The 144,179-nt window shown below is 42.0% G+C and overlaps 2 protein-coding genes across 2 annotated transcripts; both read left to right on the forward strand.

Moving 5' to 3' along the window:
* The first annotated feature begins 4,557 nt into the window (after nucleotides 1-4,557).
* On the forward strand, nucleotides 4,558-84,612 carry CPNE2 (copine 2). Its single transcript, XM_075281909.1, has 16 exons — nucleotides 4,558-4,859; nucleotides 44,542-44,732; nucleotides 56,546-56,725; nucleotides 59,212-59,286; nucleotides 61,310-61,381; nucleotides 61,550-61,633; nucleotides 62,842-62,931; nucleotides 63,018-63,116; nucleotides 65,140-65,226; nucleotides 66,436-66,495; nucleotides 70,488-70,621; nucleotides 73,812-73,866; nucleotides 77,203-77,254; nucleotides 77,595-77,728; nucleotides 80,020-80,256; nucleotides 81,217-84,612. Exons 2-16 carry the CDS (start codon nucleotides 44,565-44,567, stop codon nucleotides 81,322-81,324), a joined length of 1,635 nt encoding a protein of 544 aa, XP_075138010.1. The 5' UTR covers nucleotides 4,558-4,859; nucleotides 44,542-44,564; the 3' UTR covers nucleotides 81,325-84,612.
* Nucleotides 84,613-96,518: 11,906 nt separating this feature from the next.
* Nucleotides 96,519-132,461, forward strand: GAN (gigaxonin). Its single transcript, XM_075281914.1, has 11 exons — nucleotides 96,519-97,423; nucleotides 104,369-104,483; nucleotides 105,407-105,757; nucleotides 113,205-113,422; nucleotides 113,546-113,667; nucleotides 115,106-115,218; nucleotides 115,797-115,946; nucleotides 117,586-117,722; nucleotides 117,806-117,934; nucleotides 123,702-123,811; nucleotides 131,602-132,461. Exons 1-11 carry the CDS (start codon nucleotides 97,248-97,250, stop codon nucleotides 131,781-131,783), a joined length of 1,803 nt encoding a protein of 600 aa, XP_075138015.1. The 5' UTR covers nucleotides 96,519-97,247; the 3' UTR covers nucleotides 131,784-132,461.
* The last annotated feature ends 11,718 nt before the right edge of the window (nucleotides 132,462-144,179 follow it).

Genomic DNA, 144,179 nt, shown 5'->3' on the forward strand with positions numbered 1-144,179 from the left:
TTCTTGTTGATGGTCTCCAGGTAGTAGGATTTTTTCTAAGCTGCAAAAGCAAATTGAAAAATAAGAAGGACAAACTAGCAACATGCTTACGACTGAACAAAAGAAGACTACGGAGTTATATGAATTTCTTAATTAAAATGGAAATTCTCCTTAAGAAAAGAACTGAAATATAACAGAGAATATTTTCCATGTCCTCCATGGTTGATTCATGGAGCACAAGAATCAGTCACCGACTTGAGCTGAAGAGGGTTTTTATTTAGAACACTTTATAGAAGAGTGGTTTGTCGTTTCTAATATTAGATGCTTAATAATATCCATAACCACAACTTGCTGATCTCCTAAAACCATCCATTTTAAGGAAACAGCAGGCGAACAGCTGAATGTTCAGTTTCACTAAGTTATAATCCAGAGCTCAGGAAGTAACACCATAAGACATGACTATACTTTTTGGGTAAATGTGTATGAAGTCAGAAGGCTTAAATTGGCTCTCCCTTTAGAACAACCCTCTTTCTAAATACAGACATGCTGGTGATCTTCTGTTATATTTGGGGGAAGCTCTGGGCAGCCGCACATTTCCTTTGACGCCCTGAATGGTCACATTAAGTCTTATAAAACTGAAACCAAGACATTTAGCAGCTTTGTGTTCTGAGTGGTGAAGAGAGCTAAGGAGCTGGATGACCCTTGTCAGTGAATGCATATGACCCAATGTGAAAGGGGGGGGGGGGGTCCCAGAGAGATAAACAAGCTCTTATAATATACTTGTTGCCATGACAAATTTTTGAGACAGTCATGTCATGGATTTTCAACTTCGCACACTTAAAGGGGTTTCCCTATAATAGAAAATGATGGTATATTGCCAGTATATGCCATGATTTACTGATTGACTGAAGTTTGGATGCCAAGACCCCCACTAAAAGAGCTACAGCAGTAGTTAAGGCTGCCCCTCCTTCACAGTGTTTGCCACCATACATAGCTATGCTACCAGCCACCCACTGTGCAGGGGGCAAAAAAACAGCCCCATCCACTTAAATGAAACTGTGGTCTTTTATATGCAGGGGTGCCAAAAAACCTTACTGATCATAATGTTATGGTGTAGTCTAGTAACATACCATAACATTATCAGATGGGAGTATCCTTAGGGCTCGTTCACACGGTGCAAGAGGGGGTGGATTTTGGCGCTGAATCCTCCTCAAAATCCGCCCCCTCACAATAGAGGTCTATGCAGACCGCTAGCATTCTATTTTCCGCTAGCGGTTTATTCCCACTAGCTAAAAAATAAGCGAGCTGCACTTTCTTCAGGTGGATTCCGCGACTGATTCAGCTGCGGCATCTGCCTTGCGGCAGCACCCTCTGGACTAGGCCCATTCATTTGGGCCTACTCCAGAGCGGGAAGCTGCGACTGTCGGAAGCCATGACAGTCACATTTTGGTCCTATTCTGACGCGACTTTTCGTGTCAAAATCAGGACCAAAATACGCTTTCTCGTGCCCCATGTGAACGGGGCCTTATTATTACAAGCACTGTAGACACTAGTCACTTAGCCCACATCCCCCCCCCCCCCCAGTTTCTCTTCCACTTCTGAGTGCCTGAAGCTGGTAAGTGAGTAGTGACCATCAGTAGTACCCACCACCTCCATTCACTATAGTAGTGACTTCTAGTTTATTTACAGGTGTCAGTGAAGTGTGAGGCAGACTTTCAGACTAGAGCTTTCCCTAGTTTACCAAGTAAGGAGAATAATGCTCTGAGACTAAGGCCCCGCAGAACGATCCGTAGCACTAAAGCACTGCAGTAAAAAACATGGCGGGAACGCATCATGGTTCTTCCCACAGCACTTTAAACAGAAAGTTCGCGGCCTTAGGCTGGGGCACCACAATTTGCCCACGGCAGAAAAGCCACGTGAAAAATTGCGGCGTTTTACAGTTACTGCAAAGTGGATGGGATTCATGTGAATCCCATGCCCACTTCGCGTTTAAAACTGCAGCGCGGACACACTGCAATTTCTGAAACCGGCGCAGTTTTGGAAATCGCAGCGTGTCAAATATATCTACGGAAATGCCGGCAGCTTTCTAGTAGATATAATTGTAACAGAAAGTCTGCAGAGGAAAACTCCGCAAACTTTCTGTTCAAAGCACTGCAGAAGGAACCACAATGCATTCCCGACGCGGGTTTTTCCCGTCCCGTGGGGCCTTAGCCTAAAAGTCAATGCATCACTCATCAGGGTCACAACAGTAACAAAAAGTGACTTCAAAGCCCACAACCACCAAGGATATTGGACATTAACTCATGATATTCAGGGGTGAACTTCTGATGAAATTAGCCTAAAGACAAGCACAGTTCTCTTTATGAGCAGACATAGTGCTCTGTCTTAGCAACAAGAGAAACTCCCCCCACCCAATAAAGGACTTGAACCCTAGGCATTGATAACCCATTTGCCCCAGAGATGGCTCAGGTGGGATCCAGTGATGGACTGATCCATGTGGGCTCTTTGGGCATAAATGGTTAAAGCACACATGAGCGTGGTTAAGCACTTTTGTCAGCCTAGACAGATTACAAAATAAGATATACATGAGTAGCTTTGTAAAATGTATCTGAGTAGCATTTACCTCTTAAGGGTAAATTCAAATCGGTGTCAAAATCTGGGTCAAAAAAACGCCTCCCATTGAAATCAATGGGAGTCAGTCATTTCCTTTTTCCGCGAGCGGTATATTAACGCTTGCAGAAAAAAGAAGCGACCTGCCCTATTTTGATGTGGATTCTGTGGTGAAAACCGCCGTGACACCTGCGTCAAGACAATCCCTTCGGACTAGGCCCATTCATTTGGGCCTAATCCGGAGCGGAAAGCCGCGACTGACACAAGTCACAAAAGTCTCGGCTAGCCGCAGCAGGTGAATTTTGGTCCGGATTCTGACGCAGCTTCAAAATTCGGACCAAAAAACTATGTGTGAACTTACCCTTAGGCTACTTCAACATGCTGTGGTATTAGACTGGCAGAAAACCATTTGAGATGCAGTTTTTTTTTCTTGGTTTTAGTAAAGAAAATAGGAATAAAATGGCTTCTATTTAAAAGCATGCCTGCAACAGTGATGAAACTACAAGAAAAAATACTTGTAAATATGCTTCCTGCCATGTCATAACTGTGCTCCGTCATTCTGCATTAAAATGTCTTCTACTTTTAGTAATATATGTTGAATAATACACTTGTGTGGTGAGCATTCATTCTGTCTGCGGTCATGACATTTAAAGGGCATCTCCACTCCTAAAAAAAAAAGTGTCAAAATTTAAAGAGGACCTTTCACCACTTTTGGGCACATGCAGTGTTATATACTGCTGGAAAGCTGACAGTGCGCTGAATTCAGCGCACTGTCGGCTTTCCCGATCTGTGCCCGGTGTAAAGAGCTTACGGTGCCGGTACCGTAGTGCTCTATGGTCAGAAGGGCGTTTCTGACCATTAGCCAGAGACGTCCTTCTGCCTCGCGGCGCCAATCGCGCTGTACTGTGGAGCGGGGAGGAACGCCCCCTCCCTCTGCTCACACAGCTCGTCCATAGACGAGCATTATCAGGAGCGGGAGGGGGGAGTTCCTCCCCGCTCCACAGCACAGCGCGATAGGCGCGGCGAGGCAGAAGGACGTCTCTGGCTAATGGTCAGAAACGCCCTTCTGACCATAGAGCACTACGGTACCGGCACCGTAAGCTCTTTACACCGGGCACAGATCGGGAAAGCCGACAGTGCGCTGAATTCAGCGCACTATCAGCTTTCCAGCAGTATATAACACTGCATGTGCCCAAAAGTGGTGAAAGGTCCTCTTTAAAGTTGAGGACAGGAAAACAGAAAAGACAACAGAACTTCCTTATCAGACTGCATTCACATTCTCCTTGTATGGAGGATATGACTGGTACCTACTTCAACGAGTGTTGTTTTTATGGGAATAATAGCAATGTATGAAGCTATATATGTGATGGACTCTGCAATGGAAGCCATGATGCTGGCTGTGGGTCCCTTCTAGCCATAACCACTACTCGTATGCCTAACTTGTGACTTTGCCTTGTTGGGACCAATTTTCAGACATTGCCAGTCATTGTTCAATCCATGTTCCCTATCAGTATGTCTTTGGAGGAAACCCACAAAAACGGGGAGAACCCTTTACAGATGTTGTCCTTGGCAGGATTTGAACCTAGGACTCCAGAAACACAAGACTGCACTGATCACCACTGAGCCATTCCATATATACCCCTGTAGGGATGTAGAGAGAGCAGAAGTGTCCACCACATGAGGGCACATACATGAACATATGTTATGAGCATACCATAAAGACAACATAAAGACAACTCATGAGGGCACATATATGAACACACTACATGAGGACACATACATGAACACACTACATGAGGGCACATACATGAACACACTACAGGAGTACACCACAAGAAGGCACATACATGAAGACATCTCAGCACATGAGGACACGTACACGACAGAAAGTGGAAAACCCAGAATGTGCTCAGTGTGTGGTTGTGTCAGTACATTCTTACTACATTCCCGCCCAGAGGGAGGAGACGCCTGAGAAACAGAAGACAGAGTCACACGGAGACTGGAGATCATCGGAGCTGAGGGAAGGAGACGCTGTAAAGTGGCAGCAACATGACCTGGAGCTCGGGAATCTGCTAGGAGCTGTGCAGGGATTGTCCCAGAGAGCCACAACTGTGCCCGGCTACTGAAGACCTGCAGGAGCCGCTGTACAGAGCCTGGAAGTGACAGCAATAGCGGGCGCTGCACCCACACAACACCCGGCTGTGCCCCATCTCCTCCCATGGAAGAAGTGCTGAGTGGGTCACAAGTCTCCGGGTAGTGGAGCCTGAACTGTGAGTAAGAAGTTCTGTGCCAGTCACTCCGGTGCCCCAGTGTAATGACCATGTGCTGCCAGTATACACCATGTATTCTAGCCTAGGGTACTCCAGTCTTATGTACTGGCAGCACTGTGTGTAATGGCTGCAGGGCAGTGTACAGGCATGTAGTATGTTCCAGGCTGTATCTGCTGGGCTCTGTTACACCACCTCTAATATACCAACACCAATTTAATATACTTGTACCCACCTTATGCTTCCTAGTATATTACCACCTAATATATTATACCACTGCCATCATTCTTCCACCTATAGTATACCAGTACAGTCATTATTATATCACCTATAATATACCAGCCCCACCATTATACCATCTGTAATATACCTGCAACACCATTCTACTACCTGTAATATACCAGCACCACCATTATACTGCCTATAATATACCAGCTCCACCATTCTACTACCTGTAATATACCAGCTCCACCATTATACCATCTGTAATATACCTGCAACACCATTCTACTACCTGTAATATACCAGCACCACCATTATACCATCTGTAATATACCTGCAACACCATTCTACTACCTGTAATATACCAGCATCACCATTATACCATCTGTAATATACCTGCAACACCATTCTACTACCTGTAATATACCAGCATCACCATTATACCATCTGTAATATACCTGCAACACCATTCTACTACCTGTAATATATCAGCACCACCATTATACCATCTGTAATATACCTGCAACACCATTCTACTACCTGTAATATATCAGCACCACCATTATACCATCTGTAATATACCTGCAACACCATTCTACTACCTGTAATATACCAGCATCACCATTATACCGCCTATAATATACCTGCAACACCATTCTACTACCTGTAATATATCAGCACCACCATTATACCATCTGTAATATACCTGCAACACCATTCTACTAGCTGTAATATATCAGCACCACCATTATACCGCCTATAATATACCAGCTCCACCATTATACCATCTGTAATATACCTGCAACACCAGTCTACTACCTGTAATATACCAGCACCACCATTATACTGCCTATAATATACCAGCTCCACCATTCTACTACCTGTAATATACCAGCACCACCATTATAACACCTTTAACGTACCAGTACTGACATTATATCACCTATAATATTACAACGCCATCTTTATACCACCTGTAGTATACCATTTATCACCATTATAACATCTATTATATACCATCACCACTATTATAACACCTATAATATATCAGTACCATCTTTATACCTCATATAATATACCATTTATCCTCATTATAACACCTATAATATACCAGCAGGACTGTTATACTACTTATAATATACCATTTACCACCGTTATACTACCTATAGTAGACCAGCACCATCGTTGTACCACCTATGGTATATCAGCACCATCATTATAACACCTGTAATATACATACACTTCCATTATACTACCTGTAATATACAATATCATCACTATATTACTTACATTATACCATTTATCATCATTACACCACCTATAGTATACCAGCACCACCATTATACCAGCTGTAATGTTCCAGCACCACCACTTTACTTTGTGTACTATTATATACCTCTACCATCATATCATCTATGATAAACCTGTACAAGCATTATACCACCTGTAATATATCTCTATTACTATTATACTACTAAAATATACCACCACCGTTAGACCACTCATAATATACCAGCACAACTACTATACCACCTGGGATAGGCTACCACCACCATTATGTCACCTGTGATCTGTGATACATAGCACCAAATTCTGCCACTATATGGTATATACTCTGATGTGAAGACATGCCATGTATAGTATAAATCTGTCTCTTCCTGGTATTGATAGTATATATATATATAATATATATATATATATATATATATATATATATATATATATATATATATAGTGTAGAATAGCCAGACAGCCCCAAGCCTCCTTGAAGATCCCGTCACATTTGCGTCACGCTGTATTGTGGCCCCTGCTGTGAGATTCTTGTTGTCACTGGCTCAGCACCTGCAGTGAACCTTGTGTTACACACGTGTCATGTGCACGGCTGTGTGGTTTCCCTGAGTGAGTAACTACAAAGAGTCGCTTGTTTCATTCTCTATACCCTGTGATCTTCCTGTTCTGCATGTGCTGTATGCATTTCATTCTGCCCCCCATATGGACCATTGCCCCCCTCTCCCAATACATCCCTCGCTCATGGACTCCTGTAAAACAGGACAGAATAATTATGCAGGAATACAGAAAAGTTGGTCGTCACTCCTAATGAAAGTTGTGATAGCAGCCATGTTGGTTACCCAGATTTCCCAAAACAAGTTTAAATAAGGTCTTATGCACACAAATATACTTGTGATCTGCAGTTGCGGATCCACAATTGCGAATCAAAGAATGAACACATGCATTTCTATGGACGCAGTGTGTGTCCTGACTGTACGTAATCGCAGCTCTGTCAATACATTTCATTGTATGGGTCAGTGAATACCCATATGGGGTTCTGATTGATACTGAGCAGATACTGCATGATACATGTACCCACATGGACGTGTTAGGGTGCAGGTCAGGTGCTTTCCCAGTATATACACTAAGCTTACACCACAAGTGTCATGTGAACATGAGAAGGATTTCAGCAGCATCGATTTGTGTATTATTTCATTTCTACTTAGATATTTCCTAGCTGTATATCTGTTTCTGGGAAAGCTGGGTGACAATCACGAGCTCACACAGTTGTCCCAGATTCCTTGTTACAAATACTATTTCTGATATTTCTATCCAGTGATTTTTGCTGCATGACACACGGGATATATAGAGCTAGCAGTGTCGCTCTGTCTGTATTGCAACTAATGAAAGTGAATGTAGTTGTGTTATTCCCGCCGTGCGTCACAGTCAAAGTTGTCGTGTGTAGCCTTAGTATTATCAATTCCCTTATCAATATAAGTGTGCAGATTTGTTGTTCAGGACTACATGAAAGCTGGATGACGTTCCATGCAGGAATTTTAATAATGTTATAAGGTTTTGTTGTCTAAAATAAGTGATTCTTTATAGGTGGCGCTGTATACGCTGTCCCCATCTGGAGCTTTGTGTTGGCAGGACCGTGCCATATGTGAATGTGACGCCAGCTGTTAACCTTGTTGTGTCAGTTCCCATTCAGATGTATGGTACATGCCGTCAGTAAGAAGTGGCTCTGCTTTTACTGTACATCCGCTTCAGCTTGAACTTCACACCTAGCGCATAAACGTGAGAGCAGGAAATAATGTGAGTGAATGACAGTCCTGGAAGCCTCTCCATACAGCCTATGACGCACAGTGCGGCTCTGAAGTCAGGCCTGCAGCATTGTCATGGTGCTGCTGGACCAAAAACAGACTAATAGGGAATAGATGTGACATAAATCATCAGGCGAGCGAGGGGTAGGAGGGAATGGCATGTAACGGAATGTGCGGATACAAATACAACATGTAGCAGAGCTGAGTGTGTTATTTACAGTAACAAAATCCTTGTAAACCAATCCAAGTGCTGCGGTACATCTGTCACGTTGTGCCCTTATACACAACCAGTGTAAACGCCAGATCTTGGCTCGAGCAGTGTAACGTGCCACATAACGGGATTCATTTTGACCAATGAGAAAATCAACTTTCTGGATGAGACAAACTTCGCCTCTATTCAGATCACTTTTTTTTTTTTTTTACATCCATTCAATCGATCTGTTTAACATATGCAAAGAAAATGGATGGCCGGTCATATACATGGAGATCAGTTTAAATAAAGGGATCCATTTCTGTCCGTCCAATTTTTTAAGGACCTAAAAGTATGGGATACTGCGGTATTGTGTAAAAAGAAGAATGGACAGAAACTGATTTAATTTTTTAGACATTTACCTCTTTGTAAAGGGATTGCCATCCATTTGTGTATGTTTTCTTCATAACGTGAAACAGATGTAAAAAACATGATGTGGAGCCTCAGCTATTCTAAATCTGAACAGTTTGGGTATTTACCACATATAAGGCTTCTAGATTTTGTATTGGTCCTCGATTATTCTGATCTGGTTACTATGGCTGGTGGTAACTTATATCTAGATATAATGGGCCTGTACAGGCTACTCTATAGATGAGATATGTCCATAGAAAACTATGAACAAGGAGCCATCTACATGGAAAAGACCCATATAAATAAACAAATCACCCCCTCCTCAATGAGTCTATAATCTCAAAGATAAGCACCAGATATGAAGACGCTACATCAGATTACGGTTCTCATTTTTCTCCCCTTGGAGACTGAAAGGAGTAATCTCATTGGTCTCTGTAGGAAGCTGCTCTTCAGTGGTGACTTAAAGGGGATCTCCATAACGTATTGTTCTAAGGATGTGGGATGTACAGATAGAATATGACCACACAGAACCCTTTATAGGTTATATGCTTATAGAACAGACTTCCCTACCGGGGTAGGTGTAATAAACGCTCTCTGAAGCCACAGACCCTTAGATCAACCCTCAGATATTGGAAACTCCATGTATCACTATGCGACTGCCATAAGATTGATAAATCCATGAGTCTGATAAAGCTGGACATTGCTTGTGGGGTGACGTGAGATGGCATAATATCCTATATACTGGTATGTAGCCAGTATACTGGACGGTATGCGTTGGGGCACAGACCTGCTCAGGGTGTTCACCTATTATTTGTTTGTGCCCTTCGAGGCTCTTTCCAGTTTCTCAGCAGTGAAAGGGAATTGCTGACACGATATGAACTTGCTGGGGCTTCTTGGCAAGCACTTCTTACATTTTTGGACTTAGCCCATTTCATGGAAACGTTCAGTGCCAGAAATCTGTCCCTTTGTAACGCAGATGTTACAATGGAAATGAGACTGTGGCAGTAAAATACCCAAGGAATTGCACATTTCCTTGCATGGCCGTCCACTTCCTAGTCTAGCTCTGTAGTTGAAGTGACTGTGTATATTGTGGCACATTATGTCACATAAAGTGCAATGCTTAAGGTGGTGGTGGTGGGGGGGGGGTCTGTGGGTTCATGTGAAGCAGGATTTACTGAATACATGCAGTGTTTGTCATATAGACGTGTACTTACTAACAGTGGCTTAGAAAGAGTGGAGGCCTCAGCACACTTGTCCTAAGGATAGGCCTTCAGTAACGTACCCCTTTAAAGTGACCCTTCCTTATTGGTCTATTTATCCTTACTACATTACTACTCTGCTGCCATGTGGAAGTTGGTGTTGACAGACCAGATATGCTTTTGTTGTATTATAGAACCATGGAGCTGATTTATCATGACTGGCGTTTTTCACACTAGTCTTAATACTCCCTGCCCCTCTGGAGCTTGTACCTAATTCATAAATTAGGGGCATCCTTTGGGGTCTGCGTATTTAAACAGGAATGATAACTCCGAGTCATTGACCTTTCCCCCTCCAACCCCCTTTGAGGAAAGTCACATTACGGACTATATACTCTCATGGAAGCAATAGGGCAGATTGCTTCCTTAAGGCCTAAGCCCCAAGTTATAGAAGCGCAGTTTTTTTGTTGCAGATTTTGCTGCGGTGTTTTGAGTCAAAGCCAAGAATGGCTACAAAAGGAATGGGAACAGCACCCTGGAATTAATGGTGCTCTATAAATAAATAATAAATGTATAGGAAGCTCTTATACGTCTACCTTCTGCTCAATCCACTCCTGGCTTTGGTTCAAAAAAACCACAGCAAAATCTGCAACAAAAAAAGCTGCGTTTCTGCAACGTGGGGCCTCAGCATAAAAGGGTTTTCTGTCCTTAAAAATTAGTGTTGAGTTATTCAAATAGCGTTCAAAATTTATGTTGAAATAGTAGTGATAGTAGAATAATAGCTGTGAGATTAGTCACTGACTAATATATGGTACTGCCCGTAGCTGGCATACATCTGTAAGCCAATCTCTCATAGTCATTTCACCATAGTGTTTATCTTCTGGCTGTGTGATGTCGCACACATTGAACATGTGGCTATCTCCCTTCTCCCCAACATCTCATGTCTCTTATCATCACTGCACCCTGGTGCTCTTCCTGTCTTTTAAGATAAGATCCCTTTAATATAGTATACTAGCAGAAGGATTAGGCTTCACACTGGTATATTTAATTTTTTGTTTGTGTGGTGTCCCCATAAGAATTGGCCGGTTTTGCACTGGTCTATATTATATGTAATTTGTGTGTGTGTTGAAAAAAACATGCCTTGTCAAATTGGAGACGGGCTGCTGGGGAGTTTCAGCAGCTCGCTGCTGTCTATGACATACCTTGTTAGATGGGAGATGGGCTTGGGTCTGATGAGAGTTTTCATTAGCTTGAGCATCAGCCATGCGTTTTGCTTCAGAAATGTTGCTATGGAAAAAAACTTGGTGTAAAGCTGTGTGTATGTCAAGACTAGAGAACCTGCGAGATTAAATTGGTCCATAAGCGTGATGTGATCATGTGTATCTCAGTTTGGATATTGTTAAAAAACCTGCAATCAGTTGTTATGGAAACCTGGAGTAAAGCTGTGTGTATGTGACCTTGTGTAACAGTGTCATCCACAGCGCCCTGTGCCTTTAAAGCAGACCTACAGCAGTGGAGAAAAAAATGGCTGGGTTGTTATGGGAACCTGGAGTAAAGCTGTGTGCATGTGGATACTAAGCGCCAACAAGCTTCTATTGGCTGATAAGTGACATGTGACCGTGTGTATTTAATAAAGATTTAATTTTTTAAGACGTCCTGTGATAGTATACTCACCTATCCTTTCTTTTTCTGTTTGATTTTGGGCACATTATATCTTTCATCCAACTAATTATATTTCTAGAGAAGCGTCCGGCAAGCAGGATGTTTCTCTCTGCATTTTTCGGGCAAAAGTCAGGCAGAAAGCCAGTGGACCCCACTTCCACAGGTAACTGCTTTTTTTAAAGGGGATTAGCTTTCCATTCATAGGGCCCTCAAGTGGTCCCCACGAACGGAAACTGGAACGCAAGTGTGAACCTAGTGTTAATTGTATACAGTAAAAAGGAACTGAAATTAGTGAAAAAAACCCCCAGTAAGTTCACATTAGTTTGTGCTCTCCGTCATTTGGGTCCGTCAGGGGGACTGCTATACTGTGTTCCCTCAGTCCCATTGTGTGAAATGAAGTTCTTTGTTATGTATCTGTCTGTATCTGAACCCTACAAATTGTACAGCGCTGCGGAATATGTTGGCGCTATATAAATAAAATGTATTATTATTATTATTATTATATATATGAGGTACTGCAGCAGGAGACTGTACAGTGTATATCTGCTATACTGTGACAGGAGGCTACATTGTACATAGCTGATATACTGCAGCAGAAGGCTGAACTGTGTGTACCTGATGTACTGGGTATATCTGATATATTTTGACAAGAGGTTGTACTGTGTATACTTGATATGCTGCAGCAGGAGGCTGTACTGTGTATACCTGATGTACTGTGGCAGGAGGCTGTACTGTGGGTACCTCATGTACTGTGTATATCTGATATACTGCAGCAGGAGGCTGTACTGTGTGTACCTTATGTACTGTGTATATCTGATATACTGCAGCAGGAGGCTGTACTGTGTGTACCTTATGTACTGTGTATATCTGATATACTGCGGCAGGAGGTTGTACTGTGTATATCTGATATACTGCGGCAGGAGGTTGTACTGTGTATATCTGATATACTGCGGCAGGAGGTTGTACTGTGTATATCTGATATACTGCGGCAGGAGGTTGTACTGTGTATATCTGATATACTGCGGCAGGAGGTTGTACTGTGTATATCTGATATACTGCAGCAGGAGGCTGTACTGTGTGTACCTTATGTACTGTGTATATCTGATATACTGCGGCAGGAGGTTGTACTGTGTATATCTGATATACTGCAGCAGGAGGCTGTACTGTGTGTACCTTATGTACTGTGTTTATCTGATATACTGTGGCAGGAGGCTGTACTGTGTATATCTGATATACTGCGGCAGGAGGCTGTACTGTGTATATCTGATATACTGCAGCAGGAGGCTGTACTGTGTGTACCTTATGTACTGTGTATATCTGATATACTGCGGCAGGAGGTTGTACTGTGTATATCTGATATACTGCGGCAGGAGGTTGTACTGTGTATATCTGATATACTGCGGCAGGAGGTTGTACTGTGTATATCTGATATACTGCGGCAGGAGGCTGTACTGTATATATCTGATATACTGCGGCAGGAGGCTGTACTGTGTATATCTGATATACTGCGGCAGGAGGCTGTACTGTGTATATCTGATATACTGCGGCAGGAGGCTGTACTGTGTATATCTGATATACTGCGGCAGGAGGCTGTACTGTGTATATCTGATATACTGCGGCAGGAGGCTGTACTGTGTATATCTGATATACTGCAGCAGGAGGCTGTACTGTGTGTACCTTATGTACTGTGTATATCTGATATACTGCGGCAGGAGGTTGTACTGTGTATATCTGATATACTGCGGCAGGAGGTTGTACTGTGTATATCTGATATACTGCGGCAGGAGGCTGTACTGTATATATCTGATATACTGCGGCAGGAGGCTGTACTGTGTATATCTGATATACTGCGGCAGGAGGCTGTACTGTGTATATCTGATATACTGCGGCAGGAGGCTGTACTGTGTATATCTGATATACTGCGGCAGGAGGCTGTACTGTGTATATCTGATATACTGCAGCAGGAGGCTGTACTGTGTGTACCTTATGTACTGTGTATATCTGATATACTGCGGCAGGAGGTTGTACTGTGTATATCTGATATACTGCGGCAGGAGGTTGTACTGTGTATATCTGATATACTGCGGCAGGAGGCTGTACTGTATATATCTGATATACTGCAGCAGGAGGCTGTACTGTGTGTACCTTATGTACTGTGTATATCTGATATACTGCGGCAGGAGGTTGTACTGTGTATATCTGATATACTGCGGCAGGAGGTTGTACTGTGTATATCTGATATACTGCGGCAGGAGGCTGTACTGTATATATCTGATATACTGCGGCAGGAGGCTGTACTGTGTATATCTGATATACTGCGGCAGGAGGCTGTACTGTATATATCTGATATACTGCGGCAGGAGGTTGTACTGTGTATATCTGATATACTGCAGCAGGAGGCTGTACTGTGTGTACCTTATGTACTGTGTATATCTGATATACTGCGGCAGGAGGTTGTACTGTGTATATCTGATATACTGCGGCAGGAGGCTGTACTGTGTATACCTGATATCCTGTGGCAGGAGGTTGTACTGTGTATATCTGATATACTGCAGCAGGAGGCTGTACTGTGTGTACCTTATGTACTGTGTATATCTGATATACTGCGGCAGGAGGTTGTACTGTGTATATCTGATATACTGCGGCAGGAGGTTGTACTGTGTATATCTGATATACTGCGGCAGGAGGCTGTACTGTGTATATCTGATATACTGCGGCAGGAGGCTGTACTGTGTATATCTGATATACTGCAGCAGGAGGCTGTACTGTGTATATCTGATATACTGCGGCAGGAGGCTGTACTGTGTATATCTGATATACTGCGGCAGGAGGCTGTACTGTGTATATCTGATATACTGCAGCAGGAGGCTGTACTGTGTGTACCTTATGTACATCTGATATACTGCGGCAGGAGGTTGTACTGTGTATATCTGATATACTGCGGCAGGAGGTTGTACTGTGTATATCTGATATACTGCAGCAGGAGGCTGTACTGTGTGTACCTTATGTACTGTGTATATCTGATATACTGCGGCAGGAGGTTGTACTGTGTATATCTGATATACTGCGGCAGGAGGCTGTACTGTGTATACCTGATATCCTGTGGCAGGAGGTTGTACTGTGTATATCTGATATACTGCAGCAGGAGGCTGTACTGTGTGTACCTTATGTACTGTGTATATCTGATATACTGCGGCAGGAGGTTGTACTGTGTATATCTGATATACTGCGGCAGGAGGTTGTACTGTGTATATCTGATATACTGCAGCAGGAGGCTGTACTGTGTGTACCTTATGTACTGTGTTTATCTGATATACTGTGGCAGGAGGCTGTACTGTGTATATCTGATATACTGCAGCAGGAGGCTGTACTGTGTGTACCTTATGTACTGTGTATATCTGATATACTGCGGCAGGAGGTTGTACTGTGTATATCTGATATACTGCGGCAGGAGGCTGTACTGTGTATATCTGATATACTGCGGCAGGAGGCTGTACTGTGTATATCTGATATACTGCGGCAGGAGGCTGTACTGTGTATATCTGATATACTGCGGCAGGAGGCTGTACTGTGTATATCTGATATACTGCGGCAGGAGGCTGTACTGTGTATATCTGATATACTGCGGCAGGAGGCTGTACTGTGTGTACCTTATGTACATCTGATATACTGCGGCAGGAGGTTGTACTGTGTATATCTGATATACTGCAGCAGGAGGCTGTACTGTGTGTACCTTATGTACTGTGTATATCTGATATACTGCGGCAGGAGGTTGTACTGTGTATATCTGATATACTGCAGCAGGAGGCTGTACTGTGTGTACCTTATGTACTGTGTATATCTGATATACTGCGGCAGGAGGTTGTACTGTGTATATCTGATATACTGCGGCAGGAGGCTGTACTGTGTATACCTGATATCCTGTGGCAGGAGGTTGTACTGTGTATATCTGATATACTGCAGCAGGAGGCTGTACTGTGTGTACCTTATGTACTGTGTATATCTGATATACTGCGGCAGGAGGTTGTACTGTGTATATCTGATATACTGCGGCAGGAGGCTGTACTGTGTATACCTGATATCCTGTGGCAGGAGGTTGTACTGTGTATATCTGATATACTGCAGCAGGAGGCTGTACTGTGTGTACCTTATGTACTGTGTATATCTGATATACTGCGGCAGGAGGTTGTACTGTGTATATCTGATATACTGCGGCAGGAGGTTGTACTGTGTATATCTGATATACTGCGGCAGGAGGCTGTACTGTGTATACCTGATATACTGCGGCAGGAGGCTGTACTGTGTATATCTGATATACTGCGGCAGGAGGCTGTACTGTATATAGCTGATTTATTGCGGCAGGAGGTTGTACTGTATTTATTGTGTGCTGCAAAAAGTATTTTTCTCTCTGCATGATTTGTGTGGAAAACACTCGGACCCTATTATAGTCTATGGGGTCCATGTGCTTTCATTGATCACCACTTTTTAATTTTTTTTGGTATTCCGTTTTAGGGGTCCCCAAGCGGACTCCCTGAACTGAATACCGAACGCAGATGTGAATCAGGCCTAAGTGTGAACCCCAGACTTAAAGAGGACCTTTCATCTCCTCCACCAGGGCTTGCTCTTTGTATTCTTCAGTCGGGGCTGTGTCCTGTTCTGGTGCAGTTGTTGTTTTTTCTCTAGCCCATACCATTCCAGTTGGAGTTGGTGGAGGTCTTGAAAGGTCCTGTTTAAGGAAGTACTCTAGTAAAAAAAGATTGTTTCCCCATATCAAAATAAACCTGTGTGTAGTGTAACGTTATTGAATAAGCCTACATTCACATCTGTGATGGATATCTATTAGAGATGAGTGAGTAGTATTCAATCGAATATCTCCCCACCATAGGTATGCGCAGGGATTAAGGGATTAAGCGCATCGAAAATTCGATGTGTTTGGCCGCTTACACGAATACCTATGGCAGGGAGGTATTTGATCGAATACTACTCGCTCATCTCTAGTATCTATCCTTTACAGATCTGTCAGAAATTGCCAGATGAAAAAAAAGTGCTGCAATCTTGATTTTTCTTTCATCCAACGATATATATATATATATATATATATATATATATATATATATATATATACATACAGTGGGGCAAAAAAGTATTTAGTCAGTCACCAATAGTGCAAGTTCCACCACTTAAAAAGATGAGAGGCGTCTGTAATTTACATCATAGGTAGACCTCAACTATGAGAGACAAAATGAGAAAACAAATCCAGAAAATCACATTGTCTGATTTTGTAAGAATTTATTTGCAAATTATGGTGGAAAATAAGTATTTGGTCACCTACAAACAATCAAGATTTCTGGCTCTCATAGACCTGTAACTTATTCTTTAAGAGTCTCCTCTTTCCTCCACTCATTACCTGTAGTAACGGCACCTGTTTAAACTTGTTATCAGTATAAAAAGACACCTGTGCACACCCTCAAACAGTCAGACTCCAAACTCCACTATGGTGAAGACCAAAGAACTGTCAAAGGACACCAGAAACAAAATTGTAGCCCTGCACCAGGCTGGGAAGACTGAATCTGCAATAGGCAACCAGCTTGGATTGAAGAAATCAACTGTGGGAGCAATAATTAGAAAATGGAAGACATACAAGGCCACTGATAATCTCCCTCGATCTGGGGCTCCACGCAAAATCACCCCGTGGGGTCAAAATGATCACAAGATCCGTGAGCAAAAATCCCAGAACCACGCGGGGGGACCTAGTGAATGAACTGCAGAGAGCTGGGACCAATGTAACAAAGCCTACCATCAGTAACACACTACGCCGCCAGGGACTCAGATCCTGCAGTGCCAGACGTGTCCCACTGCTTAAGCCAGTACATGTCCGGGCCCGTCTGAAGTTTGCTAGAGAGCATTTGGATGATCCAGAAGAGTATTGGGAGAATGTCCTATGGTCTGATGAAACCAAACTGGAACTGTTTGGTAGAAACACAACTTTTCGTGTTTGGAGGAAAAAGAATACTGAGTTGCATCCATCAAACACCATACCTACTGTAAAGCATGGGGGTGGAAACATCATGCTTTGGGGCTGTTTCTCTGCAAAGGGGCCAGGACGACTGATCCGGGTACATGAAAGAATGAATGGGGCCATGTATCGTGAGATTTTGAGTGCAAACCTCCTTCCGTCAGCAAGGGCATTGAAGATGAAACGTGGCTGGGTCTTTCAACATGACATTGATCCAAAGCACACCACCAGGGCAACGAAGGAGTGACTTTGTAAGAAGCATTTCAAGGTCCTGGAGTGGCCTAGCCAGTCTCCAGATCTCAACCCTATAGAAAACCTTTGGAGGGAGTTGAAAGTCCGTGTTGCCAAGCGACAGCCCCAAAACATCACTGCTCTAGAGGAGATCTGCATGGAGGAATGGGCCAACATACCAACAACAGTGTGTGCCAACCTTGTGAAGACTTACAGAAAACGTTTGACCTCTGTCATTGCCAACAAAGGATATATAACAAAGTATTGAGATGAAATTTTGTTACTGACCAAATACTTATTTTCCACCATAATTTGCAAATAAATTCTTACAAAATCAGACAATGTGATTTTCTGGATTTGTTTTCTCATTTTGTCTCTCATAGTTGAGGTCTACCTATGATGTAAATTACAGACGCCTCTCATCTTTTTAAGTGGTGGAACTTGCACTATTGGTGACTGACTAAATACTTTTTTGCCCCACTGTATATATATATAAACAGACAGACCCCACTGTAGTCAATGGGGTTTTTTGGGCCCCATTCCGGTCCATATTTTCACCAATCATGTTCTGTCTGAAAATAAAGCCCAGGTGTGAATGTAGTGTAACCTGACAAGCTTTATTGTGAAGTTATGTGCTCCTTTTACATACTAAGTACTCTGGAGCGCTGTTCTCCTCTCTGCTCTCCTAATGCAGGTCTATGGGATTTGGAAACAGGCTGTCATAGACCTCCATTCATGTTTGACCTCCTGGTCATATATAATACATATATAACTATAATAACATTTGTTGTGAGGGGGCAGATTTTGAGGCGGATTCCGTGTAAAAATCCACCCCCTCTTGCCCTGCGTGAACTAGCCCTTACACTACACAGAGCAGGGGGCCAATATGTATTTATTAACTAGTGACTACATGTGAGACTGGCTTTAACCCCATTATGATCAGGATGTTTTGGTCCTTAGTGAAACAACCACTTTGCAGACCTAAGAAGGGGTACTCTACCTCCTTAGGGAGACTGCCTTATACCATATATTTATACCATATATTTGCCATGCAGTTTTATCACAGATCTGTGCAGTTTTTCAATGCTCAATAACTACAAGAAGACTTTGAGAACCCTGCTGAGTTGTGGCTGTAGGTTTTGCCCCATGGAGGCCGCTGTGTGTGATCTTACCCTAAGGACGCTCTTCTAATTACAGCAATGAAATATACATTAATAGCTAATTTAGCGCAGTCGGGGCAATAATTAAGGCCATACAATAGCAGCAAATGTAAGACGTCTGACTGTAATTGTCATGTTTACTTTCTGCGGAGAATAACATTGTGGTCTATATTGGGGTGAAGCCCACCTACTGCTCATTTTAATTACTCTATAATCCAATGTACAGCACTTTTTTTCAGTTTTCTTGTAATAAAATGATGAATAATTGCAGAAAAAAATCCTTTTCATGTCGCATTTTGCAACTTAAATCCTGTTGGTTCTGTGTATTACCTATTGTATGTCCTTGTGTGACTGGATAGCGAAGCTTCCACTTACCACAGACATTTCCAGCATGTGTTAGTCTGAAGTTATGTCTTCTGTTATGGACGGTTCTGTATCAACATATTTTATGGGGGCAGTGAGAAGGAATTCTGGGAAAACTGCTGATGACTCTGCTATGGGGTTTTCACAGCCATCTTGCACCTTGGTGGTCTGAATGTAGTCTAAATCAATTCTATAAAATGACCCTAATAAATCATTTGATGTATCTCATTACATAAAAATGCTTCTTTCTCCATCTTCGAGCTACTTCTTAACGTCCCCCTAACTATCTAAAATACGTCTTGTGATAGGACTTTCAGCAGAGTGAAGGATCAAGGTACATACAGAAGAGGGGGAGGGGAGTGAACTGCGGGGGAGACAGGCACAGAGACTGCTGCTGGCTCTAGTAAGTTTTCTGCCTCACCTCGGTGCATGAGTCACAGCTACACTGCTCATTACTGCTCTATAATGGCCTTCATGTTGTCCCGGCTTCTGAAGGCATCAGGGAGCAGGATCTCCATGTCAGTATGGGAGACAATACAGCAACTGGTCAAATAATGGCCAGAAATAGTGTCATACCTTAAAGGGGCTCTATCACTGGGAAAAGTCATTTTTAACTAATCACATGCTTGCATAGCCTTTAGAAAGGCTATTCCACACTTACCTTTAGTATGTAGATTTCCTCAGTGGTCTCTGAATAAGTCCGTTTTTATTCATATGCTAATGAGCTTCCAGCCAGCTCAGGAAGTTCCCAGCAGCCTCCTCTTTTCTATTATCTCCTATGTGTGTGAAGCAAACAGGAAGCTGAGTCATCATCATCAGCAGCAGCAGTTTCCCATAGGAAACAATAGGAGAGGTGTGCACAATGTATCGTGCACCAGTCTAATTAGCATATGAATAAAAACGGACTTATTCAGAAACCAGTGAGGCAATCTACATACTAAAGGTAGGTGTGGAATAGACTTTCTAAAGGCTATGCAAAGGTGTGATTAGTTAAAAATGACTTTTCCTAGCGATAGAGCCCCTTTAAGTACACGTGATATCTTATTCTGATCAGTTTGCTTCAAGGCTCTCACTTTCAGAGGACAATGACCGCCTGAACGATTATTGCCCCCTGTAAATGTGCCCAGAGATCAGCTGGCACAAGTGAACAAAGGCTTGTTTTTCCGTAGTTTACCAGTCCATTCAGTTGACTGTTTCTTATCAGTGCCTCTCCCTGTGTAAATACAAACTATATGGGAATAAAGGAGCATATTAACAATGGCTCATCCCCATGAAAGGTAGTTCATTCCCTGCTGGACGCCTCACTGTATTGTTGATTGTTGCCGTTTGTCCCAGGCAGTGTAAAAGGACACTACATGTACATATATGCAACTGGTCTCTGCCCAATGACACCAGTATTAATCTTTATTGATGTAAATAGCCAGTTGACCTGACTGGAATCTTTCTGATCTGACAGAAAACTGATCTGTTGTGTGTAAATATCTATCACAATGGTTGTAGTGTGTAAACCTGACAGACAACTCTATTATAAGCAATGGAAAGGATTCCTTTCAGGATGATCATGAGAGATAAGGAAGATGAGAGCCGGGTGCCTGTATACCATGCTCTCGGGAAATTACAGCAATGACATACTGCCTGGTCTCGTGCTATATGGGCATTCCTAGAAATGTCCATTCCCTATACCAACCCTATCTAAAGCCCCTTGTAGACAACCGTATGAATGGTTTTGCCCGGATAGCATGCTAACATTCATTTCTATGGGCCCGTACACTTGACTTTGAATGACATGGTCCCCTGTGTGGGCCAACAGTCTGGGCTGCAAGATATGGAACAGGTCCTATTTCTGTCCGATTTTGCGGCACTGCTTCTGCAGATCTTATTTTTTGAGTGAAAGGGGCTGCAGAAGCATCCATGTGTCATCCATACGCTGCCCGTATGGTTCATTCATGGCCGCTGGTTAGCACATCTCGTGCAACTGACTTGAGACCTCACGTAGTGAAGTGCACTTATAATACACTGCTGGAAATAATATAGCAAAGTTGCACTTGATTAACATGCAAATGCCTAATAGCACCTTATAGGGCCCTAACTGGGTACAGTCGGCTTTATCTAGATTCTACGACTTTCTCAGGGTATTTGCAGATTCTGCAGGATTTCAGGATTATTATTTATACTGTGGCACTGCACATATGAAAAGGGTTTACATACATGATATAACTATTGTAGAGACGATTGGAATGGTACAGAGCGAGAGCGGACTCTGCCTGCTATATGGCTGACAAGATGCCAGAGAAGGGGGATGGAGACAGTAGGTGAGGGAAGAAGCTGTTCAGGCGAATGAACAAAGGCAAATGAACAGCTTCTTCCCTCACCTACTGTCTCCTTCCCCCTTCTCTAGCATCTTGTACTACAGTGGTAGAAGTGGTAGAAGGGTTATTGCAGCCTGTAGGCTTTCCTCTAAAGGTGGAATGATATTGTGGGGACAGTACTGGGGTAGAGAGCTCCACAGTATGGGGGATGCAGGGCAGAAATCTTGGCAAACTCTATGAATGAAAGCTTAGGGACGGGGTGGGGGTTGTACTTCCGTGTTCCGCATACTTCCCCCAGCGCAGGTTTGTTTGTTGTGTAACTTGTGCAGCTGTAAAAGCAGATCCCTGGAATTTGTACCTAGCGCAGTCCTATCATAGCAGTGACAGTTACTTGTGTCATAGCCAAGTAGACAAGTGTGACCGTCCCCATAGAATTGTATAGATGATAGTATTTCCTAATGATATCTTATTATTCAGAATCTTCTCAGAGGCATTGTGGCAATGAATATGGAATATGTAGTGGTTACGATTCATACATATTTTTGGCCTACTGTTTGTTTTTTTTTCTGGTTTTTTTGTTTTGCAAAGTTGCTTCAGTTCATTGAGATTTGCAGCCATTTGCTTTTGTACAGTTCGTCTAAGACCCTGCCACATCATTTCAGTCGGATTGAGGTCTGGACTTTGGGCCATTGTCACACCTAGATTATTTTCTTTTTATAGATTTTCTGTCGTACTCTGGATTATTGTCCTGTTTCATGACCCAGTTTTAGCAGTGGGATAGATGGCCTCACATTTGTCTCTAGATTACTTTGGTGTATAGAGGAGCTTGTGGTTAACTGCAAGAAGTTCAGGTTGTGTGGCTGTAAAATAAGCCCAAATAATCCCTTCTCCACCACCATGCTTGACAGCTTGTATGATGTGTTTGTCCGCATATGCTGTGTTTGTATATCCTATCCTGCTAGTATTATAAATATGAAAGTTTGTATGTTTGTGTGTTTGGATGTTTGTTACTCAATTGCGCAAAAACGGCTGAACAGATTTGGATGAAATTTGGCACATAGATAGTTTGTAACCTGGATTAACACATAGGATACTTTTTATCCCGGTAAATAACATGGCTTCACGACTGTTATGAATTTATGTTAATATACTATATGAAACTGCTCTTGCCGGCAGGACAGTTCAGTTAACTGCAGTTTTCTGATAAAGCCTGGTCTCTTTATGTAAACACACCGATAACTCTGAGTCCATTCTGTACAAGCATCTGCATATTATCTGATCTGCGTAAGTGTTCTTTGTTTTGTTCAGCCAGAGGGAGGAGGGGTTGAGAAATACAGGAAGTGAGAAGCAGACACTGCAGGCAGAGTGCTGAGACACTGAGATGGGAAAATCCCTTTAATCCAAATTGGCAGTTTCCCAATTTTAAACATGCCGGGAAAACGAAAATCTAATTTGTGGCAAAATTATCAAAAAACGAGCGCTATGAGGGTAGACAGAAGTCAACAGACTTCTCCTCAAGCGGCGCTGAGGAGGATTGAGCAAGCTTGGCGTCAAGTGGCTCTTAGAGTAGCCAAAACGCCGGAGCAGGCGGATCATCGACACCAACAACACACTCATTATATGGCCTCCCAGTGAGCTGCTGAGATTCCGGAATAATCACAGGCACGGCGTGAGGAACAAATTTCAGCGGCAGACCAGCTTGAAAGCTGCCGGAGCAGGCGGATCATCGACGCCAACAACACGTAGACGAAGTCGCGGGCAGTCCTATTAATATTATAAATGTGAAAGTTTGTGGGTTTGTGAGTTTGGATGTTCGGATGTTTGTTCCTCAATCACGGAAAATCCGCTCCACCGATTTGGCTGAAATTTTCCACAAACATAGTTAATACACCCGATTGCGCAATAGGCTACTTTTTGTCACAATAGCGCACATACGTTTGTGCCAGGACCCCCACAAAACCCAAACTCACACCACCATCTCTGCAATCTCACACACTTTGGACCATAGCAAGCCACAAAATTCATATTACCCCCTACAGCCTCGCCCCTAACCCCACACAATCACATATACATATTCTTTACCACTTTGCCCCTCACCTTAACGATACTCCAGGAGGCTCTCTTTAACGCTCCGGAGCAGCCATGTTTGCCGACCCCCACCGCTCTGACAATCCGCGACACCGCCCACCCATGTCAATAACCCTAGGCGGTCTAATAAATGCAAAAAAAAAAGTTTACAAAAAGTAAAAAAAATATAAAAAAAATAATAAAAAGGATTAAAAATTCAAATCACCCCCCTTTCCCTAGAACACATATAAAAGTAGTCAAACACTGTGAAACACATACACGTTAGGTATCCCCACGTCCAAAATCGCCCGTTCTACAAAGATATACAAATATTTTTCCTGTTCGGTAAACGCCGTAGCGGGAAAAATGGTCAAAAGTGCCAAACCGCCATTTTTTCACTGTTTTGATTCTGATAAAAAATTGAATAAGAAGTGATCAAAGCTATAATATTTCCCGAAAATGGTAGAACTACAAAGTACACCCGGTCCCGCAAAAAAAGACGCCCTATACATCCCCGTACATGCACGTATAAAAAAGTTACGGCTGTCAGAATATGGCGACTTTTCAAAAAATAATTTTTTAACACAGTTTGGGATTTTTTTAAGGGGTCAAAATGTAAATAAAACCATATAAATTTGGTATCCCTGGAGTCGTAACGAAACACAGAATACAGGGGACATGTCATTTTGGTTGCACAGTAAACGCCGTAAAACCAAAGCCCGTAAGAAAGTCGCAGAAATGCATTTTTTTCTTCAAATCCACCCCATTCTGATTTTTTTCCCTGCTTCCCAGTACATTATATAGAATAAATAATGGTGGCATCATGAAGAAAAATTTGTCCCTCAAAAATTAAGACCTCATATAGCTCTGGGAGTGGAGAAATAAAAAAGTTATGGGGTTTAGAAGGAGGGGAGTCAAAAACGAAAATCAAAAAATGCCATCGGCGGGAAAGGGTTAACTTCAAATACTTCTGTCCCAAAGTCACTATGTAAAGTTTCTCACAACACCGTATAGCAGCTCAAATACAAATTAACTTCAACACAAAAGTCTCACGTATTCTCTGAATTACAGCAACAACAAGATACAAAGTTACATTTCATATCCCATACCTTATACACAGTACGAAAACCTTACCCGCGCCTGTATATACCCACTCCTACAATCACCGCAGACGAAGTCGCGGGTAACAGCTAGTATATTATATAGCAACACTTTGGTTTTGTCTGTCCAAAGGACATAGTTACAGAAGTTTTGTGGTTTGTTCAGATGCAGCTTTATAATATAAGATAGACTTTCTCTTGACAACCCTCCCAAAGAAACCATACTTGTTCAGTCTTTTTCTAGTTGTACTGTCATGGACTTGAGCATTTAACATGGTAAGGCCTGTAGAATCTTAGGTGTAGCTCTTGGGTTTTTACAATTTGTCTGGGCATTGCACAGTCTGTCCCTAAGGTGAATTTACTCGGACGTCCTGACCTGGTAAGATTGTCAATTGTCTTTAATGTTTTCTACTTTAGAATGGGCTTCAAATTGTTTGGAAATGGCCTCATAACCCTTCCCAGATTGATGGGCAGCAACAATTGCTTCTCTAAGATCATTGCTGATGACTTTCCTCCTTGCATACGTCTGAATGCTCTGGATCAGGAAACTGCACAAACTTCTGCTTTTATGGAGGTGTTCACACTCGCTGATGATCAATTTCTAAGACATTGGATTATCAGTTTCCTATTCTTCACAAACTGCTTCTGATTTTGGCCTGGTAACAACACAGAGTAATTTATCATGTGTTCTTTCATCTCAGGTTGTTTTTAGTAATTTGAAGACCCTCTAAGGACCAGGTTTTCTTATTATGGCCTGACACATAAAACTATAAAAATTTCAAAGAGGGTTTACTTTGTTTTACTCATGATTGTATCTGATATGGAGCCTGTGCAAAACTTCTCTATTGCCTAAAAGTTCTAAAATGATGTCATGGCAAGAAAAAGGATAAGGGCGCGTTCACACCTGCGTCCCGGGTCTCCGCTTTCAGTTTCCGTCTTCTGCTGACAGGAGACGGAAACCCGGCAGACCATGTCCGCCCGTGAGAGCCTGTGAGTGTTTTGTGGTCTCCGTGGCGAAACCGTTTTTTTTTTTTTTTTTTTTTTTTAACCGGACACAAAAAAACCAAAAACAAAAAACGTTTTTTCCACGGATCCATAAAACGCTCACAGGCCGACACTTTGCAGACCTATTGAAATGAATGGATTTGAAAAATGACTGCAGGTTTCCGTCTACTGTCCAGATTCTTGGGCAGAAGACAGAAACTGAAAGCGGAGACCGGGCGCTGGTGTGAACTCGCCCTAAGTGTGTAATAAACAGCGGCCTTACTATGTTTGATGGCAGGACCCAGCGTCATACTAGTATAGTATATTCTCGAGTATGAGCTCACTTTTTCAGCACAGTTTTTATTCTGAAAAAGCCGCCCCTCAGCTTATACTCAAGTCAGGGTCCAACAAAATGAGGCATGCACCACAGGACTGCAAGCACCTGCAATGGTGTATAAAATTCTGGACTATTATATTTCAATGGGCCTGTACACATAGATGCCGTCGCTTTTGCAGCTGTGTGTCCGGGCCAAATTGAAGAGCTGCAACTTATGGAGCAGGTCCTATATGTGTCCTATACCTGTCCTAAAGGTGTCTGCATTCGCAGCCCTATCAAGTCATTTTTAATGTAAAGATGATCAGTTAATGTAATTTTATTGTTACCTATTTTAATTTTTGAAATTTTCCAGTAGCTGCTGCATTTCCCCCCCTCAGCTTATACTCGAGTCAATAAGTTTTCCCAGTTTTTTTGTGGTAAAATTAGGGGGGGTTGGCTTATACTCGAGTATATACGGTAGGTCATAATATATTGATCTATGCCATGGTTAGGAACTATTTTTTAAAGGCTCTGTTCATGCTGGTGGTTACCTTTTAGTTGTTCATTGCATGTTTGTGGTGGTCTTTTTTTTTTTTTTCTTTGTCTTTTTTTTTTTTTATTTAACCCTTTCAGGGCTCGTTGACATCTGCATCCCGGCCTCCGTTCTTCAGGTTTCCGTTTCCTGCAGAAAACTAAGCAGGAGACGGAAACCTTCTGGCATCTTTCAAACCCATTCATTTGGAATTCTGAATTTTGAAAAGTGTCCGACCGTGAGCGCAGTCAGCGTTTTATGCTTTCCACGGCAAAACCGTTTTTCTTAAACCGGACACCGAGTCGGACATGCCGTACTCTGTGTCCAGTTTAAAAAGAACGGTTTCGCCGCGGGAAGCATAAAACGCTCACCGGTGCTCACGGCTGGACTCGGCATGACAGGTTTCCGTCTTCTGCATGCAGAAGATGGAAACCTGATAACGGAGACCAGACGCTCGTGTGAACCTAGCGTAAGGAACAAAAGGGTCATTGATGCTGCGATGCTCAGGCCAAATTTAGCACTTTGTTATGCATTGCTTTGTATAGCAATATCTTTTTTTAATGGCTTGGCATATTAAATAATTAGTCTTATTTGTCAAATAAATTGAATTTTTTTTTTTGCTAGAAGTAGAAAAATAGTATAATATATAGCATTATACTATTGCACAGAAACATATTAAAATTGGACTTTGTAGTTCTTCTGATTACATGGGCTATATAGTTTTTTCTTAACAAAAAAGAAATAGTTATCATATGGTTGTATATTCAATGTGACTTATTTTACAAACCCCAAGTCCATGTATAAATTAACCAGTAGTTTATAAGAATAGAGGGCTGTAACCTTGTTTTATTATCTCTACCCAGGCTGCCTGCAAACATCCAGGAAGAGGTAGGATCTACAAGACTGTCAGGAACCCCCTTCTGACAGTGGCTAGAGATCAGTGCCGAAACTAACGGCACCAATATCTCCAGCCCCGGGCACATAACGGGAAAAGTGACAGTGCAATGAATTCAGCACACTGTCTACTTTCTAGCGGTATATAAAACCACATGTGCAGGAGGACGTGAAAGATCCTCTGTAATTACAGTGTAATATTTTACATAAAGGCTTAAAAAAGGAAAAGTCATATGTAAGGTTCACAAAAAGCATAAAGAAAAAATATGATGTTGTACTCAGGAGAAGAATAGACCCCCACAGGCCCCCCTGTCTTTTGTGAGTGAGCGCTGACTCGCAGGCTTGCCGACAATGACTTCATAATTGCTGTGATGTCACCGTCTCCAGAGCTGGCAGCGGCATACACTACAGTTGCTTAGAAACCATGGCTCATATTGTATGGACATCTTGTTCTTATACATTTACTCTGGATCATGTGACTGCAGCGTGGAATCAGTCCCAGTGTCCAAATCTGCGTGAAGATTTCCATGCAAATGAATCCGTTCCAAACATATGCTTGTTATCTCGTAGTAGCAAATGACAATGACGCTCGCTGCCGCTACACTTGTATACTCTTTATAGGAGAATGAATGTAAACATGTGCCATGACAATACTGGCCTTGTGTTATTCCTTTATCAGTGCCGCTTAATAGACAGTGCAGTAAGGACATTTCTACGTTTTCCTAGGATAGTAAAAAAATAAATAAATAAATAAATGTAAAAAATAATGACATCTCGTATAATGCTGTTTTTGCAAATTTCTGTTTTGAAATATTTTCTCTAAATGTTATTTTAGTTAGTAATTTGTACTTACATACACCCAGGTCGGTCTTAGGTTGGATGCTAGTACCAAGTCCCCTGACAAGGATCAGCAACGTTTGGCACTAAAGCAACTGTGAAACTACAACACCCAGCATTCTCCGGTCACATCTGCAGGAGCTCGGAGAACAGCCGAGTACGTTTGCATGCTAGGAGATGTAGTTTCACAGCAGCTAAAGTACCAATGGTTGCTGAAAATGATATGTGGTTGACATTAACCTTGCCACGTGTAATGAAGCATCTGCTATATTAAAGCATGGGTAAACAGTTATTTACTTTGTAAACCTTTTTTTTTTGTTACACAACCCCTTAAATATACATTTTAGATAAAAAGCTTGTGTCTTCATGGAGATTCCTCTTGAGAACTCCCATTGAAATGAATGGGAGGCGGAAAATACACCTTTTCCGTCAGCCTGGAATTTGCCGTAGAATTGGATGAGGCAAAAGGCAAAGTCCAGTGACACTCTTCTCCAAATTCTGCATTTAATTCAGTATCAAACTCTGCGTTGGTTTTTGTCAAGCAGAACAAGTCTGCTTCACATTCCTATGGGTGAACACCCATAAAGGGGCCAGACTTGTACTTTTATTATCCGATGTAGGCTGAGGCTCCATGTTGCGGAAACACAGCTTTTTTTTTGTTGCAGATTTTGTTGCTGTTTTTTTGAGCCAAAGCCAGGAGTGGATCGAGCAGAAGGTAGAAGTATAAGAACTTCCTATATATTTCGTATTCCTTTTGTAGAATTTCTTGGTTTTAGCTCAAAAAAACACAAAAAAAAAAACCTGCAAGAAAAACTGCTATATTTCCACAGCATGGGGCCTTAGCCATAAAAATATTTGTTTGTTCCATTGTAATTATGGAATAATTATATCCTAGGAACATTATACAGAAGAAAATATCCCCCTGAATGCCTGTGGCTAATAGTAGGAAGCAAAATGTCTGTCCCTGCTGCTGTACGTGTGAATATGATGCATACGGGCTCTCATCACATTTCTGTCATCCACGTAGTTAACCTGTTTTTATGTAACAGCAATGGATACGTTTTTGTTTTTTTAAAAAAATATTTAGGCCGGGGCCCCACGGGCCGGATACACCATGATTTGGAAACCGCAGCATGTCAATTATATCTACGGAAACGCTGGTGGCTTCCCCGTAGATATAATGGTAAGAGAAAGTCCGCGGAGGAAAACTGTCAACTTTCTCTTCAAAGTGCTGCAGGAAGAACTGCGATGTATTCCTGCTGCGGTTGTTTCCGCAGTGTTTTAGCACAGCGTTTCCGGCCCGTGGGGCCTTAGCCTAAAGTTTATTTAAAACAGATGTAAATGGATGCCCATTCACCTAAGTTTTTACTATATCCACTGAAAAACTGTAGATTTACACATAGAACCGTCATATGAACATAGCCTAATGTGTGTGCACCTGCTGACTGTTCCTGCATGTCACATGTGCGTTTAGGAGAGCAGCCTACTTGGTCAGCACAGTGGCTCAGTGGTTAGGCTTGGTTCACATCTGTACATGGGTTTCCGTTTGGGGGTCCCTTTGGGGACCCTCTGAACAGAAATCTAATCTGCATATAAAAGCAGTTACCTCAGGAAACCTGTGGACCCCATAGACTATAATAGGGTCTGTGTGCTTTCTGCACAGAACTTTGGAGAGAACAGTGCTGCTTGTGTTTGTCTTGGTTTCCTTTGGCACTGAAATGAAAGAAAAAGTGCTTTAGCTTGCTTGGGCTTTGGTCTAAGCTCTAGATTCCAGGGCAAAGCACTTTCCCCTCATTTTACATATGAATAAAATAGCAATTTACATGAAAATGGGCTCTAAAGCTACAAGCTAACGGTTTACTGCTGACAGACTCCCTTTAAGCTCTGTAAGGGGTCGGTCTTTTGCTCTGTCGCACTAGTAATCTTGTATTGACCTGGAAAAATGTGTGTGAAAGTATGGAAAAGCCAAAATTTCCAGCAAAGAGTATGTAAGCAAGACCGCTGTGTATTCTGCTGCTGGTGGTCTCTTCTCTTTTCCTGACTTCCCATTAACCTTGACCACTTGCCTGCACCATACATAGAAACTTTCTTCCATATATCTGTCATGTGCTCTCTGAGCATTTCTGCCTCTGCTGCTTTACTTTATCCGTGTGCCGTGGTTGTGCTGGTATATGTGGATGAGATAGTAAGTCCATGTACATGACAATATTATAGAAAACACACCTAGTATAGATGTCCTATACAACAATGTATTACTGATAGCAGGAACGATACAATGAAAAAAAGAACGATATGTCTATTTATACAGAGGAACTAACAGTATTCTGATGCCCTGGTGTTATTTGTATATACTGGATATCCCAGCCATATACCGTATGTCCCTGACCTTGGATTTCTCACTATGGATATGTTTTGTGAAGATTTCCAGCATACATTGCCGCTTTTTCAGCATTCTTCATAAATAAACATGTCAGTGGTCTGCCCTTATGAGCGCCCCCCTGATGTCACATCCCAAGTATTTATATCTTCCTCTAACAATATGTCTGTTTTTCCCTTTCCTTGTCATACCGCCTACCTAAATGTATGCAATTGTAAGAGACCCAGAAATAAATTCCTGGTCCATGATAGAACTGAAGCTGACGCAGGTTTGGGCGAATTCAGTACGCGTCACTGTGTCAGTACTGATAGAGTACATTCCTTAATAAGGACTATGCTGCATTGGTAGTTATTATACTGAGAGTTGTAGTTTCACAACAGCAGGGGGGTGCAGGATGCCCTCCACTGATCTGGACCATGGGGCTCCACAATGACTCACAGTACAAACGTCAGAGGCAACACTTTATTTAGTAAGACTCAGGAAACCCTATATATTTTACACTGCATGTGTTTCAGGCTATACATCCCTTTTTACTAAAAGTTGTAAAAATCTTTCCAGTGCTTGCAGAGTATTAAGACATATCCAGTAAAAATAACGGTTTACCTTGTTTTGCACGTTTTTTTTTATTTTTTAAGGATGCTTTTTTTTTTTTTTTTTTTCAGTTTTGATTGTCTGGTTTTGGGCACAAAGGAGATGGGAAAAGTGACGATTCTGAGAATAGAGGTTTTTTTTTTTTTTTTTTTATTGGTTTGGGTTTTGTATCTTCTGGAAAGTGGTGGAGCGATAGACGTGATCAATCCACAGGGGCCTGTGATTCTGCTGCACATACAGATGCCCATAGTGAGTAGTAGAAGATGCGTGCCTCTTTTGGGGATAATGTGAGGATTGGGTGTGTCAGTGGAAGGGCTTCTGTCCAGTGTTGGACTGGGGTGCCTAGGGTCCACCATTCATTCTCTAGGCGCCCACAAAACAGATAAATGCAAATATTACCCACCTCCTGTATTGTTTCAGCATTAGCTTTCTATGTAGGTTTTGCCTTAGCTCTGTGAGCAAGATATTTAGTGACAGCGAGGAGACAGGGCTCAGGAGAGAGGATAGTTGTCTAGCTCCAGTTGTCATCTCAGCCACCCATCTTCTGTATCAGCATCTGTACATAATAAAGAGGTTGTCCGGCATAATTATTTTTTTATTAGAACAGGGAAGGTGAAAAAACAAAACCTACCCACCTATCCCTGGTGCTCCGATGCCTCCCAGCGTGGTCTGGTCCTGCTGCTCAATTGTCTTTTTGTCGGAAGTCCTCACCAACAGTAACGCCCTGGGTCCCTTCCCTTATCTCCTGATTGGGTGCAGTGGTCATGTGCGTCAGAGACTTCCATCGAAAGAAAACAACAAAGTTGCAGGACTGGACTGGGAGGCACCGGCGACAGGTGAATATGGTTTTGTTTTTCACCTCCGTTAATTTAAAATATATATATATATTCAGTGCAACTGCTTTAAATATTCTACCCAGGTTATTATATGGGCATGGGCTGCATGAGATAGTATACCGAGTGTACGGTGCCATGTACCACTCTTCCAGGGGTTGGGGCGCTAAGGGCGGACCAGAAGAATGGAAAAACGGGCCTACTCTATGACAGACAAGAGCGTGGCCTGAGGGACCGCATAGACTATAATGGGGAAATCACTGGAAGAAAAGTCAGGCTTGCAACATTTCTTTGTCTGACAATTTCTGATGAATCTGCATCAGAGACCCCGAAACAAATGTGGACGCACCCTTAGGCAGATTACCACATGAAATGGTTGCAGTTTTCTTGTGTTATACCAAATAGCAAAATAAAATATATCATGACGGACTTTACCTCTGTTAGTCCAGTGGTAGCCAATGTATCTGCTCAATGTAAATGTCTTGGAGAGATTTTTCACTTGTAGATGCATTCAAATGGATTAGTGCAGTGTGAAAGCTCCCCTACACATAAGAAGTCTATGTAGAAATTCAGATTGACATCCTATTTGGGAAAGTGAATGATGGCAATGTCTATAAACTACTGGGGAATATATCGGCTCTGTAGAATTCTGCTCTGCTTTATGAGCCTTCTGTTAGAACATGAAGGATATTCAGTTGCTTCCTATGGAGTTACACAGCTGATATGGGCATTTAGTGCTGCATGAAGGAAGATATTCTTCTTATTACCTCTATATATACATAATAATGTATAAAACTGATGAGCGACACAAATATTAAATATGAAATATTAATTTATAAAACTATTAATATTTATAAATTACAAAATAAAACCTAATGTAAATAACTAATAAAATATAAATAATATATATATTATATATAACATTAATATAAATCTAAATAGCTTCTAATATACCAGTAATAATAATAATGGTGATATGAATGTAATCTCATATGTCCTGTGACCACGCTCAGTGTATTTATTTCGGTATTACGCTGCTGTGTGAAGTCATTCACTTCCTATATTCGGTACAAATTGCATGGCTGCTATGGCAACCAGAATGTGACCGGTCCATGAGCGTCTGCCATACTACAGCCTGTGCTTGTCCTGGAGAGGCGCCGTGCGGTGACAAGTCACATCTAAATATAAACTATTAGTATAGGCTGAAGATTTCTATCTGCGCTTCTGCTGCATTTCTTATTCACTTGGGTTATTAATATAGTATATATGTATGCACCTAGCTGTTATTGATCAGATTGCACCATTATCTTACATTATGAGGCAGCCAGTCTATTGTCGGTAATGGATGGGATATGGGCATCTGCCAGTTTGCCACAATAATGGTGATGGCCAGCTTCCAGTCTAGTAAATGAATGCTTTGCTGTTATTGGCTGCTATGTGTTTTCATGTGAATGATACATGGCGGCGTCTGGAGAAATTACAGAGTGATTCTTCAGATTCTGCCGGTCAGATGGGTTGCTGGACCCTCTTTATGCAGAGTAGCTTATTGGGGACCCCCTCAAACCCAGACATATGAGGTGCCCGCCCCCTAGCCAGAATGAAATTCAGAATGAAACTTACACATTGTAGTTTTTTTTTTTGTTTTTTTTTCAGGCTACGATTTATACATTAACTTATCACATGCTGTTTTTTTTTTGTTTTTTTTTTGTTTTTTTACCATATAATATGCTCTCAATTTGTGGTATATTGTTCTCCATTGACTTCCTAGGAAAACCCATACTATAGACACATGAAAATCTAGCAGGAAAATACACTCACCGGCCACTTTATTAGGTACACCATGCTAGTAACGGGTTGGACCCCCTTTTGCCTTCAGAACTGCCTCAATTCTTCGTGGCATAGATACAACAAGGTGCTGGAAGCATTCCTCAGAGATTTTGGTCCATATTGACATGATGGCATCACACAGTTGCCGCAGATTTGTCGCCTGCACATCCATGATGCGAATCTCCCGTTCCACCACATCCCAAAGATGCTCTATTGGATTGAGATCTGGTGGCTGTGGAGGCCATTGGAGTACAGTGAACTCATTGTCATGTTCAAGAAACCAGTCTGAGATGATTCCAGCTTTATGACATGGCGCATTATCCTGCTGAAAGTAGCCATCAGATGTTGGGTACATTGTGGTCATAAAGGGATGGACATGGTCAGCAACAATACTCAGGTAGGCTTTGACGTTGCAACGATGCTCAATTGGTACCAAGGGGCCCAAAAAGTGCCAAGAAAATATTCCCCACACCATGACACCACCACCACCAGCCTGAACCGTTGATACAAGGCAGGATGGATCCATGCTTTCATGTTGTTGACGCCAAATTCTGACCCTACCATCCGAATGTCGCAGCAGAAATCGAGACTCATCAGACCAGGCACCGTTTTTCCAATCTTCAATTGTCCAATTTCGATGAGCTTGTGCAAATTGTAGCCTCAGTTTCCTGTTCTTAGCTGAAAGGAGTGGCACCCGGTGTGGTCTTCTGCTGCTGTAGCCCATCTGCCTCAAAGTTCGATGTACTGTGCGTTCAGAGATGCTCTTCTGGCTACCTTGGTTGTAACGGGTGGCTATTTGAGTCACTGTTGCCTTTCTATCAGCTTGAACCAGTCTGGCCATTCTCCTCTGACCTCTGGCATCAACAACGCATTTCCGCCCACAGAACTGCCGCTCACTGGATGTTTTTTCTTTTTTGGACCATTCTCTGTAAACCCTAGAGATGGTTGTGCGTGAAAATCCCAGTAGATCAGCAGTTTCTGAAATACTCAGACCAGCCCTTCTGGCACCAACAACCATGCCACGTTCAAAGGCACTCAAATCACCTTTCTTCCCCATACTGATGCTCGGTTTGAACTGCAGGAGATTGTCTTGACCATGTCTACATGCCTAAATGCACTGAGTTGCCGCCATGTGATTGGCTGATTAGAAATTAAGTGTTAACGAGCAGTTGGACAGGTGTACCTAATAAAGTGGCCGGTGAGTGTATATCTTTGACAAAACATGAAAACTAGACGTCTATGGGATATTTGTCAAAACTGGTGCAATGAAAAAGTGGAGCAGTTGCCATGGCTACCAATAAAAGTGAACTGTGTCACGCGGCTGCAGTGCAGGTCAGTGTGCGCTGTGTCTTTTGTTGCAGTATGTGGATCAGGTTAGTAAAGTCACATCCGGTGCTGATACTACTGGTGACACGACAACTACGTCCTATAGACTTACCCTCATTTAGAGGTCAAGGATTGGCATCTTCTCTGTTTATTTGCTCCCTCACAGCTGTTTTGTAGAGATCTGTATCTGCCTCATATAAGGGAAAGCTCCAGTGCTTCACAGTGTCAGGATAGGGGATCAACGTAGATGACCGGGGCTCTGACTTCTCGGTCCCCCAGTGATCATTAGAACGTAGGACCTGTGTCTCAGGATAAATGGATATCTTCACCAGTCCCATAGAAGCAAATTGTGTGGTGGTTGTGCCCGTGGCATGTGCAATACTGTGGCATCGCTCCTGGAGGGTATTACAGTGACCTAAACTTTGTTTGTATCTATGGATATATATAAATCTAAAGGGGCTAAAATGGCGACCATTTGGCTATTTTTATGGGCTCTTACGTGAAGAAGCTGTGGGGGGAAACATGGTTTCCAGAAGTGCACAAGTCCTCTATAGATTGAATCTGCTTGTGTTTGCCACTTGTTGAACTGCATCATGCAGATCTGCCTAGCTAGTCTGCACCAAGCAGGTTGACTGTGCAGGTCAGGAGCTTGGGAAAGCTGGGTGCCATAACTGCAGCCACATTGGCTGTTGGCCAGTTTTTCAGAAATACAATAGTTCTAACTAAGGATATTTCAACACATTTGCCCATTGTCATCAGCTCCATGTAATAATTACGGCAAAGACAACAAAATTCAGGTCTGCACCAAGTAGTTATTAGTAGTTATATAGTAGTTATTCCCGAGTTACACCCAAGCAAGTTTCCATCCCGAAAATTACATATGACTGGAGTCTGGCTCAGGTTTCCATTGCATCATTCTCCTAGACCGTTAAAAGCCGTAATGTTTTCCCAAGGACAACAGAACCTTCTTTCATGCACCGGTCCAACATGTGCTCAGTATTTGCCAACCAGGGAGCGCTGGAGATGGAGGGTAAGTGTTTCAGGCAGGCTGAAGGTCTGCATATAGATTAGCTTCTTCAGTTCATCAGTTAGCCGGCATTCACACTACATTTTTTACAAAATACTCCAATGAGTATTTTGCCCATGGGAAACACAGCAGAAAAGCCAAGGTTTCTGCCGCAGTTTTGGTTGGGCTTTCATGCACTGGTCAGCACCTTCAGTGGGGATGATCCATGTGAGCCCTGCCTTAGGCCATGCTACCACTTAGTGAATTGCAGAAAAAAATGCAACGAAAAAGCACCAAAAACAATTTCATTTTTCTCTGCCTTTCCTCCATATAAGTCTATGGGGAAAATGCAACCTTTCACAGGTAAAGTGAACATTCTGAAGCTTTCACAAATGGACGTGTTTTAGGAAACTCTGTTTTGTGCAGCATTATTTTCCGAATTGTAGGGATGAGATTAAATTGAGTTTCATTCACTTTGTTGGGACTGTAAAATGTAGCATTTTTTTCCACTGCATTTCTGAAACAGCCAAAAACACTGAATCTGCAACATGTGGCCTCAGTCTTATGCTGTCCACTGATATTAGAAGAAATTGAGAAAAAAATTCTTGAAGGGTTAAAAATTCTGTGCAGCAAACTTTTAAGGCCCTATTCACATCCGTGTTCAGGAAGTCCGCATGGGGACTCCCTGAATGGAAACCTATATGCATTAAAAAGTGGTTACCTAAGGAAACCACATGGACCCCATAGACTATAATGGGGTCCATGTGATTTCCGCACGTAACATGTGGAGAGAAAAGTACTGCAAGCAGTGGACCATAAAGTAGTCCTCTACCCTGCACTGTGTTCAGAGAAACAGAAACTAACTTCTGTTACTTTGCTGCTTATTTTGTAGTAAAATAGAAAGGTGGTGCTCCTGCATGCAGACTTATCGTAAGCTGTGCAGTCCTTTTTAGTATTATATAGAGATTAGCACCCAGATTTCCACCCACCCTGAAGGGCATCCAGTTCTCTCTTACTTCCTCTCTGCTACCAAGTGTGTATTCATTTTGACAGTAGTTTTGCCATTCTATCCATGAACCAGGAGGATCAGGATGGACACGTGTGTGTGTGTGTTACCCAGACATAAGAGAGTTGCATTGTGGGTAGACAGACCATACATGAATTCTCTTCTTTAGGAATCACGTCCAGGTGATAGTAGCGGAAAGGTTTTATAGGAAGGGAATGGCTGGCATTAAAGTCATACAATTATTTGGCAAATAACAAGTCCAAGTTCCAGCTTGTCTACCTGTCTCAGGATTCCTCATTTTTTTCCCCCCGGTGCTGTCATTACAGTTTATCAAACTTGTCACACCCAGCTTTCCACAGTCTGGATAAGATTTGAAAGAGAGTGTATGTTTTGTTTTGTTACCAGAAACGGTGCTACGCGTGTCCAGTGTCTGGTATTGCAACTTAATCATTTGAATACAATAGTTAGATATTCACTATCTCATATTTCAGTTAAAGCCAATCCTTCTTTACAGAATGTTACACCACTCCGTAAATCCCTTATCATGTGGACCCTGTCTAACTCCTCGGGCCTCCCCCCAATATCTCATGTAAGTCTAGACCTTCCCAGTGTCTTTCCCGTAAGACTTGCTTCTCATGGATCAAGAAGTGTTTTATCCCATTTATCACACATCAGTAATGTGTTACCGTGATGGACATTGAAATTCACTTTGGAACCTTTGGGGACCTTGGACCATGTTTCTGTTAACCCTAACCACCTCATGTATTGGAGGACATTGTGGTTGTCAGGGCCCTGCCCTTGGCTTATTTGTCTTCTATTCTCTTTCTATAGTTGATGACCTTTCTGTTTTTGTCTTGTTGTTAGTGTAATGTTGACTAATTCATTTGTGAAGAACATAAAGCGTTAGTCGGCTGTAATGAAAAACAAAACAAACAAAAAACCCTTCTTGAAATCTCTTTTTAAGGAACTTTGAGCCAGTACATGAATGGATGAACCTTCCCTGTTAGGTGCCACAGTTCACAGTGGCGGAGATGGAGTAATGTGTGGTGGAATGTTTTGTTAGGTCCTCTTTTACCTGTATATGCCACGAGATACTGCTACACCTCTCAAGACCAAAGCAGGTCCAATGTGCTACTCCATGGGCGTCTCTAATAACGTGGACGCTCCGTGTATATGGCTCTTGTTCACATTATACATCTGAAGTACATCTATACAGTGAGATATATCAGCCACAATGGTAAAGAAGTAATAGACGTCAGCTAGATAGAGCAGGCCCGTACTGTACAGAAGTGTGTAGGTGCTTGTGAGAGCTACTTCAGGGTAACGGGGGACGTCCTCACAATGACAGTCGTCTTTTCACACCTCTTTATTAAAACACAACTTCCCCTGTAATTCTTTGCTTGTTGCAGTGTGATAAGCTGTGTGTGCTGAATACATCTCATGCTGTTTACATCACAGATATTATATAGGTCTCACGTGTGTATTGCTACTTTCATATATTATGACTTGTATAGGGTAGTAATGTATCAGTAACTAAGCATTACTTAGAGTAAAACAGGGGCCCTCAGAGGAGCATCTATTAAATAATATTCTTCTTCAGAAAAAATAAGACATATTCGTGAAGGAGCCTAAGCAAGGTCATAGCAGCTGTCATCTCCAGAGGGACTGCTGACCTGGTTAGAGATGTGAATACCGGGGCAGGCGACTCTGAGAGATTTACACTTGTAAGCATATGTGCATGTTCACTGAAAACTGTGCATGGCGAGAACTATTAGATATTCGGTATTCCTGTATTCTCTGTACTATAACAGTTATGAAGCATCTTCTCTTATGACTTTGCGCCAGTTCTCTGTCGTTCCTTCTGGAAACACATGACTAAATTGACAACTGGGTGTTCTCAGTTAGGGATTTGTCGGTACAATCTGACACTATATATGGTGCCTGCTCAATACCCTCCACCTAATGACCTTTATTTATGTTGCTTACTTATATAGAACCATCATATTCCGCAGCGGTTTACAAACATTGTCTGTCTCACATAGGGCTCAGAATCTAAACTCCCTACCAGTATGTCTTTAGGATCTGTGAGGAAACTGGAGCAACCAGAGGACTCCAACGCTGCTAGACATCAGTGCAAACCACTGAGCCACTATCATGCACCCTTGTGACCCTCACACAATATAATGCCCCCTTGTGGCCCCCTCACACTATAACGCCCCCCAATAGCTCCACACAGTATTTTGTCCTCCTTGTGGCTCCCGGGTCATTCCATATCAAGTGATCCAAATAGGAATATTTTTTTTACCTGACGTCTTTAGATTTTTTTTATTTTTATTTTTTATGAAGTACAACTTAAGTTAATTACAAATAAAAAGTTTTGATTTTTTTTCTTCATCAGTTAATTTTTTATAGACTTCTAAAGTTTTGAAAAAGTGTGAATTTTGGCCTGGTATGGCTTTACATTTTTTAACATATCTTGGGCTAGAATTAAGATAAATAGGTGGGAGAGGCATCATTTTTCTCAGAGCGGTACCGGCTTTCATTTGGTATGTCACAAGACGATGTTTCTTTATATTTTGTTTTGGAGAAATAAAATTCAAAATTTTGATGCGCAATTGTGAAAAAAACGTATGTTTTAAAATTGTGAAAAAATGCATTTGTGTTACTTGTGTTCTTGGTTATATTTGTACAGGTTTTCAACTTGGGACCAAATTGGGATCAATTTTTTTTTAAGCCTTGAATCATCTGATTTTATGTTTGTGTGGCTTCTTCCTTTTTTCTTTTCAAATTACAACTTGCTGAATTCAACATTTATATGCAACAATAAAAAAACATAAAAAACAAATACTGTAAGTGCCAGAACAAATACATCTTAGGGCTCGTTCACATCTGCGTTGCCCTCTCCGTTGTGCAGGTTTCCGTTTCCTGCATAAAACAGAGGCAGGAGATGGAAACCTGCAGGAGTCTCTCACCCATTCATTTGAATGGGTGAGAAAGCTGTCCGGCCGTGAGCGGCAGTGAGCGTTTTGCGCTCTCCGCCGCGAAACTGGGTTTTGTAATCCGGACTCAGAGTCAGACATGCAGTACTCTGTGTCCGGATAAAAAAATCCGGTTTCGCGGCGGAGAGCATAAAACGCTCACAGCCGCTCATGGCCGGACCCGGTCTGTGCTTTGCGTCTTCTGGCATGCAGAAGACGGAAAGCACAGAACGGAGACCCGAACGCAGGTATGAACCTAGCGTCATCATCAGAACACGACTTGTTCAGCATTTTCAACCTGAATGCATTGAACAAACCGAAAGAAAAAAGCTGCTCATACCCTCAAGTGCGATTTTCTAAATAGTCTCATCCTAATTATATGTTAACAAGAGTACAAGAACCAATATTTATAACACCTATTTCTACATGTAACAATTGTTTTTTATTATATCACTAAACATGTAATTTATTAAGAAAAATAGTCCAGTAGATAAATCCTCATTCTATAAAATATGAACTAATCAAACAATTAATAGGACATTTTTAAACTACTGGCCTTTTATCATCAATTTGTCCTTTCTAGTGAGTGAAATGTAATCTTGTCCATAAGCGCTTACTAGCAATGGCCATTTCCTTTTGTGTCAAAGAGTATGTACGGCCTGTCATGGTGTTAGGCTCCACCTGAGTTAATATCTGATTTTTGTTGACTTGTAAAATGTCTGGTTTTCTTGGATACACAAAGGATGGTGCTGGACCAGAAGGATGCAAAAAAGTCAATTTTATGTCTTCATTTTCACAATCTTTGAAGAGTACAGTAGCCAGCCACCAGCGCCGATCATATTCACAGGTCACATAACCAGTTATGTCATCCATTGCCAATCTTGTGCCGCCTTCTACCACTTCATGGACTTCACTGTCATTGCTGAATGAAAAAATCCTTGTTTTTATTTCTGTTTCACTATATGGAATGAAAGTGTGGTATTGCTGAGTCCCTTGGATGGGTTCTGCTTCCTGTAACCGATGTTTTAACAAACTCTCCTTCAGATCAGAAGGACAGATCTGAATTCAAGATTTTCGGAATGACACTGTAATAGTTATATTTTAAAATATTATCCCATCGCGATCCCAACTTGAATTTTGGTACAGATGTGGCTAAGGGCATAGCAGGCCCATGTGCATTTTTTTGAAATTTTTAAATAAAACGTTTTTTTCGGAAATGCGTTTTAAAATTTTGCGTTTGCGTTCACATGGGTAAAATATTAACAAAGATACTCTTGTGACATATTTGGTGAAAGCCTGTATAGTTCTGAGTAGAATGGCGTATATTTTGTTTCTCTATCTTTTTTCTAGCCTAAGTTATGAGGAGAAATGTAAAGGCAGGCAACACAGAAATTCGCACTTTTTCAGAACTTTGAAAATCAATTAAAAATCCCAAAAAATTTTTAGAATTTTTTTTCTTCACATTTTGCATTCTCTGACACACTATTACCAAATAACAAAATCTCAAAAGAATTAAAAATATAGAGGGAAAAATCATTGGTTCACTTGACACGGAATGACCCTCCCACACACAATAGAATGTCCCCCTTGTGATTCCCACACAACAGAATGCCTTCCTTGTGACCCCCACACAGTAGCATAGACCCCTCATGTCCCCACCCAATGCAATTCCCCCTTGAGGCTCCCATATATTAGTATGTCTACCTGGTGCCCCCAGTAGACATACTAATTTGCAGACATGATGTAGGGACGTCATTGCATCCAGCTGCTGGCAGCAAAGACGGGGTCTAAATGGTGAGGCAGGGATCCAACTGCACCCTGCTTCACCACTGTACTCCATTCTTAGGAGCTGAAATTTGCCAGGTTTACCTGTCATTGGCTGGGACAGCACCCATGGTTACTATGGTTGTGAGGTAAACATAGTATGGTGGCAGACTCCCCCTCCCCCCTCCTCCCATTGCAACTGTGCTGAAAGTGTTCTACACATGTGCAGTAGGATAGTTAGCTGCATCATTTTTTTATTTACACCAGAGAAGACTCAGTAGAGTAGGGAGCACCACCTGGATGGATTCCTAAGAACTGTGTTGACCGAGCTAGCATGGGTATAGGGTGGGGAGACTTCTCAGAGAGGGTTAACTTAAACCCTGAAGTGGGACTACAGGTTGTTAGTATATATTTAGTGAAAAATGTACGAAAATTAGAAACCCCTTACTACAAATACTAAAATACTACAGATTGGGTTTATTCATATAGATTATGAACAGTGATTCTTATCTATATAAGGATAGGGGACATTAAAGGGATCCCATCATTCAGATCAAATTTTTTGTCCATAACACTTAGGAATAGCCTTAAGAAAGGTTATTCATCTCCTACCTTTTAGATGTCTTCTCCGCGCCGCCATTTGGTAGAAAACGGGTTTTCTTCGGTATGCAAATGAGTTCTCTTGCAGCACTGGGGGCGTCCCCAATGCTGCGAGAGAAATCTCCAGCACCGCCTCCATCTTCTTCAGGAACGTACTCTTCACGTCTCTTCTTCCGGCGCAGGCGGTGAAACTTGTAGGCCTCGGGCAGAGCCGACTGCGCATGCCCGCAGCCACAAGAAAATGGCAGCTTACACAACAATTTACCACAGGGACATGGGCAGCCCTGGGCGTAGGGCAAAATCCTACATCAGGGGTCCTCAAACTTTTTAAACAGTGGGCCGGAAGCAGAGCAGGTTGCACAGACATCGGGAGCGGTGCCCTCCAATACGTAAAGTGAAGTGCACTCCATGGCCTGGCCCGAGCTCCCCAGGAGCTTCATTATAAATGCGTGCCTGCCGGCATTGTCGGCGGGGCCAGACAGAAGTGGTCGGTGGGGCCAGACAGATGTACTTGGCGGGCCGCAGTTTGAGGACCACTGTCCTACATGAATAACCTTTATTGTCTGGATAAAAAGCATCTAAACTAAAATGGCCTCATGCAGTGTTTACTCCAACATCCCTTGTGGATTTGAAGATATAGTTTGATGATATAGTCTATACAGATGTTACAGCTCATCTGTGGCAAAGAAATATATTCAGAGCTAAAGTAACCAGTGGGGCTACTTTGTTAAAGGGGTTGTCTAGGAGTAGGAAACATGGCTGCAACACCTTTGTATGAATCCACAAGAAAATCTAAAATAGGACAGCACTTTGAATAGAGGGTAAGAGGATTTCCGCAAATGGATATAGATCTAAAAGTGATCCATCTCCTCACCAGACCGGTATCCATATCCAAGGAGAGAAAGAGGAATCAGCACTCCAGAAGTTCCAGTACATTTAAGCCATGGTACACAGCCGCTCTCAGGCTCATAGTGGAGCTGAAATGTAGCTGCGTACCATGGGTGAATAAATCTTAGAACGTCTCTTTTGAGGAAACTGGAGTGTCACTTCATCCTTTTCTTGTATGTCTATGTTGTTTGTAGTGTTGCAGTTTAGCATCATTTACCTTTAAAGAGGACCTTTCACCTCCTGGGGCACATGCGGTGTAATACATCACTAGAAAGCCGACATTGTGCTGAATTCAGTGCACAATGTCGGCTTTCCCATTCTGTGCCCCCGGTGAAGAGCTATCGGTCCCAGTACCGTAGCTCTTCACTGTCAGAAGGGCGTTTGACAGTCAGTCAGGAACGTCCTTCTTCACAGTAGCGCCTATAGCGCTGTACTGAGCGGTGAGGAATGCCTCCCTCCCCTCCTGATAGTACTCATCCATAGACGAGTACTGGAGGGGGCGTTCCTCACCGCTCAGCGTCATCACTGGGCAGTAAGGAACGCCTCCTCTCACAGTACAGTGCTATAGAAAGGTCCTTCTTAAGGAGCTGCACTGAAATACCAGGCAACTTGTGGTAGAAGACATCTATGGCAACCCATTTAAGTTAATGCATTCCTTTCTATGGACTGTACACAACATTGCGGTTATCCTAAAATGTCTGGTAGCAGCTGTACAGCAAATGTAGATAATAGAGACTCTGACTGCCAGGACTTGCTGGAAATTAAAGTTACACAAGAGCTGAGGAGCCACAGATTGCAGACTACTGCCATACAGTAATATTTGCATGTCTGTATCCTAAATAGCTATATATAGTGTCACTTTACACCGCTAACTCTGTCTTGATCCATATTTTCTTTCTTCCTTCAGATTGTCGTGCTCTGTTGCCACCCATGGCGTACACTTACAGCTCCTCATCTGCCGCCCCGGTGGGATCCCAGTACTGCGTGTGCAGAGTGGAACTTTCTGTTTCCTGTCAAAACCTCCTGGACCGGGATGTAGCCTCCAAATCTGACCCATTTTGTGTCTTACTCTTGGAAGTAAATGAGAAATGGACTGAGGTACTGTAATGACTGTATGATGTCCAGCTACATTATCTAGCACTGGGGAATTATTGATCACAGTAAATACAGTGGCAGCAGTTCTGAGAAATGAGGCTTTAAGGGAGAGGTATTAAGTGGCAATAACCAGAGTTTTAATGCCCCTGAGGATTAAAAGGTGACCTTAGCATTCACATTCATGTTGTCTCACAGCTCAGAAAATGGATTTTCTGTTTTTGCTATTTTCAATGCAATGAACTTAAATATTAAATTTGAGGTTCACGACATCGATTGCTGTACTGTAAATGTTTACGTAGCACAACAAAGTGATGTCACTAAAGGGGTTGCTTCATATTCTCCTATTATGTAAGTGGATTTACTAGAGAGGTACTCCCTCCATGAGAAAGAGCTGCTGCAAAGAGCTGTTCATCATCAATGTTTAGAAACTGATCAAGAATGATCAGATGATGACTAGGGTGGCTTCATTCTAAAAAGGGTTTATCCACATTAGACAAGCAGACAGTATCAGGCACTATCATTTGTGACGGATCAAACAAAGCTTGTTTAGTTAAAAATCACAAAATAAATAGTGGCCCTATCATAGTAGCCCGCACTGAGATGTGATTACTTATCATGCTTTCTGCAAATTTATATATTAAATGGTACCTGAGTTTTCATGAAAAGTTCAAATATCTGCAGCCTTCATACATGATGCCCTATCAGTTTTCCTGCTGCTAATATACTCATAATGACTGTAGCACATTTTATGTTGGTCTCTGAGACTGTGGGTGTGTACATCAAGGTCCAGTCTGCCCACTCCCCATCCATTATAAGCATTACTGGTTTATTAACATTTCATTCTGTCAGGAGTGACTGTACAATAGCAAACAAATAGCTGAGAAAAGTCTAACTGAGCATATTATAGGATATCCAGAATCCCTGACAAAGGAAAAGAACAATCTATGAGCACAGTCATTAAAGCTGCTTACTGACTGTGAATAATATCTCATTTGTAGTTAATAGAATCACATGGAAGATATATATATATATATATATATATATATATATATATATATATATATATATATTGTGTGTGTATATATATATATATATATATATATATATATATATATATATATATATATATAGTATGTGTATATATATATATATAGTAAGTTGTGAGATGTGGAGAATATTCAGTCTAGTGCTCAGAGAAAGCTGTGCGAGAACAACCCCTCCCATTTGTATTCATTGTGTGAAGAGACCAGTGTCTCATCCTTCAACTCACTTTGAAACCCTATTGCTTTTTAAAGGGGTTCTATCAGCAAAATTATGCCTTATGAGCCCCACATATGCCTGAATAGCCTTTAAAATGGCTATTCAGGCACCGCTAATGTTATTTTAACACCCCCCCCCCTGTTTTAAACTAGTACCCTAAAAAACAATATTCCAATTATACTTACCATGAACGCTGGGCAGTACATGCACTGGTCGACGTCATCTTCGGTCCCGCCTTACGCTGATGTCTTCTTCCAGCGACGTCCTCCCGGACTTGCTCTTCCTGGCCTGTTCATAAAATTGAGTTTATTCATCCATCAAGTACCCCCCAAAATATATTGAAATATTTGGTAAAATGTCCAAGGTTTACTCATTTCTATTTCCTATTACATTTCTGTCGTCTTTCTTTAATAAGGATGATTAGTTGTTGTCCCCCTACGATAGGGGTTGTTGTCACCCATATAATGTATGCTATCATACCATGACATGACTCCTGTTATCCAGCCTGTGTGTCAGTCTTCACATCTAGCATTGTATTCCAGAGGTGGAGGACGAGCATAGCCATAGATTGTACAGTATGGAGTTGTGGGAAGATACAGCCCCCTCCCCTATTTATAACTTTAAGCTGTAAACCAATAAAATGATGAATAAGCAATGTATGGAGGCTTGCTGAAAATGCTACATGGGGGAGAAAAAGGCTTAAACAGTCTATTTCTATAAGGAATTCACTGTCATTTGTATATGTCTATCTTGTAAAACCTTTTCCGCGCTGTCTCGTGATAATGGGACATTCCCAGCATATCTTTCTCCTCCGGACGCTGTGTAGTTGGAGAGCCTCCAAATGCCCTGTTTACTTGTTGCAGTTTTCTTAATACAAATTATTCTGAAAATCAACCCCAGCATGCGGCCTGCCCTGTAGAAATAGGTCACTGCCGTCTTATGAGCCATGTAACCCCTTTATGGCAGTCACTTCTTATGGATTGTGCTCTTTGTCCCGGGTAGTGTTGGAACAAAGTGAAAAAGCGAGAACAAGCCGTTCCGATTTTCTCCTGTTGGCTAAATAAGGCTGGAGACCAGGCTGATAATCTTTTGCGTGGGCAGTTTTTCTTGCACAAAATAGTACAGTAAATTAAGACAGCAGGACCATTTACCCTCACAGTGGGGCTAATTTTATGGTAATTTTTTTTTTTTCTAAGGTTTCTTTATGGCTAGAAGTTCAGAAAACGGTGACCTTTTAAATCTGTCTCTAATGGAACCCGCGGGAGCTTTTATGGGGCCTGTAAAAGTATTTTCACCAGGCGAAAAGAAAGCCGAGTGTTTGTAATATGCAGAAGGAGAGCTACATAATAACAGTCTTTATGTCTATTTGTAGCACATTGTCTGTGGCGCTGGGATTGTAGCGGTGAGCCTTTCCTCCCTCCGCTCCTGAACCCCGTTCTTTCGTTAATTGACACGTCTGTGATGTTAATCTATTTCATACAATGGAAAAAGTCATTTTCTTTATTACATTTTTTTTTATTATTTTATTCCAACTTTTTATTATATATATATATTATATTTATATTTATTTATATATATATATATATATATTTATTATATATATTATATAATATATATATATATATATATATATATATATATATATATATATATATATATATATATATACACCAACATGTTCTATCTGGAGCTAAAGAACATCAGACAAAGAGAATGACTAAAAACTGACAGAGGGTCTATTAATGTGGTCGTCTCATCGTGGCTACTTTATTCTGATTGAGAGTTAGATGTGACTATGGCAGGCATAGGGTGGACTACTGTCCGCCTGAAATGGAATCTGTTTTTTTTTCAGCCGTAGTTGACTGGAAAAAAAAAGTGTTTGGCATGACCAAATTTGTCTCATCGTTTACCACTTTACAGAATCACTGTGATGTTTTTTTGTATAGGCAGCTTAAATGGGTTTTAGTCAGTAATAACATTAAGTAACCCTTATGGTCACATGCTCCTTCTGCTTCCGCAATGTTATGGGAGTGCCCCCCATACAACTCGCCAATATCCCTCCACTGTTAGAAGAGTGGGCCTAAAAACCTAGCATCATCATGGGGCTGTGATGAACGCCCCCGACAGTACTCTTCCATAGCCTTGTACTGTCAGGGAGCATTTCTTAGAGGACAGTGATGACACTGAAGAGTAAGGCCCGCCCTTCTGACAGTGAGGAGATATCGGTGTCGAAATTAATGGCAACTATACATCTGGCCCCCAGGCGCATACCAGCAAAGTTAACAGTACGCTGAATTCAACTAATCTGCAAAGACATCAAAGGTCCTCTTTAAATTAAAGTGGCACACCCCTTTAATTTGTTAATATATTGAGTTGGTGAAAGAGAAGTTGTTGCCAATGAGGTCGCTGCTTTCATTTTCAAATGATTGGTTGCCATTGACAATAGGTCTGGCAGTGAATTGAGCAGTTTAGCAGGCAGGAGAGGATCTGATGACTGGAGGCAGAAGCATTTTTCGCCGGTAAAGATTCTTATATTCACCTGAACTATTCATGGACAAAAAAATGGTGAAACGACAATTACACTTTTAGGCTAAGGCCCCGACGTAGCGAAACTCAGCAAAATAATGCTGCAGAAAAATCTGCAGTGGAAACACATTGAGGTTTTTTTTTCAGCAGCGTTTTCCATTGCAGGAAAACTGCTAAAACGCAATGGAAAACTTTTTTTTTTTTTTACAGAGTTTTTACTATGTGGAGCCTTAGGGCCTGTTCACACAGAGTAAACGCGCGTGTATTTTGGCAAAATACATGTATAAAAATAAGACTCCCATTGACATCAATGACATTTTTTTTATACGTGTAAAAATACACATCAAAATACACGTAAAATGTCATTGAAGTCAATGGGAATCTTATTTTTCCACGTATATTGTTTACACATGTATTTTTCCAGAATACACGCGCGTTTACTCCGTGTGAACGGGCCCTTAGAGTGGAAGGAATCTGCAATTGAGGTTCCTAATGGAATCTCCAAGTAGGTGTGAATACAATCTTAGCAGAAATTCTAAAAATTGACCTGAAAAGCAAAAGAAAATATCCGTGTAGAGTAAATTTATACCCAGATTTAGAGATGAGCGAACAGTGTTCTATCGAACACATGTTCGATCGGATATCAGGGTGTTCGCCATGTTCGAATCGAATCGAACACCGCGTGGTAAAGTGCGCCAAAATTCGATTCCCCTCCCACCTTCCCTGGCACCTTTTTTGCACCAATAACAGCGCAGGGAAGGTGGGACAGGAACTACGACACCGGGGGCATTGAAAAAAATTGGAAAAAGTCATTGGCTGCCGAAATCAGGTGACCTCCATTTTAGACGAATAGTGGATTTCAAATCCGGGTCATATGAGAATGTGAACTTTGTGACTATGAGACAGGGATAGCTGTACAGGCAGGGATAGCTAGGGATAACCTTTATTTAGGGGGGAATGTTATTAAAAATAACTTTTTGGGGCTCTATCGGGTGTGTAATTGTGATTTTTGTGAGATAAACTTTTTCCCATAGGGATGCATTGGCCAGCGCTGATTGGCCGAATTCCGTACTCTGGCCAATCAGTGCTGGCCAATGCATTCTATTAGCTTGATGAAGCAGAGTGTGCACAAGGGTTCAAGCGCACCCTCGGCTCTGATGTAGCAGAGCCGAGGCTGCACAAGGGTTCAAGCGCACCCTCTGCTCTGATGTAGCAGAGCCGAGGGTGCACTTGAACCCTTGTGCACCCTCGGCTCTGCTACATCAGAGCCGAGGGTGCGCTTGAACCCTTGTGCACACTCTGCTTCATCAAGCTAATAGAATGCATTGGCCAGCGCTGATTGGCCAATGCATTCTATTAGCCCGATGAAGTAGAGCTGAATGTGTGTGCTAAGCACACACATTCAGCACTGCTTCATCACGCCAATACAATGCATTAGCCAGTGCTGATTGGCCAGAGTACGGAATTCGGCCAATCAGCGCTGGCTCTGCTGGAGGAGGCGGAGTCTAAGGTCGGACCTGAATGGAGACTGGTGTGGAGCGATCTTAGACTCCGCCTCCTCCAGAAGAGCCAGCGCTGATTGGCCAATGCATTCTATTAGCCCGATGAAGTAGAGCTGAATGTGTGTGCTAAGCACACACATTCAGCACTGCTTCATCACGCCAATACAATGCATTAGCCAGTGCTGATTGGCCAGAGTACAGAATTCGGCCAATCAGCGCTGGCTCTTCTGGAGGAGGCGGAGTCTAAGATCGCTCCACACCAGTCTCCATTCAGGTCCGACCTTAGACTCCGCCTCCTCCAGCAGAGCCAGCGCTGATTGGCCGAATTCCGTACTCTGGCCAATCAGCACTGGCTAATGCATTGTATTGGCGTGATGAAGCAGTGCTGAATGTGTGTGCTTAGCACACACATTCAGCTCTACTTCATCGGGCTAATAGAATGCATTGGCCAATCAGCGCTGGCCAATGCATTCTATTAGCGTGAACTGAGTTTGCACAGGGGTTCTAGTGCACCCTCGGCTCTGCTACATCAGATTGCTACATCTGATGTAGCAGTGCCGAGTGTGCATCAGATGTGTAGTTGAGCAAAACTGACTCAGCACTGCTAAGTCTCTGCATTCACATAGGAATGCATTGGCCAGCCTTCGGCCAATCAGCGCTGGCTCTGCCGGAGGAGGCGGAGTCTAAGGTCGGACCTGAATGGAGACTGGTGTGGAGCGATCTTAGACTCCGCCTCCTCCAGCAGAGCCAGCGCTGATTGGTCGAGTTCCGTACTCTGGCCAATCAGCACTGGCCAATGCATTTCTATGGGGAAAAGTTAGCTTGCGAAAATCGCAAACTGACAGGGATTTCCATGAAATAAAGTGACTTTTATGCCCCCAGACATGCTTCCCCTGCTGTCCCAGTGTCATTCCAGGGTGTTGGCATCATTTCCTGGGTTGTCATAGTGGACTTGGTGACCCTCCAGACACGAATTTGGGTTTCCCCCTTAACGAGTTTATGTTCCCCATAGACTATAATGGGGTTCGAAACCCATTCGAACACTCGAACAGTGAGCGGCTGTTCGAATCGAATTTCAAACCTCGAACATTTTAGTGTTCGCTCATCTCTACCCAGATTTACTGCTGGCTGTAGCCTTACGCCGAATATTGCCAGGAAGTGTGCGAAGACAGGAGGAAGGAAGCTGCTGCCAAGCAAAATAAAGCAGACTGAATGCTGTGCTAGTCCAGATCTCCACCCTGCAGCACTGCTAGATCACTGTGCAAATGCAAGGTGAAAATAACTCCTTAATGACTTCAGCTTTTCATAATGGCTGGTTAGGTTCCTTAATCCTCTACCTTTCTCTCGGTAGAGTTTACACCAATGTTCATACAGAGTTTGAACAAAATAACAGAAATGCAGTGAGGACTGACAGATTTTAGAATACTGCAAGACTTAGGCCTCATGCACACGACTGTACAAGGGAATCTCATCCACTTTGCAGAGACCGTGAAATGCTGTGGCGTTTCCTCCATGGCCAATCCTCTGGCTTTACACAGTTTTTTCTGAAGTTGTATTTTGTTACATGTGGCCTTAACCTTAAAGGAGCTCTATCAGCAAAATCATGCTAATAGAGCCCCACATATGCGTGAATAGCCTTTAAAAAGGCTATTCAGGCACTGCTAAAGTTATATTAAACTACCCCCAGTTTTAAAATGAAACCCTAAAACAGAATATGATCAATTTACCCATCGTGCACGGTGGGCGGGCATTCAGGGTCTGCCGTCTTCTTCAGCCACGCTTCCTCTTCCAGCAATGTCCTCGGGTCCCGTCTAACTAGCTAACTGACATTGTTAAAAAATGGTGCGGGTGCATGCGCAGTAGCATGCTGCTTCTACTACGGCTACTGCGCATGCGCCAACGCCATTTTTTAATCAATGTCAGTTCGCGAGTTAGACAGGACCCGAGGACATCGCTGGAAGAGGAGGCGTGGCTGAAAAAGACGGCAGACCCTGAATGCCGTGTAAGAAATCGCAGCGCGGTCACACTGCGATTTGCAAATCATATCTACGGAAATGTCGGCGGCTTTCCTGTAGATATAATGTTAAGAGAAAGTCCGCGGAGGAAAACTCTGTGAACTTTCGCTTAAAAGCGCTGCGGAAAGAACTGCAGTGCGTTCACGCTGCGGTTCTTTCCGCAGCGCTTTAGCGCTGCGATTATGGCCCGTGGGGCCTTAGCCTTAATTGGGAAATGTAGGAGAAAGCAGCAAAAAGCTTTCACTTTTTCCCCCCACAGCATGTTTTAGCAGCGTAGACTATGAATCCCCATTCTTAATAAATACCCCCACAAATCTTAACACTGGGTTTTCATGTTGTAGCCAGAAACCATGTTTTAGGTTAAAGGGATTCTATTATTAAAAAAAACTGTTTTTAAACTAAAAGCATGTAGGAATAGCTTTTAGAAAGGTTATTCATTTCTTACCTTTTATTTTTCAGGTTGGCGCCGCCATTTTTCAGTTTTGTCTTCTTTCTACATTATGCAAATTAGTCTTCAGAAAGTACAGGGGGCGTTCCCCCATTCTCAGAGCACAGCTTTGTCATCCATTCCAGCGTCGCCTCTTTCTTTTGCTCCTGACTCGTCTCCTCCTCACTCTTCTTCTTGCACGAGACCACTGCAAAATGGAGAATAGAACAGCCGACTGCACATGTTCCATCGCCATTATGTGGTGGTCTTGTGTAAGAAGAGGAGTGAAGAGGAGGCAACACGTCAGGAGAAGAAGAAAGAGGCGGCGCTGGAATGGAAGACAAAGCTGTGCTCTGAGCATGGGGGAACGCCCCCTGTACTTTCTGAAGAACAAATTGCATAATGAAGAAAGAAGACAAAACTCAAAAACGGTGACGCGAACCTGAAAGATAAAGGTAGGAGAAGAATAGCCTTTCTAAAGGCTATTCCGACCTGTTTTTAGTTAAAAATCAATTTGTTTCAATGATAGAATCCCTTTAAGGCCCCATGTAGTAAATTGCAGCTTAAAAACACATTTTTCATTGCATTTTCTCGCAGTGTGTGGATGAAATTCAAAAAAATCTCATTCACTTGCTGTAAGTCTAAGGCCCCACATAGTGAAACGCAGCTAAAAACACAGTGGAAAAATATTTATTTTTTTCATTGCATTTTTGCTGAGTTTTTCTCAGCAGATTTTCTTCCCTTATTAAACTTATAGGGAAAATGCCCGTGTTCCGCTGGTATAATTGACATGATGTAAATTTCAAAAAGGCAGCTTTTTCTCAGCTGAGTTTTTTTTTTGCAGCATATGGATGGGATTAGCCAGAAACTCATTTACTTTGTATGTACTGTACAGGCTTTTGTTTTGGCAGCAAAAAAACACTGCGTTTCTTCAACATGGGGATTCAGCCTAAATAAAAAACGCTGCATTTTACAGTAGCTGCAAAGTGGATGAGATTCCGTCAAATCCTAGGCACACATTGCAAAAAAAATAAAAAATCTGCAGCAGAAATGCTATGTTTTCAAAAATGCTTGCATTTTTGTAAGTCACAGCATGTTAATTTTACTAGAGTCAGAAACTGCATCACAAAATCTGTAAATTGTGCGTTCTACTTGGGCAGCAACAGCAATGCTCCCAGGGCTGAAGGCCCGCCCCCAGTGCACCATTTGCATAAGACTTCAAAGTTGCTTTTCTCCAAATCTACAGAAGAGACATACATTGCAAGTGTGTGTAGTCTATCATTGTCATGTGCCCTGTAACACGGAAATGGACATAATGGACATAAACCTGCACCATAATACATCACTTCTCAAAGTATTCTTGCTGCACCAAACTCAGTGGAGCAAAAACTTGGAGATGGTAGAGGTGGTGAAAGATCCATTTAAGTGGAGGCCCCACGCTGAAAAAGCATTGCATATTACAGTACCTGCGAAGAGGATGTGATCCTGGCTAATCCCATCCAAACATTGCAGGAAAAATTCTGCAGTGGAAAACATTTTCTGTCAGCTGTTTTCAGTTTTGGTATAATAGAGCCAGCTCTGCTGACTTTCTGTGAAAAATGCTGTGGAAATTTCGCGATGCGTTTCCGCCATAAACAGCGCCTTTTTTTTTTTTTTTTTTATAAAGCGAATCACTATGTGGTGCCTTAGCCTCAGAGTGTTGGTCTGGTTATTTCTACCTATAAATGCCTACCTTTACCACTTACCTTTCATTGCCTTGTTTCCTGCATTGTAGTCATGACTGCACAAATACAGGGGGTATGAGATTCTCTAAAATCTATTATCTGTTGTAAGGTAGCTGTACGCGTGTATTCTGTTTAATCCATTTTTATCAAGGGTTTTTCAAATATAGGGGAAGGGGTAAACAGGGATAGCAAGTAACAAGAAAACCGAGGCTCGCAGGCCTCTCCGTGACAATGCACGTGTGTATTAGCCAGATTTCCCGGATTGAGCTTTATGCCCTAGCATGCTAGTTATTTTTGATGGTAGGAGTCCCTGCCTCCCAGCTACGTACTGACCTGTACCAGTTACAGTATGGGACAGTATGTGGCTGGCAGGCAGGGACTCCTAGTATCATAGATAACTGTATTGCTAGGAGTCCTGCTCCCTGCAGGTAAATCTGGCTAACACATGGGTTGCGTGCAGCTCCCCTTAGCTCTGCTGCTCTATTCTTCCCTAAGGCTGTATTCACACAGAGTAACGCCAGGCGTTTTTTGTGTGTTTTTTGCACATAGCGCCGCGTTTACGCTGCGTATACGCCGCGTTAACGCCGGGCAACGCCACCGCTAAATAGCGCGGCGTATACGCGGCGTAAACGCGGCGCTATGTGCAAAAACCACACAAAAAACGCCTGGCGTTACTCTGTGTGAATACAGCCTTATAGGTTACACTGAAGATCTGCCCATTCAGACTGGCTACTATACAGAAACACAATCCCTGCACAAGTTTACAAGGAAGTCATGGCCTGCGGATTTTTGTTACAATGCGGATAATATATCTATAATGTCCAGATGACTACAGAGCACTAGGTGATAGTTGCCTGTACACTGAGGAAATGCTGTAACCCCATTGTATACACCAGATACCTATAAGAAATGGCTCCAGCCAGCAGCTTGTAATGCTAGCGGTGGGCAGACACGACAGGGTTAATTGTCTCACAAGATAATTAGACTTATAATTTGGTCTGTTTTTACCCAAAACATTGGAGCCCTTTGTCACTCCATCCTACACTTCTCTAACACAATCCATCCTAATTGTTACAGCTATCATTACCGCTCTCTAGTAATCCATAAGCCCAGCTCTGAAATCTATGTGCATTGTTATTTCTGTCAATAGAAAGGGCAGACAGCGCACAGCTGCACAGATATTACTGCAATGGTCGCTCAGGGCCCTGTGGCGGGGCTCATCTCTGGATCAAAAGAATAGCCTTGTGCAGGAGGCCACAATGCATGTTCATGGCAACATTTGCCATTGATGAGACTGACATGAGTGTAAATTATAACTGCACTACGGACATTATTATTCTGACTCTACCGCCTACCATGACCCTTTCTCTCTTAGAACAGGACAAGCCAGACCATGTTTCAGTAGGAGAGAAGGTCGGTATTACTCGAGGACTAGTTGCCCCCTCCCCTTTATAGAGTTGTTAGTCTATGTTTTTTCTAGAAGTAGCACAACTTTTGTCATGGTATTGACCCAGAAAATGGTTTAGGCCAGTGATGGCTAACCTTATTAGCTTGGTGTATAAAAGCATATACAGCATATGTATATGGTGTATGGTGTATACAGCATAAAACGCTCAAGGCTGGACCCGGTCTGACAGGTTTCTGTCTTCTGTCTGCAGAAGATGGAAACCTGATAACGGAGCCCCGAACGCTGGTGTGAACCCAGCGTCAGTAGCTGCCGATTGAAAACAAATGCCCCCCCCCCCCCCCCCCCCCCGTTTATTCCATGACACACCACCTGAGGCCATCACCTCAGGTCGTCTCATGCAAGGTGAGTCACGTGTCAGCCGCACACGTATCATAGGTTTGCCATCACTGGTTTAGGCAATGGGCCACCCTGTGCGGGGGTGGGGTGTTTCAAATGTCAAGAGTTGATGCTCTTTGGAGTACACACGTACTAGCACCGTCAGGAAGCCATATTGTTTGATAGTTTTGCATGAACTTCTCAGATTAAAGATGAGCATTTATTCTATTCAGTTTTATCAGTCAATATGAATAGCCACAGTTAAGTAACAAACAATATGGCTGCTCATCCTATTCTCACTTTTGTAGAAAGCCTTGCCCCACAACAAAAAAGACAACTATTTCTGCCCTACAGAAGATAATCCTGTTTGAAGCCAGTCACTAGGATCTATTTGTTATGGGGTGATACACAAGTAACCTATTAATGACATGCCCTACAAAGATTATGATGTGATTAAAAGTGGGCATGCTCTGTACAGATGAAGCATGGAGTTATTTCTTCTGGGGAGTGGCCCAAGGGACGATGGTTTTATGATAACATATAAGCAGAATAAATGATGATGTTATTGATCTCTTCTAGATTGACAGAACGGAGACAAATGTCAATAATCTGAACCCCGTGTTTGCAAAGAAGTTTACAATCAACTACCACTTTGAGGAGGTGCAGAAGTTAAAGTTTGCCATTTTTGACCAGGACAAGTCAAGCACCCAGCTGTATGAGCATGACTTTCTGGGGGAATATGTGTGCACGCTGGGATCGGTGAGTGGCACCAATTTGTACACATAGGGATAGCCATACAGTCCAGTTTGTAATTTAGGTTTGGTTGCCGTTCTCCCGTGAAATAGTCAGATGTGACATTTCAGCAATTGGACATAGATCAAGTTTCTTATTTTGCTTTCTTGAGTTATGTTTGTATTGATCCCATTTGCTTTGTATGCTTTCTGACAAATTAGAAATTAGATTTCAGACATAATGCATTCAGTTCAGTAGAAAATACAGCTCTAATATGGAAGCTGAACTGAATTTTAGACTTCAGTGTTAGCATAAAGTGAGCTGGTGCTTTCTGCTGCCCTATCTGAGAGGAGAGAAGCTGAGCTTTGTAAGGAATAGGTTTATATAATAGAGGGAGAGAAGCTGAGCTGTGTGAGGAATAGGTTTATATAATAGAGGGAGAGAAGCTGAGCTCTACGTTTGTAGGATTTGGAGCAAGATTCCTGGGTAAGAGTAAGGCTAGATGAGTGCTTGCAGGACTTTTCTCTCCACATTTTTCAGGCAGAAACCTGGCAGACCCCAATATAGTCTGTGGGGTCCGAGGGTAAACGCTTTTTAAGCAGATTAGGTTTCCATTTTTTGGGTCTCCAAGCAAATCCGAAGAATGAAAATCCAAGAGCAGATGTGAACCTAGAGTAAATCCTGACAGGAGTCCTACAAGTTACTATGGAAGACCAATCCCAAACCTGGACCACACAGTCAGAAAGGCAGGATCCAGAAGGAAAGAGGGCACAGTTCAAGCCAAGTGTTGAAAAAAAATCCACAGTCATTTATTCCAGAACGATAAGAATAACACACAACGCCATTTTGGTGTTGCACACCTCTTTCCAAGCGCAGACAGGTTATAGAGTGCGGTGTACTCCAAACAACCTCTTATATGTGGTTCATCTATTAACCACTCCCTGTTTGCAGGTGCAACCTTGTTCACACAAAATATACAAAAACAAACAAATACTTGAAAAAAACATACAAATATAAATCTAAACAGTAAATAAATACAAAAATAAAACATGCCGCTATAAAAAGTAGCTCTATGCTGCATTCCACAGAGTGAACTCATCCCCCAACACGTGTAGCGTCTATAGCACTTAACAGAGCACACGCAAAACCACTTTATCGCGCTATTCCATCGAAACTTCTAAAAAAGACTGTACTACAGTGTTTAGTCTCTCTGTTTAAAAGATATAAATGGCTTTAATTGGTGTGTATTGAGTACACTACACTCTACAACCTGTCTGCCCTTGGGAAAGGGGAGTACGACCCTGAATCACCCTGCTGGCGTCGTGTGTTATTTTTATTGTTCTGGAATAAATGACTGTGGATTTTTTTCAACATTTGACGGGCGTTGTGCCTTCTTTCCTTCTGGATCCTGCCTCTCTGACTGTGCGGATCCAGGTTTGGGATTGGTCTTCCATAGTATCTTCTAAACGCTCTCGGCTCCAGCTATATACCTCAATTGTGGGGAGCTTAAAGACGTAGAAGGTTGTTGTGTCCAGCACACAACCCTATAAGGTGAGAGCCCATACTTTATCTTGCATATGAGCCTCACCAGTTACTCTCATTGTTACGCTATGCACTATTCATTTATTTTTAGGACTCCTAGGAGTGTCAGTGGGAGTCCTGCTTACCCTGCCCCCACACACAGTGATGGATAGCTCTTCCTTTATCAGTGTGTGTACTCAGAATCACTGTGAGGACTGAGTCAGCAGGACTCCCACTGACTTTCTATGAAGTTGCTCTGGTTTATACTCAGAGACCTTGTTCCATAGGAAGGAGTTGGGGCGGGATATGTTTTGTATTAAAATGCTTTTCTTAAAAAGCTGTTCAAGTGTTTGAAATAAAATCTCATTCCGAAATATATACATGGGTCATAAACCGGGCCTAGCATCTCTCCCTCTACCATATCCCACTGTCTGCTACAGGGCAGGACATCAGTGGGCAGGTTCATTTTAAAGGCTTTGTATGGCAGGACCCCTTTCAACCATTCTTATTTTGGGACTATTTGTAGTATTGCAGCTCAGCCCCATCCACCCATTGTAGGCACTTTGATGATTATATTATGGGACTGCATACCTAGCAATTTCCCAATATACTATCATTATTGTGAATGTGGGTTTACATTGTGGAGTGTTCCAGTATTACCCAACACCAGCAACTGAACACTGACACAGGCGAGTAATATACACAGTAGTAATGTGCACTACACTGCCAGAGTACAGGCTACTGTAAGTACAATATCCCATATATCACTATATCTAATTCCTAAATCCTCGTAATAATATAATTTGTGTCACCTCCCATGTTATCAGACCCTCCAATACTCAGTTGGACAAATTTCCCAGCATGCCCCACTATGGAGGTAGAGATGGACGCCTATGCCAATTGTCTTCTGTCTTGCAGTCAGAGATTGTTAGATACTTGTCATACTTCTACATACAGCAAATAATCTATTTTTTTAATGTTTTCTTTCTCAGATTGTTTCCAGCAAGAAGGTAACCCGACCCTTGGTTTTAGGAAATGGGAAGCCAGCGGGGAAGGGCGTCATAACGGTAAAGAGGTTTCTTTTTCTGGACCGCCTGTGTCATTTTAAAAGCGGTTTGAACTTCATACTGAGATAATGGCTCGATTATTCCACCGGTGGCAATCATTCTGTTTCTAGTAAAAGCCGCAGACGTGCATCATGGCAACAGTAACCTAGCAACAAGATCACGGCGTCAGGATAACAATATGCTGCGTGTTCCTCTATGTATGAGACAGACTCAAGTGCACCAATTGTTTCATTATTCCTGCAACTTTGTAAACAAAGTGAACAGTGTGCGCCGCAATGGCTTTTATATATATCATGGGAAAATGTAGCGAAATGTAACATTCTTGTATAGTCTGGCTATTCTGATGGAAATGTCTCTTATTACAGGGAATTGGTAGCAAATGACAGATAGAGGGGGGAGGAGGATAGATAGATAGATAGATAGATAGATAGATAGATAGATAGATAGATAGATAGATAGATAGATAGATAGGTGTATTAATGGATAGATGCATGGGTAGATAGATGGATTATGATATAGGTAAAAGAATGGATGGATAAATAGGTGTATCAATTGTGGAGAAGGTAGCTTGGTAGCAGCAATGGTTCGGACCCAACCACTCAGAGACAGGGACTCTGTCTGGTGCAAACAGATTTATTTGGAAAAATAGCAAAAATAAATAAATAAACATTCACGTCAGGCACAGAAAAAGCAAACATAAATTACAGCCTTAATTTCATGCCAAACGGCAAACAAAATCCTGCTCGTCCGAGCTCTAACTAAACAGTAAAAAATTAACTATACATGTGGCTTACTACCAACCACACAAACAAAACAAAGTAGCACAGTACAGTCTCACCAGACTCGCAGTGTCAGGACAGACCCAGTCGCCTCCTCTCACTCACAGGATCTGCCCTGAAGTGCAGACTTTACAGCCTTTATGGCCCAGTAATAAGTCCAGGATCCACACCTGGGGCTGAGGCCTATTCAAGACATGTCCTGGACCACACATAGGTCAGAAACCCGGGGCTGATATACCAGGACTCCAACACTCTGCCTAACACCCTCTCACACAATACATAGGTGTATAGATGGATGGATGGGTAGAACCACTTAGTAGCATACAGTAGCAGAGAATATTTTGAACACTACCTAGCTACTATGACCTTAATATTGATTTCTTAAAACATGTAGCATAGGGTAACATTAATAAATTACACTAAATCACAGAATTCATCACCCTTTGTACGTTTCAAGGACAATCCTATGATAAGCAGTATATCTTTGGCATGTATACTTAGTCAACCTGTAACTTCAGAAGCCTGGGATCTGGCTTTATGTCAGAAATCAATATGTGTTCACTGTACAATGGATGTCCTGATCAACCTTTTTACTCATATTACAGTGAACACAGGTATGTTGGACATGTGCATGTATTAAATGTTATGACTTATTTTTATCTGCAAAAAAAGGTTGTTTTTTTTTCTCTTGGTAGAATATGAGTTCTAGTCCTTAGATCAGTTCCTCCAGGAGGTACATGGTTCCAGAGCTATTGATCTCACTCGGCTGATCTGATCAAGCATGTTAGAAGGGAAGTTAGGGGAAGAGAGCTGTAGGCCAAATGACCATTTATTTGACCTATCTGGAGTAAAACAGTGCTGGAGTAAATATATCTTATTCCTCTGTTAGTCCTCCTGGATATTACTAAATTAACAACTGTGTGTTACCAATTCATTTGTCTTACACCCATTGATATTGTCCAATGATAACAGAACGCAGCAGACTACATAGGGATACATCTTATTGACAGGAGGAATGGCATCATTCAGTAGTGTACGGTATTTTTCATGCATTTCCAGAAATAATAACAGAGGAACTCCAGAATTTTTATTTTGTGGAAATAAAAGCATTTACTAAAATAGACATGTATAGATCTGACAGGTCCTCAGCAGGGGACTCTCTTTTATGACCTTCTTTCTTTTATTAATCTATATGTTAAACCTTAGAATTTATATTTGGCTGTTCTCTTTGCCTATATTTTCAGGTTATTGCTGAAGAACTGTCTGATAACAGAGTGATAACACTTTCCATGGCTGGGAGGAAGCTGGACAAAAAGGTGAGATCTCACATTGTTCTCATGTCACACATTATTATTACCACTTGCGGCTGACCAGATGCCCATTATTCCCTATTTTGTGGATTGGCAGAGGACAGCCATCAGCATGACTATTATATGCTCATGTCATTATTTTTTTCATTTTACATTTGAAACATTTTTTAACAGGATTTGTTTGGAAAGTCGGATCCATTTTTAGAATTCTACAAACAAGGAGATGATGGAAAATGGATGCTGGTTCATAGGACAGAGGTGAATGTGTATTGCAGTGTTTTGACTGACCTCTGTGTAGGTGTAGTCAAGTAGTCTGAATAAAATGGGAATAAATGTCAGTGTATTTATCTGATGCTAGGTTCACACTAGTGCTGCATCTCCGTTGTTCTTATCCGTCAGAGGATCAGAACAATAGAGAGGCGGACTGCTAAAAAGAGCAGTTACAAATGACTATATTGACTATAATGGGGTCCATCAGGTGTCTGCTGTTTTAAAACTGAAAGCAGTGGAAGAAATAGTCCTCCATGCAGGACTTTAGCCTCCACCTATGACACAGATGTGAACTTAGCTTTACATGCATTTGATATGCTTGTTGGTCAGGACTATGGAGTTGGGGCTAGTTCAGATGGAGTTGGAAAGAATATACTGACTCCGATTACAGCTTTAAATTAAAACGATGATATAATAATTAGTCATATAATTCTTCATATTAGATGTATAGTGTGTTATATACTTAGTTTCATAGGAATTCATCCACTGGCTTGTTCCCAGAATTAGCCATTTCTGCAGCAGTCCCAGTCGGGCTGTAGAAAAATACAGTAGGCGAAGTTGGTGGTTTGGCTTATGGACTCCCCTGCCCTGCTTGTAATGTCTGGAGGTATTAGACGCGTCTTTATCAGTCTTGAATCTAGGTGTATGAAGGCCATAGAGTTGCTAACCATATAGAATGTTTGGCCATGATCCCCAAGTCTACTAGACTCTGGTTTTGGCTTTACAAAAGGTATGCAAAAACCTGGACATTTAAACGTTCCTATATACCTTCACATAAAAAACCCCGTAACAAGTGACTATTGACAGTGTAGTGTCTATATAGCAATGGTTGTGAGGGGTGCACAGCCAGTCACGCGATCGTTAATTCCGCCATCTTCTCATGAACATTACATTATTGTCAGGAATACAAACCCAGATTACACGAGGGGACACAAGCAAACAATAATTTTTACACCCTCATAAAATATTTGATCAACAAGAATTGAGCAGTTTGTGTTTTGCTATATGACTGCAGTGGGTGGGAATGAGCGCTCATAGGAATGATCATTCAGGAGATCATCGCGCTGTATAAAAGGCCCTTTAGTATTCAGTGAAACAGAGAACAGTGTTCTCACCTAAGATGTGTTGGTTGTGTTCTTTCAGCTTTTATAGATAATGAGAATGATTTTTATACGTTTTTTTTTTCTTGTTATCAGGTGATAAAATACACGCTGGACCCTGTGTGGAAGCCGTTTACTGTGCCCTTACAGTCTTTGTGTAATGGAGACATTGAGAAGCCTATAAAGGTTACTTCTGCATTGATCGCAGTCTTGTGCTAGTGTTTACCTGTTATGCAACTTAACTGACAACGTTGTGTAATATGTTTTTACAGATTGTGTGCTTTGACTATGACAATGATGGAGGACATGACTTTATTGGGGAATTTCAGACTACAGCAATCAAAATGTGTGAGGCTCGCGATGCCATGTCTGTGAGTACCCACCAATGTAGCAGTTTATTCTGTGGATATGACCTGGTTCAGTTTTTAGGAGGTGATCTAATAGGTTAGGACAAAAACGGGCTGTTCAAAAAAGTAGGTAGTAGTCACTGCTGTAGTTAGCAGAAGACTGCTGAAACAACAGAGCGGAAGAGATCAGCTGAGAACTGCTCCCCTTCACTTGTGACCGCCATACTTACAGATGTGAGCAGACAGTGTACTAAACGTATAGCATGTATAGGAGTCCATACAGCATTCCGCAGAGCCTATCACAGCCCAGGGCTCTGCCTCTTCATAACTATCACATGTCAGATGATAAAATGAATAAATGGTTAATTTCGTCATAGACCGAAGACAGACGTGTGTCTGAATAAGCCCTTAGGCTGGGTTTTCATGTTCAGATTTTTTTTTATGACATAATCTATTGTGGATCATACTGGGAAAGAGCATATAAAAGACAGATGTTCTTTCTTTTTTCAGCCTAGTTTTTGGCTTCAAAACTTCATCTAAAAACCAAAACATGCAAACTTACAGTGCAGTGAGCATGCCTGGACATGGGAAGGTAGACAAAGACAAAGGAGTTTTCATCTCAATAGTATTGTGGTGAATTTGGCAGGTATTTCATACCATTTGCATCAGATCATCCAGGTATTGGTGCTGACTCCTACAAGATGATTAGTGTGTCAACTAATCTCTGTAATGTGCAGCCCCACCTTTAGGCTAAGACCCCACATAGCGAAACAGAGCTAAAAAACGCTGCGGAGGAAGCAAGCATTGTGGGGTTTTTCCTCGTAGCGTTTTTCATTGTGTTTTTTATTACTTTTTTATTACTTTTTATTACAAAAACCCCCCCACAAAACTCCAGAGCATCATCTGACCTTTTTTGGGCCATGTACTATTAATTTCATTATAGGGAAAAAAAATGCCAGAAAACGTTATACTGGTGTTTCTTATAGCATTTAAAAAAAGCCCCCAAAAACCATGAAAGAACATTGTAGTGTGAAGGAAGCCTTAGGGTCTGTTCACACAGAGTTTTTTGCAGGCTGATTTTGACGTGGAATCCTCCTCAAAATGCTCCTGCAAAAAAGGCTCCCATTCACTTCAATGAGAGCCGCTTGCTTTTTTTTTCCTGCTAGCAATTTTTTTCAGCTCACAGGAAAAAGAAGCGACATTCCCTATCTTCCCGCGGATTCTGTGGCTGACTCAACCGCGGCATCCACGGTGTGAGACTCACTCCTGATTAGGCCCATTTATTCGGGCCTAATCAGGAGCGGGATGCTGCAACGGGATGCCGATACACTGCATTGGCATGCCATCGCAGTTAGCCGCATGGAGAATTCACACAGTGGAAAAGGTTTCCGCCGTGTGAACATACCTTTAATGTTGTCTAGCATATTCTTGGATTGCTATTCTACCTGAATTACTACCTGATATTTTATAGGCACTTCAGTGCTTTCCACCCTACCGCCCACTGTGTTTGCCCCTCTTCTTCTAATTCCTCTTTGAACAGTGATTTTTTTTTTCTACATGAGTCACTAGTCAGAAGTAGCCAAATTGTCCACACCATTATGATGTGCCCTGTATCAGATATTTTGGACAATATTCTCCAGTTGCTGAATTTTCCCTGCAGGGCACAGTTTTCAGCCGGCTGTGAATTAAAGGCATGGGGGAAACACGGTTGTCATCTGTGTGCCGCCCATACACTGACCATGCTTCTGCAACCCCTTTGATTGAATGAATAGGAGCCACAGAAGCAAAGGCCACAAAATAGGACAGGAATAGGACCTGTCGGCCCGCACACGTGACCGTGAAATTCACTGGTTATGTATATGAGCCCATAGAGAGGAATGGGTCAGTGTTCTAACCGTGAAATACATGGATAAGCCCCTGATCACGGCCACGGTCATCTACAAGATGCTTAGAGACTGGCATGTGATTATAGGTGTGATGTTTCCCTCTAATTAAAAATCCATCTGAAAGTCTTTTCTGATGCATGAATGATTTTTTTTTTTTTCAGGTGGAATTTGACTGCATTAACCCAAAGAAACAAAAAAAGAAAAGAAGCTACAAAAATTCTGGAGTAATAATAATTAAATCTTGTAAGGTAAGGAAGACCTCTCAGACATTGGATTTCTGATACTGTTGGTCTATTCTTTACTTTTAACCCTTAAGTACTATCATGGTGTCTATCTTACACCACTACCATAGACATATCATTATGACAGAAACCTTGATAGTACTTAAGGGTTAACACTGTTTTGCTTGTAGATAACAGGCTATCAGTGCACAGAATAAGGCAACAAATCAATTAACTAGGCAGCCAGCTGAAATCTGCTACTCCACCACTTCCTTTTTCATAAAGTTCTGGATACAGACACAGATCTCTATGTAATCAATTGTCTGAGTGAAAATGAGAAGCAGAAGAGCAGCTTTATCAGCGGTGAAGGAAAAAGATTTCTGTAATATGAAATACAGATGTAGCAGAGTTAACCCAAACTTCTGCAATTGGTTAAACTACTACAGCATGATATCTTATCACAGAAGACAACAAAAACCAATGACAAGTCAGTGGAAAAACAATTTTCAATGACTTTTCATTGACTTTTGTGTTTCCTGTGCTGCAGTCGTATAACCAATAGCAAAAGTTCAGGTTAGCTCTGCTACGTCTGTATTACAAAGTTTCTTTTATTTAAATGTACTATTCATTTATGGAAGGTTGTTTCTAACTGGAAGTATATACAAAGTATATAGTACTGTATAACTGGAGGTATATAGGAAGTATATAGTACTGTATAACTGGAAGTATATAGTACTGTATAACTGGAAGTATATACGAAGTATATAGTACTGTATAACTGGAAGTATATATGAAGTATATAGTACTGTATAACTGGAAGTATATACGAAGTATATAGTACTGTATAACTGGAAGTATATAGTTCTGTATAACTGGAGGTACATAGGAAGTATATAGTACTGCATAACTGAAAGTATATACGAAGTATATAGTACTGTATAACTGGAGGTATATAGGAAGTATATAGTACTGTATAACGAAGTATATACGAAGTATATAGTACTGTATAACTGGAGGTATATAGGAAGTATATAGTTCTGTATAACTGGAGGTACATAGGAAGTATATAGTACTGCATAACTGAAAGTATATACTGTACGAAGTATATAGTACTGGCTAAGTGGAGGTACGCTTTAAATAAAAAAACTAAATGTACAAGTGGTTGACTGTCATTCTGCTCTGTGTGTATTTCCGCATTATTACCATGATCCCTTGCTCATATGGTGTTTCTTTCAGATTACAAGAGACTATTCCTTCCTTGATTATATACTGGGAGGATGCCAGCTAATGTTTACAGTAAGTATACACATGCCACACTGCCCATATCAGGAGCAAACAGTACTCGGACTTGAAAATAGCCATTATACAGGAAGAGAATCCTAATGTATTACTGTAAACTTGCCTTGAAGTAATTCTAGGTTAGCCAGTCTGATATTGTTATTGAGAAAAATAGCAGCGCTCCAAAACAGTGCTCTGCAAATAAGTCTTATGCAAAATCTTCTACTGTTTACCGTATACAGCTGGTATTCAGATTTTTAAGTCTTACAAACAAATCTTATCTTCAGTCTGACCCTGCAGTCATGTGTTACTTTACTTCAGTTGGTCCCACTTCTTATAACTTATGGACAGGAGAGAAAGCATAGGGAAGGGAGCAACATGGTCAGGATCAGCCTACACAGCGTCTCAAATTATTATGCAACTTGCGTTACATGTTAATGTAGGACCTCATCTTTGATATCACTTTCACAATTCTTGCATCAATTGAACTTGTGATTGTTTTGGATAGTTTTTGCTTGAATTTGTAGGAAGTCAGAATAGCCTCAGAGTAGCTGTTTTGATGTGAACTGCCTCCCACCCTCATAGATATTTTGCTGGAGGACACTCCAAAGGGCTGAGGTCAGGGGAGGATGGAGGCCACACCATGAGTTTCTCTCCTTTTATGCCCATAGCAGCCAAAGAAGATTTCTTTGCTGCATGAGATGGTGCATTTTCATGCATAAAGATGACTTTGCTATTGAAGGTACAGTTCTTCTTTTTGTACCATGGAAAAAAGTGGTCAATCAGAAACTCTATATACTTTGCAGAAGTCATTTTCACACCTTAAGGGACCCTAAAAGGCCTACCAGCTATAACTGCTCATGATCCTGGCCCAAAACATGACTCCGTCACCTCCATATTAATGACAAAGCATTGTTGGTACATGGTGACTGTCAATACTACATCCAACTGGACCATTGAGGATTACATGGCACTCATCAGTAAACAAGACTGTTTCAAAATGAGTCTTCATGTATGTCTAGGCCCACTGCAACCGCTTCTGATCACTGGGTGGCCGAACAGTAGGTTTATGCACAATTGGAAGACTCTGGAGGATCCTACACCTTGAGGTTTTTAGGACCTGTGAGGTACCAGCAGCTTTAAAATGGTATTGTTGTCCTAATCCGATGAATTTGTCTGCAGAGACCTTTCTCATTATGCTTTTATCTGCACAAACCCGTCTTTGCTCTGAATTAGCCACAGATCTCTTTACAGTACTTAAGTTTTTGTGAAATAACAAATATCTTCTTACCTTATCCAAGGCATTGCACTATTTAATGCTTTTCAGCAGCGGAGAGATCCTTTTTCTTTCCCATATTGCTTGAAACCTGTGGCCTGCTTAAAAGGAACCAGTCAGGTTGATTTGGGACACTGATCCACCCACAGGTTCTTATAGACCTGGAGTTAGTATTCCAATTTGCCCTGTCGTAATACGATCACATTAAAAATAAAAAAAAACCTTTATACTTGCCTAAAGATGAGTCTGATGAGTCTCATCGGACTCCTCTCTGGGGCTCCGGGCACTTGAGTTGTTCTCCAGTGAAGCTGGAGATGCGCACCACAGCGACACTGCGCAAGTGGCGGAGCTACGGGCATGCACACTGAAGCAGAATTGTTCTCCTCGGGCTTCATTGAAGAACTGCACTGGCGCAGGGAATACAGCGGCAGATGAGTATAATGTGCCCATGGGACACTAAACCTCAATCTATAAGGACCTGTGAGTGGTTTAGTGTCCCAAATTGCCCTGACAGATCTCCTGTAATAATCTGGAACATCTTTGTTAAGTAGGTTTCCTTTAATTGGGCTCATCTGGCAAATTAATTATCACAGGTGCTTGAGATTGATTTCAATGGTCCAAAGAGCCCTGAGACAAAAAACCAGCCACGAGTTTCATTGAAAAACAAAATACTACATCTTTATGATACTTAAATTGCATTTGCATAATAATTTGGAACACGGTGTACACAGGTTTTGTTTCAAGCCTGTAGCTCTGGAAACACGGGTCAGAATAGGAGCTGTGCGCACTTGGTTGGAGATTTTTAATTGAATTTTTGCAGATTTCCTTCATTACTGAAGATACATTTGAGCAATAGAAATAGCATTATTAGAAAGTATCATTATCAGCATAGCTTTTGTATTGGCACCAATGGATTTGTGTTACTTAATTCAATGTTACTGCTCTTATAAGTATTGTCAGCAGAATACAGGCACGTTTTAAAGTGAGCATATTCGACCAACTCTTGTTTTGTCAGCCCCTTCCCCCTTTCCCATACACATTACACTGCGGAAAGTTCAAAACCCCTTTTTATACATTATATGGTCAAGCCAGTCCTGTGGGAATCGTCAGGTTCATCTGGCGCTCATATAATGTGTATTACTTGAATTGTATTCAGTTATTGCAATGTTCTGACAACTATATAAAGAAGAAACCCAACAGGCCAGTGATATGTCACATAGGTAGGAATGTCCTGAAGGTATAAAGCTCTGGTTATGGCATGGTGATATAGTTGTCGCATTGTCTCTCAGGGGACCAAATAGGAGCCATCATTAGATGAAGTAGTTTTGGTATATCGCCACATTGTGGATTAGAGCTGTATGTAGTTAAAATTCATGTTGAAACGAAACAGTCATCTTGTTGAAGAGAAGAAACCCTTTTGGTGTTGACATACGTCACTGTCAAAATTTTTTCTCCAACAGACTTGGTTATCTACAACTTCCATGGCAACCTCAAGCCCCAAATCAATGACTAATCCCCTAATGGTTCCTTTTGTAGTGTGTTGATGCTCTTTGCTTCTCTTTGCTCACTTACACAAAGTATCAGTTTTGTGATCTCACCTGTGGTTTGCTGCACCTTTGGGACGCTGTCTATTCCAGTGACCTATCAAGGACACCTTATGCACATTGCTGCTGTGATAGGAAGGTGTATTCATCTGCTCTGTATACATAGCTCACTGGTGCATGGCGATCAGAAGCATTCAGAAGGACCAGTTCCACACCATATCTATCTGTAATAGATACTTTTCTGTAATATCTTTCATTTGTTCATATAATACATCCATTATGTTACTAATATCGGAAGCACCTCTGACTAAGACGTAGCTGTATCTTTTTTTCATGACCACTAGCACTATTGATCCCTATATGTATTATGGTACATAAGACTCAGATATGATGTATTCTTTCTCCAGACCATTTGCAATGCTTCATCTCCCAACAGAGTCACTTTATAGCTATTAATGCAATTCACCTATAAAAAGGGCATCTCAGTACTGTTTAAGATGTATTATATTTTTATGTTTTTTTCATGTCACTATCTGCATGTAAAAAAGCTGAAATGTTGCATTTTTCACACTGGCTTAGTGAGCTTTCATACTTGTGTTGTCTGTCTCTTCTCCTGGTCTGTTGTAGGGACAAATGAATGAACTACATATTACGTAAATTGCCTCAGCAGTCTTTGAATAAGTTCGTTTTTATTCACATGTGAATGAGCTTCCACTGTGCAGCGAAAGTGTCTGTGATCACAGTCTGCTCTATGTGCATGTACAGCAGAGATGAGTCCTCAGCACAGCAGCCTCTGCTATACATACACATAGAGCAGACTGTGCACAGAGACACTTCTGGTGCACGGTGGAAGCTCATTCACATGTGAATAAAAACTGACTTATTCAAAATCTTCTGAGGCAATTTACATACAAAAGGTAGGTGTGAAATAGCCTTTTTAAAGGCTATTAAAGGATGTACTTATCTAAAAAGGACTTTTCCCAATGATAGAGCCCTTTAATCTCCAATTTCAGCTGTGTAACCATACCCTTTACACACAGGCATGGCATTCAGTCTCAAAGACTGACATCATTGGAAAGGTAACCTGTGATAAAACTGCAACCAATAGGGCAAAAAGTGCACCACGTCCTGAAAAACTTCACTTCCTTGTCTTTGACTTCTCTCAGTAACAGGATTTTCTTTATGTTCAGGTTGGAATTGACTTTACAGCATCAAATGGAAATCCTCGAGATGCCTCCTCTCTGCATCATATTAACCCTATGGGCACAAACGAATACCTTTCAGCATTATGGTCTGTTGGACAAATCATACAGGATTATGATTCGTAAGTTACAATGTTTACGGGACTTAAAATAATATTATTACAAAGTTGGATAGAAGAATATTTGTAATGATAAATATTTCTATATAAAAATGTAAAATATAAACATTACACAGTCGGATGCTTGAGATGGAATAATAACTATAAATGTAATAAATCACAAATGTTGTTAAGTCAAGGAGGCAGTGACACAACTCTGTCCTGTCAGATTTGGAAAAACATATCCTTCAGAAAGTAGAGGGGGGTTTGATGTGATTTTTTTTTTCTCTGTCTGAAAAAGCTGATGGTTTTTAACAAAAAGAAAAAAAGCAATGGTTTATGAATTTCTTTTTTAAACAATTATGTGCTAGATTAACCCTTTTATTGCCAAGGACATACTGGAAGTACCGTATTTTCCGGACTATAAGGCGCACATCTTACAATTGAAGTTAGAAATGCGCGAATACTATTTGAATAGCGCGCTCCCATTGCAATGTATGGAAGCGACCGCCGCCGGCAAAGTCTGCCTGCCGCTTCAAATGATTCTACCGTTAAAGTAAGTTCTTTCCTCTGACCACGTCGGAATAGCCTTAAAGGCTATTCGTCTCCTACCTTTTGCCATAGCCAGCCGCCGCCTTCTTCCCGAGCTGCGTCCTCCCCTTCTGTGTTCTCTTCTATGGGCCTCATGGATGACGCATGCGCAGTCGGCTCTGGCTGCAAGAGTCTGTTAGAGCCGACTGCGCATGTGTCATCCATGAGGCCCAAAGAAAACAACACAGAAGGGGCGGACGCAGCTCAGGAAGAAGGCGGCGCTGGCTAAAGGTAGGAGACGAATAGCCTTTAAGGCTATTCCGACGTGGTCAAGAGGACAGAACTTTTTAATGGTAGAATCCCTTTAACTCCTCGCGTGCCAAGCGCTTCCATTCATTTCAATGGAAGCGTGCCATTGAAATGAATAGAAGCGGCTGGCACATGGGGGGTTAAGCGGCCGCCGGCAAAATCGGCAAAATCAGCACTGCATTACCCACACTTGCCGCAACAGATACTGGCCTATCCCCCTTACCCACACCAGAGACCATTATTAAAATCTGTAACCTAATAACTCTGTGAACTGCAGTTCACCTTGAGAGAGGGGAAGCTGTAAAGTGTAGAAAGAAGCATTTTCCATATGATAAGATGTATTACAAAGTTTCTTACATCTGATTGCACTATACTGAGTTACGCAAAGTTTATTGAAAAGTTAGGGTCCATTTCCTCCTCATTGTCAGTGTACACAGAAGCCAGTGTGGTTACAGAAACAAGCTTAACCTGTCTGGGCAGAACTATAATCTCTGTCTCCTCTTCCTCTACAAATATAGATTTCATGTGTAAGGCTTTGTTCACAATGGCATCAAGATGGATGAAAAGCCTTAAAATGAGAAATGATCAGATCTCCATTAAGTTGTGCATTTGTATCCTTGACAGAGGGCAATCTGAGTGATGTAAATTGATGCCACATATTTCCCATAGGAATATAGGGGTTTGTAATACAACTGCTGCTAGCTTTAACCTTTACTTATTAATCATTTACTTAAACAAATCTATATACCACAGAGGTGGTCAACGTCATCTATAGGTGAATACATAAAAATATGGCAAGCTTGAAGCCATATGCAGTTCAATGGGAAGGATTATTCAAATCCCCTATGCCAAAAAAGTTGCGTAAATAGTCGCAAATATTTAATGCTACTTGCAACTGAAAATATGTGGTGTGGGCAGCGCTAGCACTCCTGCCATATTCATGGGGATTTATGTGTCAAAAGTGGCGTAAATGCCGCCAGAATCTAAGGAAGTCTTGGGGCCACTGTAGATTTGAGCTTTGGTGCAGGGGTACTTTAGGAAAGTGCCTAATCCATGGTGAGACACATCTTTGGCTGGTGTGGGTGACATGAAGACCAGCGTAAAGTCTTATTGAATTGTAAACCTGAAAAACAGTTTAATTCATTCTAGGTCTTGAACCTCTACAAACACAATATAACATCACATTATGCTATATAAAGTTACAGGTACAAAGTCATGTAACTTATCTCTCTAAGTATGGGTTAATGCATCTTATGTATTGATCTTTGTTACATGACCAGCCATAGTCATCCATCATAGATTGTCTTACAGTTTGGATGAAGGGTCAGTTTACCAATTATAGGTAGCATTTTGCTGACTGGCATTATATGTGCATAAATCATATCGTCCCTTCATTCCTAGTAATCATCACTTTAATATAACAACCTCTCACATTCAGATTAAAGACAGAACTGGGTTCAGGTGCAGTGTCATGAGATGGCCTTCAATAGAAATTAATATTATGAATGGGATCATTGGACTGCCAGGGCAGCAGATGATGGGTGTGCTGATTCTGCAAGGTGCAGTGACTTCACAGCTTGTAGGTTGATATGAGGACAGGTCTCCATGTTATTGGGCAGCAGAGGAGTGTGCTGACATTGTAAGAGGCAGTGACCTGGTATGAATATGGGTAAAAAATATGCAAATCTATTCTCCTGGATGGAATTAGGAGAGCTCTCCTAATTCCATCCAGGAGAATAGATTTGCATATTTTTTACCCATAATCCCTAGCGGAGCAGGAATGACTTGTAAGTCTCCGTACTGCCTATGTAGGCAAACACCATACCCTGGTATGAATATGTGAGGCTGGACTACATCTGACATGGACAATGTCACGATGAAAAGGATGAGGAAGCCATTTAGGACCAGGTGCCCCTACATACACAGCGATGCAAATGGAGGCAATACAACTTCTTTTCTTCCACTGGTGATAATAGGATTGTCACTAATTGTCAGTTGTAGCGGTTCACATGGAACTACAAGAAACCCCTCACATAAACCCCCCTGTGCACGGGGAATGTTAAGTGGTTATTCTGATATCTGCACAACAGTTACCAAGGCAACGCACTCATTTGTCTTCTGTTGCTTGCTGGGATAGAAAAATGGATTCCTGTCAAGTGACAAAAATTCATTTCTTGTAAAAGCTTTCGTTATGTATGTGGATCAGGAATCATTGTCTTGTCAAGAAAAATGTGATTATGATGACACTAAATTTTATATATACTGTATATATGCAGAAATATATTTAAAAAAATATTCATTTTGGAAGCAAACGTACTTGGATGATTATTATTATTAAACTGGTTATTTATATATATTTTTTCTTTACTTGCAGTGACAAATTATTTCCTGCCCTGGGGTTTGGTGCACAACTACCTCCAGACTGGAAGGTATTCTAATATGTCTGTGATGTTTTCTACAGTCTTATTCTCACAGTGTAGTTTTGATGCAGTTTTTGAATGGCCAAAAATAAAAGATTTAAGGGGGCGTTCACACTACCATTGGTGTCCGACTGCAGTGTCCGTTGCTACTGTCCGTTCAAGATTTTAGCAACAGGCACTAGCTGTGTACGTTACAATTCCCATTCATTTCAATGGGATTTCATCTGTTGTCCGTTTGTGTCCTTAAGGGTCTGTTAACAACCATGTCCGTTTTTTCAAGCGAACCGAGAAATCACACATGCAGGATTTTTTTGTCCGTTTGAAAAAACGGACAGAAAGTGTCCGTTTTGTTGTTGTGTTTTTTTTTTTTTTTTTTTTTTTTTTTTAACATTGAGGTCTATGGGCAACGGACATATAATGGACAGTAAGGGGGCGTTCACACTACCGTCTGTGTCCGACAGGTAGTGTCCGCTCCTAGTGTCCGCTCAAAATCTGGCACGGACATTAGGAGCGGACACTAACTGTGTCCGTGACACTTGTCATTCATTTAAATGGCGATCGGGTGCGTTCTTTTGCACTCCGTGTCCTTCCTTCACTGCCCGCATGTAAAGATGTCCGACTTTTCATGCAGACAGGAAAAAACCTACATGTCGGGTTTTTCTGTCCGCTTGAAAAATCGGACATCTTTACATGCGGACAGTGAAGGAAGGGCACGGAGTGCAAAAGAACGCACCCAATCGCCATATAAATAAATGACAAGTGTCACGGACACAGTTAGTGTCCGCTCCTAATGTCAGTGCCAGATTTTGAACGGACACTAGGAGCGGACACTACCTGTTGGACACAGACGGTAGTGTGAACGCCCCCTAACTGATGGCCATCAGTTACAGTCCATTATTTTCTGTCCGTTTATTTTCTGCACATGCTCAGAAAGCATAAACAGCAAAAAAGAAAAAACGGACAGTATAAAAAACGGACACTAACTGATGCTAACGCTGGGTTCACACCTGCGTTTGGGGTCTCCGTTCTATGGTTTCCGTCTTCTGCATGCCAGAAGACGGAAACCATAGACCGGGTCCGGCCGTGCGCGGCGGTGAGCGTTTTAGGCTCTCTGCCACGAAACCGGATTTTTTTTATCCGGACACAGAGTACTGCATGTCCAACTCTGTGTCCAGATTATAAAACCCGGTTTCGCGGCGGAGAGCCTAAAACGCTCACCGCCGCACACGGCCGGACATCTCTCTCACCCATTCAAATGAATGGGTGAGAGAGACTCCTGCAGGTTTCCGTATCCTGCCTGTGTTTTAGGCAGGAAACGGAAACCTAAGTACGGAGTGCCAGGCCGCAGATGTGAACGAGCCCTAACTGACACCAACTGATACTAATGTGTCCGTTTTTTAACTCATCCATTAAAAGGATCAGTTAAAAAAAAAACGGACACATTAACATCAGTTAGCATCAGTTAGTGTCAGGGCTCATTCACATCTGCGCCCGGCACATCGTACTTCAGGTTTCCATTTTCTGCATAAAACAGAGCAGGAGACGGAAACCTGCAGGAGTCTTTCTCACCCATTCATTTGAATGGGTGAGAAAGATCTCCGGCCGTGAGTGGCGGTGAGTGTTTTATGCTCTCCGCCGCGAAACCGGGTTTTATAATCCGGACACAGAGTCGAACATGCAGTACTCTGTGTCCGGATTAAAAAAAAACGGTTTCGCGGCGGAGAGCATAAAACGCTCACTGCCGCTCACGGCCGGACCTGGTCTGTGGTTTCCGTCTTCTGCATGCAGAAGACGGAAACCACAGAACGGAGACCTGAACGCAGGTGTGATCATACCCTAAAGAGGACTTATCACCAATTGCAAAATGCTACATGCCATACATCAGTGGAGCCACCATATAGAGTACTTAGCGACATTCAATAATTGAATCCCTGTAACATAGAAAACAACAATAACTCTATTCTTCCTCGATTCTCCTATATTTGGCCTCAATTTCACTTTTTAGCTGCCTTCTGCCTTCACTCTCCTCTCCTCCACTAGAACAGTTACAGAAGGATATAGATCAGTGCACCTCTCCGTATAATCGCCACTATAAGGGTATGTTCACATGACAGAATGTGCTGCTGCTTATGGGGCAGATTGGGTCTTGCTCCTGGAAGATGGGTAGGATATAACATCGATTGGCACTGGAGGGTGTATTCTTTTCTTATAAATGAACCCAATCGAAAGGGTGGGACATCCAGAAATGGGGGCTTGTACTGTACATTTTCATTATCCCAATATGGCGCTGATGGTGGAAAATGTGACCCACCATATCAAGATAGCAAAGCGGCGCATATTTGTAAGTGCCTCACTATCCCCCAGAGATCTTTACTCAACCCCCTATGAAGTTGCAACCCATGCTTTGGGAAACCGTGCCATATAACATTTGATTCTCACTGAACACTTTGGTGGTTTTAAATATAAAACGTGTTCAACTCTCCATAAGTCATATGTGACTTAGCTCTTATTCTTCAAGTGGGCAGTAACCCTTTATTTTCTATGAGGAAATCAAAAGGCTTCTGCCCATTTGGTGAATAAGAGGAAATTCACAAATCACTTTCAGGGGCTATTACTTTTGAACATGTGGATAGATGTGATAGTCTGCAGAGGAAAACTTTATGGACTGTCTATGAAAATCGCTGTGGGAAAAAACACAATGTTTCCACTGCAGTTTTTCCTGCAGCTCATTTAGTCTCAGTTTAACAGAGGGAGGGTTACAGGGAAAGAGCCTGATAAGAAGAGAAAGGGGTATTGTTCTCTGATAAGATGTATCACAAATGTCTCACCTGTACTATTTAGTTTTGCAAAGTTTGTTGAAACATTAGTGACCATCTACATAATTTCTGGAGATAAATAGCTGAGGTTGCTGATCAGTCCTCACTCTGATATCTGAGACAGATTACTAAAATCCATAAGAGAAAATCTATACCCATCACTCCTGTGTACTGTGTGTAGGCTTGCAGATGGCAGCATGCACACAGCCATGTTACAAACCTGTGCTGCCATTAGACCGCTTTGCACTGATTCTGTACCTCTTTGTGCCATGCAGTGAATTCTGCTGACATATAGAAAAGTAATATAAAGATATTACAGAGAAGATCTCACAAATGCATCATACACAACACACGCTGTAAAGCTGTATGAAATTGTGTCATTCAAGAAGATCCAGAATGGCGGTAAAGAGGGATTACCACGTGGCAGAATATTTACTGTAGCTCTCACCTAAACATTACCAGCAGACATGACGTGCATTATGAAAAGACCTGTGGGATTTATTGTATTTTTTTCTTCTTTTTTTTTTAGGTGTCTCATGAATTTGCCATCAATTTCAATCCTACCAGCCCTTTCTGCTCAGGTTAGCACTGAAAGCACAGACTGGACCCCATGGCTCTTAAAGGTCCTTTCTGTCACCCGGTCTGTGATGTACAAAATTGAATGTTTAAAATGTCTTAAAACACTCCTGAAGCACCCATCCCCACCTGTGCTAAATGGTAGTAAACCTTGTAATATACCTCTGATCCCGACATCACCAAAAGCCTTGGTTGGTTCCCATTGCAACAGCTCTCACAGTGAGATACCAGCTGGTACCATATACTGTATATTTGTTATATATTGTTGTCTACCTCCCTATAGGCATAATTTACGCTTCTGTAATAAAGTGACTAAGCAATAACAGCTTTTCTGTCTTTCTGTAGGTGTAGAAGGCATTATAGAGGCCTATTCTGCTTGTCTCCCTCACATACGCTTCTATGGGCCCACCAATTTTTCTCCAATTATTAATCACGTTGCAAGATTTGCAGCTCAGGCAACTCAGCAGCAGTCAGCAGGGGTAAGCATTTCACTGTAAGAGCCTATAGACTTAAAGCTAAATCTAGTGATTGTATTAAAAGAATAATAACTTGTCTGGAAAACACAGCGAGAAAACTTCTAATAGCAGTAAAGGAGTTATCTAGGAACGGAAATGAATTTACATGGTCCAGGTGTTTCTTGAAGCAGTATCTGGGATTCTGGGCTGGTTCTGATCGTAAGTCACGTGATTGGCCCCCGGGTTTCTCCACCTCCTCCCTTTGCCATCCTCACTGTGCAAACAGGAGATATAGGAGGAGGCAGAGTGACCAGAAGGATGGCAGTGGGTTTAGATCATGTGACCCAGATTAGGAACCAGCCCGGGTTCCCCAGGTCGAGCTGCAACAAACGTCTAGATCAGATTTCGTGTCCCTGGATAACACTGGTAACAAAATAGCACTTTCAAATATACAGCACTTTAATGCCACTTATTATTTTTCACGGCTGTCAAAAGAAATTACATGCTATGTCTTTGTTTGTTTTGACGAGAACATAGACCCATTACAAATCAATAGATCTGTTTTTAACGAATATAAAATGGATTGAGGTCCAAGTTGCATCCATTAAAAACAAATCAGTGGGCTGGGTCAAAAAGAAAAAAAAACAATGAAATGTATCCATCTTTTTAATGGCCTGTTAAAAATGGATGCAAAACGGTGGGACTTGGCCATCAAAAACAGAAAAACGGAACAGATGCAAAATGCCAGTCAAAAACTGACATTCATGGAAGTGAGATCCCTCAAAAACAGCACTGTCATGTGAATAAGGCCTAAATCTAGAGGAGTTAAGCTGAAGACATGTCAGATTCATCAAAACGACTGTAAAAAAAGAAGCTTTAAAAAAAATATAATAAAATAAATAAAGTAAATAAAAGTTGTAAATCTCTCCTTTCCCTAGAATACATATAAAAGTAGAAAATGACTGTGAAACACAAACACATTAGGTATCCCTGTGTCTGACAGTGCCCGGTCTACTGAATATACGGGATCTGCAGTGCTCCTGTTCCATCGGGAAGGGGTTAATAGGAGCACTGCGGATACCCTATATTCAGCCAGGCTGAATTCCAAGTGGGGGAAAAAAACCTCAGTCCTCAAGCTCAGGGAAGGGGCAGACAGACAACCATAACACCCCTTCCCCAGCACCCAGCAACTACTGCACCCAAAAACTCCGACCATTTTCATTTTTGAAATTTTCCAGTAGCTGCTGCATTTCCCCCCTCGGCTTATACTCGAGTCAATAAGTTTTCCCAGTTTTTTTGTAGTAAAATTAGGGGTCTCAGCTTATATTCGGGTCGGCTTATACTCGAGTATATATGGTAGATTGTGTGATAAAGAGGTTTGGTGCACAACATTAATAAATCTTGTACATTTTTCAACTTAACAAAGTTATCGGCACATAAAGTGTCTAAAATAGATAAAATATGTGCTGCACAGCATTTACACAAGCTTTTTGGTGCACTGCAATCCAGAATTCTCACACAATGGCCTCAGTAAATTTGCCCTATTTATTAGAATATTTAGAATTAGAATATTAGAAAGTTGCTTGACTTTTTAAAGTAATATTTCAGTCAGTACTTTCCTTGTAAAGCTCCAGGTAGCAAATTTGTGCAAGAAATATCAGTTTCACCTAGGGGAACTGACTTTTATGTTAGAGAGCTTTTGCCCCGTGAAATGTTGTTTAGGTCTAGTCCCCACACATTGCGGTTTTTCACAGAAGCTTTCCTCTGTGGCGTTTCTGCGTCAGTTATACCTATGTGGAAGATGCCATCATTTCTTTAGGCATAATTGACATGCTGAGATTTCCAAAAATGTGACGGGTTTGAATTTGCAGCACTTCCACTGCAGGGATTATTTCTGCAATGTTTGCATAGAATTTGCTGCAATTTTGCACAGACTGTAGAACTCTGTGGTTTTGCTATGGCGTTTCTGCCGCGGCCACACTGCAGTGTTTACGCCAAAGGTCCCGGCCTTAGGATATTTCACGCTTTGCAGCTGCACCTTGCTGTTTTTTTTTGTTTTTTTTTTCATCAGAACTGAACTTGAGCTACAAAAAGCTCTTTCATAAAATGCAAAGTTTACACTGTACTAAAACAGTTTTACCATTTTGACCTCCTAGAAGGCCCTCCAGTATGTTCTTGGTCAAAGACGATCCTCCACATTAAGTTATCACTGAGAAAACCTGCTAAAAAAGTGCCCGTGTTCACTGCTATACATTAGAAGAATTGATCCTGCACTCCGCTCACCACTTTGTCTCTTTTCTTATTATCTTTGCCAGCAATACTTTATCCTCCTTATTATAACGGATGGCGTCATTAGTGACATGGATGAAACAAGACATGCTATTGTACAAGCATCTAAGCTGCCCATGTCCATTATAATCATCGGAGTTGGAAATGCCGACTTTTCGGCCATGGAGTTCCTGGATGGAGATAACAGAATGCTCAGATCTTATACTGGAGAGGAGGCGTCCAGGGACATTGTGCAGTTTGTACCATTCAGGGATTTTCGTAATGTAAGTCAGAGGCGTGCCCGCGTTGTACTGTTCATTATATAAGAGAAATTTGGTGGGACTAGCAAACTGCTTTAAAAGAACAGGATAACTGCAAGCCAAAAAAAAAGATCTACCCTGTTTCCCCGAAAATAAGACAGTCTCTTATAATTAATTATCAAACAAAATATATGACCTTTCTTATTTTCGGGGGATGTCTTATGCAGCGGCTGGAGCGGGGAACAATCGGCAGTCATGCTGATGCTTCCTTAGCGGAGCGCCGGCATGACTGCTGGTTGTATGTGATCCAGAAGGTGAAGGGGGGGGGTGTCTTATTTTTGGGGAAACAGGGTATATGTATTCAAAGGCCAAACGTCATTCCATTAGCTTTCTGTATTTAATTTGAGCAACCAAGACATCCCCTGTACTCTAGTATAGGGTGCCATATAGTACCTTGTATCCAATACATGTGAGCTCTCCTAGTTAGGACAACTACAGCATGTAATACAACTCACCGTGTTAGCATAATACCCTGGTTTTCCTTTTTTTCTATTACGCTCTGTTATACTAACAGACAGTGAGCTTGCACCAGCCTCCTGTCTCCATAATGTTACAACATTAGCACATAAGAGACTGGGGGAAAAAAGGGTTTGAGTCGAGTTTCCCCCCCCAGCCATTTGAATAGAGCAGTGGTCACACACGCATCAAACTGCACCATTCATCTTGACAAGTAGCTTAGCAGACCCGTAGCATTGAATAAAATGTTGCCAACACTGATTCATACAAATATGGGGACCCTGGAATCCTGTTGTTGTGATTGGGAGAAGGGGAGACAGCTCTGCAGTTGCTCACACAAAATCATGTACTTAGCACCCACCTTGTAGATGGGATATACAAGTCATGGTACAGCCCCTGAAAGTTTTTACTGAGACCTTTAATCGAATTCAACTTCTACCATAGTAATACTTTTTCTTCACTCCACAGGCACCTAAAGAAACTCTGGCCAAAGCCGTTCTTGCTGAACTTCCACAACAAGTGGTAGATTACTTCAAGAGTCACAATCTCCCACCCATCAAGTCTGAGGGTGTATAACTGTCCATCACTCACATGAAGCCTGTGGTCCGCCCTTGAATAAAACCAGCAGCCCTGATGTGTATGACAATTTTGATGGCGACACTTAGACACGGACATCTGTACCTGTATTAAAGCCATTGTTTATATATCTAAGGCCAGAGACTGTGCTGAGCTCTGGGTTTGGATTGCTGCTATAATGTTCTGGTGGTTATGGAGACTTCCATTACCTTCTGTGGCATTCCTATTTATTGGATAGCCTCTTGTCAGGCAAGACTTACAATACTGCACTTGTCTAGAGATGGAGGCAGGAGAAGCGAGGATGGTATGATGCTAATATTTGGAGTAGCTTAATATTAACAGTATTCTGTAACCTGTGGATCCCCAGGTATTGTGAAACTACAACCTCCAGCATGCCCTCACAGCCTTAGTACTAACACTCTTCACCATCCTCGGTGAAGGCGGCAACAAAGTCCATATTTTTCACAAATATGATTTCATATTTATTAGAGTAGAATGTGGCTCATGTAACATCACATACAACAGGTTGCAGGGTGACATTTTTTTCAGTTTGTATTCAAAAGACATAATGGCAGAACTGTATGAGATGAGGTGCAAAGCAACATGCCACTATTGAGCGTTAATCCTATATTCTGTCCTATAGCATAGCCATAGTTGTATATTCATTTGCTTGTGTTGGAATGAATGGCACATGCTTACTTTCCTACAAGATGGAAGTATTAATAACCTCATATACGGAGGCACATCACAAGACTCCTAGTAAGTGTAAGAGGTGCAGAAACCCAATCTCATCCACAGCTGTCACAGAATATAATCGTAGAATAGATCCTACCTGGGACACTTTCATGAACTATTACAGGTGGACATTTACTTTGGACATGTTACTAATGGATGTCCTAACTTCATGTTAGTGGGCCAGTTTGTTTCTGTCTGGGTTTTCATGTCTATGGTCAAAGTAATGTGTCATGAGGAAATAATGACAAGTCATAGCAGTGGAGCAGCTGCTTATCACATTGACTTATATGAGATGCTACAAGTGGTCTTTCAGTCAACCTTTAAGGTAAGGTCATGTCTCCGTCAGCGTTTCCATTTTTCTGTTCTGTCATGGGAGAATGAAGGAGTGCTAGAATCATCCAATTGTTTTTAAATAGGAGCCAGTTTACACTGCAGCCTCCATGATTTTCATGTGAAGGATAGTGCCGCATGTTGCTCTATTCTTCCCGTCAAAAATGACAGAATCTGCAATGGAAGTTCGGAATAGAACTCGGCTTACCTCTATTACTGCTGAACTCTCACCCAGGAGCCAAGCATGCCTGTGTTCTTTGGGAAGGAGGGGAGGGGGTGTTACTCCACTGCCAGACTTCTATTATGGCACTTTATGGGGCAAGATGAAATCTAACGTGATCTAATATAAGTGAGTTTTCTACAGCAGACGACAAAAGTCAGTGGGGTAATGGGTATAAGGCCATTGAGATGGGGCGATCCCAGTCCTAGCGCTCAGCATTCTCCACTGTAAGTGTAAGGCTCCTTTCATTTTGTGCACTTTCCTTTCTCTATGTAAATGGCGGCCATCTGTCTGCAACAGATCTTAATGGAGGTAAGAAAACACAGTGTGAATGGCCCCTAATAGTGGGAGCTCCAGTAGGTTCCTATAACTTTTACACATTTTTATGAAGAGTGACCACACAAGTGCAGCAGACTACATTGAAAACATCTTATGATCGGGTGCGTCTGAGCTGATGGACCCCAACATATGGCATCATTCATATGTTATATTTATATACTAGATTGTATGTAATACATGTAAATATATAGAAAGAGTAATAGATGAATGCATTGATGTGAACTGACCTGACTGAAAGATACTTCTTGATGTAAAGAAGTATGTTTGGGTAGTAAATGTCTGAAGGATATATGTATAGTCCTTCTTAGTGTCCAGTTATTAAAATTACGTTTCTTAAAGCTTAGAATTGTCTCCCGCAGACAGCCCTTGTCTATATGCCCTATTATTCCCAGGTCTGGCAGGTTGCCACATTGTCGCTGCAGTGGCCAAACTAAACTTCCCATGGAAATATTAGCTTGTTGCTGAAGAGTTCACACGTAGCTGATCCTCTACATATAAGAAGCATATACTATGAAGGTTATGCACTATGATTTTATATCCATTCTGGAACGGCTGTGGTAGAAGATTTAAGGGGCTTGTGGTTCTTGACCATTGTTTTGACACCAAAAATGGTGACAAGTATTTAGATTTCCCTCTTTAGCAATAGCAGAAAAGGCAAATAAATGTATCTTTGACTAGTGATGTACATAGAGATCATAGGAACCCAAAGTAAAATAGAGGATATATACACATGGCTGTATAATAGATCCATATACTGTAGATTCTGTAGATTTAAGTTTATGATTTGGAGAATATTTTTCAGATCTCACAAGACAGGATGTAATTTCATCTCTGACCCTAAATATATGGGTCCTGAATGAAGCCGAGTGCACCGAGCCAAAATATGTGCCACACTATCCCATCATTGTACAATACCCTCAGAGGTTATTTATTGTCTGAGAATAGTGGGGTAAGCTTTGGGGAGCAGTGTACAGGTATACACCAACCAAGGAAAAGGGTATGAGCTGAGCACCCCTCTCCATACATACCGCATCAGCATATAGAGATAGCAGCAATGGATGGTATACCAGATCATATGTATCATAGATGGTCAGAAACTTTTGTACATCCGTGTCATTGTAAAATAGATTTTGTGGGATTTTCAAACAAGCAGCATTACAACCTTTATGAATGCCAAAGGCTTTGCAGGAGAAGCTGAACCGGTCACCTAGTTCTGTGCTGGCAAAACTATGACTTTTCTTTTGCTGTAGAACTACAAAACTCAGAAGAGTACTGAGAATCTGGAAACGCAAGAGGTCACGGTTTGCCTGTTTCCAGGGCTAGCCTTGTACATCAAGATGGATTTTTGCTGATATTATATATACATTTGTACATTTTTGTATATAGACCTGTAGCAGAAACTACGAACAACTGCAATAGACTGTAATGAGAGTTGGGCTTACAGCACTGCTCAGGCAGAAAGTGGAACAAGAGCTCCTCCTATTGGAGGAACTTGTAAGTAATGGTCGTTCCTATTGTTATCCCAGTTTTGGATTATATGTTAAAGCTTATATATAATGTATTGTTAACTGTCATTCTTCTGTTCCTGTGACTTTTTTTGTATTAAAACGCATTGCAAAACTGATGCTTATAGCAGAATAAATGCTTAAAATATTCAATTTTAACTAATGATGCTTTATTACATATGTGATGTGATGATGTGGTCATAAATCTATACCAGGAGTTACTCCATAACATTCAGAGTTTATACACAGTCCAGTCATATTAATGTGACCACCGCCTACTTTTGACGTCAACGTTAAATAACCAATCGCAGAAGGCAGGTGTCATCAGTCATCTGGGTGCACTCATCATTGTGGAAGGTACGATGGAGCAACACAAGTATGCATCTATCCTTGCAGACCATGTTCACCCCTACATGCGAAATGTTTTTCCTCAGGATGATGGCATCTACCAGCAGGACAATGTGACATGTTATAAAACTCGCAGTGTACGTGTGTGGTTTGAGGAGCAACAGGATGAGTTTACTGTATTCTCTTGGCCAGCAAATTCCCCGGACTTGAACCCAATCGAGAATCTGCGGAGCCACCTTCATTGGGTTGTTCGCGCCATGGATGCTCAACCATGTAACCTAGTGCAGCTGGCGATGGTGGCTCAACATCCCAGTGAACATCATCACAACATCCCCTCTCTTCCTGCACGTCTCGCAGCGGTCCGCTCTGCGAAAGATGGTTATTCTGTCTTTTGACATGTGGCCACATTAATGTGACTGGACTGTGTAGGTTCTTATAACGTATTGTGGATGGGAACTGTCCACTAAAGGATATTCGCAGAGTTATCCCTGAGCTACTCCGCTGCTGTCTTCGCTGTGTGCTTACAGTGTCACTGTCTTGAACCTCCAGTCCAGTATGAGGTCCAGAGCACTCTGAATCAGGTTTTCATTAAGAACATCTCTATACTTTTGCTCCATTCAGCTTTCCCACAACCCTAAACAGCCGCTTTGTTCAAGTTGCTGAAAAGCACTCCTACATCATGAAGCTGCCACCAGCAGGCTTCTCTGTAGGGATGGTATTGAGGTGAGCAGTGTCTAGTTTGCTCCAGACACGATGCTTAGAATTGAGGCCAAAACGTTCAATCGTCATTTTGCCAGACCAGAGAATGATGTTTCTCACAGTCTGAGAATCCTTTAGGCTAGGTTCACATCTGCATTCAGGGGTCCGCTTGGGGACCCCCCAAATTGAAACCTAATCCACTTAAAAAATCTATTTACCTGTGGACCCCATAGACTATAATGGGGTTCGCGTGATTTCGCTTCTCAGCAAATTCCAGATGCACTTTGTTGTGTCTTTTACTGAGGAGAGACTTCTTTCTGGCCATTCTGCCATAAAGCTCAGATTGTTGAAGTGCTGCAATAATGGTTGATTTTCTGGAAGTTTTTTCCCCATCTTTGGAGCTCCGCCAGAGTGACAATTGGGTTTTCGGTCTTACAAAGCCCTTTACCCAGAGCTGACCCCATTAAACTAAGTAATTTGGGAAGAGTCCTGGTTGTTCTAAACTTCCATTTAAAGAGGACCTTTCATGTCCTCGGGCACAGGCAGTTTCATATACTGCTAGAAAGCCAACAGTGCGCTGAATTCAGTGCACTGTCGGCTTTCCTGTCATGTGCCCTGGGGGAAGAGATATCGGTGACATTGCTGGGTGGTAAAGAAGCCCCCTCTGACAGTATAGTGCTATGGACTCTACTGTCAGGAGGGGCGTTCCTCAAAGATTGTCAGAACCGATAGCTCTTCAGTGGGGGCACATAATGGGAAAGCCTACAGTGCGCTGAATTCAGTCTGTTTTCTAGCGGTATATAAAACCACAGGTGCCCAACAAGGTCCTCTTTAAGAATTATGGAGACCACTGTGCTTTTGGTAACTTTCAGTGCAGCAGATATTTTTTGCACCCTTCTCAGATCTGTACCTCCGCACAATCCTGTCTTTGAGCTTTAGCCAGTTCTTGACTGCATGTCTTGTTTTGTGCTCTGATATACATTCTTATCTGAGACCTTACATGGACAAGGATGTGTCTCTCCAAATTACGTCTGAATTTATCACAGATGGACTTCAAGTGAGATGTAGAAACAAGATGATCAAGAGAAATGGAAGACCCCCAGGGCTACATGTCAAGTGTCATACAAAGGGTCCGAATATGTATGTACCTGCAAAATTTTAGTTTTTCCTTTCCTAATAAATTTGTAAAAATTTCTAAAATTCTATATTCACATTCTCATTATGGGGTATGGGCGCAGACTGATGGGTTAGAATTTGAATTTTTTTGATTTTAGTACAAGGATTTAACAACAAAATGTGAAAAAGGGAAAGCGTCTGAAGACTTTCCCAACAATTTGTAAGAAGTGTCATCGAGTGTGTCCATATTAAAGAGCAAAGCCTATAAAAATAAGGACTTTTGCACTTTTAGGGTGCATTCAGACTACGTAACGCCGGGCGTGTATGAGAGCCGTACACGCCGGCATTACGGCAGACTGCCGAACACTTCCCATTCACTTCAATGGGAGCGCTCGTAACAGCGGCGTTTACGAGCGCTCCCATTGAAGTGAATGGGAAGTGTTCGGCAGTCTGCTGTAATGCCGGCGTGTACGGCTCTCATACACGCCCGGCGTTACGTAGTCTGAATGCACCCTTACGGTGAGATGTAAAAACAGAATTTGGGCTATGTTTAAAATGGCAGAAACCTAAGCCTGTGTATAGTGTAATCTTATTGATAGCTTTATTATGGAGTTGCTTCTTCTCCTCCGAAGCACTGACCTCTCTGCTCTGTAAGAACACGAAGTTAAACTCACAATGCAGGTCTGTGAGAGTCAGGCAGAGGCTCTAATAGACTTGTGTTGATATTTTGACCTCCTGTTCTTCCAAGAAAATGTATTAAAGTTATCATGACAGTTTTATAGCATAAAAGGGGCTAATGCGCATGGTTGCTTGCACCAAAGAGCACCTATTTGTCCATTTTCCTAAAGTGGTTGGTGCAGAGCAGGGATCAAGGCAGGGTGGGGACACTTCAGCTTCAAATGACTTGCTAAAAAACAGTGCAAAAATGTATGACAGTCCCTGACGAGCATACATTTCAATTGTGGTGCATGGGACCTCCCCCAACCTGCAGTAACAAAAAATTACAGGAGCGCTTCTTTAAAGAGGACCTTTCACCATTTTGCTCACAGGCAGTTCTATATACTGCCGGAAAGCTGACAGTGCGCTGAATTCAGCACACTGTCGGCTTTCCCGATGTGGGCCCAGTGTGAAGAGCTTACGGTCCGGTACCGTAGCTCTTCTATGGTCAGAAGGGCGTTTCTGACACTCAGTCACAGACGTCCTTCTTCACAGCACAGCCATTCGCGCCGTGCTGTGAGAGCCGGGAGGAACTCCCCCCTCCCTCCCTGATAATGCTCGTCTATGGACGAGTACTGCGAGCAGATGGAGGGTCCTCATTAACCTTCACATTTCTTTCATTTGAAGCCCAAATAACCAGGCTAAAGCTTTATGAATATAAACGGTCATGAGAAAAACAAAGTCCATCCTCACTGAATTATATGGTTTTATGTATCAGGACAAAGACAATCTGATCCTTAGAAGGTCTTAATATTAGGTAAGTACAACCTCGGATAAACAACAATACACAATAGAATCCGCCATTTCATTATTTATATAGCAAAAATGAAGCCAAAATGGATAAGCTGCGATAATCTTAGTACACCTCATAAATAGGGTTGAGCGATCGTGTTTGGAAAAGATAGGATCCCGATCGGCGATTGAGAAAATTTCACGATCACTATCGGAATTCCGAACACGATCTTTTTAGGTGGGATCGAGATCGGTGATTATGTCCCACAATGCTTTGCTATGGGAAAAGTTAACAATGTTAGCCTTCACACTGAGTATACGCTCCGCTCATTCTGAGAAGAGTGTATACTCAGTGTGAAGGCTCCGCTGCGGTTCCATGGGAATGAATGGAAGCAGCTGGCACACAGCCTTAACCCCCTGCGCGCCGGCTGCTTCCATTCATTCTAATGGGAGACTAGCTAACATCTCTATTAGCTACTTACCTGCAGAGATGGCTGGTCCAGTGCCCGGTGTTCTCGTTCTTCGCCTCGCTGCCCCCACCTCCCAGGTTAGTTTTAAAGAGCTAGGAAGAAGGCGAGGCTTGTGGCTTAGGAGAATGTGGGTGGGTACAGGGCGGGGAGATGTCGCGTCTCCCCTCCCAGTACCCGCCCACACTCTCCTAACCTGGGAGGCAGGGGGCAGTGAGGCGAAGAAGAACAAGAATACCCGGCACCGGACCAGCCATCTCTGCAGGTAAGTAGACACCAGGAGGGACTAAGTAGCCAGAGGATTAAAAAAAAAATCCTCTGGCTACTTAGTGATTAAAAAAAAAAAATCACTACACAGCGTGGAGTCTAATAATTAAAGCATTCAATTGTTAGATTCCATGATGTATAGTGAATAGGATTGTTTATAAAATCCGATCTCCGATTAGTAAAAAAATCCCATTGACTTGCATTGGGATCGAGATCGGGTTCGAATGCAAAATGATCAGAAATCGGATTTCAAAATTGATCCTGAAAAGTCAAGATCGGCTCAACCCTACCCAGGAATGAATATCTTTTGGAACCTCCATTAGCAGCAGGAAGTTGAGGTAATGGTTTTCTGTATGACTTTATCAGTCTCTCACATCATTCTGGAGGATTTTTGGGCCATTCTTCTCTACAATGTTGTTTCAGAGGTTTGTGGGTATTTATTTATGAACTGCTCTTTTAAGGTCCCGCCACAGCATCTCAATTTGGTTAAAGTCTAGGCTTTGACTGGGCCGTTGTAATACCTTAATTCTTTTCTTTTTTTTTTTTTAGCCATTCACTTGGAGCTTTGCTGGTGTGTTTTGGATCATTGTTCTGTTGCTTTGCCCAAGCTTTAGCTGTTGGATAGAGGGCCTCACATTTGTCTCTAGAATATTTCGATTTTTAGAGGTTTTAATGGTTGACTCAATGACTGCAAGGTGCCCAAGTCATGTGGCTTGTTTCATCACCCGTCCACCACCATGCTTGACAGTTTGCAAACCAGGAAGTGGAGGTGAGAGAAGACAGGAAGGCAGCTGAAATCCTGAGTTGAGAAAAACCTTTTAAGGCTGGGGCCCCATGGGACAGAACTGCCACAGGAAAAATTGTGGCATTTTACAATAAGGGCAAAGTAGATGGGATTCTAGCGAATCCCATGCCCACTTTGCGGTAAAATCTGCGGTGCGGACACGCCGCGATTTCAAAAACCAGTACTGTTTTGGAAATCGAGCATGTTAATTATACCTACGGAAATACCGGCGGTTTCCCCATAGGTATAATTGTAACAAAGTCCGCGGAGGAAACCTCTGTGAACATTTTGTCTACAGCACTGTGTGACAGCCTCCAACTCCAACATCCTGCAACAGACACAATACCACTGATTTCAATTCAGTTGGATTTTTTCTCTAGCCCCCACCATTTCCAAGCAATCAGTGCAGTTAATTTTGGTATCTGGTTAATGAAACTCTCTGCTGCCAAGTAGGTAGTGACAGACAGAAGCAGGTACGGGGTATGATTCACAGGTCTGACCTTTTCTGTTTAGCACCACCCATTTGACAATATAGTGTCTAATTAGCATATAACTAAGTGCCCATGAACCCACCGTTCAGAAAAAATTCCCACTTAACTGAAATCAGTAGTGTCTCCTATTAAATGATGGAGAAATGGAGGTGGTGAAAGGCTTCTTTAATACATGCATATATGGTGGACTGTTTCCTGGCACCTCTTATGTTGCAACAGTAGGAAACCACATTTTTGAGGGTAAGGATGGGCAAGTGATTGACAATTCTGATTCATCTTTCACACAATGATGGTGGACATACTTTGTAAAAAAAAAAAAAAAAAAAAAAAGAGAAGCTGAATAGTAATCTCCACAGACCATAGTAATGGTGATATCAGTAGTTCCGGTCTCAGTACTACTTCTGGGTGCAGAACAGAAGCAGCAAAACTGAAGAATTTAACCAATTGTGTCCTTTCTTACTTTTCCACTTGGCTCGGAATACCTTGGGATGGGTGCTGAAAGGTGACTTTACTTTGATGATGACTGTGTAGGCCAAATCACCAACTACAACTCCTCTATTTTTCCACAGCCCTTTGTCTCCTGCTTGGACTCCTTCATAAATGGCTGATAGCCATGGGCCGTCAGAAACTGTAAAGCTCTTCTAATTCATAAAACCCCCCAAAAAACTAGTGATGGAATTCCTATGAAAGTAAATATGAAACAAAGTATATACATCTAATATAAAGAATATTAAACAATGTATAGTATAATTAAAAATTATTAGTATTCCGAGAAAGTAAAGTTTTCTTGGAGGCAGGGACAGTTATAACAAAATAAAATTCAGCCATACTCAGCCCTCCTTGCTGCTCTGTTAGACACACTCTCAGGCTAAGGTCCCACCTAGCGAGCCGCAGCAAATCTAACGCTGCAACGGAAATGCATTGGTTTTTTTTTCCACAGCATTTTTCACAAAAAGTCTGCAGAGTTTTCCTCTGGACTGTCTGCACCTATTATTTTCAATAACCTGAGTGTTTCTGAAGACACTGCTTTTCCGCTGCTGATTTTTCTCTCCAATCTGTGGATGGAATTAGCCAGAAAATGTGCAGCCAAAACGCTGCATTTTTACAACGTGGGGCCCTGGCCTAAAAAGGCAATGGATCCTTGCACAATACCTGGGCCACCATTAAACTGAATGCTTTAACCCATTAACTGCCATGATCCCCAATTGGGGAACGGGTACTTTAACCTGCCTATGAATGCCATCTGTCTTTGAGCAATAGAAACAGGACATTCACGTACTCCAGCAGGATGCTGCCCGTAATAGGAAACCTAAACTGTTCACGTGAATGCATTGCCTTGCGCACGCGAGGTCATTTTCATGGTGCAGTTCCCGTATTACTGAAGAATGTGTAATTAATGGGTTAATACCAAAAATTTCAGTGCTTATATAAAAAAGACAAACAAATGTGACATAAACAAGCAAAACCTTATAGTTCTAGATTGTTCTGATTTCATGGAGCTTGGAAGAATATGAGATGGCCACCATCCAGCTGTTAGCGGTCTCCAATGATGTGACAATGTTTCTTTTGGAATCAATGGCTTTTGTAATGATAGGCCCTCACTCATGTCCCAGAAATGCTCCCACTATTCATGTTTCTTTGTGAGGTGGGAGTGGAAAAGTTTTTTCTTTGCCATCCAGACCTCCCCGCCTTTCTCTGATGTCGAGGAAGAAGTTTATGAGTCTGGCGTCTATACTCCCCTCTCTTTTCTCTGGGCTAACTTCTCTAACTACATTGTTGTTAAAGCCATAATATTTATTTGTGTTGTAAATTTGTAAACGTCAAAAAAATTACCATTCAAAGATGTAAGATCAGAGGTGACAAAAGCAGAGGAGTTCTCCTGTGACCACAGAAAGCTAATAATATTTTACACTTAAAGGGATTCTATCAGAATCCCTTTTACAGATAAAATCACTTTGGGATAGCCTTAAGGCTATTCGTCCCCTACCTTTATATTTCTGCTCCGCACCACTGTTCCAATGATATACCGTTTTTTTCTGGTATGCAAATGGACTGCACATGTCTGCTCGGCCATTTTGCTGTGGCCGCTTACATGAACAGTACGCTTGTGTAAGCAGGTACAGTAAAATGGCTGAATAGACATGCACAGTATTTAGATTCTGAACGCAGGCTCATTGGAAGAAGACTACACGAAGGACGCAGCGGAGAAATATAAAGGTAGGGGACGAATAGCCTTTCTTAAGGCTATTTCGACGTGATATTATCTGAAAAAGGGATTCTAATAATAGAATCCCTTTAAATAACACAACTATACACACATCACACATAAACAACACAACTCACTGACAGTATATACAAGTAAGGGCTTCATTACACCACTCATCTGTTTTTAAAGGGGCTCTATCATTGGGAAAAGTCATTTTTAACTAATCACATCCTTGCATAGCCTTTAGAAAGTCTATTTCACACCTACCTTTAGTATGTAAATTGCCTCAGTGGTTTTTGAATAAGTCCGTCTTTATTCATATGCTAAGTAGATTGGTGCACAATGCATCATGCACCCCTTTGCTATTGTTTCCTATGGCACAGGCTGCTGCTGATGACTCAGCTTCCTGTTTGCGCACACATAGGAGATAATAGCAGAGACAAGTGCTGCTGGGAACTTCCTGTGCTGGCTGGAATCTCATTAGTAAATGAATAAAAACTGACTTATTCAGAATCTACTGAGGCAATTTACATACAAAAGGTAGGTGTGGAATAGCATTTCTAAAGCCTATGCAAGGATGTGATTAGTTAAAAATGACTTTTCCCAGTGATACAGCCCCTTTAAAGGATGGAAATCAGCTCTACACCCCTTAAAAATGGATCCAATTGGCAAAACGAAAACTAGAGCTGGATTTTTTTAACTGACAGTTTTTTTTTCCTATCCGTCAAAAAAACAGGCATGTGAACACACTCATTCCCGCTCATTGTTCTTAAAGGGACTCGATCAGCAAAATCATGCTGATAGAGCCCCACATATGCGTGAATAGCCTTTAAAAAGGCTATTCAGGCACCGCTAAAGTTATATTAAACTAACCCCCCCCCTTCCCGTTTAAAAATAAAGCCCTAAAAAAGAATATGTTAATCTTATCTATCATGCACGGTGAGCGGGCATTCAGCGTCTGACGTCATCTTCAGCCACGCCGCCTCTTTCAGCGATGTCCTCGAGTCCTGTCTTCTTCCGGCGCTCGCGAACTACCATTGATAAAAAATGGTGCAGGTGCATGCGCTGTAGCAGTAATAGTAGTAGTAGAAGCATGCTACTGCGTATGCACCCGCACCATTTTTTATCAATGGCAGTTCGCGAGCGTCGGGAGCTGAATGCCCGCTCACCGTGCTCAATAGATAAGATTAACATATTCTCTTTTAGGGCTTTATTTTAAAACGGGGGGGGGGGGGGGGAGTTTAATATAACATTAGCGGTGCCGGAATAGCCTTTTTAAAGAGGCTCTATCACAGATCTGGGCAAAGCCCAGCCCGCGGGCCATGACTGATTCAGACCGGCATGCACAGCTTGACTAGGGAGGCGTGTCTAGGGGGCGTGTCTTAGTGCCGGCAGAAGATGGAGATGTGGTGTGTGTCATAAGGTACTGAGAGATGTAAGGTGAGATGCGGGGGGGGGGGGGGGGAGAGAGTGTGTGTGTGTGTCTATATGTCTGTGTGTCTCAGTAACCTAGGGGCAGAGATGGAAAGGGAATGTTATACTAGGGCAGAGTTGGCAGATGGAGGGGGGGGGGGGGACATGAAACTGAGGGAGAAATGGAGGGGGGACATGAAACTGTGGGTAGATGAAGAGGGCACTTAAACTGGGGGGACATTAAACTGGAGACAACTGGAGGGGGCATTAAACCGTGGAGGAAGCTGTAGGGGGACCTTTCTGCCTCTGGTTTAATGTCACCCTCCAGCTACCCCTACGGTTTAATGTCTGCTTCCAGCTTCCCGATTTTAATGTCCCCCTTTAGTTGCCCCCAGTTTCATGTCCTGCTCCAGCTGTCAATTTATTGCCCCCTCCAACTACCCCCACTGTTTAATGTCCCCCTCCAGCTGCTCCAGTTTTGTGTCCCCTCTAGTTTCCACCAGTTTAAACTGGGGCACCAGGAGCGGGACCAGTGGCGTAACTATGAATGGCGGGGCCCCGTGGCGAACTTTTGACATGGCCCCCCCCAACCAACACCAAAGACCTCGACCAACCCCCTCCTCCGTACTCTATTATGTCCCTTAGTAAGCCCTGCACACAGTATTATGTCCCTTAGTGGCCCCTGCACACAGTATTATGTCCCTTACTGGCCCCTGCACACAGTATTCTGTCCCTTACTAGCCCCTGCACACAGTATTATCCCCCATAGTGGCCCCTGCACACAGTATTATCCCCCATAGTGGCCCGTGCACACAGTATTATCCCCTATAGTGGCCCCTGCACACAGTATTATCCCCTATAGTGGCCCCTGCACACAGTATTATCCCCTATAGTGGCCCCTGCACACAGTATTATCCCCTATAGTGGCCCCTGCACACAGTATTATCCCCTATAGTGGCCCCTGCACACAGTATTATCCCCCATAGTGGCCCCTGCACACAGTATTATCCCCCATAGTGGCCCCTGAACACAGTATTATCCCCCATAGTGGCCCCTGCACACAGTATTATCCCCCATAGTGGCCCCTGCACACAGTATTATCCCCTATAGTGGCCCCTGCACACAGTATTATCCCCTATAGTGGCCCCTGAACACAGTATTATGTCCCTTACTGGCCCCTGCACACAGTATTATGTCTCACTGTCGACACCCATAAACAATTATTATACTCTGGGGTCTTTTCAGACCCCAGAGTATAATAATCGGAGACCCAGGGGGGAATAAAAACATAAAAAATTACTGTTTCTTACCTGTCTCCGGCTCCTATGCGATCTTCTCCGCTGGCGACCTTATGGAATGACGTCAGACGTCACGTGACCCGGGACGCAAGCCGGGTTCATTTGACGTCAGAGACGTCAAAAAGGAGGCCTGGCAGGCTCGTGGAGAGGTAAGTAACAGTGTTTATGTTCCCTTACCTCTCCTGATCTGCCGATCATTATACTCGGGGGGTCTGCAAAGACCCCCGAGTATAATGATAGTATTTGTGGGGCCCGTGGTGTCACTTACCGATCCCGGCCCAGCCAGGATTGACAAGTGAATAGGGGCCCTAACAGCCTATTTAAAAAAAAAAAAAAAAACGCAGCGGTAACGGCTGTCACCATGCCCCCTAATGGCCCGGGCCCTGTGGCAGCCGCCTCCGCTGCCTCTATGGTAGTTACGCCCCTGAGCGGGACCTAATACTGTGGGACAGTTGGAAGGGAACATTATAATGTGGGGGCATATAATGTACGGGTGACTGTAGGAGGATTATACTTTGTGGGGGCACATGGAAAGATGATTGGGAATGGGTGGAGTCAACGTAGATGTGGGTGGAGCTAAATTTGCCACAGCACGGCCCTCTAGCATAGTTTCAATTTCTTATGCGGCCCCATGGGAAAATTAATTGCCCACCCCTGCTCTATCAGCATAATTTTGCTGATAGAGCCCCTTTAAAACTTCTTACTGTTGTATGACTCAGGGCTCGCTTACAATTGCGCCTGTACTCCGATCTGCAGGTTTCCTGCACAAAACAGGGGCAGGAGATGGAAACCTGCCGGCATATTTCAATCACATTCATTTGAATGGACTTGAAAAGTCTCCGGTCGTGCGCTCCGTGGCAAAACAGTTTTTTTTAAACTGGACACAGAGTCGGACATGCAGTACTCTGTGTCCGGTTTAAAAAAAAAAACTGTTTCACCACGGAGCGCATAAAACGCTCAGCGGCGCACACGACCGGAGACTTTCTGCCTTTCCAAAAGACAGAAACCTGAAAACGGAGTTCAGGCGCTGGTGTCAACCCAACGTCAGGCCTTTTTTGAGCCAAAGCCAAGAATGGCTACAAAGGAATGGGAGATATAGAAGAAGTTCTTATACTTCTGCCCAATCCACTCCTGGCTTTGGCTCAAAAAACTGCAACAAAATCTTCAACAAAAAAAAGCTGCATTTCTGCAACATGTGGCCTCAGCCTAAAAGTGACAATGTCACCCTGCAACTACTTCACTAACGTAAGTGAGACCGGAGGGTGCTGCGACTTCTAGTCAACACGTCCAGCACTAGTGGATGCTTTTGCACTAGAAGTTGCAGTTCCTTCCATTCACCTCCATTATTAGTGAAGGAATTGCAGAGCGAGCTTTAGTCCCATAACAAGGCTCTCGCGGCCAATGTCGCCATGAACTGTTGCTATATCTCACGGCGCAGAATGGTTGTCACGTGACACGCCACGGCTCCGCCCTCTCTGTAGCTCCACGCCTGCAGTCTGTTTTGACACGTGGTTAGGGCGCTTGCTGATGACGTCATGCGGACTGAGCAGCAAGTGCTGTCGGCTGAGCCCGGCAAGGCAGAAGCAGGCGCTGAGGGAAGGAAGAAGAGCGGATGTCCGCCCTCCGTACAGCAGGCAGCCAGTCCTTTCCGTACGAAGCTGACGGTGTCTACTTGTCCCCCTGTATCCCAGAGCAGCCTGCCCTGAGCCCTGCAGCCCACCCCAGTCCCGGTACATGAGCTAATGTCATTGCTGCCTGTGCTTCTCCTTATAAGTCATTCACCAGGCACTGTGCTGCAGCCCTGTATAGCCTGTGTACACCATTACTACATGTAATCCAGCCCAGTGTGCACAGTGCAGGGTTACAGCCTATGCATATTGCATTGTCCTGTCACCTTATTATACACCTGTAGTGTTATCTCCATAGCCCACATATCATCTGAATACTGTATAGCAGATAATACATATCTTCTTCCTCCAGATCTGTTTATATAGCCTATTCTTAGTCCTGACCCCTCCATTGTGACTCATACCTCTATATCCATTCATATGACACATATCCATATTCTTACAGATCTTCTCATACAGCTGATTCACAGCAATAACTCTCTTACCTGCCCTGTTACCCCATACTAGATCTGGTGGCCATTGAAAAGGCTTATTCCCGTTCCTATGACTCTTTTGGACTCTGCACGGAGCTCTTATTGTTTACTGTAGCTTTTAGGCTTTATTGCCCCCCCCTTATCCATTATCCAATATGTCAGAGACAAACTCTGTCACTGTGGTGTCAGATCCCCAGCATGCAGTTAAACTTCTTCGGGCTCTGGGTTGTTTTCGGGAAGAATCTGACTTCTGTGATGCAGTCCTGATTGTCGAGGAGCAGGAGATCCCAGTGCAGAAGAACATTTTGGCAGCTGCAAGTCCCTATATAAGGTAAAACCTTTATTCTGTATGTTGAGAAGAGTTTACTCTGGTCTGCCTTTCACTCAGGTCCTTCTTCTTATAGGGGCTATAGTAATGTTAGTGTCACTGTATTTTCATTTGCTTTTATGGTTGTTTTTGTGCAGAATATACCCTGGGGAAAGTTGTTCTTCACTTCTCATCATACAGATAGTGAATGATGGATGCATCTTCTTGTGCAGGTCATTCCTGGGAGGATCAATAGAGCATCATCTATAAATAAAATCCAACATGACTGACCCACTATTGATGTCCAGTGAGGTCGTCCTGTACCTATAAGCATTAGATTGTTACTTTCGGCGGGATCTACTGAAAAACTAATGTTTTATGGGTATCTTTGGCCTCCTCTTTTTTCAGGACAATATCTTGTATTTATCTATGCTATGAAAACTGTAGAAATGGTGGTTGACAGTTCTATGGTTATATTCACATACATCGGCAATTTTCTACCTTCAGTTTCTCCTAGTGGATTTTTACCCCTAGTTGTGGAATAGTTTGAAGTTGTCCATCTGTCAAAAGCGATGGTAATATGGTACTACAGGCATATGCCCATCCAGTGACCACTGTCCAACATCCTAGTTATAGCAGGGAAATAGGCCCAGATTTATTGTTGTGGTTATGACAAGACACTGGTGTAAATGTGGTGCCTGTCAGTGCTAAAAGTATTCTGACTTGCTAGATGTGTGGGTGTGGCTTCTTAGAAATGTGGGCATGGCTTAAAGGGGTTATGTGACAAAAACTTTTTATCCTCTATCCATAGGATAGGTTCACACAGGCGCTTGCACTAGCTTCGGGGATTCCCTTCTCCGATTTTCTCACCCCATTATACCACACTGACCCCATTATAGTCTATGGGTTCCGCGAGTTTCCTAAGGGAACCAATTTTTACCCAAGTGAACCAAACGGAAACCTGAACACAGATGTGAACCTAGCCTGACAGCAACCAAACTGAATATAGGTGTATCTCTTATTGGATGGCGCTCTCATTCACTTGGATGGAAGTTTCTCTTCGGCTATCTCCTGAACTTCATTAAAGTGAATGGGAGCGCTGTCCACCAAGTGACACACTTATATTCAGCCTGAATGCATTTAAACTGAATGTGGGTGGGGGGTGCCCCTCGTTCTTGGGATTGGCAGGGGTCTCAGAGGGGTCCTGTCAACAGAGGATAATTACTTTTTGTAGTATAAAACTCCTTTAAATGTGCTAAAATTGTGTTGTTAAATTCAGTCTCAAAGTAAACCAAGTTAAAGCTAACGCCCCACGTTGCGGAAACGCAGCTTTTTTTGTTGCAGGTTTTGCTGCGGATTTTTGAGCCAAAGCCAGGAGTAGATTGAGCGGAGTATAAGAGCTTTCTACATGCTTCCCATTCTTTTTGATGCCATTCTTGGCTTTGGCTCAAGAAAAAAAACGCAACAAAATCTGCAACAAAAAAAGCTGCGTTTCCGCAACGTGGGGCTTTAACCTAAAAGTGATTTAAAACTTGTCAGTTGTTACTTGGTTGAATGTTGTCTCTCTCATATTAGATCTGCTGTCTATCATTTTTTTCTCCTGCAGCTAAATGGTTAATGACGCAGTACAAATGCTTGAGATTACTCCCTATCCTGTGACTCATCCAGTGTTGAGTCTGAGTAATCCTGCTGGCGTGTATAACCTGCGTGGTCGTGAAGTGGTTAAGTGAGTGAGTAAGAGTGGCTGACATTGCAAGCATAAGTATTCAAAAGGGAGGATCTATGAGTGTGCCCAGGGGCCAGCCTTGGGATGTATAGCACACTGTCTCCTATTTCAAGCTTCTCACTCCTGTGTTACACAAGCTGATGTAAAGTTTAGTGTTGTTTCTCCATAGGCATGTATTGTCTGTACTGTCACATTGTTACATTTTGCAAACTTGCTGTTCTAGAGTCTGTGGAAACTGGGTGTCAGTTTACAGGAGGTGCTAGCTCTCCGCTATTTGGGTCCGTCAGACCCCATTGACTGTAATGGGATCCATCGGGTGTCCATCGTTTTTAAACTGAAAGCGGTAAAGGAAAAAATCCCTCATGCGTGACTTTTTCCGCTACCAATTCTTGATGGACTCTGCGGCGAAGTCTCCAGCACAGATGTGAACATAGCCTCACTTGATACCCAGAATGGGAAAATTCTGAATAGATTGACAATGGAGCCGCTCATTGACATTGGGGTCTAGGATCTTGACTTTCCACTAATGCCCTAAGACAAGGGGTTTTAGAAGTCTTCCTAGACTTTGTACATTGGGAATCCAAGATCCCATTGATTTCAAAGATGGATTGCAGCTCCGAGGTGAACGACATCATGCAGTTTACAGCACTTCTAATCCTCTTTGTAAAGCACCAGTGGGGGGGGCCGGAGTGATAGCTCATTGCACTTTCCTCTTGAGTATATATGTCTCCCTCACTGTAATAAGAGCTGCCATTTGTAGCTGTTACAGTGTGGAGGTTGGTAAAGCAACTCTGCTGTATGAAGTCATTGAGTGCGCCAACTAATGCCTGTTTTCTGATGTCTGTCCACAACAATTACAATGCAGAGACCTCAGATTCTCCCGTCCTGGCAGGGTGCGGCTCTTGTGTGCCATGCCTCTAGCATCAAATTTAACCCTGATGTTACTGTATTACAACTTGGGACCTTATTATATTATTGGGGAAGCTCTGCTAAGCGAAATGAGCTAGAATTCTGGCTCTGGTTTCTCTAACAATATGATATGCTTGCCTTGCAATATATTTAATGGGTATTTTTTGTACCTCTCTGACACTAGGTTCACACCTGCTCTTGGGTTGCTATACTTCAGGTCCGCCTGGGGACATGAAAAATGAAAACCCATTCTTTAAAAAGCGGTTATCCGTGGACCCCATAGATTATAATGGGGTCTGCAGGGTTTCTATCCAAAAATGCAGAGAAAAAAGTCCTGCTCTGCATTTTTCAAGCGGAATGGGGGACAGAATCCCCAGATGGACACCACGCACTTGTGTGACTCCAGACTGAACAAGGCAGCATGGTTTAGCTTGAAAAGGTACATGCATTAAAATTAGAGATGAGCGAGTACTGTTCGGATCAGCCGATCCGAACAGCACGCACGCACGCATTAAAATTCAATCCAGTATGTAAAAATGTTCATAAAAAGTAAGTCATTGAGGCAGATGTCTAGCAAGATGAACCAGATTTATCATCCATCTGGGGTTATTGTAGTAATTCTGACACATGTTTATACATTAGACCGACTTAGAAAGTCCCGCCCCATTGTCTTCATGCACCTAAAGGTAGGTTGGTAAAAGGAAAATGTTTGTTTTGGTACCGTGTTAGCCAGTGGTTGCAAAGTTTTTTTGTTTTTTATATACTAAAGGTAGGTTCATACTGTCAGGGGACCCGAAGAATGGAGAGACTGAAAGTAGTTATACAAGGAGCCCGACTGACACCATTGATTATAATGGGGTCTGTTGATTGTTCTTTTTTAAACTGAACAGATGGTGGACTTTTTCCTCTGCTGATTTTTGGCAGACACTATGATGTTGGACACTCCAGTGCAGATGTGAACATAGCCTAACAAGTTATTTCTCTGCATTATTATGAAACAGACCCCATGGTGAAGGAGTGTCACGCAGCAACGACGCTCTCGCACCTTAATAGGGAGACTTGGGTGTGTCTTATCTCTGGGATCTAATCGGTCTTTTGAGATTAGGAATGCTCCAGGCAAAGTCTGTATACTATACTGTGCCTAGTGCGGAGCCTGAGGTCATGGTGCATGACACAAGCATTCTCTCTCTTCGGCCCCTGACTAAGCATAAAGCATTGACGCTTCTTTAATCGAGTCCTTCTGTTGCACTCTGCCTTCACCCATGGATTGGGTGTATGTTTATCCAAAGATCTCCTTTCCCAGGGCAGTAGAAATAAGTACACAGCCAACACCCCAACTTCAGATTCGCCAATTACGCTTAATCCAAGGTGGAGCACGTTGAAAGAAGTTCAGTCACAGGAAAATTGACATTGAATACTTCTCCAGGAATAGTCTGTAGTTATATGGGGATATATTTGTGTATATCTCCTTACTACTGCATTGACTATATATAATGCTGTCCTTACTTTGGTAGATTGCAGATAGCAACTATCACCTGACAGATGTGCTATGAGGTTCATTATATGGGTCAGACGATAGACATGAAGTGACTTGCATGGTATCAGAGCGTTCTGTAGACCTGCAACAAAATTTCCATACAACTGTGGTAGATTTTGCTACAGATTCATTGCAGATTTGTGGCAAAATGCGGGATAATCTGCATTGTCAGATCTTACGCTATTTGTATGTTGTTGCTGTTTTTTGTGTTTTTTTTCACTGTTCTTCTGTTCCAGTATTAGCTTCAAAAGCACTTGCAGCATCCCTTTGTTTCCAATATAAAAATCTACCAGACAGCTCAGAACCGCATATGACATTGAGTTCCCACATCAAGGGAAAAAAGGATCTTGTCCTCTTGTCAGTGTTCAGAGCTGAAAATACTCTGGAACTGAAGCTGGTGGCAACAATGAAAGGCTATGTCTGCTACAAACTCATAGCAGTTCACAATTTTTTTTTATTTTTTTTTACCTTCGATTCCACAGCATAGGCATGTTAGATTTTTCTTATTTGTATGAACATATCCTGAGATCTTCCATAATCTCTGTGCTATCCAAAGTGACGTCCGTACAAATTTACAGTCAACTACAATATTTTGTACTCTGGTCTGGTGTCAGATTCTCTCAGTAATGCAGCTTTAGGCCTTAGGCCTTTAATGTCACATGATCAAATAAACAGATCTTTCCTTCTACACAATTAGTTTTTTACATACTCTACTTTTTTGTGCAATTTCCTTTAAGTGCTCATAGACCCGATTGGTGGGGTCTTGAATCTATGTAAAGCACTGGTACATCCGGCCCACAAACTATTTACTATGTGCATTTCAGGACACCGATATCAACCATACATCAATTTAATCATGTCACCTTTATTAACAATCACTGGTATATGAAAACATATATATGTGTGACATGTATGTATGTATGTATGTGTGTGTGTGTGTGTATATATTTCAGTGGTAGTAGGATACTATCTACTCTTCTGTTTCCTCCCTGCTGTGCAATATACTGGACTCTGCTACATCTCAGATGTAGCAGAGCTGAGTATACGGTAAAACAGGGATGAAGCAGAAGAGTGGCAGGCTGAATGAATGGACACAGCCGACATTCAGGGGGTTAAGTGGCCGGACGCTGGCAAAGTTTGCGGCTGCTTTCATTCATTCCTATGGGTGTGTGCTATTCAAAACGGGAGTTTCGAATAGTACTCGCTCATCTGATACTATAGCTTTTCCCACAATTATTGGCCAGTTGCCAAGCATTGTGGGAAATACCTCCGACCTCGATCCCGCCAGAAAAGATCGGGATCGGAATTGCGATTGTGAAATTTACTTGATTGCCGATGGGAATCAGAACATTTCCGATCCCGATCGCTCAACCCTTCAGCTGGGGCACAGATCGTGAAAGTCGACAGTTCACTGAATTCAGCGCACTGTCGGCTTTCTAGCGGTATTTAAAACCACATGTGCCCAAGGTGGTGAAAGATCCTCTTTAAAGGAAGAATACATCAAAGGAGATGGAGAAAACCAAAAATTTATATCGACCACTGGATTCTGTGTTTTGCCCAGCTTCTTATCTATGTGGAGTAAATTATGATATTTTGGAATTAAATAACAATCTGTGGATTTTCTTTATACATTCCTCGTGACAGTGAGTAAGCAGATACTAAATTTCTAGTCTGCCATATTATGTGTCGTCTTTTACAGTTTGTTTTGCTGTCTGAGGCTTGAAGTCATTCTTGGATAGGTATCAATGATTTTTTAACCTGATGCAGTTCTTCTGTGGCTCTGCCAAGTCACTGTTTATATCACCAGCCCTTCTTAAACATAACAGTTCTGCACAGAGTAACCAGTCTTATGTGACAAGGCTGAGCTTCTTCTTACAGGGGCCCCGTATAGTTTTCGGTTGCAGATTCAGAATTACTTCCTATTGATCAGAGGTACCTGCACCTCTTTATAGTCATGTTCTGTGCTTATCTGTGTGGGGCCCCTGCCCAAAAACATTATACATTGTTATATCACAATACCTAAAAATGAATCAATAAAAAAAAAACCTAGATCAAAAACCTTTATTTTATTATCATTACTTATGTAGCACCCACATATTTCACAGCGCGTTACAGATATGATCACTCACTTCCTCAAGTGCGGCTTACAATCTAAGTTCCCTATCAGTATGTCTTTGGAGAGTGGGAGAAAATCGGAGTACCCAGAGAACTCCCTCATAAACACAGGGAGAACATACAAAGTCCTTGCAGATATTGCCCCTGGCTAGTATGGATGCTAGGACTGTCGCTGCAAGGCACCAGTGCTAACCACTGAGCCACCTGAGAAGCAGGCGACTTTATCATCTTTCAATAGGTTTTTATTGGTATGTCCATTAAAGGCTGTTTCTGCAACTCCCCACAGAAGTCAATGGAGAGAGTCTTTACAGTGGTTTCTCTTTTCATGTGAAGAACTGGATCGGGTATATTGAAATCCTGCATTTCTTTTGATATCTGCCATGATGGGGCAGTGAGTATGCTTCTATTAATATATAGGTGTTTCTAATATACTGTATGTATGTATATATATATGAGGAAACCCATGCAAACTCCTTTCAGATGTTGTCCTTGGCAGGATTCGAACCCAGGACTCCAGCGTTGCAAGGCTACAGGGCTAACCACTAATCCACCGTGCTTCCCTGTTTCTAATATTGTTATTGTGAATATTGGGTTAAAACTCATCGGCCTGTCATATAAAACAAGACATCATGACGATCTATTGTTTCATATTGACTGAATTTATTTATTTTTTTTATTTCAGAGCAAAGCTCAGCTATAATCCTCCGAAATATGATGGTTCCCCATACAAAATTGAGATGGAAGGAATTTCAGTGACAATCATGAAAGAAATTCTGGACTACCTTTTCAGTGGACAGGTATTGGGCTGCTTCTACATTGGAAGTTTCAGTGACTTCATAATTTGTAATGTCATTTAAAGGGGAGAACCTGAGCCGTATGGCCTCTGTGCCACATGGGAGGACACCAGTACTATTACTGGGGACCTGGTACAACTTTTATATTGGGCCCTGTAGATTTGTGTTACACATCTGTAGATTCATGACATTTCAGAGAGTTCATAGTTTTACAAGGAAGTCAATTGAGAGCGTTCTCTTTGACTTCTCCCTTTCTAGGTCGTCTTGTGTGACAGGTCTTTCAACGAAGCCTATTTATAAAGCCAGGCTGGGGAGCCATCCGCTGGACACCTCTCTCTGCACTCAGCATGTTACAGCAACTATTCAGGGGTAATGCAGGAGGATGCAGGGGTAATACAGGAGGATGCAGGGGTAATACAGGAGGATGCAGGGGTAATACAGGAGGATGCAGGGGTAATACAGGAGGATGCAGAGGTAATACAGGAGGATGCAGGAGGATATAGAAATTGCTGCACCTGCTAGACTGCATTAGCTTTAAAAGCAGTTTTGTAAAGCAAGACTGAAGCGTTGTAAAATGTTGCTGCACTCTTGAGACCTATGCTGCTCATTTAGGGGTTGTCTGGTTGAGAATATCAGATGTTCAGTCCAACGTATCCCACTGTGCCCAAGAAATGATGGGAATCGATTGCAGATATAGGCGAGTGTGTCTCATACAGCTGTATAAAGTCCATGCCATAAGCTACACATACCCTGCATATGCCTTAGCAAAGTAGGCGACTGCTTGTACTTTATATCCTTTATGACCACACCAACTGTGCAGTCCTGAATCAAGACTAGGGGGGGACCTAGTACTTACATTATATGTGTGTCTCTTCTGACTCCAGCCCAATATGTAAAAAATGTTTTATTCTGCTCTCCCTGCGTAGATCAGGCTCAGTGAAGAAACGATCCAGGATGTCGTGCAGGCTGCCGACCTCTTGCTCCTTACTGATCTGAAGACCTTGTGCTGCGAGTTCCTGGAGGGCTGTATTACAGCTGAGAACTGCATCGGCATTCGAGATTTTGCACTGCATTACTGCCTGAACCATGTGTATTACATGGCCACCGAGTACCTCGAGACCCACTTCAGAGATGTCAGCGGCACAGAGGAGTTCTTAGAACTTGGTCCTACAAAACTGAAAGAAGTTCTCTCTCTGGAGAAACTAAACGTGGGCAATGAAAAATATGTATTTGAAGCTGTGCTTAGATGGATTTCCCATGACTCAGAAGTGAGAAAGGTATGTGGTTCACCAAAATAGAGATGATCTGTAAGTCCAGACATAACCCATGAACAAGAGTGACATGGCTTCTGGCAGGAAATAGTCTGTAGTCTTAGAATTGGTCTGCATAAAATATGTAGAATTTCCTGGTGGTTCTGCATGTTTGTCAGAATGGAACTGCATCTAAAGCGCTCATCCTGGTGGTGGCATGATGGACATTTTATTGAAGTAAATATGACTTAAGGGGGGAGCGCCAAACCACTAAAGTCTTACTAACAGTGTACTAGTTATATCCATAAGCCAAACCCAGCTCAGCTCTCCACTACCCAATGGATAAAATGGCTATTATAATGATTGCTCAATTTTATATCTTGGAGCTTAAAAAGATAGAAAAGACTGCACTGATCAGCATAATACTGAATGATGATGCTAGATATAATATGACACTAATAGGATGTCAATCGAGATAGGTGGCCTCTCACCTTTTGTCATTGTGATATCAGTCACAACCACCAATATAATCAGAAATCACAATCTACAGTATAAGAGCTGCTGGAATCTCACCACCGTCAAAAGGGAATTTGAGGTGTTTTAGAGATGACAGCAGGGAGACCAAATCCAAACAGAACATTCACTGTTCTTGCGGGGAAAAAAAATAAATGTAGGGCTCACCCAGGTCTTGAAGGTTTACCTTTCTGTCTTAAAGTCCATAGAAAACACAGGGGCCAAGTGAAGAGTAAGTACAGGAACACACACTTCTAAACTTTATATACAAGAAAGGTTAAAAACGTACCGCACCCTGGGTGGATCAAAAGCAACCATAACATGTTTTCCTATAGATGGCCCTATTTCACCAAGCCCAGCGGAAGTCCCCATTCCTGAAGCTGCTGCAATTGCGTTGCCAAAAAGTAAATCCAAGCATTCGGAACCGCCAAGCCCACCTCCATCTTTACCCACTGTAGTGCCTCTAGACTGATGCGTGCTCTCTTCTTCTGCCAAATTAATTCCCTAAAAATGCTATGAATTTTCCTAAAATATTGCATTGGTATCCACACTGGAGAATTATGAAGGAGATATAATAATTGCGGCATAAGGACCATTTTAAAGGGGCTCTATCATTGGGAAAAGTAATTTTTAACTAAGCACATCCTTGCATAGCCTTTAGAAAGGCTATTCCACACCTACCTTTTGTATGTCAATTGCCTCAGTAGTTTTTGAATGAACCCGTTTTTATTCATATGCTAATTAGCCTTCTCTGTCCAGAAATGTCTGTGATCACAGTCTGCTATTTTCTATATGTATGACAGCAGAGCGATGAATCATCAGCACATCAGCCTCTCTGCTCTCATACACATAGAGAATAGAGGGTGCACGGAGACACCTCCGGAGTGAACGCTGGAGGCTAATTAGCATATGAGTAAAAATGGACTTATTCAAAAACTACTGAGGTAATTTACATACAAAACGTAGGTGTGGAATAGCCTTTCTAAAGGCTATGCAAGTATGTTCTTAGCTAAAAATGACTTTTCCCAAAGATAGAGCGCCTTTAACCCCTTCCCGACATCCGCCATACTAGTACGGCAGATGCCGGGTGTTTAACTATGGCAGCCGCCCGGGAGTCTAGTGGCCGCCAAAGCTGCCTGGTGTCTGCTGTACCATACAGCAGACACCATGCGCTGATACCCACAGACAGTTCCCACACCGATCATGGGCATTAACCCTTCTGGTCCCCCCGGTCAAAGCTGACCGAGGTACCATTTTCCCAACGGCACGTGGGCGCCGCAATTTTGCTGGTGATCGCCGACACCTGGAGCAAGCTCTAGGGCCAGTGTCACGTTGGCATGACAGTCAGGAGCTGTATAAAGGCTCCCAGGACTGCCTGCAGTGAGTTTCTTTTGCAGGCTGCTCTATGCAATACCGATTTGTCCCAATTTATTTGTAGTCCAGACCAAGCCCCAAAATCCTGTATTATAGCCATTACCTGTGGGAGTAAGGAAGTCACATCCCCCAGATATAAAAGCATGGCTTTCGCATACAACGATATTTTTTTCTTCTAGGTTGCCACATCGGAAGCCCACAAAATCCGAAGCATCCTGCAGAATGCAGGCTAGGAGTTCAATAGCTAGGGCAAATAATAAGGGAGACAGTGGGCAACCCTGCCTGGTGCCCCTGCCCAATTGAATACGCTGCGACAATGTCCGATTCACCCGCAGTCTTGCCCCTGGGAGATGACATAGCAATTGAATGCAGGTTAGAAACCGAGGTCCAAACCTCATCGCCCTTAGAACAGCCCATAAGTAAGTCCACTCAGCACTGTCAAAGGCTCTGGCAGCGTCAAGCAGCAACACTTCCCTACAGCCAGTAGAGGCCGGGGCCAGCTGCAGGTTAAGAAATAACCGCCTGAGGTTCATAGCTGTTGACGAGTTTGGCATAAAACCAGACTGATCAGGATGGATCAGCTCCCTAACAAATCCTGATAGGTGAGTCGCTAGAATTTTAGCTAGTAGTTTGACCTCAACCATCAAAAGAGAAATGGGTCTATAGGAGTCTGGGTTGACTGGATCCTTCCTTGTTTGTGGAGTGAATTGAGGAAAAAGCCTAATTCTGCTATTGTTTTACCAGGTTCATTTTATGACTTTCACTCTTAACTATATTCTGTGATTAATTGAAAGACTCTTGTCTGGCTACAAAAAGCATTCACAAGTTGTGATAAATGCCAAAGTGGCTACTACTAGGGGTACCCAAACTTTTGCATCAGACCATTTTAATTTTTTGTTATTTTGAAAATGTGTGTAATTTTTTTTTTTTTTTTTAATACCTTGGGAATATGTCATTTTTAATGTTATTCCTTTTGAAGATCATTTTATATTCAACTTCCTTAAAGATTTAACACTAAGCTTCGTGACCTGGTGGTTACTTGTAACATGTTCTGTTGAGGAACTAGTTTATTTTCTATATGATGTAAATAACTTGGTTGCACAGTTTCACTGATTTCTTACAGATTGAGGTCCACCTATATTAGGTTCACATTAGTTCCAGGTTCTCCGTCGTTTGGGTCCGTCAGGGGACCCAAATGACAGATAGCCGGACCACTACAACATCGGTTACACACAGAATCTGGAAGATCCCACTGACTATAAATGGGGGCAGTCAGGTGTCCACCATTTTGAAACTGAAAGTGGCGGAGAATAAAGCCCTCTCTGCAGGACTTTTTTCTCTGCCGGTTCTCAATTGTCTGTGACGGAGTGTCCCATGGAGCTTTAACACAGATGTGAACCCAGCCTTGGATCCTATTTTGGGAAAGCTGGGTGATAAATCATATTGCTCCAATTACAGATTCCACATTGGTGGTATTGACTTCCACATCTATGTAACAAATCTGCTTCGTCCGCAACAGTCGAGTACTCCATAGCAATATCAGATTGCTGTTCAGAAAAGCTGGCTGACAACACCCCTGGCAACTGTGATGGCAGCCATATTAGTTCTTGACACTGAAAACGGGCTGAATGTTATTTTAAGAACCTCTTCAAAGTTCTCTATACTTATAGGTGATTTCCTGCATACAAGAGTGCAGTTATAGGGGTGTAGAGGTAGCAGTCAGGCCCCGGAGCCTGAGGGGGCCCAAAGACCACACTACAACATATAAAATTACCAGTATTATATATGGCACGTGGTAAGTTGGGTCTTCATTATATATTTTGCACTGGGGCCTAGATGATTCAAGTTACGCCACTGCCTGCATGTTGATGGGATTGTCTGGTCATAACTGTAAAATAACTGGCTGGACCATTATGAGATTATGCGATGGGGCCGCGTGTCTGTGGTGTGACTGACACCTAAGCCTATAGGCCATATCTGTAGTCATGTGCTTCTCACATCTATTTAGCACATAGAAGTTCTTTGTATATAGAAAAACAGCTTGAGACATTTTATCCTGCTTCAGAAGTGCTATATCTGTAGTTATCCATTTATGGACTGAGCTCACATTTTTGCATCCATTTATAGAATTATTTTAATAATGCTGTTTGCAAAGGGTACAGTTTGTTTTCGTTTTGTTTGGGGGGTTTTATGTGAGCCCTATGCAAAAGGCCTTTGTTATACATTTGTAACCGATGAGCCGATTCACTAAATGGGACAGCTGAACAGATGCACAAAAAAGTGATGTGAATGTAATAGTGTATTATTAGGAGGTAGTGGTGTTTTTCTCACCATGTCGCTCTCTGGTTTATTTACTTTTTTCAGAAAAGTGAAAAAGATTCTTTCTAGTATAAATTCATAGCCGGCACAGAGAGAGGGAGAGGACAGCTTGAAGGAGGGGTAAGCAGTAGTGGGGCGACATCTGATTACCATACAATACGTCTCAGACTCTGTTCACATCTGCATTATGGTTTCTTTTCATAACAGAAACTATGGTGCAGTGCTAGATACGCACAATGGACCCCATCAATTCTAATTTTTTTTCTATGACGTGACAAAATCTGGAATGAAGCTTAGTACTCGAGTGTAAGTTTCAGAGAACTTGAGTTCAGCATGGGGTCCTCTGTGTTCACAATGTGGCAGATTTGTCTCAAAAATTTCTGCAATTTATCCAGTTCTTGTGAATCGGGATTACAGAGAAGTAAAGGTATTTCTTGCTTTACCTAATGCTGACCTTTCTATAGGATAGGCCATCAGTATCTGATGGGGTCTAAATACTGGATAGTCTTAGGAATCCTACAAAGCATCTGTGTGTTACCTTTTACTGTATTATCTCTGTGTCCTTTAGATGGATAACATTTCTGTCTAATGGATGACAATACAAAATCGCTTCCAGTGCTGAAATCTTATGCACCAGCCACTATTTATAACACTGAGGATGTGGCTGAGGTGTAAAGCTCTGGCCTAGGGCCAGGTTAGTTGGAGGCTCTGATGTTGCATTTTACTTCTTCACTCTATAAATGGCTGTTTCTATTTTCTTTCCTTTCAGATAATAGGTTCACCTTTATACTGGCCTGGTCTTATAACTCTAGCCCTGAAATCATGTGATAGACACCGATCAGCCATAACATTAAACCTGCTGGCATGTTAAGTAAATAACATAAATTATCCTATGGCAATGACACCTATCTGGTTGCATTTCAGCTATTCATTCCTGAAGGCGATGTGCTGGAAGGAAGAAAATGGACAAGCGTAATGATCTAGGCAACTTTGACAGGAGTGTATAAATGACTGGAGTGTTCCTGGTATGCAGTGTCCATAGGACAAACAGCAATAGGGTCATCTATATAATATTAGGAAGGAGGTTTAATGGTATTGCTGATTGGAATATATTCACTGTTTGGCTAAGTTTAAACTTGCGCCATGTTCTCTGCTAGGGAACCCGAATGACAGCGAGCCAGTATGCTAAAACAGAGGTCACCAGACCCCATAGACTATAGTGGTGTCCGTCCTGTAGGACTTTTCTCTCTGCTGGTTTTGACTCCAACACAGATGTGAACCTAGTCTTTCTTGCTTTTCTTTATATTTTTCATCCTACGTTGTCTCCAATATCTTAAATGGTCATCGAATTTTGCATAAAAGAGCAGAACGAGTGACTTCACATAAGAGACACTTATTTTCCTCCCTCCTGAAATGAACATTCACCCTTAGGATAAGGCTAAAATCTTGAGATATAATATAGACTTTCAAGCCACTTAGAGAAGGTGAGAAAAAGTGATATTCTGCAGACAGACACTGCCACTGGCTAGGTATTGTTGTACTGTGTCACCACAGTACTTCATCCTGTAACGTCAAACGGATGCGCGGACCCACTGCACCTCCTGGGATAGGTGACTGCTGAACATGAGATTCTGGTGTAAGGTGCCAGTATGATAGTCAGGAACAGGCCAAAGTTCAGTGTCACACAGCAGAACAAACAAGGTCATAGACAAGCCAATGGATCAGAACAGGTATTTCAGGTTCAATAGTCCAGCGCAAGTCCAGGATATAACTAGCAACCTTAGAATCTCCTTTGTCATATCGCACCAAAAGCAAATTTGTACGTTTTATAATGTCCGAGATATAACTGTTCGAAGTGACTCTCCCCTGCCCTCATTTTCTCTACATGTTACACAACCTGTACATCATACAGTTACTTAGTGAGAGACAGAACCAGCTCTCAATACAGAAGCCAGGGGAAGAGTGAAAAAAAAATCAGGTTTTCACCGAAAGAAGCCAAAATGTGTTAATAAAGTTTATTACAGAAATTTCATATTAGAGGAAATTTCAGAAACAAAAAAAAGATCCTTTGACGCACTGGAAGGGGGGTTAAACCAGTCACAGGGTTTTATGTCGTTTTACAACAAGTAGACACCGAGCCACTGATCAAGGGAATCATAAAACTCAGAGACCCTTCCTGTGAACTGACATTTCTTTGGACTTCTGGGTTTATTTGCTTGTACTGTTTTTTATCAATGGTGCATCAAACACTTTATTCCTGTATAAATGTGCTTGCCTTCAGATACTGTGTTATACCAGTCTGATGAAGGAATCAAGTTATTCTGAAAGCTTGCAATTAGAGATGAGCGAACACTGTTCGGATCAGCCAGTCCGAACAGCACGCTCCCATAGAAATGAATGGAAGCACCTGGCACGCAGACTTTGCCGGCCCCCCACGTGCCGGCCGCTTCCATTCATTTCTATGGGAGCGTGCTGTGAGCGTGCTGTTCGGAACGGCTGTTCCAAACAGTGTTCGCTCATCTCTACTCGCAATGTGTCATCATGTTTTGTTAGCCATTAAAAAAGGTATCAACTACTGAGAACTCTCAATCTTTATATTTCATATCCTCTGGCTAATACGGTACAAAGAAAGATTTTTCTTATCCATTTTAAATGCAGATTATGTTTTATGTAAATGATGTTTTTTCATTTTTGACTGAAAAGTTCTAGTTTTAAGATCTTGGCTTGCTATCAGTGAATGGCAATAGAATATAATATGATACAAATTTCTTATTTATCACAACTGAGTATTTAGTAGAACTGTACCCATGTCAGGGGTTCTTCCTATAACCTTTTAGGGCATATGCACATCATAGAGGGGATGGGATGCTGTGTTTCATTAGCCAAGATTAGGACTGCTCTGGACCCTGGATACCACCCTGGTGGAGTAGGCTCAAGCATGATATATATATATATATATATATATATATATATATATATATATATATATATATATATATATATTTATTTCCCTGGCATTTTCTTGGGTGCCATGTAATATTGTACTTCTGAAGCGCATGGCTGTAGGTTCTCCCAATAGTATTAGCTGACCACAGGGGTTTCAGCAGCCTTATTTTTTCAGGAATAAAGAACAAAGTTGACAAAATGAAACACTAGGACAACACAAGGGCTTTTATATCCTCTTGTAAACCTTATTCTTCTTGCCTGTCTTTGTATGTACTATTCTCTCGCAGTGCCAAATGAGTTGTTTCCATTCTTATTCCCCCAGGTTCACATGAAGGATGTGACCTCAGCCTTGTGGGTGACCGGCCTGGATTCCAGCTACCTGCGAGAACAAATGCTAAATGAGCCATTGGTACGGGAGATGGTCAGAGAATGTAACAACATCCCCCTGAGCCAGCCACAGCAAGGAGAAGCTGTCCTGGCATCTTTTAAACCAAGAGGCTACTCTGAATGCATTGTGACAGCTGGAGGAGAGGAGAGAGCGTAAGTCACACATTGCCGTATCTGCCATTTCCATATGGACAGAAAATGTTTTGCTGAAATTACAGACGTGAATGTATTATTGTGCAAGTAACAATTTACTTTATAAAACACACATGCTTACAGGTCCCGAAAGCCACTGGCCAATGTTCGTTGTATGTGCCCACTTTATGATAGAAATAGACAGCTATGGATCGAACTAGCACCACTCAGCACACCACGGATCAACCATGGCGTCCTGTCTGCAGGTATGACGGAAATGTTTTATTCCTGCGACTAAGACTTGAGAGAGACCTGCAGAGCTCTTAGGGTAAGTTCACACACAGTTTTTTTGCAGGCTGATTTTTGAGGTAGGATCCACTTCAAAATCTGCCTCCCAACTCCCGTATTCATTTAAATAGGAGTCAGTCATGAACTTATCAGAAGCATCAAGATCTGTCTTCAGGCGGATTCCACCTTGCAAAGCCCATTGAAATGAATAGCAGGCAGAAAAAAAAACACTAGAGGAAAAGTTTTCTACTTACTTCTATTGAAATGAACTGGGAGGTATTTACTGAGGCGGTTTCCACCTCAAAGTCCGTCTGCAAAAACTGTCTAAACTTACCCTTAGAATGACCAAGTGACAGAGTTTTGTTCCATGAAAACTAACGTGGATGGAAAAAAAAATGCTGTGTTCTGTCTAAGAGATTCTATAGAAAATCAGATGAATTCTGACTATGGTTCTACTCTTAATCTTCCCAGACTTATAGAAATGAATGTATATGGTTTTCATTTTATTGAATATAGGATATTTTAGAAGCATGGCTCTATATAAACTGTCCTGTCTGCTTTAGTAAATACTTATATTATTTTTATATGAAACAACTGTTGGAGAATCTTTTTTTTATTTTTCTGCATTATGCTGTCCCCCCCCCCATCCCCCGGTTATTTTTAATAAATTGACAAGTGGGCTGGGGGTGTTTCTCCAAATAGTCTAACATTGTTAATGGGGTTGATGAGGGATTTTTATTTATGGGCTGTCCTTAGGATATGCCATATATATGATTGATAGGGGCTGACAGGTGGCCTCCTGGTTGGGTCAGCTGTTTGGGGGTCACTTTTGATCCCAGTGCTGTATACTGCATGGAGCCACAACAAGATGGCTCCGTACCTGTATCATTGCAGTTCTTGTTGAAGTCAATTGGAGCAAAGCTATAATCCCAGCTCCAGTTCTGTACAGTACATAATGCGTACATTGGAAATGACTCTGAATAGATGCTGATCTGTGCAGGAGCCACTTGTCAATTCCCCACCAATCAGATATTTAAGGCCTATCCTAAACATAGACCTTAAATTAAAAAAAAAAATTCTGACCATCCCCTGTACCCGGAGCTGGCCATGTCAGACTGTGTATGGACTGCCGCTGATAATTTATTTAGGAAGAGGCTATACAACTATACGCTATAGTTATCATATTGGGAATAAAAGTATATACTTGTTAGGAGTAGTGGGGGCCAGTTTTTGAATCTGGTGACCAGTTGGGATCCAGATGTGAGGCCCCCACTCACCTAAGGACAGGTCGCCAATATCCACTGATGGCCTCCCACTAATTCTCGCTTGATTTATTTTTCTGTGTGTTGGAGATTATGTTCATTTATACTCTTAACCTATCAAGTAAGATTTGGCCTGGTTCTGCCATATTTACAGAGGGCTTCCTGTTTGTACTCGGAGGCCAGAATGAAAACAGTGAGACGCTCTGTACTGGTGAGCAGTATGATCCTGATGCTAACTCCTGGAGCCCTCTGCCGCTGATGCTTGAGGTAACCTTGACTTTGACGTGTCAGACTTTTATAGAATCACCTTTTTTATTGTATGCCTTCCCCTCTGTAAAGTACATGATGGATCCCTCATCCCCTATCAAGATATAGTTAGTGCTCCGCACCTTAATAGTACTGTAAGGTGCTGTAGCAGGCAAAGGAACTTCACTTTCTACATCATTTCAGGATTCTGGCTGTACTGTATAAGTAGGACTAGCTGCAGGAGTGGGAAATTGCACATTAACCCCTAAGATGGGAATGATCAACAGCAGTCACAGCATTGTGGTGTTTAGGGGGTAGAGGCACCCCTTCTTTCACCCCTGACAGGGCAGCAGCTTTGAAACCATCTTATGAGGTACAGCTGTAAAAAGGTGGAATTATCAGAAGAAATCCCCCGAGCAACCACCATAAAAACACCAGTGGTTATTAAGGGGTTAAAATACAATCTGACAAAATGTTAAGTAAACTTTGAACCAAATGTTTCTATTCCCTGACAGTCAGCGGAGCTTCTAGATATGGTGAAATATTTGACTTTAACTTTGCAATAATCTTATTAAGAATCCTATACGTATTTCCACCAGGCAAGACACAGCTTTGGTGTGGTAGAAATTGATGGCGTCATCTATGTTCTGGGCGGCGAGGACGGCGATCGTGAGTTGATTTCTATGGAATCCTATGACATCTGCACTAAAACATGGAGCAAGCAACAGAATATGACCATGGTCAGAAAGGTATGTTCCCAAATAGATTGATTTCATTTTCAAGCTTTAACAGAATATTATAAACCCTCCGGCCATAAATGGCTTGTCCTATTATATCCCTAAGGCCATTCCCAGGGCGGTCATCTGACCTCCTGGCACCCCTGGAAAACAAGAGGTTTTTGATGGGGAAAGTCCATAGTCCTGTATTATATGGTGATCGTTCACATAAATTGCCTTCTTTGTAATACAAGGGTGAAAATGGGAACCACTTATACAGTGCACATTTGTATTCAGGCTTGTTCAAATAGCCCCATCTGTATGATATCCTCATACAATAATAGGGTGCATCAATAGGGATTATTATCTTCATCAGAAAGCCCTTTATAAACAGGTTATTAAAATGTTTCTGGAAGTTATGAAAACTGAAGAAATATGCCATATATAGTGATCAACTGGGCAAGGACTTTTTCAGTTTTGCCCCTACACTTCATTTTCTTCATGGTATAGTGGCACCATTAATTTAACAACACGTATGCAGTTTTCTGGCAGATATATATGCCAGCAAGGAGTTGCCATACATTTCTGTTTAGGTGCATGACCCTAGAGGAGGCGCCTATATTTATGGTGTGGTGTGCACCTTGTCATAAATGAGGTGCTACTCCAGTGGGGCAAGGATCATCAAGACTGGCGTACAGAGGGTCATATTCACCTCCCTGGTGTTACAAGGAAAGGGAATAACAACATCCCTGGTAGACTAGGGTAGATCATGGATTAATGCCTGGGCTTATAGGTTACTGAAGGGATCGTCTTCAACCTGTGACTGGGCATAGTGATTTATGAGCATTCAGTCTGATCACTAAGGAGGGGAAGAGGATGTCTTAAAGTGAGTTCAGGCCCACCATGGTATTCTGGTTAACTCTCCGGACCTCTCTGTTTTCTTGAATAATTGTTTTCATGAAATAACAATTGTGGAGAATCTTTACATAGGACTCTGTTGTATGCTATTGCTTTGTTATTCATCTGAAAAACATATGCATTACAAATGAATATACATTGAACATTCATCGTCTTACATGGTAGACATCATTTATATGATTGTAGTGTATACCAATTGGGGGGGGTCAGCGACACCATACACTATAAGTCTATGTGGGTGGTTCTAAGACAAACACTATATAAGTGCTCTTGCTAGGGGCTATAGAGAGTGGTGTGTGGGTTTATACAGCTGATCACAATTGCTGGGTTTGGAGGATACCACTATTTAGTATACCACTATGGAGGATACCACTATGGAGGATACCACTATGGAGGATACCACTATTTAGTATACCACTATGGAGGATACCACTATTTAGTATACCATTATGGAGGATACCACTATTTAGGATACCACTTTTAGTAGAAGGTGGATACGGCCTGAGATGTAGTTTACATCTATAAGTATGGTTTGGATAGATACAGCTAAATATATTTAGTAGCTGCTTATTGAGCTGCATTAGCAACTATAAGCATAATCTCCCAGTCTGAGGGATACTTTATCTGTTTTGTTTTGTGTGTCGTCGCTACCCATTATTATGGGTTTGTGTTTTATTGATTAAAATTAAAAGTTATATCTTAGTGATTTTTGGATACCTTGTCGACTTTACTGGGCTTTATGGGTTAATTACAGATCGGCTGCTACGCAACAATGAAGAAGAAAATCTATGCCATGGGAGGAGGTTCATACGGGAAACTGTTTGAGTCTGTTGAGTGTTATGACCCCAAAACTCAGCAGTGGACAGCCATCTGCCCCCTGAAAGAGAGAAGGTGAGGACATCCTCAGTAAATTCCTGCGCCACACCACAGGCCTGTGCCATACGTGCCGTCTCTCAATTACACTTTCTCGGCAGATTTGGCGCTGTTGCGTGTGGAGTTGGCTTGGAGCTTTACGTCTTTGGTGGAGTTAGAAGTCGTGAAAATGAACAGAACAGCGAGATGGTGGCCTGTAAATCTGAGTTCTACCATGATGACTTTAAACGGTATGAACACTTCTGATTTTCTGTAACTGTGTAGTATCAAACAATATTTTTTGCCTGATAAATATTACAGATTAATAGCATTTTTATCAATATTTCTTTAAAATGATTCCTATTTTGTGAATGGTGCCAGAAGAATTTGAATAATGGTATTATATCGCCATCTAGTGTTCAGGACAGTTATTGTTATAATGTTTCTGTTTTTCAGCCAATTATGTGTTATGTTTGGCCACAAATGTGCTAAATGATATCAAAGTTGCCAAAAGCAGGTACATATGAGAATCTATAAGAAGCTCATAAAACTTGTGTACTCATGTGCCTGCCTTGGCAACTTTCTAAGTTAGCATTTGAGATCAAGTATGAGGTATGTAGGTATTGGCTGGCTTCACTAAAGAACTCTCTGTCATTGCAGGTTTTTGGCTGATGCTATTAGGAAGGGGTTAGAATCAAGGACCAACATTACTTCATAGATTTGGATTGAAAAGCACAAGACTGAAACATTATATTAAAAACTTCTAATAATTGAGTAGGATTTTTCCATTGTGTAAAGGGATGATATATTGCTAGGAACCTTGCGCAGCAACACACTCTGCTACCTTGCTTTGCAGGAAACTCTGGCTGGGCACAACACTAGGCCGGGAAACCAGTAAATGGCACTCAGCAGACTATGGCAATATTGGCTTAGATTCACACAACAGAAATTGTGAAATTTAGTTTGTGTAAGTGCCAAATTACCTGGCCTGAACAGTGTGCAGTAGAGATGAGCGAGTACTGTTCGGATCAGCTGATCCGAACAGCACGCTCGCATAGAAATGAATGGACGTAGCCGGCTCGCGGGGGGTTAAGCGGCTGGCCGCCGTCAAAGCGGAAGTACCAGGTGCATCCATTCATTTCTATGGAGCGTGCTGTTCGGATCGGCTGATCCGAACAGTACTCGCTCATCTCTAGCGTGCAGCTATATAGTATAATAGTTATCTATAATGCTAGGAATCCCTACTGTCCCATAGTCAATATGTCATTGGGAAGCAAGAACTCCTCGCAGCAATAAATAATCATAATGCTGAAGTCCGGCACTCACACAGACTGAGTTTCACGGGTGAACCATAAGAACAAGCCTCTGGAACTATGTGAACAATGATGAGAAAGCGGCAATTATAAGGGTGGCTTCACTGTGCTGATCAGTGGGGTCACATCTCCCCTGATCAAACATTCAGGACCTAAGGATAGACCATCATTGTAATAGTCTCAAAATCCCATTTAACTATAGATTGTTAATTTATTAATCAAGTAAATATACTTGGCACATAACTCAGGAGTCCCAAAGGCATTTTAAAGAAGACCTTTCAGCATCTCTGCCAAGTCCAGCTCTTTGTGATGTTTAATAGGCTCAGCCCGGAGGATTCCGAACTATTGAAATTTTCTCTCTAGCTCCCACTGTTCCCAAGCATTAAGTGCTATTAGATTTGATGCTATTTTGGTTCTGTACTTCCAGGTGGACAGTGTCAGGCCTGACAATAGAGACATTATTACTGGTTCTAAAACTAGATATATTTCAAGCACCAAAACTAACTGCACTGACCTCTTGAGGATTAATAGATGTTAAAAATTGCAGCTGGTGAAAGTGAACCCCTTAATGATATATCTAGTTTTAGTGGACATCAGGAGACAATTCACTCTTGGACAATACCTTGCCCAAGCTTCCCTTTCTTAAAGAGGATCTTTCATGGATTTGGGCACATGCGGTGTTATACACCCCGCTGGAAAGCCGACAGTGTGCTGAATTCAGCGCACTGTCGGCTTTCCCGATCTGTGCCCCGAGTGAAGAGCTATCGGTGCCGGTATCATAGCTCTTCATAGTCAGAAGGGCGTTTCTGACACTCTGTCAGGAACGTCCTTCTGCCCAGCAGCGCCTACAGTGCTGTACTGTGATACCGGGGAGGAACGCCCCCTCCCTCTGCTCACAGTACTCGTCCATAGACTAACTTATTTCATCCAAGATGAGCTCTCTATTCTCATAAATCACATTTTAGTACTCTCAAGATTTTAAAGTGTGCTTCTAGTTATAGACAACTTTTTATACATGAATAGTGCATGAGAATATATGAAACTTTGGAATCTCTCTAAGCATATATGTTTCATTTGGTACTTATGTTCTTGTTCTCCTGCTCCTTAACTTTAGTCTGACTGTTTACATTAGATTCGTCTCCATACTCAGTCTCACACAGAGCTCTATGGAAAATGTAGAGGATAAGCAGGATTCTCCTGCCGGGTGGATAATTGATTTATTGCCTTATTCTGTGCACTGTGTCAGGGTCTGGGGTTGCAAGGTGGGGTGGCATAGACCTACAAGTCCAGATTCTTTAGTCCAAAACAAAGGTAGGGAGCCTTCACACGGTGTAAATGCGTGTGTATTTTTGCAAAATACACGTGTAAAAATACACGTGGTGTAAAAATAAGACTCCCATTGACTTCAATGATATTTTTTACACGTGTAAAAATACGCCTGTAAAATGTCATTGAAGTCAATGGGAGTCTTATGTTTACACGTGTATTTTGCAAAAAATACACGCGCGTTTACTCCGTGTGAAGGCTCCCGTAGAGTTTATTTTCACTCAAAAATATAGTGCAGCAACAAAAGGAAACAAAACAAAAATAAATACCTGCCCGGCTAGGCTCTAACTAAACATAGAATAGGTTACCTCACCTAGGATAACAGAAATCAAAAGCCAGTTGAATCACTCAGGACACAGCTCCAAAAATATGACCTCTTTCTTTGGCTCTCCAGCCAAGCTCTGCCCAGAGTCTGCTGTTGGAGCTGACTTCTTAAGCTCCCTTGATGAGCAGACTCTCTGCAGCTGAGTCGCTGCCGGAACATCCCCAAAGTGTGGACTGGAGGGGGGTGGAATGACAGGTCCCAGTACCATCCTACCTGCCATTCCTAAAAATCCAGCCCAATACTGAGCATTTACCAAAATGCTCAGCAAACAAAAGTTGTCTGCTGAGAACAAACATTCCTTGTGGAGTTTTCTCATCTCACCCACCTGAGTAGTCTGGGTGAGATGTACACCCCCTCCATTACCTGACCAGCCATTGGCTTACAACTGATAGTATCTTCTCTACAAATCTAGCGGTGTTAAAGGCATGCAAAATTGCAGAATGTAACAGCAGCAGTTATTCGATTGTCTATTGTCTCCCCTCCTCCCGTCTTCAAAAGCTGATATGTAGAAAGTAACACTACCTGAAAAGTATACATAAACATCATTCTCTAATATCTATAATTTTGTAATATATTTTATTAATCTGTACTATTCATTTATGAAAAGTTGTTTATAACTGGAGGTACGCTATACACTGAAAGAATTCAGTATTGCTACCCCATAGGATACATGTACTACATGTTGAGAACCTAGGGGGCTGTAAAACAAGCATTGCAAAATAATATAACAGCGAACAGACAATGGTGGGATTGCTGGTAATTGTAATTTCCCCACGTAACTACTGAATAATCTAACAGCTATGTGTATTATCTTTCCAAAAGAGAGGCTTTGAAATCACTCTGGTGGAGTATGGGTCGTATCTGCCTTTGTCCCTTGTAATCTACCCACATAGTGAGTAAGAGGTGACATATAGACTATTACTCCGCTGTCTAAGTAATGTGTTGGCAGAGTCATCGACTACACAGCTAACTCATACACATATACAGTATATTACACAAGACATTCCAATGTTCTCTCAACTACACATAGGACTACAATAGTTACAGGTCCTTGAGCTGTATCAAGTTGTTACAAGTACCATCTGCATTTCTTCTGCCTCCCAGGGGTTTTTAATGGAAATCTGTGTTGAAGTTCATACTGTGGCTAAAACAAGATTGACATGTGACTTGTTGATGGTTTCCACATGGAAACCATGGCAGGGCAGCAACACACGGATTGGCTCGTTTCAATAGCGCTAAGCATGGGGGTCAGCTACAGGATTCCCAAGTGTCAGCCTCCGTTTTCTACCTTGGATTCTCTTTCAATACAGCACCTGATTTCTCAGCATGAAAGATAAGTCATGTGATTAAATATATAAGGGTGCATTCACACGATGTAACGTGCCGCGTGATCGGGTACGTATACGGCATGTCAGATTTTGCACGCCTTAAAAGCTCCCATTCATTTCAATGGGAGTTAGGATCATATACGCCGCGTTATTTTGTGGCCGCAAAATCACGGCCGCAAAATAACGCGGCATATACGATCCTAACTCCCATTGAAATGAATGGGAGCTTTTACGGCACGCAAACTCTGACATGCCATATACGTGCCCGATCACGCGGCACGTTACATCGTGTGAATGCACCCTTAGTGGGAAAGCTGGGTGACTGATGAGCTGTGTGAGAATTGGCGAGACAGACCATGGAATCCTTGGAGACAGTGGGTCCTGGTTTATCCCATCTTCTTTTCTATATGCTTGGGAGACGCTGAACAATATTCCCCTCCCCATTGTCATCCATCAGGAGGGTGGAGAATTGGCCTGTGAGCCATGGAAATTGCTTTTCTTGAGTCCTGAACAGCAAATAAAGACAGTCCTGCAATAATGACAGCTTTATATACTTTATTTTGATTTGCAGACCATGTATGAAATACCATAAAGTATCCTTGTCTGGTATATTTAGTACTAGCCTCTTCCCACAACTTCGTCTGAGGGTTGTTGGTGTAGATGATCCTCCTATATTCAGCAAATTGCTGCCGTCGATGATTTGCCTGCTCCGGCATTCCGGCAGCTCTCAAGCTGTCCTGCTGCTGACCTTGTTCCTCACACCGTGCCTGTGATTGTTTTCCCGGCATCTCAGCAGCTTTCTGGGACGCCACATAATGAGCGTGCTGTTGGTGTTGATGATCCACTTGCTCTGGCGTTTCGACAGCTGTCAAGCTTGCATGCTGCTGAACTTGTTCCTTGCAGTGTGCCCGTGATGATTCCGGCATCTCAGCAGCTCGCTGGAACGTCTTATAATGAGCGTGTTGTTGGCGTTGATGATCCGCCTGCCCTGGCGTTTTGGGAGCTGTCAAGCTGGCCTGCCACTGAACTCATTCCTCAAGCTGTGCCTGTGATTGTTCTGGTATCTTAGCAGCTCGCTGGGACACCATATAATGAGCGTGTTGTTGGCATCAATGATCCCCCTCAGCTCCTCTTGAGGAGAACTCTGTGACTTCTGGCTACCTTCATAACTCTGGTTGTTTGCGACAAATTAGTTTTTCTTTTTCCAGGCATGTTGAAAATTGGCAAACTGCCAATTTGGAATAAAGGTGTTTGCCCATGTAAATTTTTCTGCAGTGCCTGGAGCAGATCAGATAATATGCAAATGCATGAACACTGAGGGTTAGTGTGTGTTTACACAGAGAGCTAACCGCCCTGGCTTTCTCAGAAGCTAAGATAAGATCAGTGTAATATAGTATGTGAACAAATATTCATAACAGTAGTGAAGCCATGTCATTTACCGGGATGAAAAGTAGTCTATATTTTAATCGAACTATCTATGTGCCGAATTTCATCCAAATCCGTTCAGCCAATAATAATTATAATATAATATTTTTATAATATATTATTATTAATAATAATAATAATAATAATAATAATTATTATTATTATTATTATTATTATTATTATTATTATTATTATTATATTAGTAGTAGTAGGATAGGATTAGTAGGATAGGATAGGATTTGTGCATATTGTGTATGTTGTGTGTCCTGTTTTCTAAGACTATTATATTTCATGTCTGTAGGTGGATCTACCTGAATGATCAGAACTTGTGTATCCCAACCAGCTCTTCATTTGTATATGGTGCTGTGCCCATTGGCGCTAGTATTTATGTCATTGGTGATCTTGATACAGGTAACTATTACAAAGTGGCGGTATTTTTAATACTGCTTTATTTAACTATTGATTTTTATCTACATAGGTTTGTATTTTATAGTCCAGGTAGGTTTATGGGAGTTTTAAAGAGAGTCTGTCACCAGAATATAGCATACCAGCATAGCTACACAAATTAGGGTTAGGGTCTTCTGAAGCAAATTATGTTTTCCCTTTGTGAATCTGGTTATGTTTTTCTATTGTAAATCAGGTTATGTTTTTCTCTTGTGAATCTGTGCCTCCGCTGCTGAGATATGTCAATATGAAAATTAATTCTTAAAGGGGTTGTCCCATCACAAGGATCCTATCTATACTGCTTGTTAATGTGGATGTAAGACTTTTCCTAAATACATTGCTTCAGCAAAACTGCTTTGTTTGTCCACTATCTTACTTTATTCAATTCTTTGTGGCCACAGCCCTGACTTAGCTGCTCATGAGTCAAGTGATGTATCTGCTGTTCTCAGGGGGGAGGGAGGAGGGGCTAAGTGCAGGAAGCGAGCCTGTGTATCTAGCTATTCCTGTGTCTACACCATGTGACCTAGCTTCCTGCACTCAGATAGGGAAGAGGAGCTGCTTTCATTTCTTCTGTTCTCCCAGTTATCAGGCTAGCTAATTCAATTGTGTTCATTATGGCAGAGACAGGCAGTCTCTGTATGTAACACAGAATGGAGTTGCTGCTGCCTGTACTTCATAGTCCAATATGGGTGGGCGGAGCTACACACAAATTTGGGGGCGGAGCTAAACGGCAGGTTGCATGTGAAACCCCGCCCACCAAATGATGCAAGAAACCAGGAAGAAAGAAGATTTTACAGCAGTAAAGAGTGGTGAGTATGTGAGGTGGGAATACCCCTTTAAGATCAACAAGGGCATTGCTGCTTATTTATTTGTAGCAACGCCATTTTTGCTCCAAAAATATCATTTGCATGTCGCTGCGGTGGAGCCATCGAATCACTAGGGGAAAACCTCATTTGATTCAGGTGACCTTAACCTTTCCACAGGGCTGGTGACAGGCTTCCATAAATATTCTTGTACCTTTTTTCTATAAATTTTAATTTGCTTGTTGCAGAATGATGATTTGTACCTGGCACTTCATGGCATAGAGTCAGAATAAAAGCAGCTGTGCTCCTTCTTTTATCAGACATCCGTGAGTTTGTATTATAAAGAGCAGCAATTTCTTATTCTACATTGGTAGGAAACTCAAACAGGAAATCTATGCTGAGCAATCTGTTTTTTGTTCTCCCCCTTCCCCTTTGGTCATAGATAAAAACTCCTTCAGGAGACTAGAAGTCTTGTTTGCTAACAGTAGGTTTTGGTTCACTCTAATATTTAGGATAAAGGGCAGACATAAAATTAGTTCTAAGTTGAGAGATGGTGTAGGGCAGCGTTTCCCAAACTTTGTGAGTCGAGGAGCACTATTCAGGACAGAAATTCTTTAGGGAGAGCTTAAAGGGGTATTCCCGTGTACATGATCATATCTATATTTGTAGATAATTAAAAGTTAAGCATTTTTGCTAATATAAGTAATTAAAAATTCTGCAAAGTTTTAAAGATTTCCTCTAACTTTCTTAGTGATGACAGTCTGTGATCTTGATCGGTTGCCAATGGATATGACCACTAATGCAGAAACTTTCTATGGTCTGGGACTTGTCATGAACCCAGCTATGATTCTTATTGTAGCCAGGTTATCAGGCAGGGACACTACATGTATCAGAAGATATCCCGGCCACAATAAAGAAATCATGGTGGATTTTCTGACCTTAGAAAGGTTCTGCATTCATGGTCGTATTCACTGGCAACCGATCAAGACAACAAACTGTGACCACAAGATATTTAGAGAAAATCTTTAAAACTTTGCAGAATGTTTAATTACTTATATTTGCAAAAAATTTTAACTTTTAATTATCTACAGATTTAAAAATAATCATGTACATGAGAATACCCCTTTAACATACTTTACCTAAAACCTACATAGATGCCAAAGATATCACGCGATATTAACAATGCGGGGGTGGGATTTCTAACGAATTGATTAGATATTACATTTTCGTTCGTTGAACTCTTCTGGCGCATTTGGCGCCACTAACTGTTCTACAAAATCTTCCGCCTGTCCAATTATTTCAGCATTAGTAATCTCTTCAACATTGCAATTGAAAAGTTGTATCACCCAAATCTGGTTCTGGATAATCACAGCATCCATATTTTAACTGTAGATTGTGAGCCCCATATAGGGATCACAATATACGTTTTGTTTTCCCTATCAGTATGTCTTTGTAGAATGGGAGGAAATCCACGCAAACACGGGGAGAACATACAAACTCCTTGCAGATGTTGTTTCTGGTGGGAATCGAACCCAGGACTCCAGCGCTGTAAGGCTATAGTGCTTAACCACTGAGCCACCGTGTTGCTCCTGACTTTTTAACATAATATTTGAACATATCTGTTCGATGTTGAAGCCACTGCTCCTACGGGAGGGTCTGTGTCAGTGGTATTAACTACTTTTCTGAAGGATCCAGTCTTTAACCAGCGATCCATTGCTGAACAACCAAATTTGGAATGTTTTTCGAATAACTCATGGTGAATGACTGCAAATACTGCTCAAACTAAACTGACACAGAAAGGATTGAGTTACCGCACAATACCAGCGTGAAAAATGACTAAAGCACTTCCATCCGTAGGTACAGTTTCTTTGGCGAATATACGAGACCAGCGTATTAAGCCAGAAAGGGGGGGTCTGAGACCAGTTTGGAAGTGCTGTCCGACTGTGAAGCATTAATCCTCTGGCCTCGTATATTCACTCAACAGACCGTAGTGCCGTGCCGGTGCTCTGTCCACAGTCTAGTGTAAGCACTGCTGCCGCTCTGTCTGCAGTCTAGTGTAAGCACTGCTGCCGCTCTGTCCACAGTCTAGTGTAAGCACTGCTGCCGCTGTGTCCACAGTCTAGTGTAAGCACTGCTGCCGCTCTGTCTGCAGTCTAGTGTAAGCACTGCTGCCGCTCTGTCCACAGTCTAGTGTAAGCACTGCTGCCGCTGTGTCCACAGTCTAGTGTAAGCACTGCTGCCGCTGTGTCCACAGTCTAGTGTAAGCACTGCTGCCGCTCTGTCCACAGTCTAGTGTAAGCACTGCTGCCGCTCTGTCCACAGTCTAGTGTAAGCACTGCTGCCGCTCTGTCTGCAGTCTAGTGTAAGCACTGCTGCCGCTCTGTCCACAGTCTAGTGTAAGCACTGCTGCCGCTGTGTCCACAGTCTAGTGTAAGCACTGCTGCCGCTCTGTCTGCAGTCTAGTGTAAGCACTGCTGCCGCTCTGTCCACAGTCTAGTGTAAGCATTGCTGCTGCTCTGTCTGCAGTCTAGTGTAAGCACTGCTGCTGCTCTGTCCACAGTCTAGTGTAAGCACTGCTGCCGCTCTGTCCACAGTCTAGTGTAAGCACTGCTGCTGCTCTGTCCACAGTCTAGTGTAAGCACTGCTGCCGCTCTGTCCACAGTCTAGTGTAAGCACTGCTGCTGCTCTGTCTGCAGTCTAGTGTAAGCACTGCTGCCGCTCTGTCCACAGTCTAGTGTAAGCACTGCTGCTGCTCTGTCTGCAGTCTAGTGTAAGCACTGCTGCCGCTCTGTCTGCAGTCTAGTGTAAGCACTGCTGCCGCTCTGTCCGCAGTCTAGTGTAAGCACTGCTGCCGCTCTGTCCACAGTCTAGTGTAAGCACTGCTGCCGCTCTGTCTGCAGTCTAGTGTAAGCACTGCTGCCGCTGTGTCCGCAGTCTAGTGTAAGCACTGCTGCCGCTCTGTCTGCAGTCTAGTGTAAGCACTGCTGCCGCTGTGTCCGCAGTCTAGTGTAAGCACTGCTGCCGCTCTGTCCGCAGTCTAGTGTAAGCACTGCTGCCGCTCTGTCCGCAGTCTAGTGTAAGCACTGCTGCCGCTCTGTCCGCAGTCTCGTGTAAGCACTGCTGCCGCTCTGTCCACAGTCTCGTGTAAGCACTGCTGCTGCTCTGTCCACAGTCTAGTGTAAGCACTGCTGCCGCTCTGTCCACAGTCTCGTGTAAACACTTTCACTACTCTATCAGCTGTACCAGTCTAGTACTACTCTACTATTCCTTTCTTTCTTTCTTTAGTTATTTTTTTCTCATTAGCTGGACAAGGGTGTACTAAAAGCATACTGTATTTCCTATTAGAAAATCTAGCCATCTCCTCCTGTGCAATATTGCACAGGCTTGTGCTCCAGTCTTTTCCTTGTAGATCTTTATAGCACGTCATGCCCTTTAAGATGCAGACATTCACAGACCAGGCTGAAACAATACTTTATCAAACCTCCTCATAGTTTTTAGTATCCGGATCGTAAACCTGTTCACTTCTGTTCTATTCGTTTCCCTGAAGACTTCTTTCCAAACTGTATGAGTGACTACTAGAGCTTTTACTAAAATGGAAAAAGTGCAGCAAACATCCCATGTAAGCAGACTTGTATATCTAAAGTGTAAAGGCGCGATACACTTACAAGAATTTCTGTATTTCTATTTTCCCAAGACACCATTATTTTCTTCTAGCTTATGCATATGATACACAGCAATTCCAACCACCTATATGAAAAGAGAGCCATAAACCTGCATATAGCTAGAATGGCTGTGTACATATATAAATAACTTATGATTTACTATATGAAGAGTCATTGTACTGGATAGTAAATGGTATACAGACTTGCAGCTGAGATTCAGTGGACCTATACAGCATAGGTAATTGTATACGTTACTCTACCCGGTCATACAGATTAGGCCAGTTTCAGGTAGATGCAGGACACCTTTATGTTAATGTATATATTATGTAAGGCCCAGACTCCTATGTTTCTGCTAACCCTAACTTTGATCACTTTGAACTCTATGGCGAGCTACTTTTAGTAGGGGGCTGAGTCCTTTTGGCGGTAACACTGATGTTAGAATAAAATCAATACTTGTGACTTTTTAGAAGAACATACAGTCCTATGAAAAAGTTTGGGCACCCCTATTAATCTTAATCATTTTTTGTTCTAAATATTTTGGTGTTTGCAACAGCCATTTCAGTTTGATATATCTAATAACTGATGGACACAGTAATATTTCAGGATTGAAATGAGGTTTATTGTACTAACAGAAAATGTGCAATATGCATTAAACCAAAATTTGACTGGTGCAAAAGTATGGGCACCCTTATCATTTTATTGATTTGAATTCCCCTAACTACTTTTTACTGACTTACTGAAGCACAAAATTGGTTTTGTAACCTCAGTGAGCTTTGAACTTCATAGCCAGATGTATCCAATCATAAGAAAAGGTATTTAAGGTGGCCAATTGCAAGTTGATCTCCTATTTGAATCTCCTCTGAAGAGTGGCATCATGGGCTACTCAAAACAACTCTCAAATGATCTGAAAACAAAGATTGTTCAACATAGTTCAGGGGAAGGATACAAAAAGTTGTCTCAGAGATTTAACCTGTCAGTTTCCACTGTGAGGAACATAGTAAGGAAATGGAAGACCACAGGGACAGTTCTTGTTAAGCCCAGAAGTGGCAGGCCAAGAAAAATATCAGAAAGGCAGAGAAGAAGAATGGTGAGAACAGTCAAGGACAATCCACAGACCACCTCCAAAGAGCTGCAGCATCATCTTGCTGCAGATGGTGTCACTGTGCATCGGTCAACTATACAGCGCACTTTGCACAAATAGAAGCTGTATGGGAGAGTGATGAGAAAGAAGCCGTTTCTGCACGTACGCCACAAATAGAGTTGCCTGAGGTATGAAAAAGCACATTTGGACAAGGCAGCTTCATTTTGGAAACAAAAATTGAGTTGTTTGGTTATAAAAAAAAGGCGTTCTGCATGGCGTCCAAAAAGAAACAGCATTCCAAGAAAAACACATGCTACCCACTGTAAAATTTGGTGGAGGTTCCATCATACTTTGGGGCTGTGTGGCCAATGCCGGCATCGGGAATCTTGTTAAAGTTGAGGGTCGCATGGATTCCACTCAGTATCAGCAGATTCTTGAGAATAATGTTCAAGAATCAGTGACGAAGTTGAAGTTACGCCGTGGATGGATATTTCAGCAAGACAATGATCCAAAACACCGCTCCAAATCCTCAAGCATTCATGCAGAGGAACAATTACAATGTTCTGGAATGGCCATCCCAGTCCCCAGACCTGAATATCATTGAACATCTGTGGGATGATTTGAAGCGGGCTGTCCATGCTCGGCGACCATCTAACTTAACTGAACTTGAATTGTTTGTCCAAAATACCTTTATCCAGGATCCAGGAACTGATTAAAAGCTACAGGAAGCGACTAGAGGCTGTTATCTTTGCAAAAGGAGGATGTACTAAATATTAATGTCACTTTTCTGTTGAGGTGCCCATACTTTTGCACCGGTCAAATTTTGGTTTAATGCATATTGCGCATTTTCTGTTAGTACAATAAACCTCATTTCAATCCTGAAATATTACTGTGTCCATCAGTTATTAGATATATCAAACTGAAATGGCTGTTGCAAATACCTAAATATTTAGAACTAAAAATGATTAATATTAATAGGGGTGCCCAAACTTTTTCATAGGACTGTATTATCGTGTGAAATCAAAAGACGTGATTTAGTTTCAGAAGCAGCGCCACACCTGCCGATAGACACTGTCAGGTATTACAGGACTGACATACAATGACAACAAAGCCATATACAAGAGGGGTAGACAGTCAAATACTTTAATACATATTGGTATAATCCACTTATCTGGAGATAGCTTTGCACTGGCTACACTAGCATTGGTTACACTGGGTGTGCAGAGCTGTATCCACTGAGCCTGTGTATAATGCCACACAACCTTCCTGTGCTGCCATATTTACTCTCTATGCAAAGTGCATTCAAGTATCAAAGTCCTACATGGAGTTTGTGGCAGGAAAAACTCCTGGATATATGTAAATTATACATAGGGCTTCATTGACCTAACAGAGGCCTAATATAGCTACTTTTGAGATCGTATACGATTTTGTTTTTAAACTGTATGTTAAAGCATAGCAGACTGTTGTGTACTGAATGCTACCACAAATACTATATAACATGTTGGTATTGTTTGTATACATTTCTGCTTGAAATGAGTGGGTATAGATTGGGAAAATACCTCTGACTGTAAGCTCAATGTACACAGGTCATCTCAGGAGTTATCCAGTAATCCATATAACAATTGTGACATATTAAGGTACAGAAGAGGCCTCATTCATATCTATGGGAGCCATTTGCATGAGTGAAAAAATGGATAACACCACCTGTAGGAGTTGTATTTGTGGCCATATTGGTTGCCATCTATTGGGATTTTATGTCAAATGTTCTTTATGTAATTTATCCTATTAGACCCTTTAAATAACGTGGTAATATAAATGAGTGGCTTCCACCTACAGCTGGTTGACTGGTTTTGCTATTGGAGCGATTACCCCTCATTCACACGTCCAAATTTACCAACCTGAACAGTGTGCTGGGAGAGGTACTCCTAACAATACAGGTATCTATGCTTCTAGGACGCAACATAATGTCCCATACTGATTATGGGACAGCGGCAGTATGTCTCTGGGAGGCAGGGACCTCGAGCAGCATAGATAACTGTATCTCCCAGTAATACTGTACAGGTTGGTAAAGCTGGCCAATACGCAGACCTGAATTCCCCCCGCAACTTGGTCATGTATACCCGGGTTTAATGTTTCTGTAATAGTGTATAGATTGAATCTTTGTAATATATTCTTCCCTTATACCCAGCATCTACCAATTTCTGTTGTTAGGTACAAGTTACGACTATGTGAGAGAATTTAAGAGGAGCACTGGCACCTGGCATCACACCAAGCCTTTATTCCCATCCGATCTCCGACGCACAGGATGTGCAGCGCTGCGTATTGCAAATTGTCGTCTATTCCGACTCCAACTGCAGCAAGGACTCTTTCGCATCAGAGTCACACCTTCATGATCCGCTGGTAAAAAATGCACAACTGCTGCCCCAGGCAAGCTAGATGCTTCACTATAGGGGTAAAATCACAAAAGATAATCAGTGAAAAAAAAAAATGGCGCCTGCCATGATGCAGCCTTCACATACTGCTGGTATGTAGACCTGGAGTGGCAATGAATCCAAGAAACGCCACTATAAAGGCTAGGGTGATGGGATCATTAAACATGTCTATAGTAATACCTATGTATCACATTGCTTTATGCTTTCTGGGGTTTGGGGATAGTCTTCAAGCATGAGGCAATGTACTAATATAATAAGCTTTAATATGCAATTACTGGAGAGGATATCGTCTATATCTTCTAGCACTAACACAAAAGGCAGTCTTGTCTGAGTTGTCAATGGTACTTTGCTTGCCTTAAGACAAAATATGATGTTGTCCTTTAAATGTATTCGTATAGGAGAACTCCCAAAGGTATGATATTAAAATGTGATTGTGTGTTTTAGGAAATCTGGGCCATGTGACAACTCAGATCTGTCCTTTTATTTTCTTACATGTCCTTAAAGAGGGAAGTAGGGCAGGAAATGTTGTCATAAGGACAAAGGTGCAAAGTATCTTCTCAGATAAGCGTCACCTTGACACAGGAATCCTATTTGAGAGAGCGCATCTAAAGTGTTATGGCAGAGTTCTCCTTAAACATTGGTGACAGTAATGGACTACGATTTATTCCTTTTTATGTGCTTTTAAGAAATGTTACCTCAGATTTTATTTCATGACCTTGTTATGTCAGTCTTTCACATATTCTTTGTTTTTATTATGTTACAGATATCTTATTCTTATTGCGTTCTTCACCCTGGCTGCAGCTAAGCAAACCATTCCTAGGTTAAGATCACATTTCGGATATCAGTTTAGATGTGTGTAAATGGGAGGCATCACTTAGGGTTCAGTATTTGCATGGTAGACTACAATGCACTTTTGGCTAGATTTTTATTTTTTAAGCATTGAACTCCATGTAAATGAATACATCCACTAAATGGATGGCTAAAATGTATCTTCAGATTAAGGGTAGATATATATTAATGCTTATTTTAATCTGCAAATTTGCATTTCAGTCCATAGCTATGAATCTTTTCATCTACTTATTTGAGAATATAGAACTATGGCTGAAATAACCTACAAAGGGGTAGGATCTAATTTCCTAAAGAACTGCGAAGTATAATGTACTCTGTACGTATGGATTGGGAGATGGCGGGGGTCATTACATGTTTATCGAATACATATATAACTTCTAGTAGCAGTATCTGGTACGGTGGGTGACATACAAAGTAGCCTTCACATACTAAATACATCTACATGTTACAGTAAATATAAGGTACAACTAAAATTTACCACATGGGCACCTTAGCCTACATGCACTTGAACAACGTCAATTTTTCACGACTATTTTGCGCCCTAGGGATGGCTGTTTTCACGGAAAATGGACAAAAATGGAGCATGACCTATATTTTGACAGGGACTGTCGAAATATTGTTCATGTGACTAGCCCTCTATTGGATGTCTTGACTGAGACTCTGTCTTCCTAATTACATCATGGAAGATAGACTTGCACATTCTCAGTCAGCGCCCTCTATTGGTGTGCATACTTGAGGCACTGTCTTCCTAATTACATCATGGAAGTCAGATTTGCATATTCTTCCCAGGTTCCTTTGCACAGTGGAGCGCTCATGGCTTAATAAGACTCCACACACCTAAATGGTGGTCTCTCCCTATGGAGTGACGATATCCCCTTTAGCCCCCATTCACCGACAGTGAATTTAATGCGTGTGAATATAGGCTGCCTATTAACTCTAGCTATAGTGTGTACGTTCCTTTGTAAATTTTAGAAGATTATCAAATTGGAAGTTTTATTATTATGTTTTGTAATATGATGGGATATGGTGGTAGATTTCTAAGAATGGGATTAATGTTCTATGCTGGTGGTGTTTTTTTTTTTTTTTTTTTTTATAGATGAGGAGTAGGTGGAGGTTGATTTGAGGTTTAGGACCGTGCTACAATTCATACCAGTTGGCGAAATTATAACTTTTTGTAACAAAATAATTAAGTTTCTTCACATTTTTAATTAGAACCCTTAATACATGCTCCTGTCTTTACACACTGGGGTTCTTGGATTCCATCTCTTAATATCCATATAGTGTGTTCAGTGTCATTGGTCACACATTCTCAGCAGCTCAGTCCCATCACCCCGATCCATTTGGACTCGTGCAGCAGAGTTGTGCAGGCTAACCAGTAAGAATCAGCATACTAGATGAGGCTTCTTCCCAGGGCACTGAACACATAAGGCAATAACTACACGTGACTTGGAGATCGTAGTCACACACCTAATAATTGACACAGCATTCACAGGCATATCAAAGCTGATGGATTTCTTTGCAGGTCACCACTGTAGACTTCAATAGAAGTTGTATGCAATAGCGACTCGTATGTGACATATCTGCAACCTGACTGTTCTTTACAACCAACTTGGAGTTGTAAAATAGTTGCATGACAACAGTTCGCTATATGGCTTTAGTCCATCAGAGGATCAAAGCATTATTGCTGAGATACGAGACATCAGGGGATGCCATAGTAAGTATGTAACTGCAATAATTAGTCCGGTATTGAGCATATTTTTTTATTTGGTTTTATTTCAAAAATTATATTATGCCTAATCTGGCGAGATTGAAAATGAAGCGTGAGATAACACTTTAGATGGACTATATCATCAGAAATATTATTTCAATCTGGTTTCTATTATAAAGATATTTTATACAAAGTGTATTTTACATTCTTTTTTATATGACTATGCACACAGTAAATGAACAAAAAAAACCTGGACTATTCCAGTTTTCACACTAGTCACTGGAGCAAACTATATAGACCACTTTCTTCTCATATCTCAATATACACTTGGATTTGTATCCCTTTTTTGAATTTGTTGACTAGTCCACGTAGGAAATAGTTCATATTGAATCACCAGGCAATGGATAACAGGTTCGTGTGGAGCAGACACAAAGGGGTTGTCCGCAATAACTAGGAATCACTACACTAGTCTAAGCACTCTCTCCCCCCCCAGCTTTCCAAATAACTTTATTAATCAAAAATGGATTGTTACCACATTTTCTAATAATCCGGTGACTAATCGTTTCCCCATTTCCAGAAACAGATCGTCACTACTACTATCCCCCCCCCTTTTCCTTCCATCCACCCCATTATACTTACCAATCAGGCTTCTTCCAACAAGACGGCTCCTCCCTCCGTAATGAGTCTGTCTGTGCACGCTCTTCTCCGCTGCCAGTAATTCACCTATACTACACATCCACGCATGCGCAGTGGAGGTGGATCATCGCTGGAGGAGAAGGGCGCGCACATAGCTATAATCAATACAGGAGAAAGCGGGGCCGTCTCACAGGAAGAAGCGTGAAGGGTATATTATATCGGTTGGGGGTTGGACTGAGTAGGTAGGGAAGAGTGGGATAATTAGAGAGACAGAGAGGGTGTGTATGAGATAGAGGGAAGGAGGTGGGAGTAAGGTGAGGAGAGTTAGTGAGGAAGTTACATAGCTGGCAGCTGAACCATGTAAACAAATGCAGTAGATACCAGCAGCTCCCAGGGACTCCTAGAAATCACTCAAAACACAGATTAAGGTATATGGGAGTGTTTATTAAGCCATTAGTTGCACTAACACTTATTTTTTTTTAAAATATATATATTTTGCCCGGAAACTCCCTTTAAAGTTTTAAAATGTTATATAGGCTCTTTTATTTATTTTTATCCAAAATACTCTTCTAACCAATATGTTAAATGCCACCTGGAAGACAAAATGGCAGTATGACAGGGTTATTGCTTTTCCAACCTGAATGTTCATAGGATTACCTTGTCTCTAGTACACTAATGTTTGCCATGCTGCCAAAACAATAGCCACAATAATCACAAACAAATGACTGTAATACAAATTCTTCAGTTGACTTACCAATTTATGATCAGTGTTGAAAATGAAATCTGCATCCTTTTTGAGATGACCAATAAAGGATAAGGCCCCACATAGCGAATTGCAGCAAAAAAAAGATAAAAATGCAGGGGAAATGCATGGCATTTTTTTCCGTATTGTTTTTCATTGCAATTTTGCAGAATTCTGCCAGCATTTCCACAGGTATAATTGAAATGCTGCAAGCGTTTTTGAAACACAGCTTTTCCGCTGCAGAATTGTTTCTGCAATGTGTGGATGGGATTGTCTAGTTACTTAGCAAAAAAAAAAAAAATGCTGCATTTTACAGAACTTGCTACTTGGGGGCCCAGTCTAAAACTGAATTAAGATGTGGTTTCTAGCAGGTTATCGTCTCAAAGAATATGGTCCGCATGCATAATATTTGTCAAAATCTGAGACTGGGAATCTGGTCTAGATATATATTTGGACCTTCTGCAGTGTAGGTCCATGACAGTGGTCAAGGGTTTGTACAGGCTTGAAGAAACATATAGTCATGAAAAATAGCAATGTATACTCTCTTTGGATTCTATGGTGTTATATATCAAGTCATAATAAACATCTGGTCCTTAGAAGATCTTAAAATTATGTAAATACGACCTCAGATGAACAACAACACATTACACTGATCATGTATTTAACAAAAACAGGACAAAATAGAGAAGCAGTGTTAAAAATAAATAAATCTATAAATAAATAAAGTACACCCTGACTACTTCCATAGGAATTAAGAGGGTAAGTGGCAGTCATTGAAGAATTGACAAGTGTGACAACCTCTAAAACCAAAAACCTGAAGTTTTGGTGGTTTGCTGGGCTGGAGCAATTCAAGCTTGTGTTAACACAATGCTAAGTGATCTTAAAAAAACAAAAAAAAATCAAACAAACTATTTCTGTCCATCAAACTAAGAAGGATTATAAGGCCACTTCCAAACAATTTGATATCCATCATTCAATAGTGAGAAAAAATGTTCTCAAGTGGATAACAGCTAACAGTCTTCCCAAGAGTGGACGTCCCAGCAAATTCACTCCAAGGTCAGACTCGGCAATGTTCAGAGAAACTGCAGAAATCCAAGTGCCACATCTAATGGCTTGGTTAGCATGCTAAATGTGCTTGTTTGGGAGGGTTGCCAGGAGAAAGCCTGTTCCTTCTAAAAAGAACATGGCAGCCTAATACCAAACACAGTGGGACCTTAACAGAGCTCTCCATAGACAAATGCCCACAAATGTCAGTGAACTGAGCAATGTTGTAGGAGAGATGGCCAAAATTCCTCCAGATTGATGTGAGACTGATAACGTTATACAGAAAACCGTTTCCTCAAGATATTGCTGCTAAAGGTGGTTCTCCAAGCTATTGATTTATGGAGTAGACGTGCTCCGATCCCTGCCTCACATTGAATACAACGGGAGGCAGAATGCGGATGGAATATGTAATGTGAATGTAGCTTTAAGGATCAGGTTTTTTATTATGTCCTAATGTAAAACCATAGCATTCACAGAGGGTGGTCTTGTTTTTCTTGTGACTATAGGAGTTTTTTTTGCTTTGAAAGAAAAGTACCATATCTGTCCACTCGTTGTATGTGATTTTTGCAGCTCAGCTGTCGTACTTTTGCAGTATTGAGCAACTATGCCATTAAACCCGTACATGAGTGTAGTAGAGACTCTGAAAGAAAGCAAACGTAGTGGACAACCTAATGAAACTTTACATGAAGTCTTTATGGCTCAAGAGTCTTTGCTGCAAAGAATATAAATGACAACTGAGATTCAGACACTATGAGGTTAATTAAGCTAGAAAAGCCCTATGGGATATTTATTGTTACTTTCAGGACTCCATTATTTAGGTGAGTGGTGCTCTGCTTCATTCTTAGGCTCCGTTCCCACGGAGTAATGCACCGCTCATTTAGACACGTAAACACGTGTCAGAGCGAGGCACTTCAAAACAGATCCCATTGACTTCAATGGGTGCCGGCTTACACGCGCTACACATTGAAATCAATGGGTGGCTTTATAACGCATTGATTTCAATGGGTAGCGCGCTTAAGCCGGCACCCAGTGAAGTCAATGCGATCTGTTTTGTAGCTCCTCGCTCTGACACGTGTTTACGTGTCTAAATGCACGGCGCATTACTCCGGAGCCTTAGGGATCATTTGGCAGTCTTTGACCCTTTCTGCGATTTGCGTTGTTGCAATCCATCTTTCCACTTCTTGTTTTACCTCACCCTTGAGGAATATGGCAATCTGTCTAGTCATGGTGAGTACTGAGTACTGGCATCATTGTCAGACCAGTAGACTGCCATTGGGCTTAACCGGGTTATATGAGGTTTTAAAAAAGATAGTATGGTTGCATTTATACAGAAACAGCGCCACTCTTGTCCATGGATTGTATCTGGTATTGCACCTCAGTACTATTGAAGCAAATGTGTCTAAACTGCAGTTCCAGACACAGTCCTTAGAGAATAGTGACTGTTTCTAGAAGAAAGCCGCCATACTTTATTAAACTTAGGGTGCACATTTTATGTTTGAGTCATCTTCTTTCCACCTATACATGTTTGACTGTCGAGACAAGTCCTATCAGCGTCCTGTTTTGAGGCGCATTCTTATTCAGTGCTTGCACCTCATGATTTATCTGCAATGGCAGGTATAGAACTTGTGGGATTGCATTCTTGTTGGTGATACGTGTCCGGCTAGGTTGTGTGTTTTTAAGCCTGAGGCTACATTCTTTAGTGGTGTTCATTGAATTAGGTACTTTTTGAAAAGAAATGGACATGAAACCAAGACATTCATCTAAAGTTAATTCATTCAAGACAATCTTGTGTGTTCCACTTTGTTACGGCTGATTTGTCTCAGTATATATGCAGCAATTACCTGATTGGGTTGCTCTCATGTATACACATAGTATGGTCAGCACACAACCCCATACATCAGTGGTTCCCAACCTGCGGTATGCATATTTCTGGTGTAGGTACTGTCCATGCTCCTACCGAGGATGGACTATCCTTATTTTACAATCAGTACTGATGGAGGTGTTCATTGCAGTTACCGGTGCCTCTGGGAGCGAGTGGTAAGCTGTGTTCAGTGCTCGCCACACTGCTTCAGATGCCACGTTCTGAGGTCACAAGTAGTCCCGGAGCAGAGGGGTGAGTAATAAATGCAGCTTACCACTTACTCCTTGATCACTGAATGTAGGGATCATTATCTTACATATGGGGTCACTGTGGGGCGACATTATATTACATGATGTAGCGGTACTGTGGGGTCTTTATACTAAATGTAGGGGCACTGTGAGGAGCAATTATACTACATGTGTGAGCACTGACGGGGATATTTGATTCCATGTGAGGGCACTGAGGGGCCTATTATACTACATGAGGGGGCCACTATATAACTGTTGATGGAGGCTCCAAACATCTTTATTTTGTTAATATTTGTAAGTGATGGGTACTTGATTGGGATGTTGTCTCATTATGACACACTTTGCTTAAAAAGGTTGAGAGACTGCCATAGACTTTAATGGATCTGTTGACACAACCATTGCTTTAATAATTCATCTGAACGACTGAGAAGAAATAGAACAATCTATTTCACGGATTACAATTGTGTGTACACTTGGCTGTGAAAAAAGGATTATTTTCATGGCTGAGTGCCATGTGTGAATTTAGCCTTGCATATAATGGAAGCCAGGTATTGACTTCCTGGAGAACCCGTGTTGTGTACAGGGTGAGCCATAAGTATGGATACAACCAAGGTCTCCGGATCTCACTCCCTTGGACTTTTATCTCTGGGGCCATTTGAAGGCTATGGTATACTCCGTGAAGATCCATGATGTGGGGCACCTGAAACAATGGATACAGGATACAACGATAATGAATAAAGCTACGTAAAAAAAGAGAATTGCACAAGAAAAACAATGGTGTGCTCAATGTGTTTGATGTGTCACATGACTCCCTTCCCATTGAAAAAAAAGTAAAGTTGAATCCAAAATGGGGGCTTTGCAGATGGCCGCCATGGGTGTCACCCAGCCTCAGATGTTTCCCCCCTTCCATGTACTAATATACCACAAATGGTATGGTGGTATCAGCAACCACTTCCATTTTATCTGGGTGTATCCATACTTATGGCCCACCCTATACATCTGAATTAACAGAGCTGCAGTATAAAGCATCAGAGAGGGTCATGAGATAGAAGTTGAATTTATGACTTAGGCTATGCAGGAACTGTAAAACACTGGTGGTTTTTGCTGCCACATTTACGCAACGTGGCGGCCCCGACCTTATAGTGATAAAACTGTTACTGACTTTCCCCTCCCCCTAGCGGAATACTAAAAAGAGCCCAGTTCATGTCATACTTTTCCTTTAAGATATACTTATTAAGTTGTTTCTTTTTTTCACTGAATGGAGTTTGTAGGCAAGTGATTTCGACTTGACAGCTACAATTGCTTTAACCAGATTGCAGATATTTTCAGACAGCAGATCTACTAATAATAAAAATACTAATAATTATATAAAACTATGTCTTACCTTATTCTTTTAGCCTTCCTCTATTGGCCAACCACCGATCATGCACTGGTTTAATTTTAGTCAGCAACCTCACATGAGAGAGGACTGTACATTTATATAAATCTTAGGGTGACTGTGTGACCAAATTATAGCCCCATAGTGCCCAAAATGGCTGGTGTGACTATTTCCTAGACCCAGAATTGGAAGGACAGGAAGAGGTTAAGAGCTGTACTGCTGCACACGAGCAGAGACGCAGCACATAGTTATGCAATCTTAACAGGCTTGTCTGTGTAAACCAAGATCTGGAGCTGTCCCAGTTAAAAGGTCACTTGCTATATATGATTCTTGGCAGTATACAGTAGAGCCTATAGTATACATCTCCGCCGTTCTGTCATCTGGCCTGTCTTTTGCACATACACTCATTGCTGTTTGCTTTCCTATTCTTTTACCCACTGGTAATGTTGCTTTCCTTGTCTCTCTGCCAGACTGTACAACAAACACATTCTGTAGGATTACAAAAGGTTGGAAACAGACGGGAGACAGCGTAACATAGCTCCATCCTCCCAAAGGCCTATTCATTGTTGTTGGGAAGGGCTAAAAGGCAACAAATATTTCTTTAACCCGAGCGCTAAACAATGCGGGCATTGATGAGGCACGAGGCTGAAGGGCATTTTTAGGTAGGCCACAGATGCTTCGCTATTACACTACTGCATGCAATACATTAATAATTTTACGTGTTCCTCTGAACTGACAACCTCCTCCTCAATGATCTCTAAGGGGCCGTTATTCAGTTATAATGTGGTTAATACCAGAAAGATGGTAAATCATATTGTGAGCTTTATAGACTAGATGTTCTCATAGAAAAAATTACACTTTCAAATATAGAAACTGCTCCATGAGTACCGTCGTTTAGTCTGGCACTGGATATTCAAGGGGGATTTAGGAAACAAAGGGGGTATGCTTTTTTTTTTTTTTTTTTTTTTTTTTTTTTTTTTAAATAGACTATGTCTGATATTGTAGCTTAGCCAAATTCAGTTACACAGACTGATCTGGAATACCATTCATGGCCGATGACAAGGTCGGCTCTCTTTTGGGGAAATATTCCCCTCCTTTTTAATAAACTCCATAAATATAAGTTTCTTAAAGAAGACCTTTTTTTGTCCCCATATGCAGCTTTATATACCTATTATGTGCCCAGGGGCTGGAGATATTGGTGCAGTTAATTTTGGCACCGGTATCTCCCCACTGTCAGAAGGGTGTTTCTGACAGTCTAGCGTCATCGCTGGGCTGTGAAGAACACCACCGCCACCTTTGCCCAGAAAATCCCTTTAACGGCACCGATATCTCTAGCCCCCAGGGCACATAACTGGAAAGCCAACAGTGCACTAAATTCTAGCGCCATATAAAACTTTGATTGGAATTGTTCCTGCTTCTGCTTGTAAAAAGAGAGATTATCATTCTTCAAAGTACATGCCAAAGGGGCATGCCACTTGATAGGGTGCCCTTGGGATTCATTCCACTCAGCCCAATGACCTGTCAGAGGAAAACTAAAATAGATGTAGATTGTAAAACATGACGTTTATGTAGTTATTGAAAATAGGAACTTATCATGTGCCTTTAGATTTTTAATGTTTTAATAGCCTTATTTTGTTAAAAGTTACATAAATACTTTTATGACCAGATTGGTGTGACCTCAGTACCCATCTGGATCTAGCAGCTTATGACCATCTCAAGAACTTCAATATGTTGCCTGAACTGTTTTTCCCCAATAGGGAAACCTTGAGGTTGCTGTAATGCGGCATCTCACGGTCAAGCAAATGAAGGTATGATCACATGGTAGACTCTGGCTTTGATTTTGAGGATTCTGAATCCGAGGCCTATTCCCTTCCGATTCTGCCTCCCAGTCTTGCCAAGGATTCTGTGACCGATTCAGCCGCCGAGTCACTGGCACCAGACACCCCACTGACTAGGCCCATTCATCTGTTCAGTGATGGAAAGCCAAATGGGCAGAAATGAGAGGAATTTGAGGCGGATGTCTTGTCTATCCCTATATCTAGCTGGGGAAAGTAATTATTAATAAGTCATTAGTATTTCACAAGTTTGTCTTCTAGGTTACACTAACATGTAGCTAATTTTGTTTCTGTGACTAAAAATCAGTTCCATTCATCTGAATCTAGGGAGAAGGTCACAGAAATTTTTGCACCAAATCTATTGCATGTGAATTCATCCATAAAGGGCTTGTCTTAGACTTTTTTTTTTTTTGTAGTGGCAATCTGTCCTGCAGATGGGCCCAAAAAATTGTACTATGGCTGAGTTCACATGGGGTTTTTTGGTCCAGATTTTGACGTGGAGGCCGCCTCAGAATCTGGTCCATAGAACTGCTAGCTGCGACTGGATGCCAGTGCAGTGCGCCGGCATCCAGTCGCACACTCCACTCCGGATAAGGCCCAAATGAATGGGCCTAGTCGGGAGGGAGTGTCATGCCGCTGACACCCAGACGGATTCAGCTGTGGAGTCCGTGTCAAGATAAGGCAGCTCGCTTCTTTTTTTCGCAAGCGGAAAAAGAACTCTATCGGAAAAGAAAAGTGAACGGCTCTTATTGAAGTCGGATTCCGCATCAAAATTCAGACCAAAAAACCCTGTGTTAACTCAGCCTTAACGCTCCACGGTCCTCCATTTTTCACCAGCACCTACTGTTTACAGGTCCCCGAATGACATCGGCATTGATATCCTGATTCCCACATTTATTAAAGAGTGACCCCGGCAGCCAGATACAAGTCTCATTGTTGACCTCGTAAGAAACAGTAAGTGACCGAAATAATGTGTCATTTGTAAAGAGGTCAGTACTGAGGTCTGTAATTGGCTGAAGCCGTCACCTCAGGTAAATTGGATCTCATTGCGGACATGAGTCAGGGGACCTGTAAACCGCACAGGCCACTAGAAGTGAGTGCATTTTTTCTTATTTTACTGGCCCAATATGCAAGACCTCACTTAAAACTGTCTCTGGCAACCCCTTTAAATTACCGTAAGATGACTGAATCCCACATTTATTAGTCTGATATTGATAACAAATGTCTGCAGTCTTATTTGTGCTGTTACTTTACAAAATAATAAGGAAAGACATACTATCCCTACTTTTCCCACCTTTGCTCATATCCTTCTTTTTGGCATGAATAAGATTATTCAGCAGAATCTTCTTATTTTCCATTGTGTCATTCCTCTACCATACAGATGGCAAAAATAGCTCCACATTTTACTTTGAGGCTCTGCTTATCTAAAACTTCTCAGGCCTGTTTGCTTATGGCTGTATTTTTAGAAAAGTGAGGTCAGAGCTTGTAGTTTTACGGAGACCCCGCTTCTTCATTTGTATGGCAGAAGGCCTGCTGACAGTACAAACGTTCTCCTGCTACAGTCCGCATAGCGTCAAAGCAAGGTCTGAATGTTACGCTAGGTTCACACCTGCGAGTTTCCGTTCTTTGGGTCCACTTAGGGACCTGAAAAACTGAAATCCAATCTGCTTAAAATGCGGTTATCCACAGACCCCATAGACCGGGGTCCGCCCAAAAAGTGCGGAGAGAAAAGTGCTGCTTGCAGGACTTTTCTCTCAGCATTTTTCAAGCTGATTCCCGAATGGAGACCAGATGCAGGTGTGAATCTAGCCTTAGTGCAGTTGGTTATTGGTTTTGCTATTTTGTTTGTAGTATTCTCACTTTGCATGTCATGACCGTTCCAGAATCGTAGTCCCAGATGTGTGCATAAAACCTATTTTTTTGGGAAGTGATTGGATACTAGATCCCATCAATAGAACATTTCAGTTTGTTGAATGACACGAATATTTAGTATGTTGCAGTGTTGTGTAAAGGAGAATTTTGTTAGGTCTTACAGATGAGAGCCATTGACCTACAA

The sequence above is a fragment of the Leptodactylus fuscus genome, chromosome 7, assembly GCF_031893055.1.
Source record: "Leptodactylus fuscus isolate aLepFus1 chromosome 7, aLepFus1.hap2, whole genome shotgun sequence".
Lineage (NCBI taxonomy): Eukaryota > Metazoa > Chordata > Amphibia > Anura > Leptodactylidae > Leptodactylus > Leptodactylus fuscus.

Bases quoted from the DNA above. Each gene is read 5' to 3' on its own strand.
- CPNE2 (XM_075281909.1), top strand. From the start codon at position 44,565: ATGGCGTACACTTACAGCTCCTCATCTGCCGCCCCGGTGGGATCCCAG. The intron at 65,227-66,435 runs GTAAGGAAGACC...TGTTTCTTTCAG, and splicing joins TAATAATTAAATCTTGTAAG to ATTACAAGAGACTATTCCTT. The intron at 80,257-81,216 runs GTAAGTCAGAGG...TTCACTCCACAG, and splicing joins CATTCAGGGATTTTCGTAAT to GCACCTAAAGAAACTCTGGC.
- GAN (XM_075281914.1), top strand. From the start codon at position 97,248: ATGTCAGAGACAAACTCTGTCACTGTGGTGTCAGATCCCCAGCATGCA. The intron at 97,424-104,368 runs GTAAAACCTTTA...TTTTTATTTCAG, and splicing joins GCTGCAAGTCCCTATATAAG to AGCAAAGCTCAGCTATAATC. The intron at 105,758-113,204 runs GTATGTGGTTCA...TTATTCCCCCAG, and splicing joins ATGACTCAGAAGTGAGAAAG to GTTCACATGAAGGATGTGAC.